Source organism: Oncorhynchus gorbuscha, linkage group LG14 (assembly GCF_021184085.1).
Source record: "Oncorhynchus gorbuscha isolate QuinsamMale2020 ecotype Even-year linkage group LG14, OgorEven_v1.0, whole genome shotgun sequence".
Lineage (NCBI taxonomy): Eukaryota > Metazoa > Chordata > Actinopteri > Salmoniformes > Salmonidae > Oncorhynchus > Oncorhynchus gorbuscha.
Genome location: NC_060186.1, coordinates 5286223 through 5430401, shown reverse-complemented (window position 1 = coordinate 5430401; position 144179 = coordinate 5286223). Strand labels below are relative to the sequence as shown.

General features: G+C 45.2%; 1 protein-coding gene across 2 annotated transcripts; it reads right to left on the bottom strand.

The window, feature by feature from the left end:
• Nucleotides 1–46204: 46204 nt before the first annotated feature.
• kcnc2 (potassium voltage-gated channel, Shaw-related subfamily, member 2) lies at nt 46205–138689 on the bottom strand. 2 transcript variants are annotated; one of them, XM_046296815.1, is made up of 5 exons: nt 137424–138689; nt 56234–57173; nt 54025–54201; nt 48619–48709; nt 46205–47737 (listed from the first exon to the last, which is right to left on the bottom strand). In XM_046296815.1, exons 1-4 carry the CDS (start codon nt 137973–137975, stop codon nt 48651–48653), a joined length of 1728 nt encoding a protein of 575 aa, XP_046152771.1. In that variant the 5' UTR covers nt 137976–138689; the 3' UTR covers nt 46205–47737; nt 48619–48650. The 2 variants fall into 2 exon arrangements, with proteins under 2 accessions (XP_046152771.1, XP_046152770.1); XM_046296814.1 differs by lacking the exons at nt 46205–47737; nt 48619–48709 and adding an exon at nt 50045–50714.
• Nucleotides 138690–144179: the final 5490 nt, after the last annotated feature.

Here is a 144179-nt window from a genome sequence, read left to right as displayed (position 1 = left end):
ACCAGCCCATCTGGCCTTTGCCAGAATTGCCCGATGGCCCGTTTGTCCCTGCTCTTGATTCTCTCTGAAATACAGCCATCACAAGGTGTAAGAATTAGGTAAATAATAAAGTGAATTAAATGGATCCTGATATATGATCAGTACCAATTCAGCCAACTCCAAAGCAATCATTACCATCATTGGGTGTGTAATAATAGTAGTAGTGGTGGTAATAGTAGTAATAGCAGTCTAGTGGGTGACAAAGCAATCATTTGCCCCAGTCCCTAATCACACACTTGACCCTACACGCTAACCCGCCATTTTAACCCATTGTGGAACAATAAACTCACTCTTCAACACATTGAACATGATGGGCCTCTTTACCATTGTTGTCACGCCCTGACCTCAGAGATCCTTATTATTCTCTATATTTGGTCAGGTCAGGGTCTGACTAGGGTGGTTCCCAATCAGAGGCAGCTGTCTATCATTCTCTTTGATTGGGGATCATACTTAGACAGCCCTTTTCCCCACCATTAGGTTGTGGGATCTTGTTTTCTGTTTAGTTTCTTAGCCTTACAGAACTGTGCGCTTTCAATTTTTGTCTTTGTTATTTTGTTTTGGTGTCATCAATAAAAAAGACAATGTACGTCTACCACTCTGCGCCTTGGTCCACTCTTCATTCTACAAACGAGAACCGTTTGTAACAATTGTGAGGCGGCAGGGTAGCCTAGTGGTTAGAGCGTTGGACTAGTAACCGGAAGGTTGCGAGTTCAAATCCCCGAGCTGACAAGGTACAAATCTGTCGTTCTGCCCCTGAACAGGCAGTTAACCCACTGTTCCTAGGCCGTCATTGAAAATAAGAATTTGTTCTTAACTGACCTGCCTAGTAAAATAAAGGTAAAATATTTAAAAAAATACAATTGTGACAAAACGCTGCTGCTTTCAAGGAGTGGGACTCAGAAGCTATGCCTCCCGACGAATCATCAAACAGGCAAAGCTCCAATACAGGACTAAGATCGAGTCGTGCTCTGACACTCGTCAGATGTGGCAGAACTTGCAAGCCATTACAGACTACAAAGGGAAGCCCAGCCGAGAGCTGCCCAGTGACACGAGCCTACCAGATGAGCTAAATGACTTCTATGCTTGCTTCGAGACAAATAACACTGAAACATGTATGAGAGCACCAGCTGTACCGGATGTGTACTGCGGAGAAGGTCAGATACCTGACCGTGTGGTGCCAGGACAACAACCTCTCCCTCAATGTGATCAAGACAAAGGAGGTGATTGTGGACTACAGGAAAAAGAGGACAGAGAGCTTCAAGTTCCTTGGTGTCCACATCACCAACAAACTAACATGGTTCAAGCACACCAAGGCAGTCCTGAAGAGGGCACAACAAAACCTATTCCCCCTCAGGAGACTGAAAATATTTGGCATGGTTCCTCACATCCTCAAAAGGTTCTACAGCTGCACCATCGAGAGCATCCTGAATGGTTGCATCACTGCCTTGTATGGCAACTGCTTGGCCTCCGACAGCAAGGCACTACAGGGGGTAGTGCGAACAGCCCAGTACCTCACTGGGGCCAAGCTTCCTACCATCCAGGACCTCTATACCAGGCGGTGTCAGAGGAAGGCCCTTAAAATTGTCAAAGACTCCAGCCACCGTAGTCATAGACTGTTCTCTCTGCTATCGCACGGCAAGCGGTACCAGAGTGCCAAGTCTAGGTCTAAGAGGCTTCTAAACAGCTTCCACCCCCAAGCCATAAGACTCCTGAACATCTAGTCAAATGGCTACCCAGACTATTTGCATTGACCCCCCCCCCCCCCCCTCCACACCACTGCCACTCTCTGTTGTCCTCTATGCATAGTCACTTTAATAACTCTACCTACATGTACATACTACCTCAACTAACCGGTGCCCCCCGCACATTGACTCTGTACCGGCACCCCCTGTATATAGTCCCTTTAATAACTCTACCTACATGTACATACTACCTCAACTAACCGGTGCCCCCCACATTGACTCTGTACCTGCACCCCCTGTATATAGTCCCTTTAATAACTCTACCTACATGTACATACTACCTCAACTAACCGGTGCCCCCCACATTGACTCTGTACCTGCACCCCCCTGTATATAGTCCCTTTAATAACTCTACCTACATGTACATACTACCTCAACTAACCGGTGCCCCCCCACATTGACTCTGTACCTGCACCCCCTGTATATAGTCCCTTTAATAACTCTACCTACATGTACATACTACCTCAACTAACCGGTGCCACCCCCACATTGACTCTGTACCTGCACCCCCTGTATATAGTCCCTTTAATAACTCTACCTACATGTACATACTACCTTAACTAACCGGTGCCCTCCCACATTGACTCTGTACCTGCACCCCCCTGTATATGCTGTTATTTTTTACTGCTGCTCTTTAATTGCTTGTTACTTTTATCTCTTATTCTTCTCCGTATTGTTTTGAAACTGCACTGTTGATTAGGGGCTCGTAAATAAGCATTTCACTGTAAGGTCTACACCTTTTGATTTCGGTGCATGTGACTAATAAAATTAGATTTGATTTGACTAAGAGCGCTATGTCGATGCCTTTACTCTTGTTTATTTAGTCTTGCGTGTCTCTTGGATGGTTGCCTGTGTTTTCTCACCTCAGGGAGGTCTCAGGAGAGGTGTTATTGAATGTGTTATGTATGTTCTGTTTTGAAAATACAGTAGAATGGACCGTTTGTAATAAAAAAGATGGATATACAGTATGCTAATGGCTAACGTCTCACCTGCAGCCTTGTAGCATTAGTTTTATGGTGTACCTCTGCTGTTGTTGTTCTGCCAAGAATATACACCCGGGTTATCTCTGTAATACAGAAATAAAATATTGCGTAATTGCGTACGATCCCAATTATGTCTTGTGGAGAGATTTATGAGATAAGATACTCATCAGATTCGAGAAGTCTCCACCCCCCCAAACAGAAAGCCTCATCCAAAGCCCCCTCCCCTTCTGAAAAACAAAACACCTGCACTACTGTTCCTCGTTAGTCTTCCCATCCCACGCTATGACACCATTTGTCACATAATCTGTCCACGAGACAATATTTAGTCTGAAGTATCGCTTCCTAATGGCCTTTTAGCACCCAGAAAGCATTGAGGCTCCCAAGATGCTCAGAGACAAAGTGGACCTAGAGCTCTACGGGCAACTCTACGTGTGTGTGTGTATGTGTGTGGGTGTGTGTGTATGTGTGCATGTATGTGTGTGTGTCTATATGTATACATGTGTGTATATATGTGTGTATGTGTGTGGGTGTGTGTGGGGCTGGGGGGCTCAGTCACAATTTTTAAAAATTCGTTCCACTCACATCCAGACGGACGTTTTCAGGTCAAAGCGGTGCCAGAGACACTCGGCACTCAGATGCTAATAATCAAATGCACTAATGAATCAAGGAGACTTTCGGGGAGCCTGGGGAGAGTATCGGCTGCACTGTGATTAGAGCACAAATCCGCCACAGTTTTCACAATCAGGCCCTGCAGGATCGCAGGCCCAGGGGGCGGGGAAATGGAATGGACCAATAGCCTTGGTGGAAAAACAAGAAGAAAAAAGCTTTTTAGGAGGGATCTGAAAAAACAAAACCAATGTAGTGCAGGCTACTCTATGTAAAGTGCACACACATGATATGGAGAATGCCACATCCACGAGATGCTGATCAAGCCAGGAATAGTCCATCTGCAAAGCCTCATTATGCTTACTGCAGTTCTTGTTAGCCATCATGTCCTTTCCCAGTGATAATTGGCCTAACAACTTTTCTTCAAGAGTATAAATACCACAAGCCTCCATGGTAGATAGTATAAATACCACAAGCCTCCATGGTAGACAGTATAAATACCACAAGCCTCCATGGTAGACAGTATAAATACCACAAGCCTCCATGGTAGACAGTATAAATACCACAAGCCTCCATGGTAGACAGTATAAATACCACAAGCCTCCATGGTAGACAGTATAAATACCACAAGCCTCCATGGTAGACAGTATAAATACCACAAGCCTCCATGGTAGACAGTATAAATACCACAAGCCTCCATGGTAGACAGTATAAATACCACAAGCCTCCATGGTAGACAGTATAAATACCACAAGCCTCCATGGTAGACAGTATAAATACCACAAGCCTCCATGGTAGACAGTATAAATACCACAAGCCTCCATGGTAGACAGTATAAATACCACAAGCCTCCATGGTAGACAGTATAAATACCACAAGCCTCCATGGTAGACAGTATAAATACCACAAGCCTCCATGGTAGACAGTATAAATACCACAAGCCTCCATGGTAGATAGTATAAATACCACAAGCCTCCATGGTAGACAGTATAAATACCACAAGCCTCCATGGTAGACAGTATAAATACCACAAGCCTCCATGGTAGACAGTATAAATACCACAAGCCTCCATGGTAGATAGTATAAATACCACAAGCCTCCATGGTAGACAGTATAAATACCACAAGCCTCCATGGTAGACAGTATAAATACCACAAGCCTCCATGGTAGATAGTATAAATACCACAAGCCTCCATGGTAGACAGTATAAATACCACAAGCCTCCATGGTAGATAGTATAAATACCACAAGCCTCCATGGTAGATAGTATAAATACCACAAGCCTCCATGGTAGACAGTATAAATACCACAAGCCTCCATGGTAGACAGTATAAATACCACAAGCCTCCATGGTAGACAGTATAAATACCACAAGCCTCCATGGTAGATAGTATAAATACCACAAGCCTCCATGGTAGATAGTATAAATACCACAAGCCTCCATGGTAGACAGTATAAATACCACAAGCCTCCATGGTAGACAGTATAAATACCACAAGCCTCCATGGTAGATAGTATAAATACCACAAGCCTCCATGGTAGACAGTATAAATACCACAAGCCTCCATGGTAGATAGTATAAATACCACAAGCCTCCATGGTAGACAGTATAAATACCACAAGCCTCCATGGTAGACAGTATAAATACCACAAGCCTCCATGGTAGACAGTATAAATACCACAAGCCTCCATGGTAGATAGTATAAATACCACAAGCCTCCATGGTAGACAGTATAAATACCACAAGCCTCCATGGTAGACAGTATAAATACCACAAGCCTCCATGGTACGTGTCATTCAGGAAATAGTATAAATACCACAAGCCTCCATGGTACGTGTCCTTCAGGAAATAGTATAAGTACCACAAGCCTCCATGGTACGTGTCCTTCAGGAAATAGTATAAATACCACAAGCCTCCATGGTACGTGTCCTTCAGGAAATAGTATAAATACCACAAGCCTCCATGGTACGTGTCCTTCAGGAAATAGTATAAGTACCACAAGCCTCCATGGTACGTGTCCTTCAGGAAATAGTATAAATACCACAAGCCTCCATGGTACGTGTCCTTCAGGAAATAGTATAAGTACCACAAGCCTCCATGGTACCGTTGAAGTCGGAAGTTTACATACACTTAGGTTGGAGTCATTAAAATTCATTTTTCAACCACTCCACAAATTTCTTGTTAACAAACTATAGTTTTGGCAAGTCGGTTAGGACATCTACTTTGTGCATGACACAAGTAATTCTTCCAATAATTGTTTACAGACAGATTATTTCACTTATAGCTCACTGTATCACAATTCCAGTGGGTCAGAAATGTACATACACTAAGTTGACTGTGCCCTTTAAACAGCTTAGAAAATTCCAGAAAATTATATCATGGCTTTAGAAGCTTCTGATAGACTAATTGACATCATTTGAGTCAATTGGAGGTGTACCTATGGGTGTATTTCAAGGCCTACCTTCAAACTCAGTGCCTCTTTGCTTGACATAATGGGAAAATCTAAAGAAACCAGCCACGACCTCAGAAAAAAATTGTAGACTTCCACAAGTCTGGTTCATCCTTGGGAGCAATTTCCAAATGCCTGAAGGTACCACGTTCTTCTGTGCAAACAACAGTACGCAAATATAAACACCATGGGACCATGCAGCCGTCATACCACTCAGGAAAGAGACGTGTTCTGTCTCCTAGAGATGAACATACTTTGGTGTGAAAAGTGCAAATCAATCCCAGAACAACAGCAAAGGACCCTGTGAAGATGCTGGAGGAAACAGCTACAAAAGTATCTATATCCACAGTAAAAATGAGTCCTATATCGACATAACCTGAAAGGCCGCTCAGAAAGGAAGAAGCCACTGCTCCAAAACCGCAATAAAGAAGCCAGACTACGGTTTGCAACTGCACATGGGGACAAAGATCGTACTTTTTGGAGAAATGTCCTCTGGTCTGATGAAACAAAAATAGAACTGTTTGGCCATAATGACCATCGTTATGTTTGGAGGAAAAAGGGGGAGGCTTGCTAGTCGAAGAACACCATCCCAATCGTGGATCACGGGGGTGGCAGCATACTGTTGTGGGGGTGCTTTGCTGCAGGAGGGACTGGTGCACTTCACAAAATAGATGGCATCATGTGGCTGGAAAATTATGTGGATATATTGAACTAACATCTCAAGACATCAGTCAGGAAGTTAAAGCTTGGTCGCAAATGGGTCTTCCAAATGGACAATGGCCCCAAGCATACTTCCAAAGTTGGGGCAAAATGGCTTAAGGACAACAAAGTCAAAGTATTGGAGTGGCCATCCCAAAGCCCTGACCTCAACCCTGTAGAAAATGTGTGGGCAGAACTGAAAAAGCGTGTGCGAGCAAGGAGGCCTACAAACATGACTCAGTTACACCAGCTCTGTCAGGAGGAATAGGCCAAAATTCACCCAAATTATTAAGCAAAGAAAAAGAACCCAGGCGGCCATCTCAGTGCGGCCAAGCAAGAACACATCAATGGGATGATTGGCACTCTCTTGCTTCAGGCTCCTATTGAAGGCGAATGACTCTTGTAAATTGATGAAACCACAGTTTTGCAATGGGGTGAAAACCAGAGTCTTGCAATGGGGTGAAAACCACAGTTTTGCAATGGGGTGAAAACCAGAGTCTTGCAATGGAGTGAAAACCAGAGTCTTGCAATGGGGTGAAAACCAGAGTCTTGCAATGGGGTGAAAACCAGAGTCTTGCAATGGGGTGAAAACCAGTGTCTTGCAATGGGGTGAAAACCAGAGTCTTGTAATGGAGTGAAAACCAGAGTCTTGCAATGGGGTGAAAACCAGAGTCTTGCAATGGGGTGAAAACCAGAGTCTTGCAATGGAGTGAAAACCAGAGTCTTGCAATGGGGTGAAAACCAGAGTCTTGCAATGGGGTGAAAACCAGAGTCTTGCAATGGGGTGAAAACCAGAGTCTTGCAATGGGGTGAAAACCACAGTTTTGCAATGGGGTGAAAACCAGAGTCTTGCAATGGAGTGAAAACCAGAGTCTTGCAATCGGGTGAAAACCAGAGTCTTGCAATGGGGTGAAAACCAGAGTCTTGCAATGGGGTGAAAACCAGTGTCTTGCAATGGGGTGAAAACCAGAGTCTTGCAATGGAGTGAAAACCAGAGTCTTGCAATGGGGTGAAAACCAGAGTCTTGCAATGGGGTGAAAACCAGAGTCTTGCAATGGAGTGAAAACCAGAGTCTTGCAATGGGGTGAAAACCAGAGTCTTGCAATGGGGTGAAAACCAGAGTCTTGCAATGGGGTGAAAACCAGAGTCTTGCAATGGAGTGAAAACCAGAGTCTTGCAATGGGGTGAAAACCAGAGTCTTGCAATCGGGTGAAAACCAGAGTCTTGCAATGGGGTGAAAACCAGAGTCTTGCAATGGGGTGAAAACCAGAGTCTTGCAATGGAGTGAAAACCAGAGTGACAAAAAGACTATGTCAAATGAAGGGCATGAGCTCCTGAAATGCTCAAACACAATGGAGGTGGTAGGGTGTGTGTGTGTGTGTGTGTGTGTGTGTGTGTGTGTGTGTGTGTGTGTGTGTGTGTGTGTGTGTGTGTGTGTGTGTGTGTGTGTGTGTGTGTGTGTGTGTGTGTGTGTGTGTGTGTGTGTGTGTGTGTGTGTGTGTGAGCCCAGAGGTGAGAGAAACTTAACTGCTTGCCAGATACTGCTATCAGAAAACAACATTCTCCAAGTTTTATAACACGCTTTTTTGCTTTTGGACCCCAGGTGGCAAATCCGGTAAGAGCTATGGAGTTGAAATCTCAGCAAAATGTTATGAGTCTCAGAGGTAACAGGATTCATTTCACCATTACCGGGTGGGAACTGCTTAATGTGTTGGGACTGCAGGTGCTCGTCTCGCCTCCAATCATGTCTACATGCTACAGCTTTAGAATTGCATCCAAAATGGCACTCCATTCCCTACATAGTGTACTACTTTTGACCAGGGCCCAAAGTAGTGCACTATATAGGTAAATGGGTGCCATTTGAGACACAACCCAGAAGGACCCAATGAAACACAGATTGTAACTAATTAATCATCCTAAGACTGTCTGTTTATATCAAACCCTCTACAGAGCTGTTCCAAAGTATTCCCAGATGAAGAGGGCTGAATCAATGGCTAGTGAAGACTACTGATACCAGAACGCGTGAAAGGTCAAGTAGCCTTTTTTACATGATCATGCTGACTCAAACCGTACTGCGCTGGCTATGATATTTTTTCTTTCAGAGCAAGGTACCATAAACTGTGGTGGATGCTAGCACAGTACAGCTCGACTTGGCTTTGCTAAGTTCAGTTCAGAAAGGAAACACACCTAGAAATATGTTTAACCATTCATTAAAGAATGGATCATTCAAGACTTGGTGATATAGGCTCTGTTCCTTCAGGGAAGCACACTGCCCAAGCAAAGAGTCAACATATACAATTACCTACAGCAGTGAGTGCGGTAAGCTACACCAATCCCCCAGCAGGAAAACAGAACCTAACAGGTGGATGCTGGGCAGGTGGTGGGAGCAAAAGCAAACGCATACTAGCAGTAGCAGAAAACGGCAGCAGGATGTGAGAGCAGAACCAGTCAGCTTAAATATACTGCAAAATAAGGTAGAGTGATTGTTACTAGCATCTAATTGGGGCAATCTCAGCTGAAGCGTCAGCTGAGGCGGGCACTTGGGTTCCCTTTCTGAACTGGCTTTGCTTTATTAGTGTGAAAAGGGTTAAGAGCAGGGATTGGAAACTAAGTTAGTCATAACCACACATGTTTTTGTTCTGTTCAACTGTTCCGACCAGCTCCAGTAATTATGAACCAGGTCAAAATAAAGGTACTGGTTTATATTGTTCCTTTCTGGTCCTTTTTAACCTGTGAAATTATTTTTAAAAACAACAACATTTATCTCATTAAATGACTTTACCAATCAGTGTGGATAGATCAGGCAAGCTAATTGTTTACATGCGTGATGGACATACAAGTGTAGCCTATGGCGCAAGATGCCATTGACATTTTGCTGGTGGGGAGAGAGCGAAAGACGGTTGAGGAGGAGGCTTTAAAGAACTGGGCCTCTTGTTATGACTTGCATTATCTGAATTAGGTCCACAGAACTATACCAAGGAGGAGAGGCTTCTATGGAGGAACTTCAAATGTCTTTTGTGCTAGCTAGCGAACAAGCTTGAGCTAGCTGACAAGTTTGTGTTTGCAGAGCGGCACCAGTCTTACCTTTTCATAAATTCAACATGAAATGGGATAACTAGGCCTATAGTATCCTTAACTAGCATTGAAAAAGGTAATCCATTCTTCTCTAACTAATTACAAATATCTCGCCTATGGTTCGGAGGAGGTAGGGGCAGTTAGCCTAAACACACACAGGTAAAGATTTTCAGCTTGCAGGCAGACAATGGAATACGTTTCAGAGTGACAGAGTGAGGGCTTTGCATTGGCGCTTTGTTGAGTTTCTTTGTGGGACTAGAATAAAATGACTGGAATGTAAAATAATGTTATTAACCGGTTCCCATGCTTTTAGAATAACTGTTCTGTTTCGGAACAGTATGGATCACTTTCGTTACAGATTCCGTTTCTGTTCCTTGAAAAATGTCCTTATTTTCCGGTTTTCGGTTCTGTTCGCTGAACCAGTTCCAACCCCTGGTTAAGAGTACTACATCATCCTATTGGAGGTATTTCTCCTCAGATCTCTTCATACTGGAGAACTTACTCTCTTATTTGTATGGTAGAGCAGGGCAACCAACCAACCAAATCACATCTCCCTGTGGCAGCCTCCCTCCAAAGTCACAGTCACCTTCAGGGTCCCTCATATCAACCTACCCTTGTGCTCAGAATAGTCAGTGACATTCAGTCTAAGATATCACCCATTCCTATCTGTGTCTGTAGAATAACTATACATATTACTAAAATGACTAACTATACATATTACGAGCCTCTATTTCTATACTAATGGAAATAAAAACACATCTCTGTTAGACGATACTGTCCTTCAGTCATTTCATAAAGGACAGCACTGTGGGTTTGCCCTAGTCACTTTCCATTTCTGAGGGCAATTTCAGAATTTACTAAATTATACTTTTTCAGCTACAAATGGCAATAGGTCTCATCCGGTCTCAACCTTTTACGCATATTACATCTATGACATTTTCTAGTTTCCAGATCCTGAATATCACTAAAGGGATATGTGTTTCCTAGCTGACGGATCCTGAATATCACTAAAGGGATATGTGTTTCCTAGCTGACGGATCCTGAATATCACTAAAGGGATATGTGTTTCCTAATATCACTAAAGGGATATGTGTTTCGGATCCTGAATATCACTAAAGGGATATGTGTTTCCTAGCTGACGGATCCTGAATATCACTAAAGGGATATGTGTTTCCTAGCTGACAGATCCTGAATCACTGAATATCACTAAAGGGATGTGTTTCCTATGTGTTTCCTGACGGATCCTGAATATCACTAAAGGATATGTGTTTCCTAGCTGACGGATCCTGAATATCACTAAAGGGATATGTGTTTCCTAGCTGACGGATCCTGAATATCACTAAAGGGATATGTGTTTCCTAGCTGACGGATCCTGAATATCACTAAAGGGATATGTGTTTCCTAGCTGACGGATCCTGAATATCACTAAAGGGATATGTGTTTCCTAGCTGACGGAATATCACTAAAGAATATCACTAATATCACTAAAGGGATATGTGTTTCCTAGCTGACGGATCCTGAATATCACTAAAGGGATATGTGTTTCCTAGCTGACGGATCCTGAATATCACTAAAGGGATATGTGTTTCCTAGCTGACGGATCCTGAATATCACTAAAGGGATATGTGTTTCCTAGCTGACAGATCCTGAATATCACTAAAGGGATATGTGTTTCCTAGCTGACAGATCCTGAATATCACTAAAGGGATATGTGTTTCCTAGCTGACGGATCCTGAATATCACTAAAGGGATATGTGTTTCCTAGCTGACAGATCCTGAATATCACTAAAGGGATATGTGTTTCCTAGCTGACGGATCCTGAATATCACTAAAGGGATATGTGTTTCGGATCCTGAATATCACTAAAGGGATATGTGTTTCCTAGCTGACGGATCCTGAATATCACTAAAGGGATATGTGTTTCCTAGCTGACAGATCCTGAATATCACTAAAGGGATATGTGTTTCCTAGCTGACGGATCCTGAATATCACTAAAGGGATATGTGTTTCCTAGCTGACAGATCCTGAATATCACTAAAGGGATATGTGTTTCCTATCTGACGGATCCTGAATATCACTAAAGGGATATGTGTTTGTGTATAATGGATTTATGTTTAGCCTATCTCATTCATTCCTCCACAGAAAGTTTAGACATACACTTTTTCCAGCAAACAAGTTATCCACACAATGCTCATGGTTAAATGGTAGTTTAGCAACTTGGTATATCTCCAGGCTCTCTGAAGTGACAAGGCCAAGAGAGCCTCTGAGGTCATTTGAGGTGAATTTCACCGGGAACGTCACACGGATAACAGGAGAGGTGACATTCCCTTGTTGGGCCCTTGAGGTGTGCCGTGCTTAATTACACATGGATTAATAAACTGATACGGCTAATGAATCTTGACTATGGAAGCAGGTGAGGGGGATTATGGAAGTAATTAGCTAGCCGGATCTGTCCGATAGAGGGCAAACTGTTGTCCGTGCCGACTAGAAAACCCAGCTGAATTATAAAAGTCGGCATTGTCATTTGGCGAAACTGCTCTGAGACATTAGCGACAACACACCAGAAGTGGTTTACGAGGCAAGTGAATAGGAACTAAGCGGTTTGACATTGAGAACAATCAAAAGGAAGAGAGAGGATATTAGCATGTTTAATTGGAATGTATGCATAGTTTGTAATGCGGACCTTCATATTTTTCCAAGTGTAACTCTATTCTAAGGCCCTGTGTGGCAGATCTGTCAATGACAAACGCGCTTTAATAAACAACAGTTGATTATTTGACCCTTACAAGTGGCATGGACGCTCACCTCAGATCGATTGCATGTCAATGTGACTTTACAGGCAATCTCTGTAAATGGATGAGGTGGCTGAGTAACTCTCGATGGTCAGATAAGGAGAGTTAGAGCTTCAGCACCATAGAAATTGAATGAATAGAACAGACTTGGAACCTCTGACCATGGAAATTTGACCCGTAAACTCATGGGGAAGTTTAAAATGGCAAATTAATTCTAATTCTATGTTCAGTAAAGCCTATATCTAGAAACAGTCTTAGCATCCAGTCAAAAAACTATTATTCAAGGTTCTTACATGCATTGAGTTACTGCTTATAGGCTACAGCACTGCCTTTTCCAATATGCCACCCAATATACATTCAGATTACAGATAACCTTTGTGAACATTAGCAGTGCCAGCCAATGAATATCTATGACAGAGGTAGTGATATAAATCAGATTAGATTATTTTTAATAAAAAAATGTACAGTACGAGGCAACTCCTATAGTGCAACGCAACATTAGACTGCACTGTGGCAGGTCACTCCAGACATTACCAATGGTTTACCCATGAATACTGTGAAAACATGCCCTGGACACATTTTCATTTGCCGGTTGGGTGGCAATATTTTGTTCCTTTAGCATGGAGATCAACAAATGCTGCTTGATGAATTACAGTAGGCCTACTTCTCCCAACTCAGTGGAGGCTGCTGAGAGGAGGACAGAATGGAGTCTCCACCCGGCACAGCCAGAAGAGGACTGGCCACCCCTCATAGCCTGGTTCCTCTCTAGGTTTCTTCCTAGGTTTTGGCCTTTCTAGGGAGTTTTTCCTAGCCACCGTGCTTCTACACCTGCATTGCTTGCTGTTTGGGGTTTTAGGCTGGGTATCTGTACAGCACTTTGAGATATCAGCTGATGTACGAAGGGCTATATAAATACATTTGATTTGATTTGAGTCAATGGAATGGTATCAAACACATCAATGATGTGGTTTCCATGTGGTTGATACCATTCCATTGACTCAATTCCAGCCATTATTTTGAGCCATCCTCCCCTCAGCAGCCTCCACTGCTCTCAACGCCCTCCAACACTAACTTCATTGCCCTGCCCGCTATCTTCTACAAGCAGTGGAATTATTAACTGACTATTTTACAGTTCACACAGTTGCAGAAGGCATCGGCATGAATATGGCATCAAAGGCCCTGGCTCTAACGAACTTCATTAGTTATGTAACCCAACGCCTGCTCACCTATAAAACAAAACCTGATGGAGCGCTCCCCTAATGGCGGGAAAATGTTATGGATGGCGAATCAAATGTCAACATCGGGGGAAATTAACGGGAGCAGTGTTGAGTAAACGTGTGGATTGATTGTCTTATGGCAGCAACACGGCAAAAGCTCTTCTTACTTGACTGCCTTAACAGCCTAACACAGACACACCAGCCTGGAGATTTGGGAATTAAATAAGGAAAGATGGTTTACTACAAAAAGGAGAATTACTGAGCAAGGATTATGGTGCTGTGAACACCACAGGGAGTCACAGAGTGGGAAATCAGGAGAATTAGGACATGACAAGGACAGGGGTCGTTGTAATGAACGGAAAACTACAACATACCGAGCAAGCACATAATGTTTTGAGAACCATATGTATATTAGAGCTTGGTGAGAGCGTGGTTGTCCTATGGTTGTTTTTCATTCAACCTTCACACAACATTCTGCAAATGGTGAAGGATAGTTGCTTGGCTTTGGAAAATTCTCTGCGCATTTAAGGAACTTAAACTAACTTTATTTTCTTGGTATTTCATTACTTTAACAGAACGTTTCCAACAAGTTGCTCTGGATAAGAGCGTCTGCTAAATGACTTAAATGTAAATATAAATGTAAGTTCAAACATGGTTCGATTTAATTACATTTTTTTTTGCCATTTTCTAGGATCGTTCTAAAACTGGTTTGACATTGGTGTCGTGTCTTTGGCTATGCCGGATTAAGTGATATGACATGCTATTCTATAAAATAATTTCTCCGTAATTAATATCACCTGATTGAGCTAATCATGTAAATGTAATTAACTAGAGAGTCGAGCACCACAAAATAATATTTATAGAGCTATTATCTTCCGAATAAACTCTTAAAGACCTAGTAATATTTTACATCAATAGCAGTCAATATCAATCGTCATCTTAATTCAGTCTCATCTGAAAGTTGTAAATTCTTGGTTTATGTGCACGAACCCTGGCTAACAATTTGAATCAGCAATTCAAAATTGGATTTAATTATTTATTTACTAAATACCTAACTAATCACACAGAATTACACATAATTAAATCATAACTTGATTACAAATTACGTCATAGGAAAATGGGCGGAACAGATATGACAGCTTGTTACACAAAGGAAAAGGGCTGGGTTCGAGTGAAAGAGCGGGAAGACTGAGGGACACAGAGAGAAGCTGTGCTATCGTAAATACATTATCGGATGCATTCTAAATTACCGGCCATTTGGAAAAGGAAAATGCAATAAATATTTACTCAGAGCTGCGCTTCGGTAGGTTGGTGGCAGATGGAAAGCCGTGTTGCCAAACCGAGTCCTTTGAAGAATGTCTCTGGTTGTCAATTGGATACGTTGTAGTAACGTTGTTAGGTGAGAGACGGGATACTCTGTCTGTTCCATCCTAACCCTCGTTGCATATGCTGTTGCTAACTCAAAGGCTAGGAGGCATCACTTCTGTAGTGAATAAGAGTTCAAAGTTCATACCATTCGCAACCTAAGCTCACGCTGATGTTGGCTTCATTCTGTAGTTATTATCTGAACCATTCTGACATAGGACCGTCGTCCTACATCCTCGGAACAGGAAGTTATATTGTCGTCAAGGGCTTATATAGGAAGGGAGAGGAGGGCGTGTTTGAAAAGTTTTATAGCCCATGTCCCTTCACAGGGACGGGCCACTGATTGAGCAGAGCCCTATCTTATGAAAACCCACATCTCACATTTTAGAAGCTAAAATCACATTTCATCCCATCACAAATCATTTCATATTCAAACATGTAAATTGAACAATAATTCCATGTTTGAATCTGATAACTCTTATGTGTAAACTTTCCACTGTAGAGTTTATGTCATCTGATCATTGATAAGAATGTCTCAGATGACAACCAAACTGACATCATATTCATTAAGTACCACCGCATATGTTCCATTGGTCGGATTACCAGAATATAGTTCATTTCCCCCCACCTTCTGATTTTCCCAGAATCTCTATGTTAATCAAGGGTTTTGCAAATGTAACATCAGTAGGGTAGAGAGAGGAAAAGGGGGGAAAGAGGTATTTACGACTGTCATAAACCTAACCCCCAGGCCAACGTCATGACATTAGGAATGTTCTCAAATAGTTCAGAGAACGTTAAGAAACAACATTCTTCTGTGGGAATTTCAACACTTCAACAAAATGTTTCCAACAGGTTTCTTCATGGTTCCATTTCAAGTAATGTTCTTAAATTGTTCCGAGAATGTTAAGAAACAACATCCGTCTCTGACAATTTCAGTACTTCAGCATAACGTTTTCTAGAGATTTTCTCATGGTTCTATTTGAAGTCATGCTCTCAGAACATTCAGAGAACATTAAGAATCCTCTTAAGGATCCACCCCTTTTTTCCAATTTTTGTCTAAAATGACAACTGCTTGTAGCTCAGGTCCAGAAGAAATTATATGCATATAATTGGTACCATTTGAAAGGAAACACTTCAAAGTTTGTGGAAATGTAAAAGGAATGTAGGAAAATATAACACAATAACTATGGTAAAAGATAATACAAAGAAAAAACCAACTGTACTTTTGTATTGTTTTTGTATGATAAAAAACATGGCAGGCTAGCTCCATTCTGGTGGCACAGTGGACTGATTCCATGGACTGATTCCATGGACAGACAACATAAGATCATAGGTTTGAATCTCACTGATGCTGAGCCACCATAAAAAAGAAATGTGTTTGCATGATTAATGCTAAAGCAAATACATTTCCGTATGTCAAATCAAATGTTATCAGTCACATGCGCCGAATACAAAAGGTGTAGACCTTACAGTGAAATGCTTATTTACGGGCCCCTAATCAACAGTGCAGTTTCAAAACAATACGGAGAAGAATAGGAGATAAAAGTAACAAGCAATTAAAGAGCAGCAGTAAAAAATAACAACATATACAGGGGGGTGCAGGTACAGAGTCAATGTGGGGGGCACCGGTTAGTTGAGGTAGTATGTACATGTAGGTAGAGTTATTAAAGTGATTATGTAGTACGACTCGATCTTAGTCCTGTATTGACGCTTCTCCTGTTTGATGGTTCGTCGAAGGGCATAGCGGGATTTCACATACGCTTCCAGGTTGGAGTCCCGCTCCTTGAAAGTGGTAGCTTTAGCCTTTAGCTCAGTGAGGATGCTGCCTGTAATCCATGGCTTCTGGTTGGGGTATGTACGTATGGTCACTGTGGGGACAACGTCGTCGATGCACTTATTGATGATGCCAATTACAGATGTGGTGTACTCCTCAATGCCACTGGAGGAATCTCGGAACATATTCCAGTCTCTGCCAGCAAAACAGTTCTGTAGCGTAGCATCTGCTTCATCTGACCACTTTTTTATTGATCTAGTCACTGGTGCTTCCTGCTTTAATTTCTGCTTGTAAGCAGGAATCAGGAGGATGGAATTATGGTCAGATTTGCCAAATGGAGGGCGAGGGAGAGCTTTGTATGCATTTCTGTGTGTGGAGTAAAGGTGGCCCAAAGTTATTTTCCTTCTGGTTGCACATTTAACATGCTAATAAAAATGAGGAAAAACTGATTTAAGTTTCCCTGCATTAAATGCCCCGGTTAATAGGAGCGCCGCCTCTGGGTGAGCGTTTTCTTGTTTGCTTATGGCGGAATACAACTCATTCAATGCTATCTTAGTGCCAACCTCTGTCTGAAGTGGTATGTAAACAGCAACGAATAATACAGATGAGAACTCTCTCGGTAGGTAGTGTGGTCTACAACTTATCACGATATAACCTTAGGCGAGCAATATCTTGAAACTTCCTTAGATATAGTGCACCAGCTGTTATTTACAAAAATACATAGTCCGCCGCCCCTTGTCTTACTAGACGCTGCTATTCAACCCTGCCGGTACACTGTATAACCAGCCAGCTGTATGTTGATATTGTCGTCATTCAGCCACGACTCCGTGAAGCATAAGATGTTACGGTTTTTAATGTCCCATTGGTAGTTTAATTTCCCCCATAACTCTTCTATTTTATTGTCCAAACATTGCATGTTTGCTAGCAGAATTGAGGTTAGTGGGGGTTTATTCGATCGCCTCTGAATTCTCAGAAGGCAGCCCACTATCCGGCCTCTCTTTTTCCGCCTCCTCTTCACACAGATCACATCACGGGTGTCGGGCCTGTTCCCAAGGGAGCCGTATATCCTCTGCCTCGGGCTCATCAGAGTTGTGAAAGAAGAAAAAGGATTCTGTAGTCCGTGGTGAGTAATCGCAGCCCTGATGTCTAGAAGTTATTTTCTGTCATAAGAGACGGTAGCGGCACCATTATGTACAAAATGAGTAAAAAAAGAAGTTACAAACAACACAGATAAACAAATAAAACAACACAGACGTAAAACGTCTTCTGCTCCGGCGCCATCGTCATATCTGTGCTTGGAGTTCAAAACAGTTAACCTAAGCTAGCAGTGTTATTAAAAGTCTTACCTAAACATTCAATGAAAGTTTTAAGGAAGTTATTTAAAAACCTCCAAATATCCTTTACATTTTTTCAAAAATATTCAGAACATAATAACCTATCATTTCATTCTCAAAACGTTAATAAAACCTCCCTGTCACACCTACTCCTGCTCCCTCCCTCCGGCACTCGACGTCACCGGTCTACTAACCACTGGCCTTGGCAACCCATATTGTGCACACCTGCTCCCCATCGTTAAGCACACCTGGACTTCATCACCACCCTGATTACTCTCCCTTCATATAGCCCTCACCAACCTCAGTCATCAGGCTGTATTGGTTCTGCTTTCATGTCCAGACACGTCTCTTGTTTTTGTAAAGCGCTATGCTTGTTATTATTAAACTCACCATCTGCACATACTTCCCTGACTCCCTGCGTCTTTGTGTTACACTCCCAGTAAAACCTTCTGGGAATCATTGTAAAACGTTCTCCGAACCTCCCTGTAACCAAAAAATGTGTACTTCAGTTCTCAAAACTGTTTTACTGGTTATGAAACTTGTGGCTTCATTCTCAGAACCAATGGGAAACCAAAATCTTACATTCCCACAACTTTTTAAATATGTATATAGAGAGAGATAGAGCAAGAGAGAGGGAGAAAGAGAGAGTGATAAGCTTAATTAAGGCCCCTATAAGGTCTGAGTTCATAATCCAGCTATTATGCTTATATGGATGTTTTGTTTCAGTTTAGGCATTTAGACTGAAACCCTGAAGATGGTTCACTTGGGTACACAGTTTATGCACAATTCAAGGACAAGCTAGCCTAGCACTCACATGCTAAAGAGAGTGCCTCCATTTTAATCATTGACTGTGCAACACAGAATACTGTATTACAGGCCAGTGGGACATTCCAGAAAGCAGGATTATTAAATGACCATGGAGCTAAACAGCCACATATAACTCTTGATTGTCTGGTTGATTAAGAAAGCAACATTTGTATGTTGGTTGCTGTTGTCAACTCAATTATACCTTACACATTTTAAGTGAATATTTCTCCAGAAGATATTCAAGTTATTTCAAGCACTTTTGGACAATTGGCTGGCAATGTCTTTGATCAAGCTGTCTGGAATAGCCCCCAGTGCAGTGAAAATGTAAAGAGGGTCACATTCAATGCAGCAGTGCTGTTCACTCATTTTAGAAGTAATTTGAGTCATTTAGCAGATGCTGTTATCCAGAGCGACTTACATTGCATTCATCCTAAAACAGCTTGGTGAAACAACCACATATCTTCATAATAGTAAGTCAATTTGTCCTCAATGAAGTAGCTATCAGCAAAGTCCGTGCTATTAGGTGCTAAAACCTTTTTTAGAAATGGAGGCGGTAAAGTAGCCAGGCAATAATGAATGGTTCTAATTAATTTCGCTGCCATCATATTTTAGAGAAACTAAAGTAGGCTATGATACTACACACGTGGCTTCACCAAAAGTGGGAGACCGTTCCATCAGGTAAATGGGCAATACAATTTCCATTTCATGTGGGCGTATAGTAGACACTTTATCAAAACACATATCACCTAATGTATCTTGTGTGCTAATGACAATACCTACAAGCTAGAGCCAGGACGATACCAGTGGTGCAATATTTTTTCCATGCCAAAAATGAAAACACGAAGAAGACCTGGCTGCTCAGTGAAACATCCTGTCCTGATTTGACGCTTGGTAAAAAACTGTCACGCCCTGACCTTAGATTCTCTGTTTTTTAAAATATATTTTGGTTAGGTCAGGGTGAGACTAGGGTGGGTACTCTAGTTGTTGTATGTCTAGGGTTTTTGTCATCTAGGGTTTTTGTATGTCTATGTTGGCCTGATATGGTTCCCAATCAGAGACAGCTGTTTATCGTTGTCTCCGATTGGGGATCATATTTAGGTAGCCATTTTCCCCATTGTTAGTTGTGGGATCTTGTCTATGTTTAGTTGCCTGTTGGCACTAGTTTGAATAGCGGGTCGGTCGGTCGGTTGGTCGGTCGGTCGGTCGGTCGGTCGGTCGTCGGTCGGTGTTTTTGTTCATTCATTAAAAAGAGAATGTACTTAAGGTGAACGCACCAATTTGTAAGTCGCTCTGGATAAGAGCGTCTGCAAATGACTTAAATGTAAATGTAAATGTATACCACGCTGCGCCTTGGTCCGATCCTTATGACGAACGTGACAACTTTAATGAGCAAGCCTTCCTTCATGACCTGGCCTCTGTAAATTGGTATAGAATCAGCTTGATCCCCTCCATCGAAGAAGCTTGGACCTTCTTTTTTTTATATCTACAGTGATATTGTTAACAAACACGCCCCGATAAAGAAAATGATAATTAAAAACAGGTTTAGCACCTGGTTCGACCGTGATCTTGCAGAGATACTCCACCTCAAGAATTGCATTTGGCGAAAGGCTCGGCACACACATACTCAGGCTGACTGGCTCTCGTTCAGGCAAATGAGAAATAAGTGCACTCAGTGTATCCACAAGGCCAAAGTTAGTTACTTTAAGGAGCAGTTCTCTCTCTGTGGGTCTAACCCCAAGAAGTTCTGTAAAACAGTTAAAGAGCTGGAGAATAAACCCTCATCTTCACAGCTGCCCATGTCCCTTAATGTTGATGATGTGGTTGTTACTGGCAAGAAGCACATGGCTGAGCTCTTTAATCACCACTTCATTAAGTCAGGATTCCTATTTGACTCAGCCATGCCTCCTTGCCTGTCCAACATTTCTTCATCTCCCATCCCTTCTAATGCGACTAGCCCCGATACTCCTCCCTTTTCCCCCTGCCCCACTACAAAATATCTCCCTGCAGGTGGTCACTGAGTTCGAGGTGCTAAAGGAGCTAATTAAACTTGACCCCCAAAAAACATCTGGGTCAGATGGTTTAGACCATTTCTTCTTTAAGGTTGCTGCCCCTATAATCGCCAAGCCTATCTCTGACCTTTTTAACCTGTCTCTCCTCTCTGGGGAGGTTCCCATTGCTTAGAAGACAGCCACGGTGCATCCTTTATTTAAAAGGGGAGATCAAGTTGATCCTAACTGTTATAGGCATATTTCTAATTTGCCCTGTTTATCAAAAGTGTTGGAAAAACTTGTCAATAATCAACTGACTGGCTTTCTTGATGTCCATAGTATTCTCTCTGGTATGCAATCTGGTTTCTGCTCAGGTTATGGAGGTGTCATTGCAACCTTAAGGTCCTCAATTATGTCACCATTGACCTAGATTCTAAGCAATGTTGTGCTGCTATTTTTATTGACTTGGCCAAAGCTTTTGATATGGTAGATTAGGTATTCCCAAACTGGGGTATGTGTACCCCCCGCAATGCTGTCGGGGATATGCCAAATAAAAATATGATTCACATTTTCAAACAGTCCATTTATATTTTCCAACGGGGCTATAGATTTGAGGTTTTTTTCTCACCTGAGTTAGCTGCCAAAAATAGAATTAAACCATCTAGTGTTCAGTGAAATAACAATGTCAAATACAGGCAGCCTAGTCAAATGATTAACGTCCAATCACATTAACCGTTACTCTCTTGCTGGAATTCCAGTAATGGTCCGTATGTAGCCAAACGTAGCTGCTGCTCATGTTGGCATCTGTACTAATGGCGCAAAAGCCATGACAGGGAGACATAGTGGAGTGGTAACGCCCGTGGAAGAAGTTGCTCCCGACGCCACTTGGGTACACTGCAGCGTCCACCGAAAGGCTCTTGCTGCCAAGGGAATGCCTGACAGCTTGAAAGATGTTTTGGACACTACAGTGAAAATGGTTAATGTTGTTAAGCAAGGCCCCTGAACTCTTGTGTATTTTCGGCACTATGCAATGTTAAGGGCAGCGACCATGTAACGCTTTTACAACATACAGAAGTGGGACAAAGTAATGACACGTTTTTTAAAATTGAGAGACGAGCTCAAAGTTTTCTTTACTGACCATAATTTTCACTTGTCAGACCGCTTGCATGATGACAAGTTTCTCACACGACTGGCCTATCTGGGTGATGTTTTTTCTCTGAATAATCTGAATCTAGGATTTCAGGGACTCTCCGCAACTATATTCAATGCATGGGACAAAATTGAGGCTATGATTAAGAAGTTGGAGCTCTTCTCTGTCTGCATTAATAAGGACAACACACAAGAGAGCCTCATCGAAATTGCAACAAGCGGTTCTGTGAAAATTGAATTGAATCAGAAGCCACTGTCAGATTTCTGGATTGGCTGCGCTCAGAGCATCCTGCCTTGGCAAATCACACTGTTAAAACACTGATGCCCTTTGCAACCACGTACCTATGTGAGAGTGGATTCTCGGCCCTCACTAGCATGAAAACTAAATACAGGCACAGACTGAGTGTGGAAAATGATTAAAGTCTGAGACTCTCTCCAATACAACCCAACATTGCAGAGTTACAGTATGTGTATCCTCTCAAGCACACCCTTCTCATTAACCTGTGGTGAGTTATTCACCATTATCAATGAACAAATAAGGTTTTATATGTAAGATGGTTAAATAAAGAGCACAATTATTGATTATTATTATTTGTGCCGTGGTTCTATAAGCACTCTTTGTTACTTACCACGAGCCGGGTTGTGACAAAAATTCACACTAAATCTAATGTTTAATAAATGTATAGTGTGTGTGTGGCAGGCTTACAATGATGGCAAAAAAAAACATTTGAGAGTGCACTGACCCTGGTGCGAGAGGGGGTCGCAGCTGGAGGTTGAATGTTTGAAGGGGTACGGGACTATAAAAGTTTGGGAACTACTGCGGTAGACAGTAGTTCAATCTGGACCCTCTCTTTCTAAAATTATCCACTGCCATTGTTGCAAGCCCTATTACTCGTCTGTTCAACCTCTCTTTCGTATCGTCCGAGATTCCTAAAGATTGGACAGCTGCCGCAGTCATCCCCCTCTTCAAAGGGGGTGACACTCTAGACCCAAACTGTTACAGACCTGTTTCCATCCTGCTCTGCCTCTTCGAAAGCAAAGTTAAGAAACAGATCACTGAAAATGTTGAATCCCACTGTACATTCTCCGCTGTGCAATCCGGTTTCAGAGCTGGTCACGGGTGCACCTCAGCTCAAGGTCCTAAACAATATCATAACCGCCATCGATAAAAGACAGTATTGGGTGCAGCCATCTTCATCGACCTGGCCAAGGCTTTCGACTCTGCCAATCACCGTATTCCTATCGGCAGACTCAACCTCCTTGGTTTCTCAAATGACTGCCTTGCCTGATTCACCAACTACTTCTCTGATAGAGTTCAGTGTGTCAAATCGGAGGGCCTGTTGTCCGGACCTCTGGCAGTCTCTATGGGGGTACCACAGGGTTCAATTCTCAGGCCGACTCTTTTCTCTGTATATATCAATGATGTGCCACATTCCTTGATCCACCTCTACGCAGACAACACCATTCTGCATGCATCTGGCCCTTCTTTGGACACTGTTAACAGACCTCCAAACGAGCTTCAGTGCCATACAACACTACTTCCTTGGCCTCCAACTGCTCTTAAATGCTAGTGAAACTAAATGCATGCTCTTCAACCGATTGCTGCCCGCACCAGCTCGACTAGCATCACTACTCTGGACGGTTTAGAATATGTGGACAACTACAAATACCTAGGTGTCTGGCTAGTCTGTAAACTCTCCTTCTAGACTCATATTAAGCATCTCCAATCCAAAATTAAATCTAGAATCGGCTTCCTATTTTGCAACAAAGCCTCTTTCACTCATGCTGACAAACATACCCTTGTAAAACTGACTATCCTACCGATCCTCGACTCTACTCAGCAAACTGAATACAGTCTATCACAGTGCCATTCATTTTGTCACCAAAGACCCATATACCACCCACCACTGCGAACTGTATGCTCTCTTTGGCTGGCCCTCGCTACATATTCGTCGCCAGACCCACTGGCTCCAGGTCATGTATAAGTCTTTACTAGGTAAAGCTCCGCCTTATCTCAGCTCCCTGGTCACCATAACAACACCCACCCATAGCACGCACTCCAGCAGGTATATCTCAATGGTCATCCCCAAAGCCAACACCAGATTTGGCCGCCTTTCCTTCCGGTTCTATGCTGCCAATGACTGGAACAAATTGCAAAAATCACTGAAGTTGGAGACATATCTCCCTCACTAACTTTAAGCATCAGCTATGCACACAGCCCATCTGTAAATAGCACATACAACTACCTGCCTCATCCCCATATTGTTTTTATTGACTTTCTTTTCTCTTTTTGCACCAGTATTTCTACTTGCACATCATCATTTGCACATCTATCACTCCAGTGTTCATTTGCTAAATTGCAAATTAAGTCAGAGCATCTTCTGTCTCAGCCACCGCCTGTCACCAAGGGTGTACCCCAAGGCTCGATCCTAGGCCCCACGCTCTTCTCAATTTACATCAACAACATAGCTCAGGCAGTAGGAAGCTCTCTCATCCATTTATATGCAGATGATACAGTCTTATACTCAACTGGCTTCTCCTCAGATGTTGGATTAAAAGCTCTACAACAAAGCTTCCTTAGTGTCCAACAAGTTTTCTCTGCCCTTAACCTTGTTCTGAACACCTCGAAAAACAAAGGTCGTGTGGCTTTGTAAGAAGAATTCCCCTCTCCCCACAGGTGTGATTACTACCTCTGAGAGTTTAGAGCTTGAGGTAGTCACCTCGTACAATTACTTGGGGGTATGGCTAGACGGTACACTGTCCTTCTCTCAGCACATATCAAAACTGCAGGCTCAAGTTAAATCTAGACTTAGTTTCCTCTATCTTAATCGCTCATCTTTAACCACAGCTGCCAAACTAATCCTGATTCAGATGACCATCCAACCCCTGCTAAATTATGGAGATGTTATTTATGGATTGGCAGGTAAGGGTGCTCTCGAGAGGCTACATGTTCTTTACCATTCGGCCATCAAATTTGCCACCAATATAGCTTCTTATAGGACACACTGCACTTCACTGCACTCTATACTGCTCTATAAACTGGTCCTCTCTGTATACCTGTTGGAAGACGCCCTGTTTGATGCTTATTTATAAAACCCTCTTAAGCCTCACTCCCCCCTATCTGAGATATCTACTGCAGCCTTCATCCTCCACATACAACACCCGTTCTGCCAGTCACATTCTGTTAAAGGTCCCCAAAGCACACACATCCCTGGGTCGCTCGTCTTTTCAGTTCGCTGCAGCTCGCGACTGGAACAAGCTGCAACAGACACTCAAACTGGACAGTTTTATCTCAATCTCTTCATTCAAAGACTCTGTTAGTCTTATTTGACTGAGTCTTTGACTCAGGACAGTCTTACTGACAGTTGTGGCTGCTTTGCGCGATGTATTGTTGTCTCTACCTTCTTGCCCTTTGTGCTGTTGTCTGTGCCCAACAATGTTTGTATCCTGTTTTTGTGCTGCTACCATGTCGTGCTGCTGCCATGTTGTGTTGCTACCATGTTGTTGTCATGTTGTGTTGCTACCATGGTGTGTTGTCATGTATTGCTGCCATGCTATGTTGTCGTCTTAGGTCTCTCTTTGTGTAGTGTTTTGTTGTCTATCTTGTCGGGATGTGTGTTTTATTTAATACATTTTCATTTTTAATCCCAGCCCCCACCCCCTCAAGGGGCCTTTTGACTTTTGGTAGGCTGTCATTGTAAATAATAATTTGTTCTTAACTGAATTGCCTAGTTAAATAAAGGTTAAATAAAATAAAATTAAGAAATAACTCCTTGTTCCTTTAAAAACCTGCTGTATGTAAAATATTGTGCGACTGGATGAAAACTTGATGTTTGTTTCCAACATTAGGGCTGTTGAATCCGCTTCACGTTTTGTTTCCTTGCCGCGATATTAACAAGTATCTTATACTGGTATCATCACGGACCTACTAAAAACAGTAACCTCTTTTGAGGAGCCATGGAAAGAAGCAGAGGAGGCTGGTGGGAGGACCTGAAGGAGAATGGGATCATTATAATAGCTGGAATGGAATTTATGGAACGGTATCAAACACATCAAACATATGGACACCACATGTTTGACTCCATTCCATTGACTCCTTTCCAGCCATTACAATGAGCCCATCCTCCGATAGCTTCTCCCACCAACCTCCCCTGGAATGAAGGTATTCTCCTATCTCCTGTCTGGTTCCAGTTTCCATCTAGTACTCTTTCAGAGGTCTCTTAAGTACACCTGAAGAGAGAGAACCAGCTGCACCAGCTGCTGATAGTGTATAACATCAGATAAAACCTGGGGTGAAAGTCCACACACACACTCCATTCACAGGGACAAGCAATGGGTAGCTACAGTAACAGACTGCTAAATTGGCCATTTTTTATCTAACCGGGTGTGTAAACAGTCAGTGACACATGGCTCAAGCAACATCTCTATGGATTTTCTTCCCGGTAGACTCTGGTTGGCTCTGATTGACCATGCTTAGCCAGGACTGAAAAGCTGAGGTGTTGATGTACTGTAGGTGTTGAGCGGGCGCCAGCTTGCCACAATGTTCATAAAAGGTGAACGCTTGATCCATAATACCAGGGAGGGAAGATGGTCCGAAGAAGCATCTGTGTTGTTGCTAAAGCCCAGAATCTCTGTATGGTCACTCTCTATTCCATTCTCTCTCCTTTCCCCTCTATTTCTCTGTCTCTGTCTCTGTCACTCCCTCTCCCTTCCCCTCTATTTCTCTGTCTCTCTCTCTCTCTCCTTTCCCCTCTATTACCCTGTCTCTCTCCCTCATTTCCCCCCATCTCTTGCCCTCTCCTTTCCCCTCTATTTCTCTCTCTCTCCCTCTCCTTTCCCCTCTATTTCTCAGTCTCTCTCCCTCTCATTTCCCCTGTATTTCTCTGTCTCTTGCCCTCTCATTTCCCCTCTATTTCTCTCTCTCTCCCTCTCCTTTCCCCTCTATTTCTCAGTCTCTCTCCCTCTCATTTCCCTCTATTTCTCCGTCTCTCTCCCTCTCCTTTCCCCTCTATTTCTCTCTCTCCCTCTCCTTTCCCCTCTATTTCTCTCACTCTCCCTGTCCTTTCCCCTCTATTTCTCTGTCTCTCATTCTCTCCCTTCCCCTCTATGTATCTCTCTCTCCCTCTCATTTCCCCTCTATTTCTCTGTCTCTCTCCCTCTCATTTCCCCTCTATTTCTCTGTCTCTCTCCCTCTCCTTTCCCCTCTATTTCTCTCTCTCCCTCTCCTTTCCCCTCTATTTCTCTGTCTCCCTGGTATTTCCCCTCTATTTCTCTGTCTCTCGTTCTCTCCCTTCCCCTCTATTTCTCTGTCTCTCCATCTCCTTTCCCCTCTATTTATCTGTCTTTCTCCCTCTCCTTTCCCCTCTATTTCTCTCACTCTCCCTCTCCCTTCCCCTCTATTTCTTTCTCTCTCCCCCTCCTTTCCCCTCTATTTCTCTGTCTCTCACCCTTTCCTTTCCCCTCTATTTCTCTGTCTCTCTCCCTCTCCGTTCCCCTCTATTTCTCTGTCTCTCGTTCTCTCCCTTCCCCTCTATGTATCTGTCTCTCCCTCTCCCTTCCCCTCTATTTCTCTTTCTCTCTCCCTCTCCCTTCCCTTCTATTTCTCTCTCCCTCCCTCTCCTTTCCCCTCTATTTCTCTGTCTCTCAGCCTCTCATTTCCCTTCTATTTCTCTGTCTCTCTCCCTCTCCTTTCCCCTCTATTTCTCTGTCTCTCTCCCTCTCCTTTCCCCTCTATTTCTCTGTCTCCCTCTCCTTTCCCCTCTATTTCTCTGTCTCTCGTTCTCTCCCTTCCCCTCTATTTCTCTGTCTCTCTCAATCTCCTTTTCCCTCTATTTCTTTGTCTTTCTCCCTCTCCTTTCCCCTCTATTTCTCTGTCTCCCTCTCATTTCCCCTCTATGTATCTGTCTCTCCCTCTCCTTTCCCCTCTATGTATCTGTCTCTCCCTTTCCTTTCCCCTCTATTTCTCTGTCTCTCGTTCTCTCCCTTCCCCTCTATGTATCTGTCTCTCCCTTTCCTTTCCCCTCTATTTCTCTGTCTCTCGTTCTCTCCCTTCCCCTCTATGTATCTGTCTCTCGTTCTCTCCCTTCCCCTCTATTTCTCTGTCTCTCGTTCTCTCCCTTCCCCTCTATTTCTCTGTCTCTCGTTCTCTCCCTTCCCCTCTATTTCTCTGTCTCTCGTTCTCTCCCTTCCCCTCTATGTATCTGTTTCTCCCTCTCCTTTCCCCTCTATGTATCTGTCTCTCGTTCTCTCCCTTCCCCTCTATTTCTCTGTCTCTCGTTCTCTCCCTTCCCCTCTATTTCTCTGTCTCTCGTTCTCTCCCTTCCCCTCTATTTCTCTGTCTCTCGTTCTCTCCCTTCCCCTCTATTTCTCTGTCTCTCGTTCTCTCCCTTCCCCTCTATTTCTCTGTCTCTCTCCCTCTCCCTTCCCTTCTATTTCTCTCTCCCTCCCTCTCCTTTCCCCTCTATTTCTCTGTCTCTCTCCCTCTCCTTTCCCCTCTCTTTCTCTCCCTATCATTTCTCCTCTATTTCTCTCTTTCTCCCTCTCCTTTCCCCTCTATTTCTCTCTCTCTATCTCCTTTCCCCTCTATTTCTCTCTCTCTCCCTCTCCTTGCCCCTCTATGTATCTGTCTCTCTCCCTCTCCTTTCCCTTCTATTTCTCTCTCCCTCCCTCTCCTTTCTCCTCTATTTCTCTCTCTCTCCCACTCCTTTCCCCTCTATTTCTATGTCTCTCCATCTCCTTTCCCCTCTATTTATCTGTCTTTCTCCCTCTCCTTTCCCCTCTATTTCTCTCACTCTCCCTCTCCCTTCCCCTCTATTTCTCTCTCTCTCTCTCCTTTCTCCTCTATTTCTGTCTCTCTCCCTCTCCTTTCCCCTCTATTTCTGTCTCTCTCCCTCTCCTTTCCCCTCTATTTATCTGTCTTTCTCCCTCTCCTTTCCCCTCTATTTCTCTCACTCTCCCTCTCCCTTCCCCTCTATTTCTCTCTCTCTCTCTCCTTTCTCCTCTATTTCTGTCTCTCTCCCTCTCCTTTCCCCTCTATTTCTGTCTCTCTCCATTTCCTTTCCCCTCTATTTCTGTCTCTCTCCCTCTCCTTTCCCATCTATTTCTGTCTCTCTCCCTCTCCTTTCCCCTCTATTTCTGTCTCTCTCACTCTCCTTTCCCCTCTATTTCGGTCTCTCTCACTCTCATTTCCCCTCTATTTATCTCCCTCTCCTTTCCCCTCTATGTCTCTGTCTCTCTCCCTTTATTCATTCTATTCTAGCAATGCCTTATTTTGCCAGCATCCTCCTATTGTTTTTGTGTAAACAAGCTCTATGTTTTATTTTAAGACACCTCTCCTTTCTGTTTCTTTCTCTCCAAGAAAGCGTCTCACTCTTCCCTTTTCCCTCCCTTTCTCTAGTCTCGCTTTCATTTTGCCTGCATCCTTCCCTTCTCACGCCAACTCTTTCTGTGTAAACAAGTTGTACCTTCCTTACCCAGACCCCCCCTTCAATCTCGCTCTCTCTCTTTAACCCCCCCCTCTCTCTTTCTCATTCTCTGACTCTTTGCAAGTTGGAAGAGAACCAGACATCTGAAGCCTGTCTATGAATAACCAAAGATGTCACTGTCGGAGTGATTATGTTTCATTATACTGGAAATGAAGGGCAGTGTCGTCTGGCGCCTCACGATCAATAGCCCCTCTGAAGTGTGTTTGCATTCATGCCTGGCTGCTCGAATGGCAGTTTATAAAGAACCTAGTCTCCTCTTTAAAGTTGGAGTCTGGGATTGGTACCTCCATGTTTGTGCATGGATGCCTTTAAGGGTTTATTTAAAGCTAGGAAACATCAGAATAAGCCATAGGCACTATACAGTAGGTATGCTTTGTTTTTGATCATCAACACTCAATTATACAATTATTTCAACATATACAGTACGCAGTCTTGACATTGCACATGTGGCAATGATGGATGTGGTCTAGAGTAGTTACCTGTCCTAATTCAAAAGTTAGATAGACAAATGTATTTTATTGTCTAATCAGTGTCAACATATTTCAGTAAACTGCCATATCCAAATACTGTACTAACTGTAAGCTACTGTAGTGTATTAACTGTAAGCTACTGTTGTATAGTGTACTCACTGTAAGCTACTTTAGTGTATTAACTGTAAGCTACTGTAGTGTACTAACTGTAAGCTACTGTAGTGTATTAACTGTAAGCTACTGTGGTATAGTGTACTAACTGTAAGCTACTGTAGTGTACTAACTGTAAGCTACTTTAGTGTACTAACTGTAAGCTATTGTAGTGTATTAACTGTAAGCTACTTTAGTGTATTAACTGTAAGCTACTGTTGTATAGTGTACTCACTGTAAGCTAATTTAGTGTATTAACTGTAAGCTACTTTAGTGTATTAACTGTAAGCTACTGTAGTGTATTAACTGTAAGCTACTTTAGTGTATTAACTGTAAGCTACTTTAGTGTATTAACTGTAAGCTACTGTAGTGTATTAACTGTAAGCTACTGTAGTGTATTAACTGTAAGCTACTTTAGTGTACTAACTGTAAGCTACTGTAGTGTATTAACTGTAAGCTACTGTAGTGTATTAACTGTAAGCTACTTTAGTGTACTAACTGTAAGCTACTTTAGTGTACTAACTGTAAGCTACTGTAGTGTATTAACTGTAAGCTACTTTAGTGTATTAACTGTAAGCTACTGTTGTATAGTGTACTCACTGTAAGCTACTTTAGTGTATTAACTGTAAGCTACTTTAGTGTATTAACTGTAAGCTACTGTAGTGTATTAACTGTAAGCTACTTTAGTATACTAACTGTAAGCTACTTTTGTGTACTAACTGTAAACTACTGTAGTGTATTAACTGTAAGCTACTTTAGTGTATTAACTGTAAGCTACTGTAGTGTACTAACTGTAAGCTACTTTAGTGTACTAACTGTAAGCTACTTTAGTGTATTAACTGTAAGCTACTTTAGTGTATTAACTGTAAGCTACTTTAGTGTATTAACTGTAAGCTACTTTAGTGTATTAACTGTAAGCTACTGTGGTGTACTAACTGTAAGCTACTGTTGTATAGTGTACTCACTGTAAGCTACTGTAGTGTAGTGTACTCACTGCAAGCTACTGTAGTGTAGTGTACTCACTGTAAGCTACTGTAGTGTAGTGTACTCACTGTAAGCTACTGTAGTGTACTAACTGTAAGCTACTGTAGTGTAGTGTACTCACTGTTAGCTACTGTACTGTATTAACTTTAAGCTACTGTAGTGTACTAACTGTAAGCTACTGTACTGTGTAGTGTAATCAACCCCATCTTCCAGGTAATGTAGAGTCAACTGCAAGATGAGAAGTCCCTAATTTGACATGGGACAGTTTCCTCTTAATCATCCCTAAGCAGTGTTTTTTTGAAAAGCTCATGTTATACTAATAGCAGAGTAGTGATTGGTGTGCGGTTAGTGCCTGTCCCCTTGGTGTTCCCTGATGATGTTTCTCATCCTTTTGGATGTTGCCAAATGACTGTTTTGAAGTCAGTTTTCTGGGCAATTACTAGACAACAGGTTTATTAACGCAGGCAGACATACATCTCATGGCTGATCTAAGTTACTGTGTTATTGGATTTACACACAAATCTAACTGTACTCTAATCTCCCCTCCCAACAAATAATTGGATTATTCCTATCGGCTCCAAACGCATCATGTCATTTCGCTGCCACGCTTACACAGAAGAGGGATTTTCCGGGGAATAAGAGGAGCCTGGGCTGGTGATGTCACATTCCCTGAGACCTGGGGTGCAACTCAATACTCTCATGTTGCTTCCTCTCCTAGTCTCCTCTGCACTATATTGTGGCACCACCAAGAGTTGCTTCCTCTCCTCGACTCCTCTGCACTATATTGAGGCACCACCAGGAGTTGCTTCCTCTCCTAGTCTCCTCTGCACTATATTGAGGCACCACCAAGAGTTGCTTCCTCTCCTAGTCTCCTCTGCACTATATTGAGGCACCACCAAGAGTTGCTTCCTCTCCTCGACTCCTCTGCGCTATATTGAGGCACCACCAGGAGTTGTTTCCTCTCCTAGTCTCCTCTGCACTATATTGTGGCACCACCAAGAGCTGCTTCCTCTCCTAGTCTCCTCTGCACTATATTGAGGCACCACCAGGAGTTGGGGGCACCACCAAGAGTTGGGGCACCACCAGGATTCAGGGGTAACAGCGGGACAGTTGGTTTAGGGAATATAAAAATGTATTATATATATTTTTTTAATAATCACAGAATGTGACTTCAACTTAATCCTTGACTTGAAGTTTTACAAGGAGGACCGGCGGCGTGCCCCTCTGCATCCATCGTTTTCTTCCTGTAACATGCTTCTGTGCCAGTCTTTATGGTGTGGGGAAATCACTTTCAATGATTGGCACCTGCTTGGGATAGAATTGCAGTGGGCACATTGCAGCCTTGGGAGAGGGACTACACCTCTCCATAGAGCTGCCCTCCAAAACGTCTCATATAGCTGTTCTGCTTTTCTAGTATGGTGACTTTATTGAGTGACAGGGGTTGGTAGCCTACACTCTTAGAAAGAAATACCCTAAAGACCCTTTTTTTCAGATGTTCCCATAGAATAACCCTTTGAATAACCCTTTTTTCGTTCCTGGTAAGAACCCTTTTGAGTTCCATGTAGAACCTTTTCCACAGAGGGTTCTACATTGAACCCAAAAGAGTTCTACCTGGCACCAAAAATGGTTCTCTTATGGGGACAGCCTTTTGGAACCCTTTTTATAAGAGTGTAGTCGTCATACTACACTTTACTAAAGGTTGACTTCATTCCGCAGTTCAAACATTAGTGAGTCACCACTGCTTTATATATCTGGAGACAAACTACTATTAAACAACTAAGTTACTGCTTACTTCAACGTAGACTTTGTTAGAAGTTAAACTATTTTGTCTGCTTCGTGTATAAGTCTATGAATCTATCTAACTTCAGAGTATATTAGCTTTGAGGAAATATCAGCCATCAGAATTTCTCACTGTTCATAGGAGAAGAGGAGGTTGGGGAGTCCACAGCTTTAATTAACACTGCTCCTTAACGTTGTACGAGGCTCCAACAATAATAATTGAGTGCATTAGAATTTATCTCCAGGAAAGCTGTTGGCAGCAATCCAGTAGCTAATTAAAATAAGGTAAAAATGGATTTCGTGAAATACAACTTGCCATCTCTTAATTCTCAAATCGAGATCCATTTTCTCACCCATTCACACATGCTCTCCAAGGCATGAGAAGACACATGGATGTGGGCTTGGCCTAATACAACTGCTCCAAATATGTCAAAACTGCACAGTGGTTCAATACACACTGTAGACCACAGTTTCCTGTCTAATTCCAGAGGCTGCTCCGATGTGGTTTCTCTGACCTACAATTCTAACGTTACACAGACATTACTGCAGCTTACAGAATGTTAATTCTAGGCCTGATGAGAAGGAAGTTTCTGTTTGTAGTATGGGTCATGACAGATTGTATATTAGGCACAGAGCATGTTTCAATGTGAAGCATCCGGTTGAAATCTCCAACCCCACCAAATATGGTGAAGAGAGGAAGCCCAGTGGCCGGCAGTGGGAGAGAATGGAGCGAAATGGAACTGGGCCGATGTTCTGCTGATTTTCTCATCAAAGATCTCAGTACAGTTTTCTGTTTCCAAAACCAGAATGTGTTACGAACAGAGTGCACTAAGTCTTGTAGTCGTAACCCTTTGCCAAAGTTTCTAAACTTTGAGTGCAAGGGTGAATTGTGTTATTGCACACGTGCACTTCACAGAGAAGGTGTTCCCTAACGGAAATATGCAAATAAATACTACAACGCTCCAATAGAATCTTGCTAGCTCATGCTTAACTCTGCCCACCTCCTTGCTTGTTCTGTCCACTATGCTTCATTTGCGCCACATAGAAAACGACTCAGATGAACTATCTTGGGTTAGTTAATAATATCTTTGCTCATAGGCCTATATTTTATTTAACTAATCAACCAATGATCAAGCCCTTGATGAGTTCTATCAGGTATGTTATTAGTACTGGGTTGGGACAGAAATGTGCACTCTTGTGTGACCCCAGGATTGAAAAACACTGTCTCTAACAAAAGGACAATCTTTAAGAGACTGATATAACAAAAACAAAAAAACATTTGTTCGATGTCATTTCGAATCCTGGAAGTCACAATTCACAATGATTTCATCACTCGGATCGCAATACTTGGCTTTGCCGCTGTATAAATGCAAGCCCAAATGGAATAAGATTAAGATTCGTGTGTGGCTCACACGCTCCACTATAGGAGTGGTTGGGGAAAATGACAGCTTAATTGCCTGTTACTTCATCACGTCTATAAACGCTCCACATCGTAAATGACATGTCTGAGATGTGTTTTTCAATAACCCGCCCCATTCACAATATGCATGGCACAATAAATCACCATATTGTTATGTGCTGTGCCTCCACCAGGAGAGCCTACTCTTCTGCATGTAGATTCATTTTTTTGGCTGCAGGCCTAGTAAACATGGGTTTCAAATTGCACCTTATTCCCTTTATAGTGCACTATTTTTGACTAGAATAGGGTGCCATTAGGGATACACCCATGAACACATTTCAGTGAGTTATTCTGAGGCAGAAGCTGTTATAAACAGTTATTTATATTGTTCATGTTGATACAGTGGAAGGTTACTGCAGACATAAATGTTGCTATACGGAAACCCCTTATAAACCAATGTGGAAGAGAGGCTATCTTAAATGGATACTTCGGGATTTTGGCAATGAAGTCCTTTTTCTACTTCCCCAGTCAGAGGAACTCGTGGATGGAATTTTTATGTCTCTGTGTGCAGTTTGAAGAAAGTAGCTAACTAGCGCTAGTGCAATCACTGGCAGTCTACTACCTCTAATTTCCTTCAAATCTCCAAGTATCCCTTTAAGTGCTCTAAATGGGAGAGCAACTGTGTTCTCTAATTTGCTCTTCTGGCTGCACAGCAAAGAAGAAATAAAACATAAATAAACATGGCTTTGAGGTATTTAATGTATGAAAATCATTAAGATTGTGTTGACCTGAGTTAAGACAAACTAAAAAGTAAAGTAGAGTAAAACATCCTAATTAAGTGAGTTAGAGTTCTTGCATTTTTTGATGAGATCAAGTGTTAGTTTAGTTTAGTACCTGTTAGAGACAATAATACATTCTCAATGTAACCTCTTTGATTTCAAACAGCTATGCAATTCCTGACAACGGAGGCATCTTCTCTCGTTGATCATATCAACTGTATGTACAGTGCATTTCGGTTGAGCCCATTGCGGGGGGCTTGATCGAGCGTGTAAACACATTTTTGGAGCTCAAATCACAGAGAGAAGTGCAAATCACAGAGAGAAGATCATCAATACAAGCGGCCAATTCCTGCAGACACAGGGAACATGTTAACCTCGGCTCTGACCTTGAGAATGTAGATACATAATTCACCATTACAATGCCCGATTTAATCAAGTCATCTGTCCAATAGTAACAGGCCATTTTGTGGGCGGAGTTACTGTATGTGTCATGACTTCTACCGAAGTCGTTGCCTCTCCTTGTTCGGGCGGTGCTCGGCGTTTGACGTCACCGGTCTTCTAGCCATCATTGATCCTTTTTTCATTTTCCATTGGTTTTGTCTTGTCTTCCCACACACCTGTTGTCTATCCCATTCATTACCTGTTGTGTATTTAACCCTCTGTTTCCCCTTCATGTCTTTGTCAGAGATTGATTTGTTGTCAGTGTAGTGTGATTGTTTGTATAGGTGCGCGTCGGGTCCTCGTACCCATGTTTTGTTTGTTTGTACATTTATTGTTATGGAGCATACTCTTGGAACTTTATTAAAAGACTCCATATTTACACTCCATTTGACTCTCCTGCGCCTGACTTCCCTGCCACCTATTACACCTATGCATGACAGTATGTCCCCGGTGTAATGGGGTCACTGTTTTGTAAGTGGACGGTAAGGAACAGTTTTAAACGGCTAAGTTGTGTTATATAGTGGATAGGATAAGATACACTGATAGACATACAGTAGCAGTCAAAAGTTTGGACACACCTACTCATTCAAGGGTTTTCTTTATTGTTTTACTATTTTCTACATTGTAGAATAATAGTGAAGACATCAAAACTATGAAATAACACATTGAATCATGTGGTAACCAAAAAAGTGTTAAACAAATCAAAATATATTTTACATTTGAAATTCTTAAAAGTAGCCACCCTTTGCCTTGTTGACATCTTTGCACACGCGTGGCATTCTCTCAACCAGCTTCACCTGGAATGATTTTCCAACAGTCTTGAAGGAGTTCCCACGTATGCTGAGACCTTGTTGGCTGCTTTTACTTCACTCTGTGGTCCAACTCATCCCAAACCATCTCAATTGGGTTGAGGTCAGGTGATTGTGGAGGCCAAGTCATCTGATGCTGCACTCCATAACTCTCCTTCTTGGTCAAATAGCCCTTACACAGCCTGGAGGTGTGCTGGGTCCTGTTGATTGTCCTGTTGAAAAACAAATGATAGTCCCATTAAGTGCAAACCAGATGGGATGGTGCATCACTGCAGAATGCTATGGTAGCCAAGCTGGGTGTGCCTTGAATTATAAATAAATCACAGACTGTGTCACCAGCAAACCACCCCTACACCATCACACCACCTCCTCCATGCTTCACTGTGGGAAGCACCCATGTGGATATCATCTGTTCACCTACTCTGTGTCTCACAAAGACACGGCAGTTGGAACCAAAAATATCACATTTGGACTCATCAGACCAAAGGACAAATTTCCACCGGTCTAATGTCCACTGCTCGTGTTTCTTGGCTCAAGTAAGTCTCTTTGTCACGCCTTGGTAATTGTATTTTGTGTTTTTGTTATATGTTTGGGTAGGCCAGGGTGTGACATGGGTTTATATGTTGTTTTTCGTATTGGGGTTTGTAGTATTTGGGATCGCGGCTGATTAGGGGTGTTGTATAGGCTTGGCTGCCTGAGGCGATTCTCAATCAGAGTCAGGTGATTCTCGTTGTCTCTGATTGGGAACCGTATTTAGGGAGCCTGAGTTTCGCTGTGTATTTGGTGGGTGATTGTTCCTGTCTCTGTGTAGTGTTCACCAGATAGGCTGTAATAGGTTTCTCCTTCCGTTTGTTGTTTTTCTATATGTATCGTTCCGTTTTCATTCATTAAAGTCATGAGTAACAAACACGCTGCATTTCGGTCCGACTCTCTTCCTTCAACAGACGATCGCCGTTACACTCTTCTTCTTATTATTGTCCTTTAGTAATGTTTTTTTTTTTCAGCAATTTGACCATAAAGGCCTGATTCACGCAGGCTCCTCTGAACAGTTGATCATAAGATGTGTCTGTTACTTGAACTCTGTGAAGCATTTATTTGGGCTGCAATTTCTGAGGCTGGTAACTCTAATGAACTTATTCTCTGCAGCAAAGGTACCTCTGGGTCTTCTTTTCCTATGGCGGTCCTCATGAGATACAGTTCCATCATAGTGCTTGATGTTTTGTTGCGACTGCACTTGAAGAAACTTTCAAAGTTCTTGAAATTTTCTGAATTGACTTGATTTGAGCTGTTCTTGCCATAATATGGACTTGGTCTTTTACCAAATAGGGCTATCTTCTGTATTGTAATGTTTTAAAAATGGTATAACCTGCCTTAATTCTGCTGGACCCCAGCTAGCTGGGGTTAACCTGTTATTCATGTTGTGTAATAAAACATGTATTATGTGTTATTACATTGTATTATGAAATTGATAGTTTGGATCCTGGATGCTGATTGGCTGAAACAGCATTCCAGCCATGTGTATATCAGACAATATACCATGGTGTAAAGCTAAAATAGTTGTTTACTGTTAATTTTGAAGTATCACTATGTTGTTTGTGATACACCGAATGGAATCACGAGAGAAAAATGCCAATGTCTGTCCCTATGCCCAGCTTAATATCTCCAAGGATCTAAGAATAACCAATATGAAAGCTCCTGTTGATAATTACACACACACACACACAGAAAACATTTATAGCTTCCTGCGCTGGGGAATTGTCACCAACATCAGACACACACACTGGGATGTGTTTCTATGGTGACGTGAGGAGGGGCTGGGGATGTGCAGGATTTAAAAGCGTAATCTCTGTCATGCAGCAGTACTTCTAAACCACCAACATATGCCTGTCACTCTAACAAGGAGCTAATTGTGAACCTGAGAATCCTGACATAGGAGAGTCGATCAACACCCAATGAGCTGTTTTTGATGACTACGATTTGCGGCTTAATGGTGGCAATGTCATCTTGGTAATGTTGCTCATCAATCATTCAAATACAACTTCTAGCTGATTGTTGTACAATAAACTGAAGACACAAAACTACATTGTTTACTGACAACCACATAAAAACATATATTTTTTAAATGTTTAACATTTCTCATGACTTTTCTCATTTTGGGTAGGCCTATTTAAATAGCAGATATATTCCATTATGTTCATTTGAAAACCAACTCTAAATGACACATTAAAAAAAGTTACATTTCCCAAGAGATATTATGACATAGGAGGAGTTTATTTCAATGTGTAGCCAGCCGTCTGATCCAAAGTGCCCAGCAAACATTGAACAGTGTCGCCCCTTCAAGGTTCTCCTTTGGTTGTTTGAGAACCACATCCACGGAACCAAATTAGCTGCGTGTTATTTGTTGAGAGGCAAATCTTCCATCTGTCTTGTTCAGGGGTGTCAGACACCTTGTCGTTGTAAAACAGATGTCAAGAATTCTGTTAATGATTTCTGTGTCTGGGGCTGCTGCAGTTCAATGTGTTTGTTAAACAAGTGGTCAGACACTATTAACCATTATTAACCTCTAACCTTGAGACTCACACCAAGGCGTCTACACAGGCCCCTGGAAAAAAGAGACATGACTTCCCTCACCATACAAGAAAAAGCCCCAAAAGATTCAAGGTCCAATGTAGACGTTTTTAGCTCAACATCAAATCATTTCTGGGTAACAATTAATTAAGTACCTTACTGGGATTGTTTTCAATTCAAATTGACAAAAAGAAACATAAATAGCATCTTAGCAAGAGCAATGTCTCAAGCAAGAATTTATGAAGGACTTTCTGGGAGTGGTCTGAGTGGGGAGGAGAAAATGGAAAACTAGCTGTTATTGGCAGAGAAGTTTGGAACTTCCTTTCTTATTGGTCAAAACTCCATCCCACCAAAACAGGCTGAAATTTCAGGTGGTCTTTTCTAACAGCTCTTACACTAAAAGGAGATTGCCATCATTTTCACAATTTCACAGTATTATTCAACCTCATAGTGTGGAAATATACACTGAGTGTACAAACCATCTTAATATTGAGTTGCACCTCCCCATTTTGCCCTCAGAACAGCCTTAATTCATTGGGACATGAACTCTACAATGGTGGACCATTCTTGATACACACGGGAAACTGCTGAGCTTGAAAAACCCAGCAGCGTTGTAGTTCTTGACACAAATCGGTGCGCCTGGCACCTACTACCATACCCCATTCAAAGGCACTTAAATCTTGTGTCTTGCCCATTCACCCTCTAAATGGCACACATGCACTATCCATGTCTCAATTGTCTCCAGGTTTAAAATCCTTCTTTAACCTGCCTCCTCCCCTTCATCTACACGGATTGAAGTGGATTTAACAAGTGACATCAGCAAGGGATTATAGCTTTCACCTGGATTCACCTGGTCAGTCTATGTCATGGAAAGAGCAGGTGTTAATGTTTTGTACACTCAGTGCATATGAAACACAGAAACATCACATGTTGGACTATACTGGACCTTTAAGGAGAAACACATTGAACACTATCAACACCACACATACACATTATACAACTATAGCAGTGTTTAACCCTATCAACACCACACATACACATTATACAACTATAGCAGTGTTTAACCCTATCAACACCACACATACACATTATACAACTATAGCAGTGTTTAACCCTATCAACACCACACATACACACTATACAACTATAGCAGTGTTTAACCCTAGTACAACTATAGCAGTTTACACATTATACAACTAAACCCTATCAACACATACACACTATAACAACAACACCACACATATATACAACTATAGCAGTGTTTAACCCTATCAACACCACACATACACATTATACAACTATAGCAGTGTTTAACCCTATCAACACCACACATACACATTATACTAACAGTGTTTAACCCTATCAACACCACACATACACATTATACAACTATAGCAGTGTTTAACCCTATCAACACCACACATACACATTATACAACTATAGCAGTGTTTAACCCTATCAACACCACACATACACATTATACAACTATAGTGTTTAACCCTATCAACACCACACATACACATTATACAACTATAGCAGTGTTTAACCCTATCAACACCACACATACACATTATACAACTATAGCAGTGTTTAACCCTATCAACACCACACATATTATACAACTATAGCAGTGTTTAACCATCAACACCACACATACACATTATACAACTATAGCCCTAGTGTTTAACCCTATCAACACCACACATACACATTATACAACTATAGCAGTGTTTAACCCTATCAACACCACACATACACATTATACAACTATAGCAGTGTTTAACCCTATCAACACCACACATACACATTATACAACTATAGCAGTGTTTAACCCTATCAACACCACACATACACATTATAGCAGTGTTTAACCCTATCAACACCACACATACACATTATACAACTATAGCAGTGTTTAACCCTATCAACACCACAACATACACATTATACAACTATAGCAGTGTTTAACCCTATCAACACCACACATACACATTATACAACTATAGCAGTGTTTAACCCTATCAACACCACACATACACATTATACAACTATAGCAGTGTTTAACACTTACAACTATAGCAGTGTTTAACCCTATCAACACCACACATACACATTATACAACTATAGCACCCTATCAACACCACACATACACATTATACAACTATAGCAGTGTTTAACCCTATCAACACCACACATACACATTATACAACTATAGCTTATACAACTATAGAGTGTTTAACCCTATCAACACACTGACATACACATTATACAACTATAGCAGTGTTATCAGTGTTTAACAGTGTTTAACCCTATCATTTTATAACTGGTGTTTAACCCTATCAACACCACACATACACATTATACAACTATAGCAGTGTTTAACCCTATCAACACCACACATACACATTATACAACTATAGGGTTTAACCCTATTATTAGCAACACTACATTATACAACATAGCAGTGTTTAACCCTATCAACACCACACATACACATTATACAACTATTGGGAGAGCTATTATACAACTATAGCAGTGTTTATCATTTATACAACTGCTGTTGCCTCCACCACTCATCAACACACCACACATACACATTATAGACCCAACACCACACATTGGTTATCAACACCACACATACACATTATAGCAGTGTTTAACAAGTGTTTAACCTCAACACCACACATACACATTATACAACTATAGCAGTGTTTAACAGTCAACACCACACATACACATTTAGCAGTGTTTAACCCATTTTTATACTGCAGTGTTTAACCCTATCAACACCACACATACACATTATAGCAGTGTTTACATCAACATACACATACAACTATAGAAACAATGGCTGTTTAACAATGAGACCACACATACACATTTGTTTAACCCTATCAACACCACACATACACATTTGCAGTGTTTAACCCTATCAACACCACACATACACATTATACAACATACACATTATAGCAGTGTTTAACCCTATACCCACACATCATTACAGTGTTTAACCCTATCAACACCACACATACATTATTAGGAACCCTATCAACACCACACATACACATTATACAACTATAGCAGTGTTTAACCCTATCAACACCACACATAGCTTTGGTACAGTGTTTAACCCTATCTCATTATACAACTATAGCAGTGTTTAACCCTATCAACACCACACATACACATTATAGCAGTGTTTAACCCTATCAACACCACACATATCAATATACAACTATAGCAGTGTTTAATATGAAGTCAATGAAGGTTTTAACCCTATCAACACCACACATACACATTATACAACTATAGCAGTGTTTATTCAACACCACACATAACTGCAGTGTTTATTCAACACCACACATGCAGTGTTTAACCCTATCAACACCACACATCATACACATTATACAACTTGAGCAGTGTTTAACCCTATCAACACCACACATACACATTATAGCAGTGTTTAACCCTATCAACACCACACAACAACCAGTGTCCCTATCAACACCACACATACACATTATACAACTAGTGTTTAACCCAACACCACACATACACATTATACAAACTATATACAACTACATAGCAGTGTTTAACCCTATCAACACCACACATACACATTATACAACTATAGCAGTGTTTAACAGCAGTGTGTCCCCACACATACACATCCCCTATCAACACCACACATACAGCAGTGTGTAACCCTATCCTGTGTTTAACCCTATCAACACCACACATATCAGCAGTGTTTAACATATCCCCACATTATACACATTATCTCATTGCTGTTTAACCCTATCAACACCACACATACACATTATAGCAGTGTTTAACCTATCAACACCACACATACACATTATACAACTATAGCAGTGTTTAACCCAACACCACACATACACATTATAGTTCTTATACAGCAGTGTTTAACCCTGTGTCCCCATCCACAGTGTTTAACCCTATCAACACCACACATACACATTATAGTCCCCACCACACATCTCAGCAGTGTTTAACCCTATCAACACCACACATACACACTATAGCAGTGTCCCCATCCCATACGCAGTCCCTATCCACCACACATCTCAGCAGTGTTTAACCCTGCCCCATCCCTATAGCAGTGTTTAACCCTATCAACACCACACATCTCAGCAGTGTGTAACCCTCCACCACACATCCACCAGTGTTTAACCCTATCAACTCTCAGCAGTGTTTAACCCTGTGTCCCCTATCCCTCTCAGCAGTGTTTAACCCTGTGTCCCCATCCATTATACAACTATAACAGTCCCCTGTCCCCATCCCCATCAACACTCAGCAGTGTGTCCCCATCCCCTGTCCCCATTCAGCAGTGTGAGACCCTGTCATCCCTGAGGCTCTCAGCAGAACCTGAAACAATGTGAAAATCCCACATCCCCTTTGCTCCCTATCCCCTCTCAGCAGTGTGTGTCCCCGATCCCTTGTTTCCATCCCCCCTCTCAGCAGTGTGAGTCCCCTCTCAGCAGTGTGTGTCCCCCCCTATCAACAGTGTGAGTCCCCATCCCCCAACAGTGTTTAACCCTATCAACACCACACATACACATTATAGCAGTGTTTAACCCCATACACAGTCCCCGTCCCCTCTCAGCAGCGTGTGTCCCTATCCCCATCCTCTCTCAGCAGTGTGTGTCCCCATCCCTCGTCCCCGTCCAGCAGTGATCCCCTCTCAGCAGTGTGTGTCCCCATCCCAATGAAGGTTGGATTCTCAGCAGTGAATCATAATGGGTCCCCCCTCCCCGCCCCCTCGTCCCCTCCCCAATCAGCAGTATGTGTCCCCATCCATGTCCCCGTCCCCAATCAGCAGTGTTAGTCCCCATCCCCATCCCCTCTCAGCAGTGTTAGTCCCCATCCCCGTCCCCTCTCAGCAGTGTGTGTCCCCATCCCCGTCCCCTCTCAGCAGTGTGAGTCTCCATCCCCGTCCCCTCTCAGCAGTATGTGTCCCCATCCCCTCCCCTCTCAGCAGTGTGAGTCCCCATCCCCGTCCCCTCTCAGCAGTATGTGTCCCCATCCCCGTCCCCTCTCAGCAGTGTGAGTCCCCACCCCCATCCCCTCTCAGCAGTGTGTGTCCCCATCCCCGTCCCCTCTCAGCAGTGTGAGTCCCCATCCATCCACGTCCCCGTCCCCTCTCAGCAGTATGTGTCCCCATCCCCGTCCCCTCTCAGCAGTGTGTCCCCCCCCCCGTCCCCTCTCAGCAGTGTGTGTCCCTCCCCGTCCCCTCTCAGCAGTGTAAGTCCCCATCCCCGTCCCCGTCCCCTCTCAGCAGTGTGAGTCCCCATCCCCGTCCCCTCTCAGCAGTATGTGTCCCCATCCACGTCCCCGTCCCCTCTCAGCAGTGTGTGTCCCCATCCCCGTCCCTCTCAGCGGTGTGAGTCCCCATCCCCTTCCCCTCTCAGCAGTGTAAGTCTCCATCCCCCCGTCCCCGTCCCCTCTCAGCAGTGTGAGTCCCCATCCCCCTCCCCTCTCAGCGGTGTGTCCCCCCATCCCCCTCCCCTCTCAGCAGTGTAAGTCCCCATCCCCGTCCCCGTCCCCTCTCAGCAGTGTGAGTCCCCATCCCCGTCCCCTCTCAGCAGTATGTGTCCCCATCCACGTCCCCGTCCCCTCTCAGCAGTGTGTGTCCCCATCCCCGTCCCCTCTCAGCGGTGTGAGTCCCCATCCCCCTCCCCTCTCAGCAGTGTAAGTCCCCATCCCTGTCCCCGTCCCCTCTCAGCAGTGTGTCCCCCCATCCCGTCCCCTCTCAGCAGTGTGTCCCCCATCCCCCTCCCCTCTCAGCAGTGTAAGTCCCCATCCCCGTCCCCGTCCCCTCTCAGCAGTGTGAGTCCCCATCCCCGTCCCCTGTCAGCAGTATGTGTCCCCATCCACGTCCCCGTCCCCTCTCAGCAGTGTGTGTCCCCATCCCCGTCCCCTCTCAGCGGTGTGAGTCCCCATCCCCCTCCCCTCTCAGCAGTGTAAGTCCCCATCCCCGTCCCCGTCCCCTCTCAGCAGTGTGAGTCCCCATCCCCGTCCCCTCTCAGCGGTGTGTGACACAACATCATGTGGAGAACCTGGCACAACTACTCCACAGGGTTACTAAGACACACAATATACCACTCAACCAGCACTTACCGTCTGACACCGACACATCCTTCTCTGTCTTTCTCTTTTTGTCCTTGTTTGTTTTTACCATCAAACCTGCAGATGATCAAAGTCTTTCACTGTAGGTTGCTGTAGTACCCAGTTCACAGAGACTTTTAGTACAAGTCTTTCACTGTAGGTTGCAGTAGTACCCAGTTCACAGAGACTTTTAGTACAAGTCTTTCACTGTAGGTTGCTGTAGTACCCAGTTCACAGAGACTTTTAGTACAAGTCTTTCACTGTAGGTTGCTGTAGTACCCAGTTCACAGACTTTTAGTACAAGTCTTTCACTGTAGGTTGCAGTAGTACCCAGTTCACAGAGACTTTTAGTACAAGTCTTTCACTGTAGGTTGCAGTAGTACCCAGTTCACAGAGACTTTTAGTACAAGTCTTTCACTGTAGGTTGCTGTAGTACCCAGTTCACAGAGACTTTTAGTACAAGTCTTTCACTGTAGGTTGCTGTAGTACCCAGTTCACAGAGACTTTTAGTACAAGTCTTTCACTGTAGGTTGCTGTAGGGCCTAGTTCACAGACACTTGTCTGTGATGTTTCTCACGGCCAAGGAACAGTGCTCTGATGCTATATTCATAGTCACTATTTTGGTATTTAGAAAATTACAGTTGGTTTTCCCCACTGGCTGTCTAAGGATGTCTCGCGCTCGCTCTTAAGGGAGTTGGTTACAGCCCGGGGTGTGTGGAGTTTCTTCCCCTCTAAAACATACTCCATTCTCCAGCTGTTTACATCTCCATGACACACGTTTGCTGTTTCCATGGTGATGGGTGCAAAGATAGTTGGGATGTCTCTGAGTTACCGGCACGTAGGGGCTGATTGCCGCCGGACGCCAGCTGGAGAATTAGAGGCAGCACAGGAGATAGAACTGGGAAAAGGCATATCATTATCACAGCGACTGCTATCATTATCGTTGACGATAAGCCGTAGGAGTACAGGGTGATGCTAGATATCTGAATGAACATGGATCCTTCTTCAATTCGTCAACAGCGTAAAATGGTGTAGCTTGAACAAAGACAATTACAATGCAATTACCTGTGTGAGTCTTATGAAAAAGGATGGACCTTAGTTGGATCAGCGTTGTGCTATAGCCGTTCCCCTGTCAAAGACAGTACTTCTCCTGCATGTGTGTGAAGTAAAGAAACAACAATGCTTTAAAAGTTAAATATGTTTATGTGATTTTCTCACATGGCATTTCATTTTACACATCGCTTGGAACGTGATATATGTTGTCATCCTGTTTTACAATTTGACATGTTGTCTTTTTTCATAGCATGCACTTCAGAATGCCATCAAATGATCCACAGATACAGACTTCCAACTAGAATTGTCCTCACATTGAAAGATACAGAACATGAAGCTGGATCAAGCCCAAGTGACAGTTGTGGACGTAATGGAGAGAAACAGTGTTGGGATACTATGACTTTCACAAGTAAACCGAGCACTCCACAAGAGACACATAATTACATGTTCTGGATTCAAAAAAATAAACACATTTAAATCACTTTTGTCATAGAAGAATAGATACTGATTGGTGTCCCTTGACATTTCAAAGAGTTAAGCAGCATTGCACTACACAGAGAGTTGTGTGTGTGTGTGTGTGTGGGGGGGGGGTCCTCACTGTGCAGGTCACAGTATTCCAATCCCCCAATTACTGATGGTCTAAATCAACCCTCACTATCAAGTCAATGGAGGGGCGCTTTAGCATTGTCCTGTTATATAGGCTGTACTAGACCAGTGTATCATTTCTTGTGGCAGGTAGCTAAAATCACAGTGCAAATCGGTGTCTTTTGTTTGGGTGTCATTATTGCAAATTGTATCTGATTGTTGGGGTATGGTGTCCAGGATAACACATCTCTACAGGATAGTTTAAGCTTCCTTGTTATATGTGTTCAAACTAGCTGGAAGAGTGAAATGGGTCTCTTATAGGTTTTCATTTTTCTGCTTTACAACTGCATGTTGTCTAGATGTTACCCTGGAGTTCAAAACACACGCATGTAAACACACACCACAGCAATGTCATGGAATCCACCAAAACGTCTAAGGGAAACGAAAGCATTGATGAAACCCAATGTCACATTTATTCAACTTATCCCACGTTATTCTCTCTTCACTGTATATGAAGCAGAATTCACATATTAAATCAGTCCATTTTCAGAACACGTTGTGCCTGATGCATCATAATAACACTGATTACGAGGAGGGAAACCACGGAGACTGATTGATATGGAGGTCATGACCTTGTACCTGGCTCGCAATCCAGAGGACAGATGAGAGAGAGAGGAGCTCCTTGACCCATGTGCTGTATCATGTTATTATTTACAAACACAATATCTAGATAAAGCAGCTGGCCTCGTCTTCCAAGAAGGGTCCTTTTTTTCTTCTTCTTGTGACAGTTTTATGCTTCACTCAATATCCATGACATTGAGAATCTGGGAAAAAGACAACTTCCCGTGTCCCATCTATTCCCAGAATTCCAATTGACCTCAGTCTTGGACAGTTCCTGTTTTCCCAGGCAGCGTCATTGGACCTGACGCTTGTCAGTCAACAATCCTTCATCGATGTGAGTGTTCTGGTTGGTTCACGTCCTTGAGTGACGCTGTGTGATCCAACAGGATCCACACACCAATAGGTCTTGTTAGTCCACTGATTGGCTGATGACTGTCGTCATTCCAATAGGACACGTAAACGGCTAAACAGAATGTAAAGCAGGTCACATCTCTAAATATCAGAAATGCGTCTCTAATGATAATAATCTATAGTCATTATATACCAATAACCACATGCAGATTCATGCTATTTTTGTGTTCAGATATTTGCTTCTCATTTACAGTTTATATGTAATGATGATTATATACAAATCGATGGCATTCTATGAAGTCATGATCGTAAACACTCAATCAATGAACAGTATTGCAATGGGAGGGGGGGTGATTCAATAATTATTTTAATATAGAAATATGGAAAGCACCGGTCGTGAGCTTTTCGTTTGAATTAGGAGACAGTTTCTGTGTTCAGCAACTGTGAGATGCGTCTGACTATGTGCCAGTTGCTTAGCAACCTTCCTGCTACTAGTATAGACAAAGGATTGGGTGAGGCACATTGCTGAATGGTAATGTCCTCTGTCGTGCGACACACCTGTTAGCATCGGCAACAATTTGTGAGTAGTAAATTCTCTCATCAATAATGAATTACATCGCTATTAATAAAACAAAAGCTCTGTTTGATAGGACCATCAAAGGCATTCCTGCTGTCTTTTAAAGAATATACAGAAATGTGTGTGTGTGTGTCTAATGTGTGTGTGTGTGTCTGTGTCTAATGTGGTGTGTGTGCGTGCACACGCCTGTCAAATGTTTGTGTGTGTATATGAGTGCACATGCACGCATGTGTGTATAAAGCCACGAGTTATGATGCAGAGGGGGTGCCGATGTCATTTCCGTGACTACAATTGTTGAATTACCCCCTTCTGCACACACACTAAAACAAAAGGCCATTAGCCAGAGGTGACCACCAGGGATCAGCAGCACAGTGTTCAGCAGGCAGTTCACATGCCATTCAGAATGACAATGTTACCTTTCCACCAGGGATGTGCCTTCCCCCAGCAATTAAAGAATGCTGCTCTCTGCTTGCGTGAAACCAGTAAAGACAATCTCTTTGCAGTTATCTGTGAGTAAACAATATCAGAGACACTTCAGCTTGGCAACACAGCGATTGACAGTTCAATAAGATCACAGTAAAACATTTGAAACAGTAGCAAACCAGCATAGCCCACATGCAGAGAAAACAGAAAAACACTGTTGTGCATTTTATGTTGTGTGTTCAGTCCCCCAGGTGGAGGCCAATGGCACGATGCAGACACACAAGTCCCATGCACATTCCCACGGCCCAGGCCCACCGTTTCTAACCTGTCTTCTCTTTAGTTTTTATCTCTCCTTCTCTCTTTCTCACCACACCGCTGGTAGATGATTACACAGGATGATCCATGCAAACAGGATGACCGGGCCCAGCCAGAGGCAGGTGAGAGCAACAGGGTGGCAGGTGAGAGCAACAGGTTGGCAGGTGAGAGCAACAGGGTGGCAGGTGAGAGTGGCAGGTGAGAGGGTGGCAGGTGAGAGGGTGGCAGGTGAGAGCGACAGGGTGGCAGGTGAGAGCGACAGGGTGGCGGGTGAGAGCAACAGGGTGGCAGGTGAGAGCGACAGGGTGGCAGGTGAGAGTGACAGGGTGGCAGATCAGAGGGACAGGGTGGCAGGTGAGAGTGACAGGGTGGCAGGTCAGAGCAACAGGGTGGCAGGTCAGAGGGATAGGGTGGCAGGTGAGAGGGACAGGGTGGCAGGTGAGAGGGACAGGGTGGCAGGTCAGAGCAACAGGGTGGCAGGTGAGAGCGACGGGGTGGTAGGTGAGAGAGCGACAGGGTGGCAGGTGAGGTGGCAGGTGGCAGCGACAGGGTGGCAGGTGAGAGCGACAGGGTGGCAGGTGAGAGCGAGAGAGGACAGGTGAGCAAGGGATGGCAGGTGAGAGATATAGGGTGACAGGTGAGAGACAGTGTGGCAGGGTGGCAGGTGAGAGCAAGAGGATGGCAGGTGAGAGATATAGGGTGACAGGTGAGAGTGACAGGGTGGCAGGTGAGAGCGAGAGGATGGCAGGTGAGAGATATAGGGTGACAGGTGAGAGTGACAGGGTGACAGGTGAGAGCGAGAGGATGGCAGGTGAGAGATATAGGGTGACAGGTGAGAGTGACAGGGTGGCAGGTGAGAGCTAGAGAGTGACAGGTGAGAGCGAGAGGGTGGCAGGTGAGAGCGAGAGGGTGACAGGTGAGAGCGAGAGGGTGGCAGGTGAGAGCGAGAGGGTAGCAGGTGAGCGCTAGAGAGTGACAGGTGAGAGCGAGAGGGTGGCAGGTGAGAGCAAGAGAGTGACAGGTGAGAGCGAGAGGGTGGCAGGTGAGAGCAAGAGAGTGACAGGTGAGAGCGAGAGGGTGGCAGGTGAGAGCAAGAGAGTGACAGGTGAGAGCGAGAAGGTGGCAGGTGAGAGCGTGTGAATCAAGACATAGTCCATGACAAGTTCCCCCCCCACCCCCACAAAATAAAGTGACATTTTTCTTATTTTTTATGGAAGCACGTATGTTCTAAGTATCTAAATATAGCAACATGTAAATCTCCCTGATTATGAATACGTATTTACTAAATGTTGTGGCTGCTACTTTTAGAGCCACCATTCAAGAGTCCTTTTATTGCCATTATTAAAGTACAACAAAACTGAAGTAATGGGAATTCAAAGTGATGCACAGCTAAGCTACTTCAAGGGTGGACACCACATCTACAGTTCAAAGCAACGTTTGTATGGAAGAGGAGAAGAGCAGGGTTAGTCTGTGGTCGAAACCACTAAGGTTAGTCTCTAAAGTAGCTAACAACATTCACAAAGTATATTATATGATTCCAGGATGCTACAGAGAGCTAACGCCTATGAAGCTGGCTTCTGTCGGGTGTTTTGGGGGTGGGGGAGGGGAGTGTGCTCAGCCTCGCTCTGGGCCGGGACTCACAGGACGGATGGTATTGGGGAGCGGGAACGCCTCAGGGGGCACGGTGAACTGTAGGGTGAGGTCACTGGAGACAGCCTCAGGGCGTTACCAGCCAAGCCCGCTATGTTGCTTAAGCTTGGGGATTTCTCACAGCCTTCGGAAGAGTGGGCGAGGGCGCAGGAACGGGACATGAACACACACAGGCACGCGGTCAAGTATTCCAAGTCCAAGCCAGCCACGTGAATGAAACAAGACAGGAGACGGGAGTGAGACAGAGCAGCAGTACATACATACGGTGATTCATGCACATATGTAGTTTCTCATGACACATGTCAGACGGCAAATGTCCATTTAATTGAATATGTTGACAGAACTTTGCTTTAATTACTGCTTTTGAAGTTATGCCAATATGAATGTCTCATATAATGGCATCATTACTATGTTTTGTCACACACAATTTATTCAAGCAATAATCTCATACAGATGTGTTCGTATTTCAATTGCTAATTAAATATATATATCAGGCTAAAAACTGCTTTTCATTCAGGAGCTCTAGGATTTGTGCTGATGTGGACAAAGTCTCTGAAATAAAGCCAGCATCAAAAACACAGGGCGTGCAAATGTAAAATAACTGTGCTTAAATGTAAAATAACTGTGCTTAAATGTAAAATAACTGTTTAAATGTAAAATAACTGTTTAAATGTAAAATAACTGTTTAAATGTAAAATAACTGCGTTTAAATGTAAAATAACTGCGTTTAAATGTAAAATAACTGCGTTTAAATGTAAAATAACTGCGTTTAAATGTAAAGCAAGATGATGAGGAGTATGATGATTGTGGAAATGACGCTGATGATAATGGAAAGAGAACTGATGAGCCTGTAATAATGACTGTGATGATAGACAGTAATCAGGGAAATATCACACTATCCTTAAATGGCCTGATCAGCAGGTGGTGCACACCAACTAAATGTACATTCATTTCTATCAGCAGTCCTTTTTAAATGTCCAGACGCCAGTGAGAAACAAACAAACGACAAACCAGCCAGACCATTAACAGAGCTGGCCAATCAGCTGGCACAAAGACAGAGGGAGAGGAAGAAAGACAAGCTAATGGGATTGCAGCATCATTACCATACTGTAGATGGATCCATTTGTTTCAGCGTTTACTCAAAAGGGACGGCACGCAAATGAGTCCGCTTCAGAACCAGCCGAGCTGCCAGAACAAAGGGCAGCTTCAGCTTGTGCCGACAGGTAGTGCCGGGGACTAGAAAGGACCTCATGTTTTATGCATTAATCGCTGCACTGCTGCGACCGCCACCGCCGGCTGAGGAGGCTGAGACGAGGGCACAGCTGGACGCTCGCCTTGTGGCACCCAACTGTTCCATAGCCCATGATGAAGCAGAGTCGCTGTGGTGGGCACGGGACCAGGTGGTGGGAGGCCCAGGGTTGTCTCACGCCTGGCAGATTGCCTCAAGACCCAGGTGGGCTGAGCATGGCACAGCACTGTCTCGGTCAACACGTGGGGGGCTGTGAGGTTTATGAGTTGGTACCCCAGAGAGATTTACTGACTGGCTTTGTGTGTGTCTCGTGTAATGGAAGGTTGAGTTAAACAGGAGCACCAACTGTGCAGACATCAGAGCTGCTCTAAGTCAATATCAAATCAATTAATCAACATAACAATGTGAACCATAGAATGAATCATAATAAGAAAAGACTCCTGCAACAGTTAAAAGTATCCTATAGTAATAATGCTATAATTAACATTAACCCCAAATGACAGTTATAACCATGTCCTTCTCCAATTACACACAGAGGAGTGGGTTGATTGCCAGGCCATACAGCAGACCCAGTGTAAGCATGAGATTTAGATTGCCTTCTGGAGAGGCAGTTCACTTCTGATAAGAGGCAATTAGCCAAAGCGTAACGGAGTTCCATATTACAGTGTAGAATAGATTAACACACAGCAATAATTGCTCAAGATGACAGAGATAAAGCTTGGGAATTAAGACAGTGAAGCACGATTTAGACCTAAACGTTCATTAGGCCCGAAATGTAATTTCTCATTCCAACAAAAAGGTTATTTTGAAGACACTATACAGTATGGTAATGACTTCTAACTCAACACAGGCACCTGTACAAACAGCAGGTCATCCTAACTCAACACAGGCACCTGTACAAACAGCAGGTCATTCTAACTCAACACAGGCACCTGTACAAACAGCAGGTCATTATAACTCAGCACAGGCACCTGTACAAACAGCAGGTCATTCTAACTCAACACAGGCACCTGTACAAACAGCAGGTCATTCTAACTCAACACAGGCACCTGTACAAACAGCAGGTCATTCTAACTCAACGCAGGCATCACCTGTACAAACAGCAGGTCATTCTAACTCAACACAGGCACCTGTACAAACAGCAGGTCATTCTAACTCAATGCAGGCATCACCTGTACAAACAGCAGGTCATTCTAACTCAACACAGGCACCTGTACAACCAGAAGGTCATTCTAACTCAACACAGGCATCACCTGTACAAACAGAAGGTCATTCTAACTCAACACAGGCATCACCTGTACAAACAGCAGGTCATTCTAACTCAACACAGGCACCTGTACAAACAGAAGGTCATTCTAACTCAACACAGGCATCACCTGTACAAACAGAAGGTCATTCTAACTCAACACAGGCATCACCTGTACATTATATTTCTATTGTTTCTATTTGTCTAGTGTTTAGTATTGTTCTGTGTTGTGTTCTTTAGCCTACATTTTAGTGACAGCATTTAGCATGCCTTTCAAAGATAGAAGGCTTGTCGCGTAATTTGTCTGCTCTGTCTGGTGCTGCAGATGGATACTACCTTCCAGATGACCTTTAGGACACAGTGGTGGGAAGACTGGGTCACCACACAACATGACCTTTCCATAGACACACTACAGGACTGCGCCACTCCAACATCCCCCTATAGCCTCAGGCTGGATTACATTAGCAGACGAGGGCCTCTGTCTTCCTCCCTTTTCCTGGGAGGAATTCAACATGTGGGCAGATACAGGAAGGAGACTTTTCATGGATCATCTGATTGTTGTCCATATCCCAAGGGGTGAGTAGTGTCAACTGAATGTAGCAGTAGATATCCCTTATCACACAAGATAGGCTAGTGGATTAGGTTTGGTGGCGGTATTTTAGTGACCGATACCACAAATGAAGCCCCACGGCCTTGAATGAGCAATGACAGAACCGCCTAAATGATTTAGTTATGAATCACCGTTAATGAATGATGATTTATGAATTCCCAATAATGATGTAACAATGAATCATGGATCATGGATAAATGGAAGAACATGACATTGACATTTGCCATGCCTTTCAAAACCAAACAAAAGCCATGAAAATAGACACGTCCATGATGACGGATGCTGATGCACATGCATAAAGATCCTGAGCCAGAGGGGTGGTGCAGTACCTGTCTTCCTGACCCCACCGTCGGCTGGGCAGGTGTAGTCACTGGCAGCCAGCAGGAAGCACGTCCCCCCACTCCTCCGCTCCTGCTCTGGGGTGCTGGACCTGCGCATGGGGACCCTCTCCTCTGTGCTGGGGGACATGGTGAGATCACTGCCTCCACTGCCGTCCCCTGACAGCACTGGTGACCGCAGGGAGAGAGAAGGAGGGGCAGGAGGAGGGGTTAAGGGTGGTAGGGCGGAAGAGGGGGCGAGAAAAGGCAGGTCAAGGGATCGAATCAGGACACATCAAACAGCCTCCCACATCAAGAGTGCTTGCCAAATGCCACGAGGACCAGGCGCGCTGGGGGACAAGGGTCAAAGGTGAAATAGACAGGACCCCAATCGATGGTGTCAACGCACCTAGTGTCTGCCTATAAAAGAGCTTGCCAATGTCAAAACAAAACAGGCTGAAATGTAGCATTTATCACATCTTATAATGAAAAGGCTTAGTTAGGATTAATCTATTAAAACAATTCCACTTTGAATTCAGCATACCATTTGATGTGTCCTCGGATGGGGCCACAGTGTCTCCTGACCCCTCCTGTCTCAGCCTCCAGTATTTATGCTGCAGTAGTTTATGTGTCGGGGGGCTAGGGTCAGTTTGTTTATCTGGAGTACTTCTCCTGTCCTATTCGGTGTCCTGTGTAAATCTAAGTGTGCGTTCTCTAATTCTCTCCTTCTCTCCTTCTTTCTCTCTCTCGGAGGACCTGAGCCCTAGAACCATGCCCCAGGACTACCTGACATGATGACTCCTTGCTGTCCCCAGTCCACCTGGCCATGCTGCTGCTCCAGTTTCAACTGGCCTGGGCCCTAGGACCATGTCCCAGGACTACCTGACATGAGGACTCCTTGCTGTCCCCAGTCCACCTGGCCATGCTCCTGCTCCAGTTTCAACTGTTCTGCCTTACTATTATTCAACCATGCTGGTCATTTATGAACATTTGAACATCTTGGCCACGTTCTGTTATAATCTCCACCCGGCACAGCCAGAAGAGGACTGGCCACCCCACATATGCTCTCTCTAATTCTCTCTTTCTTTCTCTCTCTCGGAGGACCTGAGCCCTAGGACCGTGCCCCAGGACTACCTGACATGATGGCTCCTTGCTGTCCCCAGTCCACCTGACTGTGCTGCTGCTCCAGTTTCAACTGTTCTGCCTTATTATTATTTGACCATGCTGGTCATTTATGAACATTTGAACATCTTGGTCATTTTCTGTTATAATCTCTACCCGGCACAGCCAGAAGAGGACTGGCCACCCCACATAGCCCGGTTCCTCTCTAGGTTTCTTCCTAGGTTTTGGCCTTTCTAGGGAGTTTTTCCTAGCCACCGTGCTTTTACACCTGCATTGTTTGCTGTTTGGGGTTTTAGGCTGGGTTTCTGTACAGCACTTTGAGATATCAGCTGATGTACGAAGGGCTATATAAATAAATTTGATTTGATTTGATTGCACTCAGCATGTTAAGAATAAATAGCCAATGCTATTGTCTGCATTTCAAATGACCCCCCCCCCCAAAAAAAGTAAATCATGCTGGCTTCTCAAAAGATTTCACATGTGTGTGAATACATTTATTAAAGCATGTCTAGTTCTGAACTTATTAAATGTTAATATTTCACATCTAATAAAGCAACATATTGCACTGAAACCAGAGCATGTGCATACCCTGAGGAATTTCTGGATTATAGTTCAAAGAAACTAAGGAGACAAGGGTCAACACTCATTTCCATCAATATCAGATGTGTCAGAGTGATTTACAGATGAACGGCTGCAGGGGAAAAACGGCCACCTACAGTCAAGTCACAAATGAACAATCCCTACTTTAAAACCTTAAGAGTCAAACGCTTTTTCTGTTTTCGTACAAAATCTTATTAGTGAAGAAATATTTCACAGCAATCAGTCTCATCTCCGACCCATCAATTCCTTTCGCATCATTCTCTTATCTCCGTGGCAACAGAAGTGCAAAACATTCTAAGCACATCAGTGGTGCTAGAGTCTCTCAAGAGGAAAACCATGTGTAAACCCATGTGTCTGTTAAAAGGCCACTGTTTTCCACCTGAATGAGATCCCTTATAGATTCTCCCCTTGCCCCCCCCTTCTGTCTATACATGAATAACCCCTAACCACCTGACAAATTCCACCTTAAGATACAATGGTGGTGTGCTGGCGGTCTCACCTGATTGGTTGCGCTCCAGCACCCTGCTCCCCTGCATGTTGCAGACGTCCCCCTGGGGGCTGTTGCAGGTGGTGTTGAGGTCTACTTTGAGGCAGGTTGGGGATCCCCCCAGTGCGACCTGGGGGATGTGCCTCTTCCTCTTCTTGGGAAGCTTCTGCTTGGCCATGGCCAGCGAGTAGTACATTCCAAAGTTGTTGACGATGACGGGCACAGGCATGGCTATCGTCAGCACGCCCGCCAGGGCGCACAGCGCGCCCACCAGCATGCCCGACCACGTCTGTGGGTACATGTCACCATAACCCAGCGTGGTCATGGTGACCACGGCCCACCAGAAGCCGATGGGGATGTTCTTGAACATGGTGTGTTCGCCAGCCGTGGGGTCGTTGGGGTTGGCGCCGATGCGCTCAGCGTAGTAGATTGCAGTGGCAAAGATAAGCACACCTAGGGCGAGGAAGATGATGAGGAGGAGGAACTCGTTGGTGCTAGCCTTCAAGGTGTGACCCAGCACCCGCAGCCCCACGAAGTGTCGCGTCAGCTTGAAGATACGCAGGATCCTGACAAACCTTACCACTCTGAGGAAGCCCAAGACATCCTTAGCTGCTTTAGATGACAGTCCGCTTAAGCCTACCTCCAGGTAGAAAGGCAGGATAGCCACAAAGTCGATTATGTTGAGCAGGCTCTTGACAAACTCCAGCTTGTCTGGGCTGAAGATGACACGCACCATGAACTCCAGGGTGAACCAAAGAACGCAGACACCCTCCACGTAGGTGAGAGCTGGGTCCGTCTCGATAATGTAATCAGGACCCAGGTCTGGCAGGCTGCCGTTGAGCACCGCCTCAGACTTGTTGATGATGGTGATGGTGTTGAATGCCTCATGGGTCTCCAGGCAGAAGGTGGTGATCGAGACCAGGATGAAGAACAAGGAGGCAAAGGCCACAAACTGGAGAAGAGGAGATGAGATAAGGAGAGAGAGGGGGGAGATTAGAGAGAGAGGGAGGGGGAGATTAGAGAGAGAGGGAATTAGAGAGACTTTTGAATGTCAAACTCTGTTGTGTCATTGCAGCTCATAAAGCATAATATATGCAATCTGGATAACCTTCTATTTACTCATTAATTTATTCCCTCATCACACAGAGAAAGAAAGAGAGAGAGAAAGAGAGAGAAAGAAAGAGAGAGAAAAAAAGAAAGAAAGAAATAGAGAAAGAAATAGAGAGGGGAGGGAGGGAGGGAGGGAGGGAGGGAGGGAGGGAGGGAGGGAGGGAGGGAGGGAGGGAGGGAGGGAGGGAGGGAGGGAGGGAGGGAGGGAGGGAGAACCATAGCAACGTTAATTAACATCACCTAAATCGAATACAATACACTCCATAGAGAGAGAGAGAACAATCTATTATTACTAGCAATAAACCCAGCCAGTGGCTCACTGGGCTGTGGCCTGGCAGTCTTAATGCAGTTAAACCTGCTAACTGGCCCACTCATTCCCTCAAACCTATCGGTGTAGGTTCATTGATGCAGAAGGGCATACAGTATTCAAGTCTTAAAAAACGTTCAGTCACTGTTATAAAGTGTGTTGGAGTGAATGAGGTGTCATCCTGTTGAGTGGATGAGGAAAGATCTGTCCAGTCCATTTGGTAGCCTGTCTGTTTCTGCCATCATGCCACTCCTTTCCACCCTGTCGTGCCATGTTTGGTTTGCATGACCGTATGGAGTAGGTAAGAGCTCAAACAGAGAAAGGATCAGGCTGGGTTTTTGTTCAGCACGTGAGTCACAAATTGTAACAAATATATTTCTAAAAAGCCATATACAAAAAGGAATAGTTGATTGAGGGATCTCATTGTCTGCGTTTAAACAGGTAGCACAATTCAGATGTTTTTCCTCTCCACTATTTGGTCTTTTGACCAATCACATCAGATCTTTGGGTCATAAGACACCAATTAGTATGGAAATGCAGCCCTTGTCCTCCACATTACGGATTTACAATCCAGCCCCAATGACTGAGTAGAAAGCGGTATAGAATTGTCGTTCTACACAGCACACGCCCACATCCTCTGTGTAATGGACTCAGACCTCTTCAGGTCAGTTCAGATTGTCTCTCGAAAACTAGTCTGTACACATTGCTTTAGATGAGCAGAGTGGCACAAGGGAATTCAGCTTATAGGTTAGTCAATAACAAATATTTCAGTTGAATGTAGCTAAAGGTAATAACTACAAAAGGAAATCCTTGAAGTATATTATTTTCTAATATAATAGACAACAACAAAACATTATTTTTTACATGTGGTGAATGTCAACCTTATATTAGTCCAGAAAAACCCCTAAATAATAAAGCAATTGTGTGATTTTAACCAAAATATCTGTCACGCCCTGACCTTAGAGATCCTTTTTATTCTCTATGTTCGGTTAGGTCAGGGTGTGACTCGGGTTGGAAAGTCTATGTTTTCAATTTCTTTGTTTTGGCCGAGGGTGGTTCCCAATCAGAGGCAGCTGTCTATCGTTGTCTCTGATTGGGGATCACATATAAGTTGTTATTTTCCTTTTGGGTTTTGTGGGATCTTGTTTTCTGTTTAGTGTCTGTACCTGGCAGAACTGTGTGCGTTCGTTTTCACTTTTGTTATTTTGTTTGAGTGTTTTTTGAAAATAAAAATCATGAACACTTTCCACGCTGCGCTCTGGTCCACTCCTTTCGACGAGAGCCGTTACAATATCGATGCAGAGAGAGAGAGAGAGTCAGTGACAGAGACATAGAAGGATATATATTCCTAGGAATGAGTCACCTTTTAATTAAACATCAGCTGTTGGTGAGACACAGTGAAGATTCTTTAATCAGTCTCTCTGTCCACTGCCTATCCCTCTGTTTCAGTCTTCACGAGCTGAAATCTCTCTGTCACTCACAAAACATATCTCAGGGCACAGTGCCCCCACGGCAAAGTCAAGCAGAGACACGGATGACTAAATAGCCCTCATTGGTCCTATTCATTAACCCCTGTATAACGATATGCCCTGATGGTTGGAAAGCAAGTTCAGGGAGTGAGTGTTTTAATAAAATAAATGGACCATAATACAAAACAAGAAACACTAACAGAACACAGACATCCAACCGAAAAAGAAACAATGATGCCTGGGGAAGGAACCAAAGGGAGTGACATATATAGGCAAGGTAATCAGGGAAGTGATGGAGTCCAGGTGAGTCTGATGACGCGCAGGTGCGCGTAACGATGGTGACAGGTGTGCGCCATAACGAGCAGCCTGGTGACCTAGAGGCTGGAGAGGGAGCACACGTGACACCCTGGGTCTAGTTTACTGACCAAAACCTTGTCTTTATGGACAAGCCACAGGAAGTGGGAGACGCCAGTGGGATTGATTTCATTGGGACTATGTTGTACAGCCTCAGTGGCAGAGATTGTGACCTTTCTGGTTTACATGCATCCCTATCCATGTTTTTATGACTACCGTGAAACATTCAATGAATTAGTGTATTCTTCAGTGGAAGGCTTTCAGCTTTGCCCTTTAAAAGTAGCCACTGTATGTATGAATGTCAACAGCATGGTCGCTACACAAAACAATTTACTTCAGAATGTCCACTGCAGCCAGACCTGATTTCCTTGGCAGACAAACTTCAGTCTGTTTGACCCAGATGTGTAGACTGTGTGCGCGGGCGTATGCATTTGTGTTTGTATGTGCAAATAGGCTGGGTCCAGAGAGGTGCACAAATTGCTCCTCCCCTCCCTCCATCGCTCTCCCTCCATCTCTCCTAGAGCTCAGAGGAAGTGGTTTCACACCCTCCCTTGTTTTGAATTGTATGCGTTTCTGGTAGAGCACTATCTAGGGAATAGTGTCCCATTTGGAACGCAGCCTATGACTCATGCAGTCTCAGAACGTCATTCTGCACTCATAAAGTGTTTCTGTGCATTCATCCTGGCAGTCACTGGTTGCATGCAGCCTTTTCACATGTATTATTTATGTCTATTCCAGAACGTGACTTTATTTTATTCATAAACTTTCTGTATTTTTTTCACCAGGAGGACAAGTTCTAAAAAGGCAGCAGGCATCAGGCAACTGAGAGAAACTATAAATGAAAACTCCTGAATTTACTTTGCAAAGTTAACAAGCATTCGTTGTTACAGAACCGAGGTACTAGCTATTTAATAATGGATCTCTAGAGCGAGCCAAGTGAATAGTCAAGGCCGCAACAGAACAGAACATGAAATCGTGAAGCACATTTACCATTTTAGGAGGCAGGCACGGGAGCCATACAATGGACAGTAGCTCAGATGTTTAGTGATTTACAATGTGCCGCAGCACCATCTGTTCCAGACAACATCTTTACTTTCCAGAGTTTCACAAAAGCCTTCATGTTTTTCTACTGCATCTATTTCAACATAATAATGAGCAGATTCATAACACACTTCCCCCTAACCACAATCTTGTGCAACTTAGGCACAAAAACACCACTTTGACCAGAAATACTGTGCGGCGGTATCAACAACAGCCAGGTTAAGTGTGTAAACTGGTCCTCAAAATGGAGAATATCCTCCTTTTAAAGTAACAACCTTACTAATAAATATCTAATGTATCTTGAGAAATAGTATAAGTTATAGTATGAGTTATAAAGCTCAAACTATAACTTATACTAATTCTCTTTCTCCTGTCATTCTCATGAACACAAAACAAGAAGACTGGCGGCCATGATGCTTCCTTCCTTCCTACCCATGAGGCTCCCTTCCTTCCTACCTATGAGGCTCCCTTCTTTCATACCCATGATGCTTCTTTCCTTCCCATGATGCTTCCTTCCTTCCCATGATGCTTCCGTCCTTCCTATCCATGAGGCTCTCTTCTTTCATACCCATGAGGCTCCCTTCTTTCATACCCATGATGCTTCTTTCCTTCCCATGATGCTTCCTTCCTTCCCATGATGCTTCCTTCCTTCCCATGATTCTTCCGTCCTTCCTACCCATGAGGCTCCCTTCTTTCCTACCCATGAGGCTCCCTTCTTTCATACCCATGATGCTTCCTTCCTTCCTACCCATGAGGCTCTCTTCTTTCATACCCATGATGCTTCCTTCCTTCCTACCCATGAGGCTCTCTTCTTTCATACCCATGATGCTTCCTTCCTTCCTACCCATGAGGCTTCCTTCCTACCCATGATGCTCCCTTCCTTCCTACCCATGTTGCTTCCGTCCTTCCTACCCATGATGCTTCCTTCCTTCCTACCCATGATGCTTCCTTCCCTCCTACCCATGATGCTTCCTTCCTTCCTACCCATGATGCTTCCTTCCCTCCTACCCATGAGGCTCCCTTCTTTCATACCTTCTTTCATGACCTGTAACAACTGAATCATGTCATGTAACAACTGAATCATGTCATGTAACAACTGAATCATGTCATGTAACAACTAAATCATGTCATATAACAACTGAATCATGTCATGTAACAACTAAATCATGTCATATAACAACTGAATCATGTCATGTAACAACTAAATCATGTCATATAACAACTGAATCATGTCATGTAACAACTAAATCATGTCATGTAACAACTGAATCATGTCATATATCAACTGAATCATGTCATGTAACAGAGAGGGGCTGCCGTTGACACACAGAATACACACATTAATTATGTCATATAACAACTGAATCATGTCATAACAGAGGGGCTGCCGTAGACACACAGAACACACACATGGGAAGGCAGACATAATGCACACACACACTCTCTTGCATACAGACACACAGACAAGCATACGCACATCCTCTCTCTCACACACACACACACACACACACACACACACACACACACACACACACACACACACACACACACACACACACACACACACACACACACACACACACACACACACACACACACACACACACACACACACACACACACACACACACACACACACACACACACACACACACACACACACACACACACACACACACATCATCTCTCTCTCACACACACGTTATGTATGACAGGCATCAAAATGCAAAAAAAGAGATGCTGCTTCCATTCCATCTGATGTAAACACTCTAAACACACTTAGTCGGCCAAATGAGTTTAGGGAGCATTAGCACGTGGAAAGCACACCACCATATAAATCCTACTTTGTGGTGTGTGGAGGTTTGACGCCGTCCCTCCTGGCTGAGTGTTTGGCCCAATGCTCCCCGCACTGAAACAAGTTCCATCCCTCTTAAGGCCTCCATAGTGGCTTGATCTAATCAGAGGGCTCCATCAGCCAACCCAAACACTTGACGGGAAGCAATCTCATGCCCTGGCAGAGAAGACGGGGTAATACAGGCCCTCTTGATAAGATGAATCACTACACTTTGCCCGTGTGCATCTGTCGCGTCCACCGCCTCTTGGACCTACGCATGTTTTCAGATCACAGCAGAGACTTGTGAGGAAAGGGGCCATTCGACACAGTTCCATCAGACCACTGCCCCACAGATTAGGTTAAAACCTGTTAGGGATGTTGGTTCCTGCACAGGAACCAAAGCAGCGGAAATTTCAGAGCGCCACCTATAGTACTCGATAAAAATCAAACTTTCACTAAAACACACACGCAAGATACTCAATTAAAGCTACACTCGTTGTGAATCTAGCCAACATGTCAGATTTGTAAAATGCTTTTCGGCGAAAGCATGAGAAGCTATTATCTGATAGCATGCACCCCCCAAAATACCTGAACGAGACCTAAACAAAAGATTTTGCGGTAGCCGGCGCTACACAAAACGCAGAAATAAAAAATAAAACATTCATTAACTTTGACGAGCTTCTTTGTTGGCACCTATATGTCCCATAAACATCACAATTGGTTCTTTTTCCCGATTAAATCCGTCATTGTATACCCAAAATGTCCTTTTATGAAGGCCGGTCTGATCCAGGAAAATTCACCTTTACAAGACGCAACGTCACTTTTTTAAATTAAAAAAGTTGCCTATAAACTTTTACAAATCACTTCAAACTACTTTTCTAAACCAACTTTAGGTATTAATAAACGTTAATAATCTATCAAATTGATCTGTATTCGATAGCAGCAAGTCTTGAAATCATTGTCCATGTTTTCACTTTCATAACATCCTGCGGTTCGCCCCAAGACAGGAAGTGCCAATACGTCATCTTACCAAGGATAAACCAGCCATGAAATGCCAGTACTGGCGACATCGTGTGGAAGCTGTAGGGATTGTAATCGGATCCCTATCTATTTTCTATCGCCTTAGACAATACATTGACTGGCGGGTGAATTTTTTTGGTGAACAGTTTTCCCAGGGATTTTTACTCCTAAACACGTTCTGTTATAGCCACAGACACGATTTAACCAGTTTTAGAGACTTCAGAGTGTTTTCTATACACACATATGCATATACTATATTCCTGGCATGAGTAGCAGGACTTTGAAATGTTACGCGATTTTTAACAAAAAGCTGCGAAAAGCTGTGAAAATTTGCAACATCCCTAACAGGTTTAACCCCTTTGACTGAGAGGAGAGCCAAGCTGCACCCCAAATAGCACCCTATTCCATACATCGTGCACTCCTTTCGACCAGAGCCCTATGGGAGCCACGACCTGCCCTTTGGGTCCTGGTTAAAAGTAGTGCAATACACAGACTAATCAAATCCAATCAAATGTTTTTTTGTCATATACACATACACATGGTTAGCAGATGTTAATGAAAGTGTAGTGAAATGCTTGTGCTTCTAGTTCTGACCATGCAGTAATATCTAACAAGTAATCTAACCTAACAATTTCACAACAACTACCTTACAAGTGCAAAGGAATGAGTAAGAATATGTACGTAAAAATATATGGATGAGTGATGGCCAAACGGCAGAGGCAAGATGCAGTTGTTGGTAATCAAGCCTACCAAAACTATCGGCCTGTATCGAATCTTCCATTCCTCTCAAAACATTTTGAACAAGCAACTCACTGCCTTCCTGAAGACAAACAATGTATACGAAATGCTTCAGTCTGGTTTTAGACCTCATCATAGCACTGAGACTGCACTTGTGAAGGTGGTAAATTACCTTTTAATGGCGTCAGACCGAGGCTCTGCATCTGTCCTCGTGCGCCTAGACCTTAGCGCTGCTTTTGATACCATCGATCACCACATTTTTTTGGAGAGATTGGAAACCCAAATTGGTCTACACGGGTAAATTCTGGCCTGGTTTAAATCTTATCTGTCGGAAAGATTTCAGTTTGTCTCTGTGAATGGTTTGTCCTCTGACAAATCAACTGTAAATTTCAGTGTTCCTCAAGGTTCCGTTTTAGGACCACTATTGTTTTCACTATATATTTTACCTCTTGGGGATGTCATTCGAAAACATAATGTTAACTTTCACTGCTATGCGGATGACACACAGCTGTACATTTCAATGAAACATGGTGAAGCCCAAAAACTGCCATCGCTAGAAGCCTGTGTTTCAGACATAAGGAAGTGGATGGCTGCAAACGTTCTACTTTTAAACTCGACAAAACAGAAATGCTTGTTCTAGGTCCCAAGAAACAAAGATATCTTCTGTTGAATTCATCTTGATGGTTGTACAGTCGTCTCAAATAAAACTGTGAAGTACCTTGGCGTTACTCTGGACCCTGATCTCTCTTTTGATGAACATATCAAGACTGTTTCAAGGACAGCTTTTTTCCATCTACGTAACATTGCAAAAATCAGAAACTTTCCATGCAAAAATGATGCATAAAAATGTATCCATGCTTTTGTCACTTCTAGGTTAGACTACTGCAATGCTCTACTTTCCGGCTACCCGGAAAAGCACTAAATAAACTTCAGTTAGTGCTAAATACGGCTGCTAGAATCCTGACTAGAACCAAACAATTTGATCATATTACTCCAGTGCTAGCCTCCCTACACTGGCATCCTGTTAAGGCAAGGGCTGATTTCAAAGTTTTACTGCTAACCTACAAAGCATTACATGGGCTTGCTCTTACCTATCTTCCGATTTGGTCCTGCCGTACATACCTACACGTACGCTACGGTCACAAGACGCAGGCCTCCTAATTGTCCCTAGAATTTCTAAGCAAACAGCTGGAGGCAGAGTTTTCTCCTATAGAGCTCCATTTTTATGGAATGGTCTGCTTACCCATGTGAGAGACGCAAACTTGGTCTCAACCTTTAAGTCTTTACTGAAGACTCATTTCTTCAGTAGGTTATATGATTGAGTGTAGTCTGGCCCAGGAGTGTGAAGGTGAACGGAGAGGCTCTGGAGCAACGAACCACCCTTGCTGTCTCTGCCTGGATGGTTCTCCTCTCTCCACTGGAATTCTCTGCCTCTAACCCTAATACAGGGGCTGAGTCACTGGCTTACTGGTGCTCTTCCATGCCGTCCCTAAGAGGGGTGCGTCACTTGAGTGGGTTGAGTCACTGACATGATCTTCCTGTCTGGGTTGGCGCCCCACCTTGGGTTGTGCCATGGCGGAGATCTTTGTGGGCTATACTCGGCCTTGTCTCAGGATGGTAAATTGGTGGTTGAAGATATCCCTCTAGTGGTGTGGGGGCTGTGCTTTGGCAAGAGACCTGCTGTTTTCAACTCTCTAGAGCAGGAGTGGTAGAGATACTCTTAATGATTGGCTATGAAAAGCCAACTGACATTTACTCCTGGGGTGCTGACTTGTTGCACCATCGACAACTACTGTGATTATTATTAGTTGACCATGCTGGTCATTTATGAACATTTGAACATCTTGGCCATGTTCTGTTATAATCTCCACCCAGTACAGCCGGAAGAGGACTGGCTACCTCTCATAGCCTGGTTCCTCTCTCGGTTTCTTCCTAGGTTTTGGCCTTTTGTAGGGAGTTTTTCCTAGCCACCGTGCTTCTACACCTGCATTGCTTGCTGTTTGGGGTTTTAGGCTGGGTTTCTGTACAGCACTTTGAGATATCAGCTGATGTAAGAAGGGCTGATTTTATTTTATTTGATGTAGAGTACCGTATATACATATGAGATGAGTAATGTAAGAATGTAAACATTATATAAAGTGGCATTGTTTAAAGTGGCTAGTGATACATTTATTACATACATTTTTCCATTATTAAAGTGGCTAGAGTTTAGTCAGTATGTTAGCAGCAGCCCCTCAATGTTAGTGATGGCTGTTTAACAGTCTGATGGCCTTGAGATAGAAGCTGTTTTTCAGTGCCTCGCTTGGATGCACCTGTACTGACCTAGCCTTCTGGATGTTAGCGGGGTGAGCAGGCAGAAGATCTGGAGGGCAGGTAGTTTGCCCTCGGGAGAGCCTTACGGTTATGGGCGGAGCAGTTGCCGTACCAGGCGGTGATACAGCCCGACAGGATGCTCTCGAATGTGCATCTGTAAAAGTTTGTGAGTGTTTTTGGTGACAAGCCGAATTTCTTCAGCCTCCTGAGGTTGTAGAGGTGCTGCTGTGCCTTCTTCACCACACTGTCTGTGTGGGTGGACCATTTCAGTTTTTCCGTGATGTGTACGCAGAGGAACTTAAAACTTCCTACCTTCTCCACTACTGTCCCATCGATGTGGATAGGGGGCTGCTCCCTCTGCTGTTTCCTGAAGTCCACGATCATCTCCCTTGTTTCGTTGACGTTGAGTGTGAGGTTATTTTCCTGACACCACACTCCAAGGGCCCTCACCTCCTCCCTGTAGGCCGCCTCGTCGTTGTTGGTAATCAAGCCTACCACTGTAGTGTCGTCTGCAAACTTGATGACTGTGTTTGAGGCGTGCATGGCTACGCAGTCATGGGTGAACAGGGAGTACAGGAGAGGGCTGTGAACGCACCCTTGTGGGGCCCCAGTGTTGAGGATCAGCAGGGTGGAGATGTTTTTACCTACCCTCACCACCTGGGGGCGGACCGTCAGGAAGTCCAGTACCCAGTTGCACAGGGCGGGGTCGAGACCCAGGGTAGTCTCTCAAAGCACTTCATGAAGACGGAAGTGAGTAGTCATATAGCTCAGTTACCTTAGCTTTCTTGGGAACAGGAACAATGGTGGCCCTCTTGAAGCATGTGGGAACAGCAGACTGGGATAAGGCTTGATTAAATATGTCCGTAAACACACCAGCCAGCTGGTCTACGCATGCTCTGAGGACGCGGCTGGGGATGCCGTCTGGGCTTGCAGCATTGCGAGGGTTGACACGTTTAAATGTTTGACTCACATTGGCTGCAGTGAAGGAGAGCCCGCAGGTTTTGGTAGCAGGCCGTGTCGGTGGCACTGTATTGTCCTCAAAGCGAGCAAAGAAGTTTTTTAGTTTGTCTGGGAGCAAGACATCGTGGTCCGCGGCGGGCTGGTTTTCTTTTCTAGTTCTTTTCTAGTCCGTGATTGACTGTAGACCCTGCCACATACTTCTCGTCTCTGAGCCGTTGAATTGCGACTCTACTTTGACTCTATACTGATGCTTAGCTTGCGGAGGGATAGTGAATAGGGTTCCATTTGGAACACACTCCCATTCCAGCCAACAGACACTAGTTATACTACTGAGCTGCAGCCGTAATGGATACCATGAGAGCTTTAGCGAGGAGTAGGACATGTTGTTGGTACTGTATAGACATCCTGGATGCAATTTCTACTGGACGCAACAACATACTTACAATTGAGCTATAACTTTACCATAGGGAGTTTGTGAGAACAAATGCATTCAAACCCTGGTCTGTGAGCCACAAGCTTGCTAACTCTCTGAGCTAATGCCATAGGCTTGGGGAGCTAATACGAGTCTTCAGTTATCCGGAAAGGTAATTTGTCATGTGTGGTTCACCAAACCTCTGTTACACTTACAATGAAGCACTATACAGCACAGTCATCCCAGTGAGGGCAAAAACCAGACGGATCCATCTCAGCCTGGAAACAGAACGTCCATCTTGGCTCCAAGTCCACACACATTGCTTTGACTGCTGGCACAACAACAGACGTGGATGGGAAAACCCTGGCGTCAGTCCATCAGAAGAAAAACCCGATCAGGCTACTACTCCTCTGCTATCAGGCTACTACTCCTCTGCTATCAGGCTACTACTCCTCTGCTATCAGGCTACTACTCCTCTGCTATCAGGCTACTACTCCTCTGCTGTCATCAACAGCCCGACACATTCGACCAATCAGAGGGCCCATTAGCCCTATCTCCTCTGGACACCCATCATCTGTAGGAGATGTAGGCTGCCTCTCAAATGGCACCCTATTGCCTAGTCAAAAGTAGTGCACTATATAGGGTTTAGGGTGCCACTTGGGATGCAGACATAGAGCTCTGTAGCTCTACCAACCATGGGGAGTCCAAGTCCTGCCTATGAGCCTCCCCATACTGCCCTGGCCTAGTGCCCAAAAGCCCCATCCAGCACTGAGCCTTTGTGACATCATCTCCCACCAAGGGGAACCCAGAGGTTTCTGACATTAACATGGAATATTTTCAAAAACCCTGCTTTCCAACCCAGGGGGGGCACTGTTTATCTCCTGCTTTCCAACCCAGGGGGGGCACTGTTTATCTCCTGCTTTCCAACCCAGGGGGGCACTGTTTATCTCCTGCTTTCCAACCCAGGGGTGCACTGTTGATCTCCTGCTTTCCAACCCAGGGGGGGCACTGTTTATCTCCTGCTTTCCAACCCAGGGGGCACTGTTTATCTCCTGCTTTCCAACCCAGGGGGCACTGTTTATCTCCTGCTTTCCAACCCAGGGGTGCACTGTTGATCTCCTGCTTTCCAACCCAGGGGGGCACTGTTTATCTCCTGCTTTCCAACCCAGGGGGGCACTGTTTATCTCCTGCTTTCCAACCCAGGGGGGCACTGTTTATCTCCTGCTTTCCAACCCAGGGGGGGCACTGTTTATCTCCTGCTTTCCAACCCAGGGGGGGCACTGTTTATCTCCTGCTTTCCAACCCAGGGGGGGCACTGTTTATCTCCTGCTTTCCAACCCAGGGGTGCACTGTTGATCTCCTGCTTTCCAACCCAGGGGTGCACTGTTGATCTCTTGCTTTCCAACCCAGGGGGGCACTGTGCATCTCCTAAAATGATTACTGTCGCACACAGACCCCCCATCAAACATGCCATATGGAACCTGGAGTGTGCTGGTGGTGGTGGGTGTCATGTAGACGGTTTGGATTCATCTGAATGTGTTCAAACAGAGGATAACAAGTCAAGAGAGGGATGAATGGTAGCGCTGGTGCACCACCATACATACTAATACTGAATAAGATCAATTCATCATGTCAACCATATTTGCTCGTCTTGTTGGCTCAAGTTTCCTATGCCTGTTCCAGAAATAAACAGTAGTTAAAACCTACATCATGTACCGCAGTTTCCAGATCTGTTCATTTACAAATGACATAACACACATGTAATTAACCTGCCAAATAATAGATTTTCATCTCAGCTGAATTCTTCAGAGACCTTGAGGAGTCTGGGGTTCATAATAAGGTGAAGCTGATGAAACAGTATTCCCAGGGAATATCCTCAGGAGGAAACAGTATTCCCAGAGAATATCCTCGGGAGGAAACAGTATTCTCAGGGAATATCCTCAGGAGGAAACAGTATTCCCAGGGAATATCCTCGGGAGGAAACAGTATTCTCAGGGAATATCCTCAGGAGGAAACAGTATTCCCAGGGAATATCCTCAGGAGGAAACAGTATTCCCAGAGAATATCCTCGGGAGGAAACAGTATTCCCAGGGAATATCCTCGGGAGGAAACAGTATTCCCAGAGAATATCCTCGGGAGGAAACAGTATTCCCAGGGAATATCCTCGGGAGGAAACAGTATTCCCAGGGAATATCCTCGGGAGGAAACAGGAGTGAATTGTCCCCATGTAACAATGAAGTCCCACACAAAGCCATTGTCACACACCCTGCCTGCACTTCTCTCTTGATCAAGTGCATGGCGCCGTGGTAACGGCAACTTTTTCTGACAACTTGGCATGGTAAAGTCTTGTTGTCGATAGAGAAAGAGAGAGACAGGGAGAGAGAGAGACAGGGAGAGAGAGAGACCAGGCTGAAGAGAGAGAGAATGAGAGAGACCAAGAGAGAGAATGGGGGGGTGAATGGATGTGTTCCTGGCAGAGAAAGGAAAAGGGTTTCCTCCTCTTTTCCCCAAACACAAACGCAGCGGAGAAGAAATTTCTGTGCTGACAGACTAAGAGACAGAATCCATTGAGGTAAAAATAGAAAAGGTGGAATCAAACCCCAACTGAAGATGATTAGAGGTAGAGAAAGCCCTTCCTCTATGAGAGACATTTGCTATTCTCTCCCTCGCTCTTTTTCTCTCCCACTCTACTTCACTGTTTCCCTCTCACACTTACCCTGGCTTCCGTTCTCATTATGCATCTCGCTGTGACATGACAGCAGATGTGCTCGGGGAACCCTTCTAAAACCCCATAGCTTTTGGCAACCAGCCAGATACCGGGTCTAAAAATAGCCTATCAAACCTTTCCAGACATTCTAATTTGAATAATTCATTATTACTTTCCCTCATAAAGTCGACGTGGGGGGATGAGAAACTGACAGTTGGATCCTTGCCAGACACAATACTGTCAGTCCATGGAGCTTCGCAGGGCCCCGCAACAATAATACTCAAAGCAGCTGTTCAATAGAGACGAATTGTAAACTGCAGGCCTACACGTGTGCCCTACCATGTGTAGGAAATTAGTCGGAGAAGAAACGCTGACCCATAAGAGGTCAGATGTCAGGGATGACACAACTACAAGACCCAGGTCCTCCTGCTGCTGGGGCAATGACATCAATAGCAGAGACATACACGACAACAGCAGGTGAAAATAGACATAGTTGGTAGCCTGCCCAATGGGGAAACTATTTGGTTGTCATTCACAGGAATGGTGTTTATCAGAAAGGAGTGTTTCAAACACCTTAACAAGTACCAATGTGCAGTTTGACACGTTACAGAGACTGAGGAATGGGCATTCTGAACACGTGAGTACGTATGGGGCATCAGCGACGGTCTTTCCTGAAATACCCTCCACATAGAACATCCATGTGTTGTCATGCCAACATCACACACAACATACTCTATACGCCGTACTGTTCTTCATTCACTCATCTGGCCATCAATATTTCAAGACGTGCTTCTATCGCAGACATGCTATTGACTCACCAGATCTTGTGTTTATGAGAACGCATGTGGCGGATGCATGAATATCCCCCATGACACAGGTGATGTTCACCGATGGGGGAAACACCATGAAGAGTGTATCACAGAGACGTGACCGAAGCATGGCGGCGTTTTGGTGATGTATTGCATTGATGGACTGTCTATATGAGATGTAATGAAACACGTCTGTCTGTCTGCACTGCATTACTTTACATTTTTAAAGGGCTCGTTGGAGATCCTTGTCCCAGAGACCATACTGAATACTGTCCAGTATTTGGACTAAAACACACACTTCCTATTCATGAGCAGGTAGCCTAGCAGTTAAGATTATTGGGCCAGTAACCGAAAGCTCACTAGGGGAAAAATCTATCAATGTGACCTTGAGCAAGGCACTTAACCCTAGTTGCTCTGGATAAGAGCATCTGCTAACTCCGACCTTGAATATGTGGACACCTATAAGTACCTAGGTGTCTGGCTAGACTGCAAACTCTCCTTCCAGACTCATATCAAACATCTCCAATCGGAAATCAAATCAAGAGTCGGCTTTCTATTCCGCAACAAAGCCTCCTTCACTCACGCTGCCAAGCTTACCCTAGTAAAACTGACTATCCTACCGATCCTCGACTTCGGCGACGTCATCTACAAAATTGCTTCCAACACTCTACTCAGCAAACTGGATGCAGTTTATCACAGTGCCATCCGTTTTGTCACTAAAGCACCTTATACTACCCACCACTGCGACTTGTATGCTCTAGTCGGCTGGCCCTCGCTACATATTCGTCGCCAGACCCACTGGCTCCAGGTCATCTACAAGGCCATGCTAGGTGTCATGTTTTGTCTTATATCATCTTGTCATTTTGCTTTTCCTTCTGTTCGTTTCCCCCTGCTGGTCTTATTAGGTTCGTTCCCTTTTTCTATCCCTCTCTCTCCCCCTCCCTCTCTCTCCTCTCTCTATCGTTCCGTTCCTGCTCCCAGCTGTTCCTATTCCCCTAATCATCATTTAGTCTTCCCACACCTGTTCCCGATCCTTTCCCCTGATTAGAGTCCCTATTTATTCCTTTGTGTTCCGTTCCTGTCCCGTCGGTTCCTTGTTTAGTATTCACCATGCTGTGATTGCGTTTCGCCCTGTCCTGTCGTGTTTTTGCTGTGATTGTGTTTCGCCCTGTCCTGTCGTGTTTTTTGCCTTCATCAGATGCTGCGTGTGAGCAGGTGTCTCTGTCTACTACGGCCTGCGCCTACCCGGAGCGACCTGCAGTCTGTGGCCGCTTCTCCAGTCATTTCCCCTCTACAGACTAGAGGATTTCTGTTATTCCCTGTTTGGACTTAAATAAACTCTGTTTCTGTTAAGTCGCTTTTGGGTCCTCTATCACCTGCATGACAGAAGGAACCGACCAAGTAATGGACCCAGCGACTTCAGACGCTCGTTACACTGCCGTCAAGATCCAAGGAGCCATGCTCGGCAGACACGAGCAGGAATTGTCTGCTGCTCGCCATGCCGTGGAGAACCTGGCCGCTCAGGTTTCCGACCTCTCTGGACAGTTCCAGAGTCTACGTCTCGTGCCACCTGTTACTTCCTGGCCTGCCGAGCCTCCAGAACCTAGGGTTAATAACCCACCTTGCTACTCCGGGCAGCCCACTGAGTGCCGCTCCTTTCTCACGCAGTGTGAGATTGTGTTCTCTCTCCAACCCAACACATACTCTAGAGAGAGAGCTCGGGTTGCTTACGTCATTTCACTCCTTACTGGCCGGGCTCGAGAATGGGGCACAGCTATCTGGGAGGCAAGGGCTGATTGCTCTAACAAGTTCCAGAACTTTAAAGAGGAGATGATTCGGGTTTTTGACCGTTCAGTTTTTGGTAGGGAGGCTTCTAGGGCCCTGGCTTCCTTATGCCAAGGTGAACGGTCCATAACGGATTATTCTATTGAGTTTCGCACTCTTGCTGCCTCTAGTGAGTGGAACGAGCCGGCGCTGCTCGCTCGTTTTCTGGAGGGACTCCACGCAGTGGTTAAGGATGAGATTCTCTCCCGGGAGGTTCCTTCAGATGTGGACTCTTTGATTGCTCTCGCCATCCGCATAGAACGACGGGTAGATATTCGTCACCGGGCTCGTGGAAGAGAGCTCGCATCAACGGTGTTTCCCTGCTCCGCATCGCAACCATCTCCCTCCTCTGGCTTTGAGACTGAGCCCATGCAGCTGGGAGGGATTCGCATCTCGACTAAGGAGAGGGAACGGAGGATCACCAACCGCCTGTGCCTCTATTGCGGAGTTGCTGGACATTTTGTTAATTCATGTCCAGTAAGAGGCCAGAGCCCATCAGTAAGCGGAGGGCTACTGGTGAGCGCTACTACTCTGGTCTCTTCATCTAGATCTTGTACTACTATGTCGGTCCATCTACGCTGGACCGGTTCGGGTGCTACATGCAGTGCCTTGATTGACTCTGGGGCTGAGGGTTGTTTCATGGACGAAGCATGGGTTCGGAAACATAACATTCCTTTCAGACCGTTAGACAAGCCTACGCCCATGTTTGCCTTAGATGGTAGTCATCTTCCCAGTATCAGATTTGAGACACTACCTTTAACCCTCACAGTATCTGGTAACCACAGTGAGACTATTTCTTTTTTGATTTTCCGTTCACCGTTTACACCTGTTGTTTTGGGTCATCCCTGGCTAGTATGTCATAATCCTTCTATTAATTGGTCTAGTAATTCTATCCTATCCTGGAACGTTTCTTGTCATGTGAAGTGTTTAATGTCTGCCATCCCTCCCGTTTCTTCTGTCCCTACTTCCCAGGAGGAACCTGGCGATTTGACAGGAGTGCCGGAGGAATATCATGATCTGCGCACGGTCTTCAGTCGGTCCCGAGCCAACTCCCTTCCTCCTCACCGGTCGTATGATTGTAGTATTGATCTCCTTCCGGGGACCACTCCTCCTCGAGGTAGACTATACTCTCTGTCGGCTCCCGAACGTAAGGCTCTCGAGGATTATTTGTCTGTGTCTCTTGACGCCGGTACCATAGTGCCTTCTTCTTCTCCGGCCGGGGCGGGGTTCTTTTTGTTAAGAAGAAGGAGGGTACTCTGCGCCCTGCGTGGATTATCGAGGGCTGAATGACATAACGGTTAAGAATCGTTATCCGCTTCCCCTTATGTCATCAGCCTTCGAGATTCTGCAGGGAGCCAGGTGCTTTACTAAGTTGGACCTTCGTAACGCTTACCATCTCGTGCGCATCAGAGAGGGGGACGAGTGGAAAACGGCGTTTAACACTCCGTTAGGGCATTTTGAGTACCGGGTTCTGCCGTTCGGTCTCGCCAATGCGCCAGCTGTTTTTCAGGCATTAGTTAATGATGTTCTGAGAGACATGCTGAACATTTTTGTTTTTGTCTATCTTGACGATATCCTGATTTTTTCTCCGTCACTCGAGATTCATGTTCAGCACGTTCGACGTGTTCTACAGCGCCTTTTAGAGAATTGTCTCTACGTAAAGGCTGAGAAGTGCTCTTTTCATGTCTCCTCCGTTACTTTTCTCGGTTCCGTTATTTCCGCTGAAGGCATTCAGATGGATTCCGCTAAGGTCCAAGCTGTCAGTGATTGGCCCGTTCCAAGGTCACGTGTCGAGTTGCAGCGCTTTTTAGGTTTCGCTAATTTCTATCGGCGTTTCATTCGTAATTTCGGTCAAGTTGCTGCCCCTCTCACAGCTCTTACTTCTGTCAAGACGTGTTTTAAGTGGTCCGGTTCCGCCCAGGGAGCTTTTGATCTTCTAAAAGAACGTTTTACGTCCGCTCCTATCCTCGTTACTCCTGACGTCACTAGACAATTCATTGTTGAGGTTGACGCTTCAGAGGTAGGCGTGGGAGCCATTCTATCCCAGCGCTTCCAGTCTGACGATAAGGTTCATCCTTGCGCTTATTTTTCTCATCGCCTGTCGCCATCTGAGCGCAACTATGATGTGGGTAACCGTGAACTGCTCGCCATCCGCTTAGCCCTAGGCGAATGGCGACAGTGGTTGGAGGGGGCGACCGTTCCTTTTGTCGTTTGGACAGACCATAAGAACCTTGAGTACATCCGTTCTGCCAAACGACTTAATGCCCGTCAAGCTCGTTGGGCGTTGTTTTTCGCTCGTTTCGAGTTTGTGATTTCTTACCGTCCGGGTAGCAAGAACACCAAGCCTGATGCCTTATCCCGTCTGTTTAGTTCTTCTGTGGCTTCTACTGATCTCGAGGGGATTCTTCCTTATGGGCGTGTTGTCGGGTTGACAGTCTGGGGAATTGAAAGACAGGTTAAGCAAGCACTCACGCACACTGCGTCGCCGCGCGCTTGTCCTAGTAACCTCCTTTTCGTTCCTGTTTCCACTCGTCTGGCTGTTCTTCAGTGGGCTCACTCTGCCAAGTTAGCTGGTCATCCCGGTGTTCGAGGCACTCTTGCGTCTATTCGCCAGCGCTTTTGGTGGCCGACTCAGGAGCGTGACACGCGCCGTTTCGTGGCTGCGTGTTCAGACTGCGCGCAGAAGAAGTCTGGTAATTTTTTTTCTGCTTCTGCTCCTGGTCTTGCTGTGTCTCAGTCTGTCCCTAGTTCTCATTTTTTTTTTAGAGTAGTACCCTAGTTTCCCTTTTTATCGTTTTTCGTTACGGTCCTGAGGAGAGGAGTTGGGTTCTTTCTCGGGACGTGCTGGACCGTTTGATCTATGATTTCCTCCGTTGCCGCCAGTGTTCCTCCTCGAGAGCGCCAGGAGGCGCTCGGTGAGTGGGGGGGGTACTGTCATGTTTTGTCTTATATCATCTTGTCATTTTGCTTTTCCTTCTGTTCGTTTCCCCCTGCTGGTCTTATTAGGTTCGTTCCCTTTTTCTATCCCTCTCTCTCCCCCTCCCTCTCTCTCCTCTCTCTATCGTTCCGTTCCTGCTCCCAGCTGTTCCTATTCCCCTAATCATCATTTAGTCTTCCCACACCTGTTCCCGATCCTTTCCCCTGATTAGAGTCCCTATTTATTCCTTTGTGTTCCGTTCCTGTCCCGTCGGTTCCTTGTTTAGTATTCACCATGCTGTGATTGCGTTTCGCCCTGTCCTGTCGTGTTTTTGCTGTGATTGTGTTTCGCCCTGTCCTGTCGTGTTTTTTGCCTTCATCAGATGCTGCGTGTGAGCAGGTGTCTCTGTCTACTACGGCCTGCGCCTACCCGGAGCGACCTGCAGTCTGTGGCCGCTTCTCCAGTCATTTCCCCTCTACAGACTAGAGGATTTCTGTTATTCCCTGTTTGGACTTAAATAAACTCTGTTTCTGTTAAGTCGCTTTTGGGTCCTCTATCACCTGCATGACACTAGGTAAAGCTCCGCCTTATGTCAGTTCACTGGTCACGATGGCAACACCCATCCGTAGCACGTGCTCCAGCAGGTGTATCTCACTGATCATCCCTAAAGCCAACACCTCATTCGGCCGCCTTTCGTTCCAGTACTCTGCTGCCTGTGACTGGAACGAATTGCAAAAATCACTGAAGTTGGAGACTTTTATCTCCCTCACCAACTTCAAACATCAGATATCTGAGCAGCTAACCGATCACTGCAGCTGTACATAGTCTATTGGTAAATAGCCCACCCATTTTCACCTACCTCATCCCCACAGTTTTTATTTATTTACTTTTCTGCTCTTTTGCACACCAATATCTCTACCTGTACATGACCATCTGATCATTTATCACTCCAGTGTTAATCTGCAATATTGTAATTATTCGCCTACCTCCTCATGCCTTTTGCACACATTGTATATAGACTCCCCTTTTTTTCTACTGTGTTATTGACTTGTTAATTGTTTACTCCATGTGTAACTCTGTGTTGTCTGTTCACACTGCTATGCTTTATCTTGGCCAGGTCGCAGTTGCAAATGAGAATTTGTTCTCAACTAGCCTACCTGGTTAAATAAAGGTGAAATAAAATAAAATAAAATAAATAAAAATAAAAAACGGACTAAAATGTAATCGCAAAAATTATACCTATTTGGTCATTTTGGCCGGGAGAGTTCAGTCCAATTGCTTGTAGCTACTTGAATGCTCTCCTACCAACAGCCTTGTCATAAAACAAGGAAATACATAAAGGAAAACTCCACCCCAAAAACAATATTTTGGTTTGTCCATTAGTCCATTGTTGTCATAGTCTCAAATGTTTAGCTTGTCAGCACTCAAGTTTTCAAGTTATGTAACTTTCAAAATTGTAACGGTTGTCTTCGTTGTCTGAGTATGAAATATCGGACCAATGCGCAGCGTGGTGAGTGTCCATTATTTGAATGAAACAACTGAACACCGAACAAAACAACAACGTGAATAAACGAAAAACCGAAACAGTCCTGTAAGGTGATGAAGAAACACTAAACAGAAAATAATCACCCATAAAACACAGGTGGGAAAAGGCTCCCTAAGTATGATTTTCAATCAGAGACAACGAACAACACCTGCCTCTGATTGAGAACCATACCAGGCCAAACACATTACCACAATATAGATAAAGGAACATAGACTACCCACCCAACTCACGCCCTGACCACACTAAAACAAAGACATAACAAAAGAACTAAGGTCAGAATGTGACAAAAATACAGAAATCAACCCGTAGGATGCATTTTGCTAAAACTAAAATATAGTTTTTGGGTGGAGTTTTCCTTTAATAAAAGACAACTCTCCTCAGACTAGTCTGTAAAGTTCTAGTCAGGTTCCCTTCCTCCCTGACTAAATATCAACACATAGAGAAGGCTGTGGCCGGCAGACATCTTTTGCCTGCAGTCTTCTCCAGGTAGAGAACACAAGGGAGATGAAAGCAGTACATGCTCCAGTTTCCTGATCAATAGCGTGTGTGTGTGTTTATATATGTGTGTGTGTGTTTATATATGTGTGTGTGTGTTTATATATGTGTGTGTGTGTTTATATATGTGTTTGTGTGTTTATATGTGTGTTTGTGTGTTTATATATGTGTGTGTGTGTTTATATATGTGTGTGTGTGTTTATATATGTGTGTGTGTGTGTTTATATATGTGTGTGTGTGTGTTTATATATGTGTGTGTGTGTGTTTATATATATGTGTGTGTGTGTTTATATATGTGTTTGTGTGTTTATATATATGTGTGTGTGTTTATATATGTGTGTGTGTGTTTATATATGTGTGTGTGTTTATATATGTGTGTGTGTGTTTATATATGTGTGTGTTTATATATGTGTGTGTGTGTTTATATCTGCTAAATGACTTAAATGTAAATGTAAATGTGTGTGTGTGTTTATATATGTGTGTGTGTGTGTTTATATATGTGTTTGTGTGTTGATGTACGTGTGTGTGTCAATGTCAGAATCCAGGCTTTTTTCCTCTTTGATAAAACCTAGTTGTCAGGCATTTGTTCAGCCCTCCCAGAGCTTCCAGAATACATGGATATATTATTGTCATTTTGAAAACCAACATGCTCACTGTGTGAGGAGAAATACATGGGGGGTGAAATCCTTACAGTATGTGTCAGTGCCTTGTCAGATGTATAACACACACACACACACACACACACACACACACACACACACACACACACACACACACACACACACACACACACACACACACACACACACACACACACACACACACACACACACCACACCACACACACACACACACACACACACACACACACACACACACACACACACACACACACACACACACACACACACACACACACACACACACACACACCCCCCACACACACACACCAACCCCCCCACACACACACACACCAACCCCCCCCCACACACACACACACCAACCCCCCCACACACACACACACACACACACCCCCCCCCCCCCACACACACACACACACCCACACACACACACCAACCCCCCACACACACACACCAACCCCCCACACCCACACACAAACACCCACACACACCCCACACACACACACACCAACCCCCCCACACCCACACACACACCCCCCCACACACACACACACACACACACACGCACACCCCCCCCCACACACACACACACCACCCCCCCCCACACACACACACACACACACCCCCCCCCCCACCCACACACACACACACCAACCCCCCCCCCCACACACACACGCACACCACCCCCCCCCCCCCACACACACACACACCCACCCTGCATGAACTCAAGAACAGACATCCACATTCACGCGTACACACAGACACACACACACACCTTCCTCCCGGCAACTCTTGATGAAAAATATACGCTCCTTGAATAAATAGCTCTTTAATTTGCCACTTAATGGACTGATGAATAGTTTGTTCCAGATTTAATATGATGCTTTTTTTAGTATAGCATTAGGAAAGTGGGTCACCCAAAAATAGTGGGTTGGGAGGAAGGTCAGAGGTACAGGCTGTCTGGGTCATTTCCCTTCCCACTAGCCCCGGTGCTGTTGGCTGATTGGCGTTGGCATAAATAATCCATCCACGGTGTCCAGGCCATCCGTTATACAGCCAGTGGGAGTGGATACTGTGTATCCTGTACCATCCACGGTGTCCAGGCCATCCGTTATACAGCCAGTGGGAGTGGATACTGTGTATCCTGTACCATCCACGGTGTCCAGGCCATCCGTTATACAGCCAGTGGGAGTGGATACTGTGTATCCTGTACCATCCACGGTGTCCAGGCCATCCGTTATACAGCCAGTGGGAGTGGATACTGTGTATCCTGTACCATCCACGGTGTCCAGGCCATCCGTTATACAGCCAGTGGGAGTGGATACTGTGTATCCTGCAGACCTGAGAAATAAAGCTTGATGGGGCATTTAACAGTTTAGAGGTCAAGGCTATGGAGGATGGAAGTTGGAGGATGAGAGAGAGGGATTGAGGGAGGATGGGAGGGAGGATGGGAGAGAGGGATTGAGGGAGGATGGGAGGGAGGATGGGAGAGAGCGATTGATGGAGGATGGGAGGGAGGATGGGAGTGAGGGATCGAGGGAGGATGGGAGGGAGGATGGGAGAGAGGGATTGAGGGAGGATGGGAGGGAGGATGGGAGAGAGGGATTGAGGGAGGATGGGGGGAGGATGGGAGGGAGGATGGAAGTGGGAGGATGGGAGGGAGGATGGGAGAGAGGGATTGAGGGAGGATGGGAGGGAGGATGGGGGGAGGATGGGAGGGAGGATGGAAGTGGGAGGATGGGAGGGAGGATGGGAGAGAGGGATTGAGGGAGGATGGGAGAGAGGATGGGAGGGAGGATGGAAGTGGGAGGATGGGAGGGAGGGATTGAGGGAGGATGGGAGGGAGGGATTGAGGGAGGGGTTACTTTTCTGCCTGGCTCGATTTCTCATGCCCTTCCCTTGTTTGCTTGACCCTAAAGAGGACTGGTCATGATGACAAAAACATCTAGGGTGCATCCCAAATGGCACCCTATTCCCTACATAGAGGAGTACAAACAAACAATTATGACCAGAACTGGCGTCTCAAATTGATGGAGACATGCATTTAAAATGTAAATTCACATCCACAAGATTTAGTTGAGTTATTAGGGAGTAGTCCACTCTATTGAGCATGTCCACCCCCCCCAGTCATAATAAAACGAGCTGCCAGATCTCTTCCTGAGAGAGCAGCACTGGGTGACTCTACCTGCCAGATCTCTTCCTGAGAGAGCAGCACTGGGTGACTCTACCTGCCAGATCTCTCCCTGAGAGAGCAGCACTGGGTCACTCTACCTGCCAGATCTCTCCCTGAGAGAGCAGCACTGGGTCACTCTAACTGCCAGATCTCTCCCTGAGGGAGCAGCACTGGTTCACTCTACCTGCCAGATCTCTCCTTGAGAGAGCAGCACTGGGTCATTATACCTGCCAGATCTCTCCCTGAGAGAGCAGCACTGGTTCACTATACCTGCAAGATATCTCCCTGAGAGAGCAGCACTGGGTCATTATACCTGCCAGATCTCTCCCTGAGAGAGCAGCACTGGTTCACTCTACCTGCCAGATCTCTCCTTGAGAGAGCAGCACTGGGTCATTATACCTGCCAGATCTCTCCCTGAGAGAGCAGCACTGGGTCATTATACCTGCCAGATCTCTCCCTGAGAGAGCAGCACTGGGTCACTCTAACTGCCAGATCTCTCCCTGAGAGAGCAGCACTGGTTCACTATACCTGTCACGACTTCCGCCGAGGTTGGCTCTCCTGCCCGTTCAGGCTGTGCTCGGCGGTCGTCGTCACCGTCCTATTAGCCACTACCGATCCCTTTTCGGTTATCTGTTGGTTTTGTCTGATTGTTTTCACCTGTGTGTTAGTTAATAATATAATAATAATAAAAATAATAATATATGCCATTTAGCAGACACTTTTATCCAAAGCGACTTACAGTCATGTGTGCATACATTCTACGTATGGATGGTCCCGGGGATCGAACCCACTACCCTGGCGTTACAAGCGCCATGCTCTACCAACTGAGCTACAGAAGGACCACATTAGTATCTGTATATAATGTAGGTTGTCCCGCCCTTGTTTTGTGCGGGATTGTTTGTTTTTGTCATTTCGTTTCGGCTGTCAGTGTTTTTGTGTTTTATTTCTCCGGTTTGTCTGTTTATTCCTGTTTTGGATATTTTTCACCCTGTCTGTATTTTGGGTTGTCCGTGTTTATTGTTGTTCACCGGAGAATAAACCTCTATTCATTATTTGCTCTCTGCGCCTGATTCCACCCACCTTGACTAGTCGTGACAATACCTGCCAGATCTCTCCCTGAGAGAGCAGCACTGGGTCATTATACCTGCCAGATCACTCCCTGAGAGAGCAGCACTGGGTCATTATACCTGCCAGATCTCTCCCTGAGAGAGCAGCACTGGGTCATTATACCTGCCAGATCTCTCCCTGAGAGAGCAGCACTGGGTCATTATACCTGCCAGATCTCTCCCTGAGAGAGCAGCACTGGGTCATTATACCTGCCAGATCTCTCCCTGAGAGAGCAGCACTGGGTCATTATACCTGCCAGATCTCTCCCTGAGAGAGCAGCACTGGGTCATTATACATGCCAGATCTCTCCCTGAGAGAGCAGCACTGGGTCATTATACCTGCCAGATCTCTCCTTGAGAGAGCAGCACTGGGTCATTATACCTGCCAGATCTCTCCCTGAGAGAGCAGCACTGGGTCATTATACCTGCCAGATCTCTCCCTGAGAGAGCAGCACTGGGTCATTATACCTGCCAGATCTCTCCCTGAGAGAGCAGCACTGGGTCATTATACCTGCCAGATCTCTCCCTGAGAGAGCAGCACTGGGTCATTATACCTGCCAGATCTCTCCCTGAGAGAGCAGCACTGGGTCATTATACCTGCCAGATCTCTCCCTGAGAGAGCAGCACTGGGTCATTATACCTGCCAGATCTCTCCCTGAGAGAGCAGCACTGGGTCATTATACCTGCCAGATCTCTCCCTGAGAGAGCAGCACTGGGTCATTATACATGCCAGATCTCTCCCTGAGAGAGCAGCACTGGGTCATTATACCTGCCAGATCTCTCCCTGAGAGAGCAGCACTGGGTCATTATACCTGCCAGATCTCTCCCTGAGAGAGCAGCACTGGGTCATTATACCTGCCAGATCTCTCCCTGAGAGAGCAGCACTGGGTCATTATACCTGCCAGATCTCTCCCTGAGAGAGCAGCACTGGGTCATTATACCTGCCAGATCTCTCCCTGAGAGAGCAGCACTGGGTCATTATACCTGCCAGATCTCTCCCTGAGAGAGCAGCACTGGGTCATTATACCTGCCAGATCTCTCCCTGAGAGAGCAGCACTGGGTCATTATACCTGCCAGATCTCTCCCTGAGAGAGCAGCACTGGGTCATTATACCTGCCAGATTTCTCCCTGAGAGAGCAGCGCTGGTTCACTATATCTGCCAGGCTGAAACATTGCCCACCCGAGAGCTATGACTTATTTTCTAAACAGCTGGGTTATAATGCATTTATTTTGATGTTGTTTTTCTCTCTCCCCGACACCTACAAAGGAATTTAAAAATAGAATGTTGGGGTTAAGGGCAGATACGTATAATGCCCACGACGTGAAGTCTGTGTGATCACATTTTCCAGTTTTAGCTTTGAAGCGAGAATAAATATAATATCAGGACAACTATTCAAATCTTAATCTTATGGCACACACTGATAGTCCAACAGATAACAGCACTTTCTCCTCTTCCTTTGACATGTAATCTAGAAGCATCGCTGCTATCATCTATGACTTATTATTGGGGCTGCGGCCCTGGCTGGAAGAGACGGATGAGGATGATGTAGTTGCTATGGTGATGCGGAGCATGAGGCCGGGGTTACATAAGTTGTCATTGAGGAAGCGTTCTGAGGACAGAGGACAGGTGTGACGAAGCCTCTGCCCGTTGTCCCAAAGGCTAGTGGCTGAGTGTCATTACTTTTGACAATGTTCAGTCAACGTTCAGAGGACCTTATCGCAACTGCTTACTTTCCAGGATGGCCAGACATGGTTTGAAAATGGTGGTTTCCATGGTGAGGGTCCCACCCCAATCACTCAACCAATTAAAAGTATTTATAAAGCTCTTTTTACATCAGCAGTTTTCACAAAGGGCTTTACAGCAGCCCGGCCTAAAGCCCAAAGACCAAAACAGAAGCAGAGGCACAGTGGTTAGGAAAAACTCCCAGAGGAAAGAAACCTTGAGAGGAACCAGGTTCAGAGAGGAGGCCCATATTCTTCTGGCCACCCTTATCCCACGCCCAGGCCAGTTGATATGACTCCCTGCATTTCACACTTATTTATACACAGTGAGATGGACTCCCAGAGTTAACCACTACTATTCCACACAGTGATGTTGGCAGGTGTTTCACCACTCACTGTAATTTGACCCCTGTAGTATACATAGCTATTCTCCCTATTATATTTATTTTATTTTTGATTTTATTTCACCTTTATTTAACCAGGTAGGCTAGTTGAGAACAAGTTCTCATTTACAACTGCGACCTGGCCAAGATAAAGCAAAGCAGTTCAACACATACAACAACACAGTGTTACACATGGAATAAACAAAACTTAGTCAATAATACAGTACAAAAAGTCTATATACATTGTTTTGCAAATGAGGAAAGATAAGGGAGTTAAGGCAATAAATAGACCATTGTGGCGAAGTAATTACAATATAGCATTTAAACACTGGTAGTTGTGCAAGGTCACTCAGGGAATGCAATCCTTGTAGCCAGCATCCTTGTAGACAGCATCATGTGAATTACATGGATGCTTGGTGGTGCCATGACAATGGTGAAGGAATAGACCATTCTTTTTGCATTTATAGGGATGTCCACATGACATTTATAAGCACAATGGGATGGTTTGACTTGTTGAGGGAGTTCTCACTTCCTAGTGGACAACCCAGTCATTTAAACTCGTGGGACAAACCACTACTATAACGGAATTATTTCAGTGACTGAAATGATGTCAGACAAAGCTCCATTGGAAAAAGGCCATTTATGCTCCAATTCGCCACCCCCTCCCTCTCTTCTTACTTACCCAGCCTCAAGGACAAGAGATTCACACACCCTGGGAGGCCTCAGCCAATGCTAGCCCAAACTGGTCTGTGATTGTCCACCCATGTATGCTGGCCATGGTATAACTATGTCTGGGACTCCCCTGTGGGACCTAAACATGGGAATGGACTTCTGATTGATGAGTAGCCCCTGGCTGAATTGAAAATACCTTGTTTTTCCATATAACAGAATCATAGGGAAATATATTTAGTTCACTAGGTCCCTGCCCACTGGAGCAACTAAGCAGCAGCGGAGGTTAATAGTCCATACGATAAATAAATGATCCACTGTCAGATAGCAGGCTGCTGGGGTCTATACACTATATTCTACTGGGAGACTATGGGTTCTGGTCAAAAGTAGTGCACTATATAGGGAATAGGGTGCCATTTGGGACGGAACCGTGGTACAGGCTGCAACAGGCTTGTTCGTTCAGACACCGGAGACACACATGACCTCAATCCAGAGGTCATTGAGAGTGCATGATGGGAGGTGTTGTATCTAAGAGAACAGCCTCATGCTCTACATCAGAATAATGACTGTATAATAACATGCATATGAATGCACACCTTATTCCCTGTTACTACAGAGTATGAAATGATGAAGGCCTATAACTTTAAGAAGAATACATCACAATACTCATGCATGTGAACTAAACTGGACAAATCTAGATCTCTGTATATGTCATTATCAACAAAATATTGATAATAAATTAATAATATCAACCATCCAACCAACCAACTAATCAACCAATAAATCAAGTAATCAATCAACCAACCAACTAATCAAGCAACTAATGAATCAATGAATCAACCAACCCCTATCAATCCATTTACTGAGCATTCTGTGTGGATATTATTAGTATCATTCTATGACTGTTTGATTTAGGTGGGAATTTATGACACTGCTCCACAACCTTTAGATTACACTTGTTCTTTAAACAGGATCAAAGTGAACAGAGCGACAGCAAACTGGTGTTTGTCGCTTCGCCATGAATCTATTCATGGTGTATCTGCTGAATTATTAATAGCACTCGTGCTTACAGTCTGATCCCAGATCAGCACCAATTAGTGCACAGGTAAAAAGTGTTGCCTAATTCCCTAAAACAAAAGTCAGTTTACTCTGTGTTGCTAAGGCTGTGTGTAAAATGTTGATAACACTGAAATGAGCCATGTGTTTATAAATGGTACATAGACATCCCATTTGTACGAGGTGATCCTCATTTAGAGTCAGTCCAGGTAGGAGGGGCCAGTTGTCCGTATCTTTCAGGGTCAAATGATTTCCTATCATTAAGGTTACAGGTGACACAGTCCTTGCAATTCACTACATAAGGTGGCACAACCATTTACCAAACTGCATGTTCATGAAGTAAACTGATATTCTAATTCAAATTTTCCTCATTGGTTTTCAATTTCAGTTTACTTCCTGTGTTGCTTGAACTGAATGGCATGCAAAACATGCAGCATATCTCAGTATCTATCATAGCTCTGGACTGTGGAATTCAGAATGGGAATTCCGTTAATGGAACCCCCAGTCTGGAAAACTCTAATGAAGAGGGATGATGGATGAGCTAGACCCCCAGAAACCAGCCCAACAATCCATCTCCCCACCCTCCTCCTTCAATAATGGAGTTCAAATGAAAACACTCAGCATCCACGCTACTGAGTGGAACAGCGGTCTAAGGCACTGCATCTCAGTGCTAGAGGCATCACTACTGACCGGTTCGATTCCGGGCTGTATCACAACCGGCCGTGATTGGGAGTCCCATAGGGTGGCGCACAATTGGCCCAGTGTCATCCGGGTTAGGGGAGGTTTTGTCCGGGTTAGGGGAGGTTTTGTCCAGGGTAGGGGAGGGTTTTGTCCGGGGTAAGGGAGGGTTTTGTCCGGGGTAAGGGAGGGTTTTGTCCGGGGTAAGGGAGGGTTTTGGCCGGGGTAAGGGAGGGTTTTGTCCGGGGTAAGGGAGGGTTTTGTCCGGGGTAAGGGAGGGTTTTGTCCGGGGTAAGGGAGGGTTTTGTCCGGGGTAATGGAGGGTTTTGTCCGGGGTAAGGGAGGGTTTTGTCCGGGGTAATGGAGGGTTTTGTCCGGGGTAATGGAGGGTTTTGTCCGGGGTAAGGGTTTTGTCCGGGGTAGGGGTTTTGTCCGGGGTAAGGGGGTTTTGTCCGGGGTAAGGGAGGGTTTTGTCCAGGGTAAGGGAGGGTTTTGTCCGGGGTAAGGGAGGGTTTTGTCCGGGGTAAGGGAGGGTTTTGTCCGGGGTAAGGGAGGGTTAAGGGAGGGTTTTGTCCGGGGTAAGGGAGGTTTTTGTCCGGGGTAAGGGAGGGTTTTGTCCGGGGTAATGGAGGGTTTTGTCCGGGGTAAGGGAGGGTTTTGTCCGGGGTAAGGGAGGGTTTTGTCCGGGGTAATGGAGGGTTTTGTCCGGGGTAATGGAGAGTTTTGTCCGGGGTAAGGGAGGGTTTTGTCCGGGGTAAGGGAGGGTTTTGTCCGGGGGTAAGGGAGGGTTTTGGCCGGGGTTTTGTCCGGGAGGGGGTTTTGTCCGGGGTAAGGGAGGGTTTTGTCCGGGGTAAGGGAGGGTTTTGTCCGGGGTAAGGGAGGGTTTTGTCCGGGGTAAGGGAGGGTTTTGTCCGGGGTTTTTGTCCGGGGTAAGGAGGGTTTTGTCCGGGGTAAGGGAGGGTTTTGTCCGGGGTAAGGGAGGGTTTTGTCCGGGGTAATGGAGGGTTTTGTCCGGGGTAAGGGAGGGTTTTGTCCGGGGTAAGGGAGGGTTTTGTCCGGGGTAAGGGAGGGTTTTGTCCGGGGTAAGGGAGGGTTTTGTCCGGGGTAAGGGAGGGTTTTGTCCGGGGTAAGGGAGGGTTTTGTCCGGGGTAAGGGAGGGTTTTGTCCGGGGTAATGGAGGGTTTTGTCCGGGGTAAGGGAGGGTTTTGTCCGGGGTAAGGGAGGGTTTTGTCCGGGGTAAGGGAGGGTTTTGTCCGGGGTAATGGAGGGTTTTGTTAGGGGTAAGGGAGGGTTTTGTCCGGGGTAAGGGAGGGTTTTGTCCGGGGTAATGGAGGGTTTTGTCCGGGGTAAGGGAGGGTTTTGTCCGGGGTAAGGGAGGGTTTTGTCCGGGGTAAGGGAGGGTTTTGTCCGGGGTAAGGGAGGGTTTTGTCTCAAATGCAGAAAAAAAGAACCCGATAAAGAAAGATTCATGAAGATCCCTGTCCCTGTCCCTGTCCCTGTCACTGTATATAAGGTTCTAGGGAAATAGTGTGTCGTACTGGAGAGTTCTGAATGACTGAAAACAGTCCTGTGACATAACTACAACGCAAATTCAATCTACAGGGAACACTTAATAATATAATAATAATATATGCCATTTAGCAGACGCTTTTATCCAAAGCAACTTACAGTCATGTGTGCATACATTCTACGTATGGGTGGTCCCGGGGATCGAACCCACTACCCTGGCGTTACAAGCGCCATGCTCTACCAACTGAGCTACAGAAGGACAAGTATAGCATCTAGTCATCCATAAGGATGTTTCAAACACAATGCATTCAGATTAGCAGTCCTAATGATGCACGAACTTGGATTTGGTGCATTTTAATAAAGTGTTTAGAGTGTTTAGTGAATTAACATGTTAGCCTGACTTCTGTGCAGGCTGCCATGCAACCTGAGAGGCACAAAACGACATTTGGGAGCAGCATTAGCTCGGCTCGGTAGCGAGTGCATCACGCAGGCACGCACTGGCAGACAGCGCACGGTCGTATGCATATGCCTGCCTTACCTTGCTCAGAGGCAGGCAGAAAGGTAGGCAAAGAGGAAGACAGGCAAATAGGCAGGCAGGCAGAGAGGCAGGCAGAGAGGCAGGCAGAGAGGCAGGCAGAGGGGTGGAGATGGGTGGAAGGGTTGTAGGGTTGTAGGGGTGAAGTGGGAGGGGTGGAAGGGTTGTAGGGTTGTAGGGGTGATGGGGGAGGGGTGGGAGGGGTGGAGGGGTGGAGATGGGTGGAGGGGTGGATTAGGGCGACTGCACTTCTTGATTTGGCCTCGTTTCGAAGATTGCTCATTAATAAATGCTAGTGGCCATGACTGAAGCCAAACGAAAGCTGTCTTGGGGGTGTGGTTTGATGTGGGTGTGTTATGGTCGTATACTGTACCCTGGCAGGTACACTTGTTTGTCCCCCCGTAGCAACAACATAGCCACTTCCTCAAAATAGTCACTTCCTTAAAATAGTCTGAATTAATCTAAGATAAAGAAATCTGTAATTAATTTAGACATTTCTTCCTAGGTGGTCTTAATCATACAATTCTACATTTAGCTAAGGTGTTTGGTGCAGCATTTCTCATGTAAAAATAGACATTGCACTGCATACAGTCTATCGAGTCGGGAAAGTCTGGCTGTGTGCTCAGGACTGATTTCTGAGAACAATAACACGTCTACAACTTGTCAAACAAGTTGTCAAACTATCGTAAATGAAGCACAAGCTACAGTACACGCTTTTCATCAGTCCCCAAAATCTCTTGCTAACTAGCTAAGCTCCAACTGTGTTTGTTAATGATGCTAGCAAGTAGTAGTTAACAGGCACTTCGAGCATCTAGGCCACAATCAGCTTATTGAGTCACTGGCGAGTGGCGACCTGTGTGCTTCAGTACCGTTTAGTTCACTTTCTCACTATCTTTTACCAGACTGTGCATCTGTCTGGCAGTGTTTCACTGGGAATCATGTTACAAATCAGATCACAGGGCGACACAAGATATTTATACAAATAGGTTTTGGAATATTGCAGTTGGTATACAAGTGCTCTCTGATCGTCTAGTTTCTCATTTTGCCCCAAAAAGTGGCAGACTGGAGTGATTGACACTGTCAAACACATCAGCAAGTGGCCACTCCATAAAGGGCCTAGGGCCAGAGGTTATTGCAACATAACTTTGGGGACGTGATGCCTTATGAAAACAAGGCGCTGTGTAATGGGCAGGTCTGTCTCTGTGTGGAGGTTCTGGGAGCTGTGATTGGATAGAGCGTGAGCAGCTGATAGGGTGCAATCAACACAGCTGCTTCTGTCTTGTTAGTGGGCACGGTGCCAGTGGGCATGATCTTAATCCATACCCACCCCTCCAGTAGTGGAGAACTCACCTACAAAACTTAGCTTTAGATAAGACAGACTTTACGACCAAAATTATCCTATTTATACTTTGTAGTCAATTTTGAAAGTAGAGTTTAAAACCAGAGGAGCAGTTGACCTTTTTACGGGTGTCAGTGCAACAGACATCCCACTGGGCACAGATGTCAGTTCAACGTCTATTTATGCTTAAGTTGTCAACTAACGTGAATTCAATGTGAAAAATAAAATACAAAATCACAATGTCATTGGATTTAGGTAAAAAGTTAGATTTTTGCAAATCCAATCAGTTTCCATGTTGATTCAACGTCTTCACATATCATTTTTGTTGTTGGAATGATGTGGAAACAACATTGTTTCAAGTAGTTTTTGCCCAGTGGGATTGATTTAAATGTGCTTCGTATAAAAATACAAATACAAATTCAGCAGCATCGCTGTGAGGCAGAATGGATAATGTGTACAGTTGGTTATCCCAACTCGACTATGATAAGCATCACAGCAAGGCAGCGTGCCTGCAGAGCACAGCCCTGGAGACTGACGTGGGGTAAACATTAAAGGGGTTGCTAGCGGGATGCGGACGGCTACAGTTCAGATAAGAAATCAAATAGCAGTGCAGAGTGTTGTTGTTGTTGTTGTGTGTAAATGAACCGCTGTGTGTGCGTGCTTGCATGTGCGCGTGTGTGTGTGTGTGTGTGTGTGTGTGTGTGTGTGTGTGTGTGTGTGTGTGTGTGTGTGTGTGTGTGTGTGTGTGTGTGTGTGTGTGTGTGTGTGTGTGTGTGTGTGTGTGTGTGTGTGTGTGTGTGTGTGTGTGTGTGTGTGTGTGTGTGTGTGTGTGTGGACAGAAGCAGCATGGACACTCAAAAGATGTCTGTGGCGTTACCAGTACCCTGCCTCCTGTCTGTACTGTAGCCTGCTTGGTGCCCTTGCACTAGGCTGCTGGTGGGTATCACCTTGCGTAACCAAAGCACACACTTGCTCGATTTCTCTCCCCTAAATCCCTAATGTGAGGATCCTGGACTGCTCCTTCGAACAAACGGGTGAAATGAATCCCTTAAAACACTCCTCGAGTTCCTTCGCCCCTCTCCCCAAGTCTCCAAGTGGATGATTCCTGTAATACCCAGCTGCTTCAAGGTCATTGTTTCTCCATGTCAGACAGAGAAAGAAGAAAGAAAGAGCAGAAGGGAGGGAGGAATGAAGGGAGGGAGAGAGGTAGGAAGGGAGGGAGAGAGGTAGGAAGGGAGGGAGAGAGGTAGGAAGGAAGGGAGGAATGAAGGGAGGGAGAGAGGTAGGAAGGGAGGAATGAGTGCATCCTCCACTCGCTCCTTGATTTCCTCAGTCTCTCCAGGCCCGAATAAAGGCCATCTCATAAATCGCCACGGCAACCATCAGTCACACCCCGTCGCCAACCGGCGATGAGTGATGACCAATGTTGCTTCTCCATTGTGGAAGTGTGCACTACGTCTTAGCGCTCCTGGCCATCCCAGGCAACAACACCATTTGAACTCTCTGTATGTGCTATTAACAATCGTTAGAATTTCTAACCCCTCAGGGAGGCCATAGTGCTTTTACCACTGGCAGTTGGACAATGGGTGATATTCTTATGAAGTGACACGTTGAGTGATGTGGGGTTTTTAAATGAGTGGAGTCATTGTTGCCGGGGTTACATATTTGCACCCAAGGAACAGGCTCCAAGCTCCCTGGTGAGTGAGTTGCTTCACACCAGTGGAAGTCTAAGTGGCGATAGGGTTCGTCTCAGAAGGTAACAGCCAAATTTCTCCTCTAATGGCACTTCTAAAATATCTCAGTCTTCATGACGAACTGACCAGTCTTAATCCTTAATGAGAAACATGCCATTAGAGGCATGCTGGACACCCAGTGGAAAATCACCCCTGTAGAGAGGACGGTGTGCAATTCTGAGGAGAAAAGCTAAAAAGGAGCTATTCACTATGAGAGTCCATGATGTGAAGGCAAGCCATGTGGAATGGTGGGATATTTATGGTTTAGTGTGCAGGCAGGGCTCATGGCAGCCTGTGACAGGTGTTAGATGAAGGAGACCCTGTAAGATATGGAGAGCCTGGAGCTGCCTGGTGACCCGGACAGCACCACCCTGGGCCCAGTCTTCCAGTAGATTGGCTGGAGATGACTTGGCAGTCAAACGGGGCTATTTCTGTTTTTAAAGTTTCACTTACTGCTGCTGGCTGGTGACAAATGGTCAATATCTGACCTCTCAGGCTTGCCATTTTCCACCTTCACATGGAGTTTTCACTTCACATTTAAAAATATTGACGCTTGAAATAACAAACCACCTCCACGCTCCCTCTGTGTGAGAGGAAAATAAACCCATTGAAAGACGCTGGTTGGCTAAAGACCCAACAACTGAAGAAGTCTATGAATAAATACAGCCATGCTGTGAGAATTGGATGATACAGCCCACCAAACGCCTTCCCTGGGTTTCTTGTGGTACAGACGGAAAGTGAGAGGCAGAGAGATGCATGCTGTCTCATAAAAACAGGGTGAAACACTTTTTCTTCAGTGGGAGAGGAGGAGAGGATTAAAGGAGGTGTGCCAGGGGATCAGTGCCAGCCAGACTTGCAGCGAAACTTGCCACACGTCTTGTCTTACAGCATTGGGCGGGGGGCCGATTAGCGCAACAGGGGGGATTACATGGGTGGGAAAGGGGATATGGGGAGAGAGGGAGGTGGGTTGGGAGACGCACATGGATTGGACTGTTCACACTGTTCCATAAAAGGGGAGAAGTCCAGAGGAGAGTCAGAGGATGGATGGGGTGGAGGGCTGGGGTACTAAAGGCTCGAGGGGGATGGGGTGGAGGCCTGGGGTACTAAAGGCTCGAGGGGGATGGGGTGGAGGCCTGGGGTACTAAAGGCTCGAGGGGGATGGGGTGGAGGCCTGGGGTACTAAAGGCTCGAGGGGGTGGGGTGGAGGCCTGGGGTACTAAAGGCTCGAGGGGGATGGGGTGGAGGCCTGGGGTACTAAAGGATTGAGGGGGATGGGGTGGAGGCCTGGGGTACTAAAGGCTCGAGGGGGATGGGGTGGAGGCCTGGGGTACTAAAGGCTCGAGGGGGATGGGGTGGAGGCCTGGGGTACTAAAGGCTCGAGGGGATGGGGTGGAGGGCTGGGGTACTAAAGGCTCGAAGGGGGTGGGGTGGAGGCCTGGGGTACTAAAGGCTCGAGGGGATGGGGTGGAGGCCTGGGGTACTAAAGGCTCGAGGGGGATGGGGTGGAGGCCTGGGGTACTAAAGGCTCGAGGGGGATGGGGTGGAGGCCTGGGGTACTAAAGGCTCGAGGGGGATGGGGTGGAGGCCTGGGGTACTAAAGGCTCGAGGGGGATGGGGTGGAGGGCTGGGGTACTAAAGGCTCGAGGGGGATGGGGTGGAGGGCTGGGGTACTAAAGGCTCGAGGGGGGTGGGGTGGAGGCCTGGGGTACTAAAGGCTCGAGGGGGATGGGGTGAAGGCCCATGATTTCTGTCACACAGCATACCAATGCATACCTCTGCGATCCCTCTCAATGCTTCAAAACCATCAGAGCAAAAACTCTCTATAATATCACAAAGCTGCCTTTAGAATCATCATAATTATCATTTAGCAAAGCTGTCATGTGTGCTTTAGAATCATCAAGCTCAATTATATGAAAATGTAGGTCAAGGTCAAATGTGGCACAGTCAAAGGACAGGACTTTTTTGGTATCAAAAAACCCCAACATGTAAAGAAACGGCCGATCAACGGCCAATGTTAACTTTTTAATTGAGGCTATGACAGTCTAGGGAAGTTCACAAGATCATCAGGCTATAGTTTAGGATGATCTTCTGTGTAGAAAAGAACATCATCATTACACATCTTACACAGCTTGGGGACATTGTAGAGTCTTTCAGAGAGTCTTTCAGTGATGGAGTCAAAATGTGTGTGTGTGTTCTACCTGTTCTGACAGATCACCTCAAGTGAGAGGGTGCTCCATTCTCATCACATGCCCTGGGTTGGGCCTGACTGCACAATTAAGGTGAGATTGAGGAGCTCTGGGAAACAGCAAACACACACACACACACACACACACACACACACACACACACACACACACACACACACACACACACACACACACACACACACACACACACACACACACACACACACACACACACACACACACACACACACACACACACACACACACACACACACACACACACACACACACACACACACACAGGTCATCCAGGAACACAAGGAACCTCCTCCTCCTCTCCCATTCTCTCACTGTGGATCACATTACTTCATCATTACGGGGCGGAGTGCGGCTGACAGCATCTGTCTCAAATAAAAAGTGATCCCATTGATGGGTAATCATCTTGGTCTTCAGGTTTATTCTGGGTGACAGCTCCTCCCACTTCTCCCTCATTTACAGAGAGACAATGCGTGTTTAAGAGGTAATAGCTACATGTCATGTTCCTGCTTTATCCTCAGCGTTTAGTGAGACTTGGCCCCTGTTCAGGGCTGTGTTTGACCTGACTGAAAAGTACACACCGAGCCACTTTGAGTCATTCTAAGCGCGTAGTGTTAACATTTCCCCGAGCACTTAAACATTTGCCCTCTGGTTTAATGGCTATTGATTGGACTTCCCTGTTTAATACATATAAAAAAAACACTGTTGTAAAACAGTGCCGACTGAAGCCGGTGCCAAGCCATAGGGAAAATATAGAAGTTGGCCAGCAGACAAGGATTCCCAGAATTAAACCGTTAACTATTGAAAAGAAGCATCCCCCTTTCTGAGAACGGTTTCCTGTGTAGGTTGGCACTGTTTGCCATTAGAACGCAGTGAGGGAGGAGGCATTTTGGAGAAAGTTCCCTTGGACTCCTTGAAGTCATCATTTAGCAAAGCCCCTTTAGTGTAGGCCTCCTCTCTCAATGATATACAAACCAGGGCTACAATACTGTTAAGAATATAATACTATAATATAATACTAATATAATAATCAATATCATTAGTAATTAATATAATAAATAATATAATTAAATATAATTAAATAATTAAATAATAAATAATAATATATTATATTATATATAATACTACTGTATATATAATACTGTTAAGAAGCCAACGATGTGTCAACAGTGGTCTCCTGCTCACTCGTCTCCCGGGGCTGGGGCTGTGGCACTGCCGATGCCAGGATATATCAATGAGCAACTCTATGACTCCTGGTTGGAGTTGGATAGGATGTACGGCCAGAGGGTGACAGACCGGGGCTGTAATGGCCTTGTCACAGTGACAAACGGTGCAGCGTTGCTATTGGGTCATTCTCACGAAACGGACATTTGACCAACAAATGAGATTAGGATCTGTATTTAGCGATTTCATAATTATTATGATGTTTTTTCATCCGATTTGATGCATTTTACCACAATTTCCACAAAATACCAAAATAGTTCTAATATGTTTTAACATTGCTCCCCTAATGAAAAGGCCTGATTTAAACATTACACTGAAATTACAAATATTCCACTGACACTGTGTTTGTACATAATAAATATTATAGTTTAACATAAACTTCAATAAGTATACCATTTTTATGATTTATGGACAAACTACAGCTACATATTTTGTGTTTCATTCAAATAAATTAGTTTTTTCTAAAGTAAAATTATATAAAATGACCTGAGAATTGAATCTGGATGCATTTCAGTAATGACAGTTTAGGGTGAAAATGTTAAATGTATTTAAAATAAGACATCTTAGTCCTCAGAATAGTAGTTGATTTTTGCAGATGCATCTTTACACAATCTCCCTATTATGAGAGCACTGGGTTAAGTGTAAAACAATGCCACTGTGGTAGTTCACCGTGTCATTGGACTCCACAGGCCATAATCACCTCTATTTGGAGGAGTTAGGCGAGAGGACTGTAAAACGTGACCTTTCCTTGGGTGCTAGTGATTCTCGTGGGGCCAGAGACCTTCCATTCCTATCCTGACAGGTTGAAACCTCCCTGATGACACTATGTGGACAGGAGGACAGTATATAGCCACAGTCCCAGCTACAGGCTTGGATAATATGTAGGCAGGAGGAACAGTATACAACCACAGTCCCAGCTACAGGCTTGGATAATATGTAGGCAGGAGGAACAGTATACAGCCACAGTCCCAGCTACAGGCTTGGATAATATATAGGCAGGAGGAACAGTATACAGCCACAGTCCCAGCTACAGGCTTGGATAATATGTAGGCAGGAGGAACAGTATACGGCCACAGTCCCAGCTACAGGCTTGGATAATATATAGACAGGAGGAACAGTATACGGCCACAGTCCCAGCTACAGGCTTGGATAATATGTAGGCAGGAGGAACAGTATACGGCCACAGTCCCAGCCATAGGCTTGGATAATATGTAGGCAGGAGGAACAGTATACAGCCACAGTCCCAGCCATAGGCTTGGATAATATGTAGGCAGGAGGAACAGTATACAGCCACAGTCCCAGCTACAGGCCTGGATAATATATAGACAGGAGGAACAGTATACGGCCACAGTCCCAGCTACAGGCTTGGATAATATATAGACAGGAGGAACAGTATACGGCCACAGTCCCAGCCATAGGCTTGGATAATATGTAGACAGGTGGAACAGTATACAGCCACAGTCCCAGCCATAGGCTTGGATAATATGTAGACAGGAGGAACAGTATACAGCCACAGTCCCAGCCATAGGCTTGGATAATATGTAGACAGGAGGAACAGTATACAGCCACAGTCCCAGCCATAGGCTTGGATAATATGTAGACAGGAGGAACAGTATACAGCCACAGTCCCAGCCATAGGCTTGGATAATATGTAGGCAGGAGGAACAGTATACAGCCACAGTCCCAGCCATAGGCTTGGATAATATATAGACAGGAGGAACAGTATACAGCCACAGTCCCAGCCATAGGCTTGGATAATATGTAGACAGGAGGAACAGTATACAGCCACAGTCCCAGCCATAGGCTTGGATAATATGTAGACAGGAGGAACAGTATACAGCCACAGTCCCAGCCATAGGCTTGGATAATATGTAGACAGGAGGAACAGTATACAGCCACAGTCCCAGCTACAGGCCTGGATAATATGTAGACAGGAGGAACAGTATACAGCCACAGTCCCAGCTACAGGCTTGGATAATATGTAGGCAGGAGGAACAGTATACGGCCACAGTCCCAGCTACAGGCTTGGATAATATATAGACAGGAGGAACAGTATACGGCCACAGTCCCAGCTACAGGCTTGGATAATATGTAGGCAGGAGGAACAGTATACGGCCACAGTCCCAGCCATAGGCTTGGATAATATGTAGGCAGGAGGAACAGTATACAGCCACAGTCCCAGCCATAGGCTTGGATAATATGTAGGCAGGAGGAACAGTATACAGCCACAGTCCCAGCTACAGGCCTGGATAATATATAGACAGGAGGAACAGTATACGGCCACAGTCCCAGCTACAGGCTTGGATAATATATAGACAGGAGGAACAGTATACGGCCACAGTCCCAGCCATAGGCTTGGATAATATGTAGACAGGTGGAACAGTATACAGCCACAGTCCCAGCCATAGGCTTGGATAATATGTAGACAGGAGGAACAGTATACAGCCACAGTCCCAGCCATAGGCTTGGATAATATGTAGACAGGAGGAACAGTATACAGCCACAGTCCCAGCCATAGGCTTGGATAATATGTAGACAGGAGGAACAGTATACAGCCACAGTCCCAGCCATAGGCTTGGATAATATGTAGGCAGGAGGAACAGTATACAGCCACAGTCCCAGCCATAGGCTTGGATAATATATAGACAGGAGGAACAGTATACAGCCACAGTCCCAGCCATAGGCTTGGATAATATGTAGACAGGAGGAACAGTATACAGCCACAGTCCCAGCCATAGGCTTGGATAATATGTAGACAGGAGGAACAGTATACAGCCACAGTCCCAGCCATAGGCTTGGATAATATGTAGACAGGAGGAACAGTATACAGCCACAGTCCCAGCTACAGGCCTGGATAATATGTAGACAGGAGGAACAGTATACAGCCACAGTCCCAGCCATAGGCTTGGATAATATGTAGACAGGAGGAACAGTATACAGCCACAGTCCCAGCCATAGGCTTGGATAATATGTAGGCAGGAGGAACAGTATACAGCCACAGTCCCAGCTACAGGCCTGGATAATATATAGACAGGAGGAACAGTATACGGCCACAGTCCCAGCTACAGGCTTGGATAATATATAGACAGGAGGAACAGTATACGGCCACAGTCCCAGCCATAGGCTTGGATAATATATAGACAGGAGGAACAGTATACGGCCACAGTCCCAGCCATAGGCTTGGATAATATATAGACAGGAGGAACAGTATACAGCCACAGTCCCAGCCATAGGCTTGGATAATATATAGACAGGAGGAACAGTATACGGCCACAGTCCCAGCCATAGGCTTGGATAATATGTAGACAGGAGGAACAGTATACGGCCACAGTCCCAGCCATAGGCTTGGATAATATATAGACAGGAGGAACAGTATACGGCCACAGTCCCAGCCATAGGCTTGGATAATATATAGACAGGAGGAACAGTATACGGCCACAGTCCCAGCCATAGGCTTGGATAATATGTAGACAGGAGGAACAGTATACAGCCACAGTCCCAGCCATAGGCTTGGATAATATATAGACAGGAGGAACAGTATACGGCCACAGTCCCAGCCATAGGCTTGGATAATATGTAGACAGGAGGAACAGTATACAGCCACAGTCCCAGCCATAGGCTTGGATAATATATAGACAGGAGGAACAGTATACAGCCACAGTCCCAGCCATAGGCTTGGATAATATGTAGACAGGAGGAACAGTATACAGCCACAGTCCCAGCCATAGGCTTGGATAATATGTAGACAGGAGGAACAGTATACAGCCACAGTCCCAGCCATAGGCTTGGATAATATGTAGGCAGGAGGAACAGTATACGGCCACAGTCCCAGCCATAGGCTTGGATAATATGTAGGCAGGAGGAACAGTATACGGCCACAGTCCCAGCTACAGGCTTGGATAATATGTAGGTTGGGGGAAGGGGTGAGGAATGGGGGGATGAGGAAATTGAGAGAATTAAGGGGGAAGAGGAATTGGGGATGAGGGGGATGTATTCACAGTCACACTGCGAAACCGCATCTGAAAGAATCTGCTCATAGAGTTGTTTTACCCATGATGACTTACAAAAGGAATTCTGGACTTCTCGGAAAGAATCCAGTCCTTAGATTTGTCCGTTCTTGTCGTTAACTCTAGATAGGGCATGGCTATAAATACTGAGTTGCTGGATTTTTGACCTTATAAGCCAAGTCTTCTCAGAGACTTCTTGTCAAACATGCACATCACAGACTGCCAGGGAAGGAAATAGCTCAGTTTGTCTCTCTCTCTCTTTCATTTAGTCTCTCTAAGTTATGGCCAAGAATATCCTAACCAATCTGAGTTTCTGAACAAGAGAGAACACATGCCACCTTCACAGAGAGACAGACAGAGAGAGAGACAGAGAGGGATAATGTAATCAATTTTAGAATAAGGCTGTAACGTAATAAAATGTGGAAAAAGTGAAGTGAAGTGAAGAATGCACTTTATATTACGACACGTGTTATGACGTTTGTGTTCAATTTGGTGTTCGGCAGCGTTCCACAGGGATTTGTCGGGTGGTCGAGCACACCATTTTATTTCTTGAATCTCGTGGAAGTTCAGTAGCCAAAGTCTATGCCCTTAAGTCTGTGATTGGCAAACAGTAGGGATTTTTCAATGAAGTGTTTGCAGTTAGATGTAAAATTGCTCGACTAAGACCTTGGCAAAAACATCTAAATTAATTAGAGATTTCTTGAGCCATCTTAGATTAATTTGGACTATTTTGAGGAAGTGTACTGGCTATGGCATCTAAAGAGGGACAAACAGTAATATTGATATTTCTTTCTCAATTTTCAAGCGAACCTAAGTATGCAAACCCCTTTATATATACTCCTGTAACACCTGAATCCTCTTTATGAGCTGGCCAATGTCCACTGACGCTACATTTGAGTTGAGTCCCAAAGGACACCCTATTCCCTACATAGTGCACTACTTTTGACCAGATCCCTATGAAGTAGTGCACTATATAGGGTGCCATTTAGGGTGCAACATTGGCCTCTGTGTGACAGCCCACGCTGGCTGTCGATGGGCGTTAAGGGTGGGTTGGAACCCACAGTCCAAACACATTGCATCCTGGGTGTGTGGAAGTGAGACCCTGAGGGCCATGGCAGGGACGTCCCAGAATACCACTACTGTTGCTGGGCAGGAGACGCCACCTTTCACCCCTGTCCGCCACAGCACCATCACCACCCCCTCACACACACGTGGCAACAACGCCCAGGGTTGTCAAAGTCACTGGTTTCTCCCGAGTGGTTTTATACGTCAGGGTCCATAAAGAGGCCCGCCACATATTATACCTCCTCAGCCGTGGGCTCAGAGGTTTACAGTACACAGGTCAGGGTTATTCCCTCAACAACAGTACAGTGATATTGGAAAGCATCCAGAAAACAAAACGTAGTTGAACCTTGTGGTAAAGAGAGGATTACCAGGGATACTGTGGTGCTTATGGAACCGGTTAGACAGCATGGATCAGGTATAGTCCATGCTTGACAGAGTGTAGTGATATCAAGTATACCCACAATGAGATGGTGGTAGTTGTACAGCATGGTTTCTAGACAGAGGATCTGTAAATGCAGAGGTGCTATTTTGTTGAACCACCTCAGACATGTGGTCACTGTTAAGATACCAAATGAATGACTGAAGTGCATTATGCAACAAGGGGGAGATAGTGGACTCAGTCTCTCAACGGCAGTGGTTCCCAACCCCTCACAGTTTACCGGGAGGGTCGTTGGGCCTTACTTGATTTGAGAGGTGGCATGAAATGCATCAACTGTGAGATATGTGAAATAGGGGTCCCTGGGGGGAAAAGCTTGGGAACCGCTACTGTAAGGTATAAAATGGCATACGTTATTGCTCCGCTTCTTTGCGTGCTATGGACTAACCACGGCATACTTATTTCCCCGCTGTCTCTCAGCAGATCCATTAGATCCACTCAGCCTTCCTCGCCAGGGTTCTGGACAGACATCAGGGCAGCGGCATGTCGACAGTCACGAACAAACGATGCATCGTGGGACAGATCAAGGCAGCGACTCTGACATGCTCAGCCGAGGGAGCCTCAGATCTGCCGTGAGCGATTAGCCCAGAGCTGTGGAGACAACGAAGCTTTTTCCTGATGGCTAGTGATATCATCTCTTAACATTTACTATGAGCCGATCGCAAATGTATTTCTTTTCTTTTTTCTCTCTCAGGACTCTCAGGAGTCTGAGGTGTGATGCTGTAATGTTATGTCTGTATGTCTGCCTCTGGAAGTCTATCTGTCTGCCTCTCTGGCTGGCTGGATGTCTGTCCCTCTCTCTCTGTCCATCTGTCTGTCTCACTCGCTGTCTGTCTCTCTGTCTGGCTAGCTCCTGTAGTTAAGGAGTGGGGAGTGACGTTGGTGGCTCATGTGATCTTTCGCTCGGTTGGCTAGGCCGAGCATGGCACAGATGGTGTCAGTGCAGGGCTTCTCCAGTGCCACAGATATCCCGTGGTATATCACTCACTCTAAAACTGTCCAGTCAGTAACATAACAATGGTCTGTTTACTAAAAGGGAAAGAAGACTTAGCAATATGACTGAGAAATCCCTCCCTCGTTGAACATTGATAATAGTAAAAACATTTACATATTACAAAAAGCACACGACACCTCAAACAATGCGCTTAGAAAGTGCAATAGCGGTTTGACATCTACACCATCCAATTAGCTGGATGCTACATTGAGGGGTTGAGAGATCCATGGGAGGCGAAGCAAAAGCTAACTGGAGTCAGTGGCTCTGAGAGCAACACACACTCTCATTACAAATCACTAATGAGAAGCGGGCAGGAGGACACAAGACTGTGAGATAGCAAGATAGTCGCTAGACAGTGCGAGGAGGAGCTGCTATAGTGATGTGTTCTGGAGTGCCAGGAGAAGAGGGAGGACAAGGTCTGCATCCTAAATGGCACCCTATTCTACTATATAGTGCACCCTATGGGCCCCTGGTCAAAGCTAGTGCACTGTATATATGAATAGGGTGCCAGACGAGCTATTACGCAGACGAGCTGTGTAATAGACATGGATACAGATGGGGGCCCCTCCACTTCCCTGTCGAATGTCTCATTGGTGTTGATAGCCACTCAAATGGAGTGGACCTAGAGCTCAGTGAGAGACCCTCTAACAAGAGTCACTCCAGCACTGTGCTAAAGGGACTTCTAGACTGCGTCCCAAATAGTAGACTGCGCCTTATATAGTACCCTATGGTCCCCGGTCAAAAGTAGTGCACTATATAGGGCATAGAGAGCTATTTGGGACGCAGATATATAAAAGAGAAATTCACGGTTCAGGCAGTGTGTTTGGCTGTGAATGGAGTGAATAGCACAATTGTCTGAGGAGGGAGGGGATACGAAGGTGTTGGAGTGAAAAGGGTATATTTACATGCTGAGAGTGTTGTGAATGTAGCTAGACACAGAACAACGTTTATACCTGATACTGTCGTTAGTAGGACAGTACAGCTGTCAGACACAGAACAACGTTTATACCTGATACTGTCGTTAGTAGGACAGTACAGCTGTCAGACACAAGGAGAACATGTAGCAGAATGTATTTGGTAACACTTGTAGTTACTAAGTGGTTTCTATGTAACTACATGTTAATACAACGATACTACAGTTATTACTGTGTAGTAACATACAGTAATGGGGACAGATTAAGGCAAAGTGTTACCATGTTTTTTTACTCCATAAACTGGTCATGTAAAGCAATGCTATTTTGAGAGGAAACACAGTATTGCTTGAAATCAGATATAAATTAATTACAGAAAGACGGCCATGGAAAAAGTAGCGAGGATAAATAGACAGCGGTCTTTGAAATTCTATCTGTGTGACAGATTACATTTGAAGCCTGTGATGTCTTCAGTGCTGTTTGTCCACTACTAACCTAACGTAGCAGGCGTATAAGAAATGCCTGAAACGAGATGCCCTACATACTGGTCTTGACAAGAAGAAAAAACCTGTCGGGGGAGGTTCTCTTCTGCACTGTTCAACCAATCCAGTAAATGTGGAGGAGGGGTTAAGATGGAGTGTCGCCTTGTTAACGTCCAATAGTGGAAGTTGCCTCGGAGGCTCTCTTTTCCTCTCAGCAGAGGCTAGCTGACTACAGTAGTCAAACGTATATTTCTGGGTGGCCGAAGGGAAAAATATCCTTTTGTGTCCTTCAACTAAAGTCTGACTGACACGTTCAGCTTACTACAGCAGGACTTCCAACGGACTTTCCCTAGAGAAAGATCAAACGTTTCATCTCCTCAGAGAGAGAGAGAGAGAGAGAGAGAGAGAGAGAGAGAGAGAGAGAGAGAGAGAGAGAGAGAGAGAGAGAGAGAGAGAGAGAGAGAGAGAGAGAGAGAGAGAGAGAGAGAGAGAGAGAGAGAGAGAGAGAGAGAGAGAGAGAGAGAGAGAGAGAGAGAGAGAGAGAGAGAGAGAGAGAGAGAGAGAGAGAGAGAGAGAGAGAGACAGAGAGAGACAGAGAGAGAGAGAGAGAGAGAGAGAGACAGAGAGAGAGAGAGAGAGAGAGAGAGAGAGAGAGAGAGAGAGAGAGAGAGAGAGAGAGAGAGAGAGAGAGGGAGAGAGAGTTTGCCCAGTTCCTGAAGAAGGATCCAAAAAAAGGAGCTACCTCTGACAGGGGCGGTCTGATCTGATGGATCACCACAGCAACCAAAGACCGGGTTACCGGGGGAACAGGGTAAACTGGAGACATTACACTAAAGTCCAACATGGCTGAAATAGGCTTACACCAGTGATGAGTTAGTAAATATCATTATAAAAGGTGCCCTTCTCAAAGCGTTTATTTCATTGCACTCTGACATATTTGTGGGGGTGTACTGTGGACGTCTTAAATGAACTTTAAATTCCTTATCATACCTTTCCCAGCCATCCTGTCTCACTCCCAGCCGCCAAAATAGGTTGCCAGGGTTAAAGGATAGCGTATCATCATGGCTCACCTACAAGAAGGAGGTAGAGGATTAAAAAGCCCTGTGGTTCAGCCTCGTCTATTTAAAAACACTTCCTTTTTATAATTACTCTGAGGAGCGCCAGTGAATGCATCCAAAATGGCACCCTATTCCCTGTGTAGTGCTCTACTTTTGACCACAGCCCTATGCCATTTGGGATGTAGCCTTAAGAAACAGCATATGCCAAGAAGCATTAGTAGCTGGCACGCATCTGGTTAGATAAACCCTCTCACACGCTGTAGAATATATTCTGTCCAACAAGGCTTGGAATGAAAGGAAACGGTGCACTTCGCTAATGTCAGGCGTGGCCGAGAGGGTCAATCTCTCACGGCTCGAGCAACATTGGAATCAGGCTGTTAAAATGGCCCCAGCCCACAGCGCCTGACAGTACTGCTCTGGACCCATCTATCTGGTTTCCTCATTCACCTCAACACCTGTGGAAGTGCATCTAATGAATTAGCGTGTTATCTGTCGGGAATAATGCTTCATCCAGATGCTTTCTAGTCATTCTACTACAGGGAGAGGAGCCATGGTGCTGATCCCAGGTCAGAATGTGTCAAGAAAAGGAACGCTTAAAGGGGCAGTCAGCAGTTGCTACATCCATTTTTGGACCTCATAAATGAATGATATGTAGGCATCAATTGTTGAGGAATATAACTTGTAAATGTCTCGAGTTTAACAGTGTTAACAGAAGCCAAAATATAAGAATGTTGTATTTCAATGTTTGTAAACAGTCTTTTTTATTTTATTTTATTTAACCTTGTTTTACTAGTCAAGTCAGTTAAGAACTAATTCTTCTTTACATAATAGTACATTTCAACAAACACTATATAGCCTCAAAACATGGTTACAACTCTAATTTTGATATGGTCAGTCCTTGCATCCATAGCTCTGTCTATGAGTTTGAGAGTGGTTCCATTTCTCCAGGTCCATGATTGTTGCTTTAAGGAAGATGGTGGTACAGAACAATGAGCTGTGCTGTTGTTAAGCTTCACCACATTGGAAATAACCACATTTAACAGTTTCATGTGTTATCCTGTGGGATTCCTTTGTACTTTTTAAACTGTACAATCAATCAATCATGTATTATTTGTCAGTTTTCTACTCTGCATGTCTGTAAATGAAAAAATTGTTCTTCTTCTTCAGTCCCCTCCCCTCCTACACCAAAGACTATTGAAGGGGATGTGTATCCAGTCCTCTCCCCTCCTACACCAAAGACTATTGAAGGGGATGTGTATCCAGTCCTCTCCCCTCCTACACCAAAGACTATTGAAGGGGATGTGTATCCAGTCCCCTCCCCTCCTACACCAAAGACTATTGAAGGGGATGTGTATCCAGTCCTCTCCCCTCCTACACCAAAGACTATTGAAGGGGATGTGTATCCAGTCCTCTCCCCTCCTACACCAAAGACTATTGAAGGGGATGTGTATCCAGTCCTCTCCCCTCCTACACCAAAGACTATTGAAGGGGATGTGTATCCAGTCCTCTCCCCCCTACACCAAAGACTATTGAAGGGGATGTGTATCCAGTCCTCTCCCCTCCTACACCAAAGACTATTGAAGGGGATGTGTATCCAGTCCTCTCCCCTCCTACACCAAAGACTATTGAAGGGGATGTGTATCCAGTCCTCTCCCCTCCTACACCAAAGACTATTGAAGGGGATGTGTATCCAGTCCTCTCCCCTCCTACACCAAAGACTATTGAAGGGGATGTCCTCTCCCTCCTACACCAAAGACTATCCAGTCCTCTCCCTCCTACACCAAAGACTATTGGGATGTGTATCCAGTCCAGTCTCCCCTCCTACACCAAAGACTATTGAAGGGGATGTGTATCTCCCCTCCTCCTACACCAAAGACTATTGAAGGGATGTGTATCCAGTCCTCCCCTCCTACACCAAAGACTATTGAAGGGGATGTGTATCCAGTCCTCTCCCCTCCTACACCAAAGACTATTGAAGGGGATGTGTCCCCTCCCCTCCTACACCAAAGACTATTGAAGGGGATGTGTATCCAGTCCCCTCCCCTCCTACACCAAAGACTATTGAAGGGGATGTGTATCCAGTCCCTCCCCTCCTACACCAAAGACTATTGAAGGGGATGTGTATCCAGTCCCCTCCCCTCCTACACCAAAGACTATTGAAGGGGATGTGTATCCAGTCCCCTCCCCTCCTACACCAAAGACTATTGAAGGGGATGTGTATCCAGTCCTCTCCCCTCCTACACCAAAGACTATTGAAGGGGATGTGTATCCAGTCCCCTCCCCTCCTACACCAAAGACTATTGAAGAAGGGATGTGTATCCAGTCCTCTCCCCTCCTACACCAAAGACTATTGAAGGGGATGTGTATCCAGTCCACACCAAAGACTATTGAAGGGGATGTGTATCCTCTCCCTCCTACACCAAAGACTATTGAAGGGGATGTGTATCCAGTCCTCTCCCTCCTACACCAAAGACTATTGAAGGGGATGGGATCCTCTCCCCTCCTACACCAAAGTGTATCCAGTCCTCAAAGTCCAAAGGTCAAAAAGACTCCCTCTCCCTACACCAAAGACTATTGAAGGGGATGTGTATCCAGTCCTCTCCCCTCCTGATCACCAAAAAGACTATTGAAGGTCCAGTCCTCTCCCCTCCTAGAATGGGGATGTATCCAGTCCCCTCTTGGGCCCAAAGACTCCTACCTACACCAAAGACAAAGATGTATTGAAGGGGATGTGTATCCAGTCCCCTCCCCCTACACCAAACATTGACTATTGAAGGGGATGTGTATCCAGTCCTCTCCCCTCCTACACCAAAGACTATTGAAGGGGATGTGTATCCAGTCCTCTCCCCTCCTACACCAAAGACTATTGAAGGGGATGTGTATCCAGTCCCCTCCCCTCCTACACCAAAGACTATTGAAGGGGATGTGTATCCAGTCCCCTCCCCTCCTACACCAAAGACTATTGAAGGGATGTGTATCCAGTCCTCTCCCCTCCTACACCAAAGACTATTGAAGGGGATGTGTATCCAGTCCTCTCCCCTCCTACACCAAAGACTATTGAAGGGGATGTGTATCCAGTCCCCTCCCCTCCTACACCAAAGACTATTGAAGGGGATGTGTATTTTTGCGAGGACAAGCTTTATACGTGTGTGGTCAGCTGCCTTGCAAAATAACAGGACATGAGGTAGGCGTCTGAGTTTTTTTACCCCTGCTTTTCAGTCAAAGTCCAAAGGTCAAAAAGCATCCTCAATTAAAGTGTGTGTGTGCTGGCTTCACACAGAAAAACATTTTAATTAAATTTCTCTCAGAAATCTCTCAAAATGATCAAGCAAATAATTTGTTAATGATTGAGTCACAGTGCGGTGGGAGAAAAATGCACCTCTTGGGCCCACCGAGCGAGAGAACCTCTCTCAAGCACAGAGATTTCCCCTCCTGCTTGTATTTTCTGAATGCTATTTATCGTTCCGACTTCGCTCAATAGTGCTCCACAAAAACATTGCCCCCTGGGAACCTATTCAGAGGGGCGGGAAGAGCAAAAGGGTCACTCAGTGCTAAACTCAGAGCAGTGGCCGTACTCAGTGGTAGTGGACGCCAGGGGGGCTGGCTCAAAAGACCTGCCACCCGCCCTGTGGGGCGGGTCCGACCGTCTTGTCGGTTTACAACACTTTGTGTAAGGCCCATTTACAATGTGGCGGCCATTATTGTTGCTCTCCAAAGTGCCTCTTCATTTGACCCATGTCTCTTTCTGAGCCAAAACAATTGTGTCTCTCCTCCCTTCAGCAACTTAGATGATGACCCGCTGATGACCCTAATCTGTCAATCACCCAGCCACCTCCTGTTTCTCTGTCTTCTGATTGTAATATAAAGCCAATATAAAGTGTTATGGGCCGACAATGGTATCAGTAGGTTGAATGAATGGAGCTTGTAATTTAAAGGTGGCACGCTCTAACGCCTAAGGGGCCCTTGAGCTTGCCAATAAATGTTTATGGCACTGTGTTAGTGCCTCAAGACCCCAGTTTGAGACAGTTTGCTAAAGGAGGAAAACAATACTTCCATTAACAGGTTATGTGGATTATAATTAATGGACATTTTTGAAGGGGTTAATACATTTCTCGTAAGGGAAAATCAAGTCTGGAATTTCAAAGTGGAAATTACAGACTTCAGAATCCTTTTTAAACCTCAAATACACTACAAGTTGTACATTTCCTAAAAGTTCTCCTGAACTGTATTAAAGGGAGAGGATTATTAGTGACCTCCTCCCCAGGTCCATGTAGGCTCCTGCATGTCTGCGTGGCTGTTCCCGTAAACACATCTTTCTTCTTGTTGACACGTTTATCTATTTCTCCCCATGTTATTCACTCTTTTATATTATTCAGCGGAGCCCAATAGACACCAGAGTCTCATTTTCAATGGTGCCCTGAGGACGTAAAAGAAAATATAAAACTACAAGATATAATAACAGGTCCATTACATTAGAACATCACAAACATCACAGGCATCATAAAACAAGTTATTAAAGTCAATCAATCAAAAGAATTGCACACCTCGGTGAACACGTTTATCATCAGGGTTTTAAACTGCCCTAGTGGCACCAGGCAATCCAAATGGAATCCATTTTGTAAGTGATTCCCCCAAAATAAAATAAAATACAGATATATCTAGTTCTGTGGTGACCCGAGGAACCTCAAGAGTTGACCAACCCTGTGAATGGGTTTGGCATCTCATGTTTTATACTTTAACAACAAAGTCAGACTGTAATGAGGACCAGCCAACTTACGGGACTGTAATGAGGACCAGCCAACTTACGGGACTTTAATGAGGACCAGCCAATTTACGGGACTGTAATGAGGACCAGCCAACTTACGGGACTTTAATGAGGACCAGCCAACTTACGGGACTTTAATGAGGACCAGCCAACTTACGGGACTTTAATGAGGACCAGCCAATTTACGGGACTTTAATGAGGACCAGCCAACTTACGGGACTTTAATGAGGACCAGCCAACTTACGGGACTTTAATGAGGACCAGCCAACTTACGGGACTTTAATGAGGACCAGCCAACCTTTTGATAAGGGTACAGTGGTGAGTATTGAAACTGTTACCTGTGATAAAACGAAAGGCGCCATTGTAGACGGCATCCAAAGGTTTAAGTGATGTCACCATAGTCAAGAACTGTCAGGAAAGTTGACTGTACAATCTGCTTCCTGCTATTTAGAGAGGCAATATCTATTTATAAAAAAGAAGCCCACTTTAAATCTTAGCTTTTTAACAAATTCATCAATATGTTTTTTAAACATCAAATCTTTATCAATTCAAATGCCCAGATGTATATAGGTGAGAACCCGATCGATGAGAGAACCATCCAATGAATGAAAGTAGTCCATCTGAAATGTTTTGTTGAGAATTAGAGAACAACGTGTATTTAGTCTGGCCGACACAACACAGCCTGCCTCCCAAATGGTGCACTATTCCCTCTTAAGTGCACTACTTTTGGCCAGGACCCTGTAATGGATGTTGGTGGAGGAAGGTGAGGACCAAGGTGCAGCGTGGTACGTGTTCATCTTTTTTTATTCGAAACTGAACACTGTATAGCAAAACAATAAAGAGAACAACCGAAACAGTCCTGTCTGGTGCAGACACAAAAACAAAGCAACAACCCATAATACCCTGGTGGGAAAAGGCTACCTAAGTATGGTTCCCAATCAGAGACAACGATAGACAGCTGCCTCTGATTGAGAACCAAACACAGAAAGCCACACTCAGGGAACAGATAACCAATGAATAAGGAAAGGACGGACCTTAAAGGATATTGCCAAAAATAGTTCACCCTCTATGGATCCCATAGCATATGTCTTAACCCCATCTATTAGGATTTATTTATCATACTCAGATGCTGAGGACTTCAATATCCTGCCACCACACCCACCCAGAACATGAGATTATATAGATGTGCATAGATCATAGATGTCCACCCCAAATTGAATTCTATTTTCCAAATCTGACCAAAAGAGGTCCGGGAAAGATCGTGGAAATCAGCCCTCCAGAAAATCATTTGTGAACAGTGATCAGAGCTGGGACGATTAACCCAAAATTATTGACACTGACTATAACGACCACTTATCATGGTTGTTTTGCTGATATTGCTCATTACGAAAAGTAGCCTATACCAGAGAAATGTGAAGTTTTAAATTAAATTAGAGTGCTAATGTGGGTGATTGTTAATGGGACAATTGATAGCTACAACATTCAATCAAGTAGCATAGTTTAACCTCTCTTGGGTAGGGGGCAGTATTTTCACGTCCGGATGAATAGCGTGCACAAAGTAAACTGCCTGTTTTGTCAGACCCAGAAGCTAGGATATGCATATAATTAGATAGATTTGGATAGAAAACACTCAAAAGTTTCTAAAACTGTTAAATTAATGTCTGTGAGTATAACAGAACTGATATGGCAGGCAAACCCTGAGGACAAACCATCCCCCCCAAAAAACAATTCAGCCTACCACTGTTTTCAATGGCTGTCACTTTTTTTTATAAGGCGAAATCCTCCCAGATTGCAATTCCTAGGGCTTCCACTAGATGTCAACAGTCTTTAGAAAGAGTTTCATGCTGGTTTTTGGAAAAATGGCTACCATTTTGTCTGTAGTGTTTCCAAGCGCGTAAAATAGAGCACGTTCTTTGGTATTTTTCGGAGGTAAAGACTAACGATTCTCAGTATTAAATTGTATTGTTTATTTACGTACTAGGGTACCTAAGGTTTCATTAGAAATGTTTTTTGACTTGTTTGGAAAAGAAAAAGGACCATTTGTGATGTACCTGGGACCTTTTGGAGTGCCAAGAGAGGAAGATCATCAAATGTAAGGCATTTATTATATCGCTAATTCTGACTTTCGTGGCGCACCTGCCTGGTTGAAATATGTTTTTCATGCTTTTGTACGCGGGGCGCTGTCCTCAGATAATCACATGGTGTGCTTTCGGCGTAAAGCCTTTTTGAAATCTGACACAGTGGCTGGATTAACAAGAAGTTAAGCTTTATTTTGATGTATTACGTGATTTTATGAAAGTTAAATATTCTGTAGTTTGAATTTTGCAATCTGCTATTTCACTGGATGTTGGCCAGGTGGGACGCCACCTGCCCATAAGAAGTTTAAAGGGTAGTTAAAAAGATCTGTGGTTGACATTAATGTTGTAAATGTATGATTATATTTATCATTATTGTATTCATTCACGCAATTTATTGCAATATGGATTTTTTTAATAGATATGCTAAAGAGCTCATCTTGAATCTATACAATGGCCTCTTCTGTCACACCCTGATCTGTTTCACCTGTCTTTGTGATTGTCTCCACCCCCTCCAGGTGTCGCCCATCGTCCCCATTATCCCCTGTGTATTTATTCCTGTGTTCTCTGTTTGCAGCCTGGGAACTACCGATGGATCTCGACTCGCTAATCGCCTTGACCATTCGGATCGATGGATGACTACGGGAATGAAGGAAGGAGAAGAGAGTCGATTCCACCTCACCTCCGAGGTATCCTGGAAATCCCCGATGGCTCCGTTGCCGAGAGAACCCGAGGCTACCCAAGCTTCCATGAGAGCCTCCGAAGACTGACGATTCACCTCTTCCCGAGCCCATGCAACAAGGCAGAGATAGGCTGTCTCCAGCTGAACATCTATACAGGCTTTACACTAAGAGTTGCCTGTATCGCGAGACTACTGGTCATATTTGTCTCCACCTGTCCACTAAAAGACCAGGCTCACCAGTAAGAGCGAGTACAGGTCAACATACACAAGGCTGTTGTGTATGTTGACCTTTAAACAGTGGGGCTAGACGGATTACCAGGACATGTGCTCCGGGCATGTGCTGACCAACTGGCAGGTGTCTTCACTGACATTGTCAACATGTCCCTGATTGAGTCTGTAATACCAACATGTTTCAAGCAGACCACCATAGTCCCTGTGGCCAAGAACACAAAGGCAACCTACCTAAATGACTACAGACCCGTAGTACTCACGTCCGTAGCCATGAAGTGCTTTGAAATGTTGGTAATCGATCACATCAACACCATAATCCCAGAAACCCACTCCAATTTGCATACTGCCCAAACAGATCCACAGATGTTGCAATCACTATTGCTCTCCACACTGCCCTTTCCCACCTGGACAAAATGAACATTTATGTGAGTATACTATTCATTGACTACAGCTCAGCGTTCAACACCATAGTACCCTCAAAGCTCATCACTAAGCTAAGGATCTTGGGACTAAACAACTTCTGCCACGCTGATCCTCAACACTGGGGCTCCAAAGGGGTGCGTGCTCAGTCCCCTCCTGTACTCCCTGTTCACTCATGACTGCACGGCCAAGCCCGTCTCCAACACCCTCATTAAGTTTGCCGATCACTAACAACGATGAGACAGCCTATAGGGAGGAGGTCAGATACCTGGCCATGTGGTGCCAGGACAACAACCTCTCCCTCAATGTGATCAAGACAGCACTCCCTCTCTTGCTCTTGGTCCTCCTCATCTTTGTAAGTCACCTTGATTTTGCACCTGTGTGTTTCATCAGTTTCTTTATGAAAATATTTAGCGAACTCCATGACAGTAGCTAAAGCAAGGGGATATAGCAGCACACAAATGCATGCTGGGCCGGTTAAAATCCCTGCCTCCACTTCAAGCACCATGGAATGTGACTATGTGAATATGAAAACCAACTCTGAACTTAAAATATTAAGTAAAACAGTTCTATTCCAAAATCTTTATGTATCAGCTATTTAGGGATGTTTCTGTAGAAGCATAGTGAAATAATGAAAACCAATTGGATGCTAACATTAGCAATGTGCCAACATGACAAACTAGGACATCCAAACGGTGGTTTGATTCTCCCTGGGTAATAAAACGGTGGTTTGATTCTCCCTAGGTAATAAAACGGTGGTTTGATTCTCCCTAGGTAATAAAACAGTGGTTTGATTCTCCCTAGGTAATAAAACAGTGGTTTGATTCTCCCTAGGTAATAAAACGGTGGTTTGATTCTCCCTAGGTAATAAAACAGTGGTTTGATTCTCCCTGGGTAATAAAACAGTGGTTTGATTCTCCCTAGGTAATAAAACAGTGGTTTGATTCTCCCTAGGTAATAAAACAGTGGTTTGATTCTCCCTAGGTAATAAAACAGTGGTTTGATTCTCCCTAGGTAATAAAACAGTGGTTTGATTCTCCCTAGGTAATAAAACAGTGGTTTGATTCTCCCTAGGCAATAAAACTGTCATGCAGGTGAATGAGGACCCAAAAGCGACTTGGCGAAAACAGAGTATTTAATCCAGAATAAACTTTACAAAACAAAAAGCATAATACTACACGTAAAGACGAGAACAGACTGGAGACTTGATCGAGAACTGCAGGTTGCCTCGGGAAGGCACTTGAACCTAGCAGACTCAGACACCTGCTCACCACGCAGCATCTGAGGGAAACACGACACGACAGGGCAAAACATAGACACAGCACGGTGAATTATATATGAGGATCCGACAGGGCAGGTACGGGAAACAAGGAGAGAAATAGGGACTCTAATCAGGGAAAAGGATCGGGAACAGGTGTGGGAAGACTAAATGATGATTAGGGGAATAGGAACAGCTGGGAGCAGGAACGGAACGATAGAGAGAAGAGAGAGCGAGAGAGGGAGGGGGAGAGAGAGGGATAGAAAGAGGGAAAGAACCTAATAAGACCAGCAGAGGGAAACGAATAGAATGGGAAGCACAGGGACAAGACATGATAATAAATGACAAAACATGACAGTACCCCCCACTCACCGAGCGCCTCCTGGCGCACTCGAGGAGGAATCCTGGCGGCAACGGAGGAAATCATCAATGAGTGAACGGTCCAGCACGTCCCGAGACGGAACCCAACTCCTCTCCTCAGGACCGTAACCCTCCCAATCCACTAAGTATTGGTGACCCCGTCCCGAGAACGCATGTCCATGATCTTATGTACCTTGTAAATAGGTGCGCTCTAGACAAGGACGGGAGGGGGGAGGGAAGACGAACGGGGGTGCGAAGAAAGGGCTTAACACAGGAGACATGGAAGACAGGATGGACGCGACGAAGATGTCGCGGAAGAAGCAGTCGCACAGCGACAGGATTGACGACCTGGGAGACACGGAACGGACCAATGAACCGCGGAGTCAACTTACGAGAAGCTGTCGTAAGAGGAAGGTTGCGAGTGGAAAGCCACACTCTCTGGCCGCAACAATACCTAGGACTCTTAATCCTGCGTTTATTGGCGGCTCTCACAGTCTGTGCCCTGTAGCGGCAAAGTGCAGACCTCACCCTCCTCCAGGTGCGCTCACAACGTTGGACAAACGCTTGAGCGGAGGGAACGCTGGACTCGGCAAGCTGGGAAGAGAATAGAGGAGGCTGGTAACCCAGACTACTCTGAAACGGAGATAACCCGGTAGCAGACGAAGGAAGCGAGTTGTGAGCGTATTCTGCCCAGGGAGCTGTTCTGCCCAAGACGCAGGGTTTCTGAAAGAAAGGCTGCGTAGTATGCGACCAATCGTCTGATTGGCCCTCTCTGCTTGACCGTTAGACTGGGGATGAAACCCGGAAGAGAGACTGACGGACGCACCAATCAAACGACAGAACTCCCTCCAAAACTGTGACGTGAATTGCGGGCCTCTGTCTGAAACGGCGTCTAACGGGAGGCCATGAATTCTGAACACATTCTCGATAATGATTTGTGCCGTCTCCTTAGCGGAAGGAAGTTTAGCGAGGGAATGAAATGTGCCGCCTTAGAGAACCTATCGACAACCGTAAGAATCACAGTCTTCCCCGCAGACAAAGGCAGACCGGTAATGAAGTCTAGGGCGATGTGAGACCATGGTCGAGAAGGAATGGGGAGCGGTCTGAGACGACCGGCAGGAGGAGAGTTACCCGACTTAGTCTGCGCGCAGTCCGAACAAGCAGCCACGAAACGGCGCGTGTCACGCTTCTGAGTCGGCCACCAAAATCGCTGGCGAATAGACGCAAGAGTGCCTCGAACACCGGGATGACCAGCTAACTTGGCAGAGTGAGCCCACTGAAGAACAGCCAGACGAGTGGAAACAGGAACGAAAAGGAGGTTACTAGGACAAGCGCGCGGCGGCGACGCAGTGTGCGTGAGTGCTTGCTTAACCTGTCTTTCAATTCCCCAGACTGTCAACCCGACAACACGCCCATAAGGAAGAATCCCTCGGGATCAGTAGAAGCCACAGAAGAACTAAACAGACGGGATAAGGCATCAGGCTTGGTGTTCTTGCTACCCGGACGGTAAGAAATCACAAACTCGAAACGAGCGAAAAACAACGCCCAACGAGCTTGACAGGCATTAAGTCGTTTGGCAGAACGGATGTACTCAAGGTTCTTATGGTCTGTCCAAACGACAAAAGGAACGGTCGCCCTCCAACCACTGTCGCCATTCGCCTAGGGCTAAGCGGATGGCGAGCAGTTCACGGTTACCCACATCATAGTTGCGCTCAGATGGCGACAGGCGATGAGAAAAATAAGCGCAAGGATGAACCTTATCGTCAGACTGGAAGCGCTGGGATAGAATGGCTCCCACGCCTACCTCTGAAGCGTCAACCTCGACAATGAATTGTCTAGTGACGTCAGGAGTAACGAGGATAGGAGCGGACGTAAAACGTTCTTTTAGAAGATCAAAAGCTCCCTGGGCGGAACCGGACCACTTAAAACACGTCTTGACAGAAGTAAGAGCTGTGAGAGGGGCAGCAACTTGACCGAAATTACGAATGAAACGCCGATAGAAATTAGCGAAACCTAAAAGCGCTGCAACTCGACACGTGACCTTGGAACGGGCCAATCACTGACAGCTTGGACCTTAGCGGAATCCATCTGAATGCCTTCAGCGGAAATAACGGAACCGAGAAAAGTAACGGAGGAGACATGAAAAGAGCACTTCTCAGCCTTTACGTAGAGACAATTCTCTAAAAGGCGCTGTAGAACACGTCGAACGTGCTGAACATGAATCTCGAGTGACGGTGAAAAAATCAGGATATCGTCAAGATAGACAAAAACAAAGATGTTCAGCATGTCTCTCAGAACATCATTAACTAATGCCTGAAAAACAGCTGGCGCATTGGCGAGACCAAACGGCAGAACCCGGTACTCAAAATGCCCTAACGGAGTGTTAAACGCCGTTTTCCACTCGTCCCCCTCTCTGATGCGCACGAGATGGTAAGCGTTACGAAGGTCCAACTTAGTAAAGCACCTGGCTCCCTGCAGAATCTCGAAGGCTGATGACATAAGGGGAAGCGGATAACGATTCTTAACCGTTATGTCATTCAGCCCTCGATAATCCACGCAGGGGCGCAGAGTACCGTCCTTCTTCTTAACAAAAAGAACCCCGCCCCGGCCGGAGAGGAAGAAGGCACTATGGTACCGGCGTCAAGAGACACAGATAAATAATCCTCGAGAGCCTTACGTTCGGGAGCCGACAGAGAGTATAGTCTACCCCGAGGAGGAGTGGTCCCCGGAAGGAGATCAATACTACAATCATACGACCGGTGAGGAGGAAGGGAGTTGGCTCGGGACCGACTGAAGACCGTGCGCAGATCATGATATTCCTCCGGCACTCCTGTCAAATCGCCAGGTTCCTCCTGAGAAGTGGGGACAGAAGAAATGGGAGGGATGGCAGACATTAAGCACTTCACATGACAAGATACGTTCCAGGATAGGATAGAATTACAAGACCAATTAATAGAAGGATTATGACATACTAGCCAGGGATGACCCAAAACAACAGGTGTGAAAGGTGAACGAAAAATCAAAAAGAAATAGTCTCACTGTGGTTACCAGATACTGTGAGAGTTAAAGGTAGTGTCTCAAATCTGATACTGGGAAGATGACTACCATCTAAGGCAAACATGGGCGTAGGCTTGTCTAACTGTCTGAAAGGAATGTTATGTTTCCGAACCCATGCTTCGTCCATGAAACAACCCTCAGCCCCAGAGTCAATCAAGGCACTGCATGTAGCACCCGAACCGGTCCAGCGTAGATGGACCGACATAGTAGTACAAGATCTAGATGAAGAGACCTGAGTAGTAGCGCTCACCAGTAGCCCTCCGCTTACTGATGGGCTCTGGCCTCTTACTGGACATGAATTAACAAAATGTCCATCAAATCCGCAATAGAGGCACAGGCGGTTGGTGATCCTCCGTTCCCTCTCCTTAGTCGAGATGCGAATCCCTCCCAGCTGCATGGGCTCAGTCTCAGAGCCAGAGGAGGGAGATGGTTGCGATGCGGAGCAGGGAAACACCGTTGATGCGAGCTCTCTTCCACGAGCCTGGTGACGAAGATCTACCCGTCGTTCTATGCGGATGGCGAGAGCAATCAAAGAGTCCACACTGGAAGGAACCTCCCGAGAGAGAATCTCATCTTTGACCACTGTGTGGAGTCCCTCCAGAAAACGAGCGAGCAGCGCCGGCTCGTTCCAGTCACTAGAGGCAGCAAGAGTACGAAACTCTATAGAGTAATCCGTTATGGATCGATCACCTTGGCATAGGGAAGCCAGGACCCTAGAAGCCTCCCCACCAAAAACTGAACGGTCAAAAACCCGAATCATCTCCTCTTTAAAGTTCTGGTAATTGTTAGAACAATCAGCCCTTGCCTCCCAGATAGCTGTGCCCCACTCTCGGGCCCGGCCAGTAAGGAGTGAAATGACGTAAGCAACCCGAGCTCTCTCTCTAGAGTATGTGTTGGGTTGGAGAGAGAACACAATCTCACACTGGGTGAGAAAGGAGCGGCACTCAGTGGGCTGCCCGGAGTAGCAAGGTGGGTTATTAACCCTAAGTTCTGGAGACTCGGCAGGCCAGGAAGTAACAGGTGGCACGAGACGAAGACTCTGGAACTGTCCAGAGAGGTCGGAAACCTGAGCGGCCAGGCTCTCCACGGCATGGCGAGCAGCAGACAATTCCTGCTCGTGTCTGCCGAGCATGGCTCCTTGGATCTCGACGGCAGTGTTACGAGCGTCTGTAGTCGCTGGGTCCATTCCTCGGTCGGATCCTTCTGTCATGCAGGTGAATGAGGACCCAAAAGCGACTTGGCGAAAACAGAGTATTTAATCCAGAATAAACTTTACAAAACAAAAAGCATAATACTACACATAAAGACGAGAACAGACTGGAGACTTGATCGAGAACTGCAGGTTGCCTCGGGAAGGCACTTGAACCTAGCAGACTCAGACACCTGCTCACCACGCAGCATCTGAGGGAAACACGACACGACAGGGCAAAACATAGACACAGCACGGTGAATTATATATGAGGATCCGACAGGGCAGGTACGGGAAACAAGGAGAGAAATAGGGACTCTAATCAGGGAAAAGGATCGGGAACAGGTGTGGGAAGACTAAATGATGATTAGGGGAATAGGAACAGCTGGGAGCAGGAACGGAACGATAGAGAGAAGAGAGAGCGAGAGAGGGAGGGGGAGAGAGAGGGATAGAAAGAGGGAAAGAACCTAATAAGACCAGCAGAGGGAAACGAATAGAATGGGAAGCACAGGGACAAGACATGATAATAAATGACAAAACATGACAAAAACAGTGGTTTGATTCTCCCTAGGTAATAAAACAGTGGTTTGATTCTCCCTAGGTAATAAAACAGTGGTTTGATTCTCCCTAGGCAATAAAACAGTGGTTTGATTCTCCCTAGGTAAACAAACAGTGGTTTGATTCTCCCTAGGCAATAAAACAGTGGTTTGATTCTCCCTAGGTAAACAAACAGTGGTTTGATTCTCCCTAGGTAATAAAACAGTGGTTTGATTCTCCCTAGGTAATAAAACAGTGGTTTGATTCTCCCTAGGTAATAAAACAGTGGTTTGATTCTCCCTAGGTAATAAAACAGTGGTTTGATTCTCCCTAGGTAATAAAACAGTGGTTTGATTCTCCCTGGGTAATAAAACAGTGGTTTGATTCTCCCTGGGTAATAAAACAGTGGTTTGATTCTCCCTAGGCAATAAAACAGTGGTTTGATTCTCCCTAGGCAATAAAACAATAGATTGATTCACCCTAGGTAAGAAACCGATTCTCGCTAGGTAAGAAAACAGTGGTTTGATTCTCCCTAGGTAATAAAACAGTGGTTTGATTCTCCCTAGGTAATAAAACAGTGGTTTGATTCTCCCTAGGTAATAAAACAGTGGTTTGATTCTCCCTAGGTAATAAAACGGTGGTTTGATTCTCCCTAGGTAATAAAACGGTGGTTTGATTCTCCCTGGGTAAAAAACTTTAATTCTCCCTGTCCTAATAAAAAAGTGGTTTTTGATTTCACCTTGGTAATAAAACAGTGGTTTGATTCTCCCTAGGTAATAAAACAGTGGTTTGATTCTCCTAGGTAATAAAACAGTGGTTTGATTCTCCATCTGGTAATAAAACAGTGGTTTGATTCTCCCTGCCAGTGGTTTGATTCTCAAAGGTAATAAAACAGTGGTTTGAACATAGATAAAACAGTATTTGATCCCTGAGGTAATAAAACAGTGGTTTGAAAACTCCTAGGCAACTGAAACAGTGGTTTGATTCTCCCTAGGTAAACAAAAACAGTGGTTTGATTCTCCCTGTCAGGGTCAAGAAAACAGTGGTTTGATTCTCCAGGGGTGTGCGCCAACAGTGGTTTGATTCTCCAGCGAGGTAATATCTAACAGTGGTTTGATTCTCCCGTAGGTAATAAAACAGTGGTAGATTCTCCTAGGTAATAAAATTCTCCAGTGGTTTGATTCTCCCCCAGGTAATCAAAATAACTGGTTTGATTCTCCAGGTAATTCCCTAACCCCTGGGTAGTCAAAATAACTGGTCTAGTGTAATAAAACAGGGTTTGATTCTCCCTAGGTAATAAAATAACTGGTTTGATTCTCCTGGTAATAAACAGTGGATTGATTCAAGATCCTGGTCTAAACTGTGTAGGTTGATTCCCTAACCCTCTAGGTAAGAAAATAAAAACTGGTCTAACTGTCCTCTGTCCTACTTTCACACAAAAGTTAGAAATATCAAACTTTGATTTCACCTTGGTGATCAAAATAAGTCATGGTCTATACATTCTCCTGGTTGGATTCCCTAGAACCTCGATGTATGATGTTCACACATCTGTCTAAAGAACATGGGGGCTGCCTTTGAGGAACAAAGCTACTCATTACAGTCAGTGTGAACATAGATATATCGTCCCTCACACAGATTAGGCTTCTGTCCTGCAAAACCCTGTGGCTCAGACTGACTGGTCTATACTGTGTTCCTGATTGTGATCCCTGGGAAACACAAAACTGGTCACCCTGTGTATTCTCCAGGGACTCTTCCTGTCAGGGTCAAGAGGGGTCGAGGAGAAGGGGTATTCCCCAGGGGTTCCCAAATGGAGGATTCAAAAGAACTGGTGGGGTACATTCTACCAGGCCTGGATCACTCCCGTAAGAGGGAAGAGACAAAGGGATAGACTGTTCTGTTATACTGTATATTCTCCAGGTTAGATTCCCTAACCCCCAGGTAGTCAAAATAACTGGTCTATACATTCTCCAGGTTGGATTCCCTAACCCCTGGGTAGTCAAAATAACTGGTCTATACTGTGTATTCTCCAGGTTGGATTCCCTAACCCCTGGGTAGTCAAAATAACTGGTCTATACATTCTCCAGGTTGGATTCCCTAACCCCTGGGTAGTCAAATTAACTGGTCCATACTGCCATGTCCTATTGAGATGTGTGATACTGGGAAGCACATTAGAAGCCTTGATCCAGGTTTTTTCCAAATCTGACACTGACAGGGAAAAGAACTGGTCTTTAAAGATCATGGTAAATTCCCTAACCCACTGGGTAGTCAAAATAACTGGTCTATAAGGTGTCTTCTCCAGTTGGTTCAGATCTCAGCCTTAATAAAGTCAAAAGAACTGGCAGAACAGTAGATTCTCAGCCTTAAAGTGACACCAAGCCCCATGGCAGTCAAGTAGATCTCAGCCTTAATAAAGTGACACAAGCCCCATGGATGTACAGTGATACTGGGAGCCTTAATAAAGCCTGATTCAGGTTTTTTCCACATCTGACAAGTAGATCCAAGCCCCATGACAGGGAAAGTAGATCTCAGCCTTTTGACACCAAGCCCCATGGCAGTAAATAAATCTCAGCCTTAATAAAGGGAAACCAAGCCCCATGGCAGTACAGTAGATCTCAGCCTTAATAAAGTGACACCAAGCCCCATGGCAGTACAGTAGATCTCAGCCTTAATAAAGTGACACCAAGCCCCATGGCAGTACAGTAGATCTCAGCCTTAATAAAGTGACACCAAGCCCCATGGCAGTACAGTAGATCTCAGCCTTAATAAAGTGACACCAAGCCCCATGGCAGTACAGTAGATCTCAGCCTTAATAAAGTGACACCAAGCCCCATGGCAGTACAGTAGATCTCAGCCTTAATAAAGTGACACCAAGCCCCATGGCAGTACAGTAGATCTCAGCCTTAATAAAGTGCCACCAAGCCCCATGGCAGTACAGTAGATCTCAGCCTTAATAAAGTAACACATATAGCAGATGGGGAAGGCTTGTCACAATTATACAGTTGATCTGTGCCTGAGAAAGGAACAGTCTATGAATCTGCCCTTTATACCATCCTTAGTGGTGCCATAACCTCACTAATACAGCACTGTGATTATTATTTTATTTATTTTATTTTTCCCCCCAATTTTGTGATTACGATCTTGTCTCATTGCTGCAACTTTTTGGGGTTTTTGGTTACACAGCTTCCAATTTTTTCACTGTAAGAATATCATTTTTTCCCCCTTGATTCTTTGCGTCCTCTCCTCGCCTCTTTCTCAAAACACATTGAAGGAGGTTCCATGGTACTTTCCCTAATCTACTCCTTCGATGCATTTGGAGGAAGGCGAGAGGAGGGGGGACACGAGGACGTGAGGAATCAAGGAAATCCCATTGAGAATTCCACCATCTCTGATGGTGCCTGATCCTTCCTCTGACGTACACCGGAGCAGAGATTGACATTCTGATTTCTGCCAGAGGGCAGAGGCAACTCATTGACCCTCTGTGCGACTTGCTTCTTCCCTGAGAAGACCTCCAGAGAAGATTATGTTACATGGGGCCCGTCTCAAATGCACCCTATTCCCTACAAAGTAAACTATGTTCATATTCTATATACACTTTATGGGCCGTGGTCAAAAATAATGCACTATGTATAGTAAATTGGGTACCATTTGGGGTGCACATGTTCAGTCAATACCCAAGCTGACTGGGCTTTCACACAGCACCATTTATAATTGTCTTCAAGATACCCACTTGACAGGTAACTAAGATATGTAGATGTACATAATTGGGTCATAGTATATATCAGTATAGCATCCAATTCACTTGAGAAACTACCTCACTGATATGATATATTGCATGGATTGAGTGGTGCAGTTAAACATATATAAATATTGCATTGTATAATCAATATCAACATTAATCAATATCAGGTCAATTACATATAATATAGAAGGCAAGGTTGTCAGTATCCCACCCACTGATCCTGTCGAATTCTTATAAATCTAGGCCCATATTCATAAAGAATAAGAGAGCTGATCTAGGGTCAGTTTAGACTTTTAAGTCATAATGAATAAGAAGGGGGACCTGATTCTAGAGCAGTACTCTAGGATGATATGTGAATACAGGCCCAGATCTTATTTAAAAATAATGGGCAAACACATACTGAAGTCCAACTTTAACAACAGCTTTGCTGTTCTTACACTGATCACATAATGTGTGTATTAGTAAGGCATCTGCCCTCAACGAACCCATTATCACAGAGACACCATTTACCCTGCCACACTGCAGAAGGGCTGAACGTTTTGTGCTATGATCAATCATCCATTTCAAGCTCTCGCTCTGCCTTTTGGTTTTCTGTACGTCCAAAGTTGAACCACGTCTCGTCTAATTGGCCACCGAGCTCCGGTTGGCTATATTAAATAATGGGCATGTCTTTCAAGCCACGTCTTTGAACCAATGGAAATGATCAGTGCAGCAAGTTGAAAGTCGCATAGTTCATTTCCCAGGATAACCAGGCGTGCAATTAGCATTTGACAAAGATGGGGAAAATAAATGGCTTCCTTCAATGTTTGGAGGCCTGTATTTGGAAGGGGGAGAAAGAGAAATTAATGGACTCTGTGGCTTTTTGCTCCTTCAATCGAACCCGTGGCTATCTGACGGCGAGGCAGATGGCCCACCCCTGGTCACGAGGAATCTGACAGCGAGGCGGATGGCCCACCCTTGGTCACGAGGAATCTGACGGCGAGGCAGATGGCCCACCCCTGGTCACGAGGAATCTGACGGCGAGGCGGACGACCCACCCCTGGTCACGCGGAATCCGACGGCGAGGCGGACGACCCACCCCTGGTCACGAGGAATCTGACAGCGAGGCGGATGGCCCACCCCTGGTCACGAGGAATCTGACGGCGAGGCGGACGACCCACCCCTGGTCACGAGGAATCTGACGGCGAGGCGGATGGCCCACCCCTGGTCACGAGGAATCTGACGGCGAGGCGGATGGCCCACCCCTGGTCACGAGGAATCTGACGGCGAGGCGGATGGCCCACCCCTGGTCACGCGGAATCTGACGGCGAGGCGGATGGCCCACCCCTGGTCACGAGGAATCTGACGGCGAGGCGGATGGCCCACCCCTGGTCACGCGGAATCTGACGGCGAGGCGGATGGCCCACCCCTGGTCATGCGGAATCTGACGGCGAGGCGGACAACCCACCCCTGGTCACAGGGAATAATAGGTGAGAACTTAATTTCGTCGCCACGCCATCAAACGCCTCTGCCAACGTCTCATCGCGGCTATGACGTTTTCAATTTTCTGCCTGGCCTCCAACCGCGTCTGGAAATAAATTCTCTCTCCTCCAAGTGTTAAATGAAAGATTGGATATGCAAATCACAGGCCTGCTAAGATGGCCTTCTGCCATGAAGGGAGGAGAGGGGAGTCAGTCCCCAGAATATCCTTGCTCTAAATATGACAACTTCACTGATTCATTAGTCTGAGTTTTAAACAACATGTGAGTCTGACAATTGACTAAAGACCTCCAGAAGGCCTTTAAATCCTTACAGACAAAAGCTAACCTTAAGTATGACATACTGTCATGCGAGACACAATTAGTATTACCAGAGCTCAAACACTCCAACTTTCCCACAGTTTTAATATTCACTGACGGCCAATTGGGGGTTTTATTTGGAGAAAAAAATGTATCAGTTTTATTAATCACATTTTTAATGTGTGAGAATAAGAGTTGAGGGATGGTGCTGGAAAATGTCATGCTTAATATGCCTATAGTCCTTAGGAGGCACTTGATCTTGGTGAACAGTAGGAACATCAATAATGTAGCAGAACTCCCAGACAAATGGCATTTCTACTAAAACTAGTGTGGCCCTGTGTTAGCATCACCCACGTAGGTACCTTTACGTACACTGTATCTGCACGTGTGCACAAGAGAGTGCCTCCTGCTTCATACTTGCTTTGTTTGTGTCTGAAGCCGGGCATTTGTGGTAATGTCACATTGATGAATGGAGGCTGTTTCAGCTTTGGTAAGATCTTTGGTCAGAGGGCACTAGAATGAACAGAGGTTTTAATAGGAGACGTTTTGAGGTGCTGGAACCTGAAAGCTACCAAGTGGTTCTTCACATTCATATATTCTGGAATAAGCACCTGTGACCAACCAAGCATCGTTATTCCATCCTGACACCTCCACGTCAAAGCCTCTCCTTCACATGTGGTCCTTTAGACAGTGTGTTTTCTGTTAACTGGTAAGTGTAGTGATGTTTCTTCATGGCTTTAGGCCAAGGTGTGAGTTGATGCCGCATGCAGGAAAGGAGGGAGACAGAGAGAAATGGATGCAGCCTTGTGAAGCTCAGTACATGACAGGGCAGACGCCCTCTACTCTCTGAGGCGTGGGTTACAGGCGTGGATCAGTCACCTGTCATGGATCAGTCCTACGTCATGGATCAGTCCACCTGTCATGGATCAGTCACCTGTCATGGATCAGTCACCTGTCATGGATCAGTCCTACGTCATGGATCAGTCACCTGTCATGGATCAGTCCTACGTCATGGATCAATCACCTGTCATGGATCAGTCACCCGTCATGGATCAGTCCTACGTCATGGATCAGTCACCGGTCATGGATCGGTCCTACGTCATGGATCAGCCACCCGTCATGGATCAGTCCTACATCATGGATCAGTCAGCCACCTGTCATGGATCAGTCACCTGTCATGGATCAGTCACCTGTCATGGATCAGTCACCTGTCATGGATCAGTCCTACGTCATGGATCAGTCACCTGTCATGGATCAGTCCTACATCATGGATCAGCCACCTGTCATGGATCAGTCCTACGTCATGGATCAGTCACCTGTCATGGATCAGTCACCTGTCATGGATCAGTCCTACGTCATGGATCAGTCACCTGTCATGAATCCGCCACCTGTTATAATGTGGTTGACTACCATCATGGATCAGTCACCCGTCATGAATCAGTCCGACATCATGGATCAGTCACCTGTCATGAATCAGTCACCGGTTATAATGTGGTTGACTACCATCATGGATCAGTCACCCGTCATGGATCAGTCCTACATCATGGATCAGTCAACTGTTATAATGTGGTTGACTACCATCATGGATCAGTCACCTGTCATGGATCAGTCACCCGTCATGGATCAGTCCTACATCATGGATCAGTCACCCGTCATGGATCAGTCCTGCGTCATGGATCAGTCACCCGTCATGGATCAGTCCTACATCATGGATCAGTCCTACATCATGGATCAGTCACCCGTCATGGATCAGTCCTACATAATGGATCAGTCACCCGTCACGGATCAGTCACCCGTCATGGATCAGTGCTACGTCATGGATCAGTCACCCGTCATAGATCAGTGCTACGTCATGGATCAGTCCAACATCATGGATCAGTCCTACATCATGGATCAGTCCTACGTCATGGATCAGCCACCTGTCATGGATCAGTCACCTGTCATGGATCAGTCACCCGTCATGGATCAGTCCTACGTCATGGATCAGCCACCTGTCATGGATCAGTCACCCGTCATGGATCAGTCCTACATCATGGATCAGTCCTACATCATGGATCAGTCCTACGTCATGGATCAGCCACCTGTCATGGATCAGTCACCTGTCATGGATCAGTCACCCGTCATGGATCAGTCCTACGTCATGGATCAGCCACCTGTCATGGATCAGTCACCCGTCATGGATCAGTCCTACATCATGGATCAGTCATACATCATGGATCAGTCCTACGTCATGGATCAATCACCTGTCATGGATCAGTCCTACGTCATGGATAAGCCACCCGTCATGGATCAGTCCTACATCATGGATCAGCCACCTGTCATGGATCAGTCACCCGTCATGGATCAGTCCTACATCATGGATCAGTCCTACATCATGGATCAGTCCTACGTCATGGATCAGTCACCCGTCATGGATCAGTCCTACATCATGGATCAGTCACCTGTTATAATGTGGTTGACTACCATCATGGATCAGTCACCTGTCATGGATCAGTCACCCGTCATGGATCAGTCCTACATCATGGATCAGTCACCCGTCATGGATCAGTCCTACGTCATGGATCAGTCACCCGTCATGGATCAGTCCTACATCATGGATCAGTCCTACATCATGGATCAGTCACCCGTCATGGATCAGTCCTACATCATGGATCAGTCACCCGTCATGGATCAGTCACCCGTCATGGATCAGTGCTACGTCATGGATCAGTCACCCGTCATGGATCAGTGCTACGTCATGGATCAGTCCAACATCATGGATCAGTCCTACATCATGGATCAGTCCTACGTCATGGATCAGCCACCTGTCATGGATCAGTCACCTGTCATGGATCAGTCACCCGTCATGGATCAGTCCTACGTCATGGATCAGCCACCTGTCATGGATCAGCCACCTGTCATGGATCAGTCACCCGTCATGGATCAGTCCTACATCATGGATCAGTCCTACATCATGGATCAGTCCTACGTCATGGATCAATCACCTGTCATGGATCAGTCCTACGTCATGGATCAGCCACCCGTCATGGATCAGTCCTACATCATGGATCAGCCACCTGTCATGGATCAGTCACCCGTTATGGATCAGTGCTACGTCATGGATCAGTCACCCGTCATGGATCAGTGCTACGTCATGGATCTGTCCAACATCATGGATCAGTCCTACGTCATGGATCAGCCACCTGTCATGGATCAGTCACCTGTCATGGATCAGTCACCCGTCATGGATCAGCCCTACGTCATGGATCAGCCACCTGTCATGGATCAGTCAACCGTCATGGATCAGTCCTACATCATGGATCAGTCCTACATCATGGATCAGTCCTACGTCATGGATCAATCACCTGTCATGGATCAGTCCTACGTCATGGATCAGCCGCCAGTCATGGATCAGTCCTACATCATGGATCAGTCCTACATCATGGATCAGTTCTACGTCATGGATCAGTCCTACGTCATGGATCAGCCACCTGTCGTGGATCAGTCCTACGTCATGGATCAGTCATACGTCATGGATCAGCCACCCGTCATGGATCAGTCATACGTCATGGATCAGCCACCCGTCATGGATCAGTCCTACGTCATCGATCAGTCACCTGTCATGGATCAGTCCTACGTCATGGATCAGTCCTACGTCATGGATCAGTCACCTGTCATGGATCAGTCCTACGTCATGGATCAACCACCTGTCATGGATCAGTCCTACGTCATGGATCAGTCACACGTCATGGATCAGTCCTACATCATGGATCAGTCCTACGTCATGGATCAGTCCTACGTCATGGATCAGTCAACCGTCATGGATCAGTCCTACGTCATGGATCAGTCACCCGTCATGGATCAGTCCTACATTATGGATCAGTCCTACATCATGGATCAGTCACCAGTCATGGATCAGTCCTACGTCATGGATCAGGTCATGGATCAGTCACCCGTCATGGATCAGTCACCTATCGTGGATCAGTCACCTATCGTGGATCAGCCACCCGTCATGGATCAGTCCTACGTCATGGATCAGTCCTACATCATGGATCAATCACCTGTCATGGATCAGTCCTACGTCATGGATCAGTCCTATGTCATGGATCAGTCCTACGTCATGGATCAGTCCTACATCATGGATCAGTCCTACGTCATGGATCCGTCACCCGTCATGGATCAGTCCTACATCATGGATCAGTCACCCGTCATGGATCAGTCCTACGTCGTGGATCAGTCACCCATCATGGATCAGTCCTACGTCATGGATCAGCCACCTGTCATGGATCAGTCACCTGTCATGGATCAGTCATCCATCATGGATCAGTCCTACATCATGGATCAGTCACCCATCATGGATCAATCACCTGTAATGGATCAGTCACCCGTCATGGATCAGTGCTACATCATGGATCAGTCACCCGTCATGGATCAGTGCTACGTCATGGATCAGTCCTACATCATGGATCAGTCACCCGTCATGGATCAGTCCTACATCATGGATCAGTCACCCGTCATGGATCAGTCCTACGTCATGGATCAGTCCTACATCATGGATCAGTCACCCGTCATGGATCAGTCACCCGTCATGAATCAGTCACCCGTCATAGATCAGTGCTACATCATGGATCAGTCACCCGTCATGGATCAGTCCTACATCATGGATCAGTCCAACATCATGGATCAGTCCTACATCATGGATCAGTCCTATATCATGGATCAGTCCTACGTCATGGATCAGCCACCTGTCATGGATCAGCCACCTGTCATGGATCAGTCACCTGTCATGGATCAGCCACCTGTCATGGATCAGTCACCCGTCATGGATCAGTCCTACATCATGGATCAGTCCTGCATCATGGATCAGTCCTACGTCATGGATCAATCACCTGTCATGGATCAGTCCTACGTCATGGATCAGTCCTACATCATGGATCAGTCCTACATCATGGATCAGTCCTACGTCATGGATCAGTCACCAGTCATGGATCAGTCCTACATCATGGATCAGTCCTACATCATGGATCAGTCCTACGTCATGGATCAGTCACCCGTCATAGATCAGTCCTACGTCATGGATCAGCCACCTGTCATGGATCAGTCACCCGTCATGCATCAGTCCTACACCATGGATCTGTCACCTGTCATGGATCAGTCCTACGTCATGGATCAGTCCTACGTCATGGATCAGTCACCCGTCATGGATCAGTCCTACGTCATGGATCAGCCACCTATCATGGATCAATCACCCGTCATGGATCAGTCCTACGTCATGGATCAGCCACCTGTCATGGATCAGTCCCACGTCATGGATCAGTCACCTGTCATGGATCAGTCCTACGTCATGGATCAGCCACCTGTCATGGATCAGTCCTACGTCATGGATCAGTCACCTGTCATGGATCAGCCACCTGTCATGGATCAATCACCCGTCATGGATCAGTCCTACATCATGGATCAGCCACCTGTCATGGATCAGTCACCCGTCATGGATCAGTCCTACACCATGGATCAGTCCTACACCATGGATCAGTCCTACATCATGGATCAGTCACCCGTCATGGATCAATCCTACGTCATGGATCAGTCACCCGTCATGGATCAGTCCTACGTCATGGATCAGCCACCTGTCATGGATCAGTCACCTATCATGGATCAGTCACCTGTCATGGATCAGTCCTACGTCATGGATCAGTCACCTGTCATGGATCAGTCACCTATCATGGATCAGCCACCTGTCATGGATCAGTCACCTGTCATGGATCAATCACCTGTCATGGATCAGTCCTACGTCATGGATCAGTCACCTGTCGTGGATCAGTCCTACGTCATGGATCAGCCACCCGTCATGGATCAGTCACCTATCATGGATCAGTCCTACGTCATGGATCAGTCACCCGTCATGGATCAGTCCTACGTCATGGATCAATCACCTGCCATAATGTGGTTGACTATCATAAACAACAGTAGGAAAATGACCACTTGATGATGACGAGTCCAAAATAATAGCTCCTTAACGACATGGCTCTCCACTTTCTCTAATATTGTGAGTTATTACACTCCAAAGGAGAGGAGTGTGGGATGATTGACGGGAGAGATTAACGTGACTGGCAGTGGCTACAAACATACCCAGCGGTGTGCCGACGCCACCCACGCACAGGCAGGCATTTGCCTTTCCTCCTCTTCCAGCGTCAGGTCCATTCTGTTTACACATCAGGTTGAATTCCCTCAAAGGGCACAGCAATCAGTTTTTACCACATCACCGGGTTACCTTGCACTCCTAAACTTAGACAGAATAAGCCTATAGGTGCTTGTAATGGCAGAACAGGCCTATAGAAAGGCACAACGGGCATATTATGTGCCAGCATTGACACAGGCAAGCTCTCTCTCACACACCTGTAGCAGTGACAATTCACCACAGAAAGAAGCAGACTAACAAAACCTCCTTCATCCACCTAGCTGCTCAGACGATCTTATAGGAGACAATATTAAAAATGCATGCATAAAGATGACGGCCCTATTGGCACTCAAAAACATTTAATACCTTTTTTGCATCCAATATGCAAGTACATAAACAGTTATGGAGCAGTGGTGAGGGGGAGTCATATTTGAGCGGATTCCTGAAATCAAATGGTTTCATGGAGCAGGCAGCTCTGAATGAAAACAGGAAGAGAGCGAGCATGTTGCCATGACAACAGGCTGAGCGAGCACAAGCCTGGGCCAGGGTCGGAAGCATCTCCAGGCGCGCGGCGGGCGGGCGGGCGGTAGCGGCAACCCAGACGGTGTGGGTTTAACCTCTTAAGTGGCGGGAAGCAAAGCGTCAGTCTCTGATGGGATCATGGGAAATGAGAGAAAGCGTAGGAAAGAGTCAGAACCTGGGCGTAGGGGGACCTCCGCCTCGAGTCACTGTATGCAAGCACAAACAACATGATAATGGTAATGAGTTGTTTTACCACCCCAATCCTGCCACGGCCAACTACAGAGATACAAGGATAGACAAACAAACTGATTAGCAGCACAGGAGAACACACAAACACAACTGGGGAGAGGCTGCTCAGCGTGGGGAGAACAGTATGGATTCATTGATCTGTAGGACACACACACACACACAACTGCTGTTGTTATCAGCTAGCATAAGCATTCACAGATGGAGGAGCACATTGACATTCGGAAGCCTGCTATGTGACGTCAGCAGGGGGGATGTGAAGGAGCTAATTCTAAGGGTTTTCCACCAATCAGTAATCGGTTCCCAGCACTACCAGAATTCTCTGGGCATTCTAAGGCCAGTTCTAGCTCCTATTCCATGAGAGAGTTTCAATGAACTCTGGGCAAATAGACACTAGAACACATCTGTAGAATGATGTCAGAAATGGAGAAACTCGAGTCATATGGAGCTGTAGCTCTTGCACCTTCACATACTGTGCAAACTCATGGTGTGCATCTCAAATGGCACCAAGTTCTCTACATACAGGGAATAGGGTGCCAAGGAATAGGTTGCTGTTTGGGACGCAGCCATATACATTTGAATTGTATTGGTCACATACAGATGTTATTGTGGGTGTAGCGAAATGCTTGTAATATCCATACACACGTATCATCATCATAATCACCACCGCAACTACTGTTGTCATTGTCACCATTATAACCATGCACCACACTGCCCTGTAAACAGAAGCAGCATTGTTCAAAACACATTATCCTCCCTACAGCAAATCCCAGACTGAGATCCTGACTGTGGTGTTGTGGTCTTCCTGTCTGTTTTAGCAGAGGTCCAAGTTGAGGGGCAAGGAGGTTGTCAAAGTTTAGGGGCACGGAAGAGGTCAAAGTTGAGGAGCACGGAGGAGGTCAAAGTTGAAGGGCAGGGAAGAGGTCAAAGTTGAAGAGCACGGAGGAGGTCAAAGTTGAAGGGCAGGGAAGAGGTCAAAGTTGAAGAGCACGGAGGAGGTCAAAGTTGATGGGCAGGGAAGAGGTCAAAGTTGAAGAGCACGGAGGAGGTCAAAGTTGAAGAGCATGGAGGAGGTCAAAGTCGAGGGGCACGGAAGAAGTCAAAGTTGAGGGACACGGCAGAGGTCAAAGTTGAGGGGCACGGAAGACTCTAGATTGCGTAGAGAGAACTCACAAAATGACTACCCTAAATGGCAACACCAGTGTTAATTAAAACAACTGTAGATAACTTCTCAAGCTTTAACATTTAAATGTGACCGGAAAAAAGCCAGGATAGGGGACAGGGCCTGTGTTCTGGGACCTGTCCTTGCTTTCATCCGTCATTGCTGAAAGGCATGTGAGATGTGGGGATTTGGTCCCTCCGTTAAGTGTTTGCTGTAGACATGCTCTCTTGTCTTGGTGCTAGTCAGTTCTGGTAGGAAAAGACAAGTGCATTTTTCACTGTCTGATCCGTGCGACTAATTTAAGATAATGCCCACTGGCATCAGTCGTTCTCTGGTATAACAGTGACTGAGGGGAAGGCGGTGGTGGCTGGAGTTGCAGCAACGCCAACCAGCCATCTAATTTACATGGGAATAAGTCTTCATTATTATACTTTAACACCCTGTCAAGGGAGGATTAGGAGCCTGGGGGTTCTCTAGCACACGCAGTCTGGGGAGGTGAGAGATCTCAGCCTCGCAGCGCTCAGGGGAGAAGTGAAGCCCAGGAGCACAGGAATAACATGAGAGAGGGGCTTAGGCATCAAAGTGAAGCAGTCAGGCAGCCTCCTCCACCACACTGAGACATGAGATTACCACGAGCATCATCAGAGGAGCATGGGGGAGCGAACTCTATGAACGCAATTACAGAAATACTGTAGTTGAAGGCTGAGTGGGGGCTTTGTTTCTAATTTCTTATCTGTGTCACTCCGTTCTGGCTCCTGAAGAGTGAGAGAGAGAGAGAGAGAGAGAGAGAGAGAGAGAGAGAGAGAGAGAGAGAGAGAGAGAGAGAGAGAGAGAGAGAGAGAGAGAGAGAGAGAGAGAGAGAGAGAGAGCGTGTGAGGTTATCTTCATAACCCCTCCCACTAACAGTTCGCTAGGTATTGACTGACTAACTGGAAGAAGGCGACAACGCCTCCATTCCTTCCTCCTTGCCACAACCTTAAAAATGTAGATTGCTGGCAGACAGAGCTTCGGATTAGACGGTTGGGGAAATAATGAATTATTGACTGAATCAATGGTCCAGACGTTTTATCGCCTGGTGTGGTGCTCTCTATACTCCTGGTGTGGTGCTCTCTATACTCCTGGTGTGGTGCTCTCTATACTCCTGGTGTGATGCTCTCTATACTCCTGGTGTGATGCTCTCTATACTCCTGGTGTGATACTCTCTATACTCCTGGTGTGGTGCTCTCTAGATACTCCTGGTGTGGTGCTCTCTATACTCCTGGTGTGGTGCTCTCTATACTCCTGGTGTGGTGCTCTCTATACTCCTGGTGTGGTGCTCTCTATACTCCTGGTGTGGTGCTCTCTATACTCCTGGTGTGGTGCTCTCTATACTCCTGGTGTGGTGCTCTCTATACTCCTGGTGTGATGCTCTCTAGATACTCCTGGTGTGGTGCTCTCTAGATACTCCTGGTGTGGTGCTCTCTATACTCCTGGTGTGGTGCTCTCTATACTCCTTGTGTGATGCTCTCTATACTCCTGGTGTGGTGCTCTCTATACTCCCGGTGTGGTGCTCTCTATACTCCTGGTGTGGTGCTCTCTATACTCCTGGTGTGATGCTCTCTATACTCCTGGTGTGGTGCTCTCTATACTCCTGGTGTGGTGCTCTCTATACTCCTGATGTGATGCTCTCTATACTCCTGGTGTGGTGCTTTGCCAACAAAGGGTATATAACAAAGTATTGAGATAAACTTTTGTTATTGACCAAATACTTATTTTCCACCAGAATTTGCAAATTAATTAATTTAAAATCCTACAAGGTGATTTTGGGGATTTTTTTCTCATTTTGTCTGTCATAGTTGAAGTGTACCTAAGATGAAAATTACAGGCCTCTCTCATCTTTTTAAGTGGGAGAACTTGCACAATTGGTGGCTGACTAAATACTTTTTGCCCCACTGTAAAGTGGATGTGTGCAGGGTCAGTGCAAGATAGAGTCAGTACAGACAGTTCGGGTAACATTAATTGTAGTCTGGCTATTTAGCAGTCTTATGGCTTGGGGTAGAATCTGTCTCTGAGCTTGTTGGTCTGAGAGCAGATGCTTCGATACCATTTTCCGGTCAGCACCACCCTTTGTAGCGCTTTGCTGTCAAGGGAGGTGATATGGCCAGACCAAGTGGTGATGCAGCCAGTCAAGATGCTCTCAATGGTGCCGCTGTAGAACTTTTTGAGGATCTGAGGGCCCATGCCAAATCTTTTCAGCCTCCTGAGGAGGAAGAGGCACTGCTGTGCCCTCTTCACAACTGTGCGGGTGTGTGTGGACCATTTGAAGTCATTAGTGATGTGGACACCAAAGAACTTGAAGCTCTCGACCCGGTCCACAAAAGCCCTGTCAATGTGGATGGGAGTGTGCTCTCCCCTCTTTCTCCTATAGTCCACAATCAGCTCCTTGGTCTTACTAACGTTGAGGGAGAGATTGTTATCCTGGCACCACACTGCTAAGTCTCTGACCTCCTCCCTGTAGGCTGACTCATGATGATGGTGTTGAAGTCATGCACGGCCACACAGTCGTGGGTGAACAGGGAGTACATGAGGGGAAAAAGCACACACCCCTGAGGGGCCTCGTGTTGAGGGTCAGCGTGGCAGAGATGTTGTTGCCTACTCCTCACCACCTGGGGCAGGCCCGTCAGGTTGTCCAGGATCTAGTTGCAGAGGGAGGGGTTCCGTCCCAGGGGCCCAAGCTTGGTGATGAGCTTGGAGGGGACTATTATGTTGAACACTGAGCTATAGTCTATGAACAGCAATCTCACATAGTTATTTCCCCTCTTGCCCAGGTGGGAGAGGGCAGTGTGAAGTGCAATTGAGATTGTGTCATCTGTGGATCTGTTGGGACGGTATGTGAATTGGAGTGGGTCTAAGGTGTCTGGGATGATGATGTTGATGTGTGACATGACCAGCCTTTCAAAGCACTTCATAATTACATATGTGAGTGCTACAGGGCAATAGTCACTTAGGCAGGATACCTTGGAGCTCTTGGGAACAAAGTGGTCAATTAAAATGATGTTGGGATTACAGACTGGGACAAGGAGAGATTGAAAATGTCTGTGAAGACACCTGCCAGCTGGTCTGCGTATGCTTTGAGAACACACCCTGGTATTCCGTCTGGCCTGGCGGCCTTATGATTGTTAACCCGTTTTAACGTTTTGCTCACATCGGCCATGGAAAGCCAGATCACACAGTCATATGGAAAAACAGGGGCTTTCACGCAAGGCACAGTGTTAAATTCCTCGAAGCGAGCATAAAAGGCCTTTAGCTTGTTTGGGAGTTCTGTATCGCTGGACAGCTCATGGCAGGGTTTCCGTTTGTAATCTGTTATCGTCTGCAAACACTACCACATACAACGAACGTCGTAGCTGGTGAATTAGGATTACACCTTCCTGCTATATTGTCTATTTGCATGTTTGATGTCTCTTGTCAAGACGTCGTAGCGGGATTTATTGCATGAGTCCATGTCCATGTCCCATTCATTGTAAGCGGGAGTGGTAGTCTTTAGCCCATCGTGGATCTAGGATCAGTTGTGCCTTTTAGATCATCATGGAAAATGATGACATGGGCAGTGGGGATCTGATACTAGATCAGCACTCCTACTCTGAGTGACAAGCTTTGTGGATACGGGCCCTGGCTTCATTATTCTATTAGCCCAAGACAGCCCTGTCTGTTTCAAGGCACCATCAACAGCACAATCTCCCCAGGGAGATGCTATTAATGGGCCTCCTACTAGTGAGAGATGAGCTGGATATAAACAAGGCCATTTAGGCAGGAGGGAGATGAGACAGGAGGTCATTTTAGACTCTGTAAATGATGGGGTATACATTGTGACATGACAGTGGCCAGGAGCCTCCGGAGCGCTGACTCCACAGCCAGTCGGCCAATGAAATGGTTATTTACTGCCTATTGAGCAAAACAACTGCATGCCAGTAAACATTAGTCCTTCACTGGTCATGTGAGCATACAGTTGGCATGGATAAGGTAGGTAGATATGTCGGAGGCTCACCCTAACATTTCAGTAAGAGAAGACACGTTTGCCAGGTGTACAATGAACAAATGATTGACAGCAACCTATAGAATTCGACTTAAAACAACAACAAATAAATGATAGATAACCAAGTATGCAAAAGAGAATTGTAAGTTACAATTAGTCTAATGTCCTCTGCGATACGTAAATATTCTGAAATACTTTCTCACACAGGTTATTAATATGCGGGGCACATCTCACTCCAACGTGTAAAATTGCCCATGAGCATTTCAATCAAAAGCAATCAATTCAAGGTCATGTTTTAGTGTTTACATTGTTGCACTGATCGAATTTAGGCTCATGTCGTGAGTTATTGCTGTAAACATTTCAAATTAATTGATATGTTAAACTTATATTTTGAAATGAATTAATAATTTTAAATAAATAACCGCCCGAAACTTGTTCGTAAACGTAGGCTTAAGGCCAAATACGTAATGTTTCTGGTATAGGATTGCAGATAAATGGTACAATTTGGGAATATGGCGGTGTGGCTAACCACAGGTTTTACATTAGCCTATTTCTGTTGAGCGATGGACCATTCCATCACCCATCTATTATATGGCATGCTCAATATCAAACAAACCCAAACGACAGAAGAAAAAAACGAATTTGGTGGTATCAGAAAAAAAAACAGTAATCTAATTCGTGAAATATTTCTACTTGATTCTCAGGTAGTGGGTTCGATTCCCGGGACCACCCATACGTAGAATGTATGCACACATGACTGTAAGTCGCTTTGGATAAAAGCGTCTGCTAAATGGCATATATTATTATTATTATTATTATCATGGATAGGTAGTGTAGCTTAACTTAAATATGTATTTACGCACCACAAGTATAGCGCATTGATATGTTTAAATGCATACTTGTGTATGACATAAAGAGGAAAAATGTCGAGTTTAATTATTTGAACTATATTCAAGTTTAAAAGGTCATTATGAAAGCAGTCGTGGGGAAATCATCTTTGACACTGACATGTGAATAAGCAGACAACCTACGTCCCTTACAACGAATTTAAAATGTTAATAATGTATGTTATATTTGTGTAATAATTGTTATTTTATTAGAAGGAATTGATGTCTAATGTAATGACACTTTTCTGTGCACAGAAGGAATCGGGGGAACTTGTTGTGCATGGACTGTTATGTGAGCTCTCCACACCAGCGCGCGCTCTTACCCTGGCGGCTCTGGAAGAATAGGGATCCTCAAATAGATTCCAAATCACAGGTCGCCACTTTTTCCAGCGGCTGATATTAGGATCAACCACGTCCTCAATGCCGAGTCTTTTCCCCGTCTCTTCGTCGTCGTCTCCATTGTCAACGTTTATGTCGAACACATCGAGCGCCTCCTCGGCGTCCCTGTGTTGGCGATAGGTCATCCAGCAGCAAGGCTCCACGTCCGTCTCATCGATTCCCCAGAAGGACAGCTCTTCCTCGAACAGCGGACCACAAACATCTGCTGGGCAATGGAGTTTCCCGGTTCGATAGTAGTTAAGGACATAAGCGAATACCCCTGGGTGGCGGTCAAAAAAGTATTCGTTGTTCCGCGTGTTGTACTCTATGAAGCCGGGGACTTGTTGCAGCTGATCCAAAACGGACTCGATGTCAGAATCGGAGGCAAGAAGGGCCAGCCGAGTCCCCGGCAGTGTCCTCAGCGTGTTCTTGTACGTCTCGTGCCTGGTTCCCCCAACGTTGAGGATTATCCTCTCGTTGTCGTCGAACTTACCCATCGCTCTGTATAAGACATGACTTGGTAAATAAGGTATATCGAGTGCAGTCCAGAGTAACAGCGGGCACGGTGCTGTACACACCCAGTTGGGTTAGAAAATCTCACGAAAACCCTTTTGGATTCAGCTGAGAACAGCCACTCCAGATTCAGCCTGGAGCTCTCATTACGCTTGGTGAAGGTGCTTTACCAATCGTTGTTGGTGATTTGGAAGAGAGGATTCTTATCGCTTGTCAGACTCCCTCTAGTTCCTCCTTATGCGAAGGATCTGTCAGCCAGTAGCTCCAAGCACAGGCAGCGCTGGTGATGTGTGCCTTGGGGGTGTCTTGACTCTCTTCTCCGCTCCACACTTGGACAGGTGAAGTCAAACGAAACCATTCCAATTATTGATTTGTAACCTTGAGCTCTGTGCCCTTTTCGTTAAAGTCATGACAATGCCGTGGTGAATAGCAAGTAAGCAAACCTGGATATGGTTCTCTCCGAAATCTTTGAGTCTTTGACGAGAAACGACGTCAAGGGCACACCCTCTCGCTTTCTGCACACAGGTTGTCTGTTGCTATAGTGTGTGTGTGCGTCCGTGTTACTAGCGATCCTCTCACACGTGCTCATGTTGCTATGTAGCAACGATCACCTCATTACATTTGGATTGGCAATCAAAATAGTTTAAATCTATGCCAACGAATATCTAGTGCAACTTTTTTCAGCTTTTATGATTCGCCGAAATAAGATGTTGAACGTGAGTGTTCTCAACAGGTCAGATTGCTTGACTGAGAAACATGTCTCATGTGGATCCCGTTCTATTTCCATCACAGAGTGTGGTCCTACATTTTATAGTGCAATTATTTATAGGAATGATCTTCGATCTAGTTTCACACTGACGCGAGATGCGCTTTCAAAGTGAGGGAGCTGTCCTTTCAGCACCTTACGTCTGTGACATCAGCAACCGCAGGAAAACAGTTCAACTTTGTTGGGTTCTATTTCAACACGTTGATTTAGCTTACATGGCACGCTGAGTGGTTTAATTCGAGCAACATAGGCTATCAATTACATTCTCATAATAACTCGTGATTCGGACCAGTTGCCAAGAGCAGAACAGAACTGGTCAGGTCAGTGTGTCTCTCTCTCTGGTTAATGAATAGATCGGCAACAATACACTCTTAGAAAAAAAGGTTCTGGATTTAACCATCATTTTTTATTTTGGTTCCAAATAGAACCCAATATGGAAGCCTATATGGAACGCAATGGTTCTATATGGAACCATTTTCGGTTCTATACAGAACCTTAAGTGTTGCCATATAAGAAGCAAGCATAGAACCCTTTTTGGAGTAACATAACTCCTATGTACTAACGCAATAGCTATAGGCCTATACGCTACTAAAGTACTGGGAATTAGCCAATGCGGAAAATAAACAAAATAAAGACATCGTGAAATCAAGGCACTCAAGCCTAAAATGTGACATCTCTTTGAATGTCTACACTTGGTTGGGTGGAACTAGAGAGCGAGTCTCATTTGATGTGCTCAGCGCAGCTCAATCAACGCGACGAGGCCTTGAGAAGAGGATAGCTATAATTATGCGCATCATATTCCCCGATGTACGTGCAGTAAAAACGTGCCACGCTCTGATTGAACAGTAATGAAAACTCATTTCTCATCTACAAAGGGGGAAAACTCCACTCCCATTCAAAGTGTAGATGTTTTAAAAATGTTAGATTACAATTTACAAATCGTAGCCAATGAGAAGAGTAGGCTATAGCCTACATATACAATTGGGCTGTAAATAGGAAAGGAGCCGCAGGGTAGCCTAGTGGTTAGAGCGTTGGACTAGTAACCGGAAGGTTGCAAGTTCAAATCCCCAAGCTGACAAGGTACACATCTTTCGTTCTGCCCCTGAACAGGCAGTTAACCCACTGTTCTTAACTGACTTGCCTAGTTAAAAAAGTTTTTTTTTAAAGGAGAAAAAAGAACTAGGCTTTTTCTCAAAATGGAGCCTCAATCTGTGAGATGGCTCTGATCAGAGCAGTTTAACCATCTGTTTCATTGGCGTTTTGTTTAGTACTATTGGGAGCCATTAATCATGCAACATTATGGCCCTCAGTACATGTGGACTGAAAAGCTCTTTCCCAATAATCAGCTCACTGGGCACAGATGCCAATTCAATGTCTAATCCATATGTTGGTTCAATGTCATTTCATTGAAATGACATGGAAACAACGTTGATTCAACCAGTGTGCCCAGCGGGAGGTATACTTCCACATGACCAATACAAGAACCAAAACAACCAGCAGCACCTATCTATTTCCCCCTCTCCCACAGCTCTTTGCTAAAAATAGAACAGCCAGACTGCCAGAGAGCTGATCTTTATCGGGAAGTGAAGGGTAAAAAATAAGTTTCAGAGAGCCAAGGTGGTTCCTAGGCTGCCCATATGAGCCATGGAGATCTGCATGTCCATTTGTCCAGGAGGGTTCTTGCAGCCTGGGTTTGAATGCATTTGGGTTCAAGTGCAAGTTCAATTTTTACACAATAATTGTTTCATATTTTAAGCCATAGTCTACCCCAGAGGCACATTTAGATGCAGAAAGCACAATGTCCAAACTCTTTAAATATATGTCTCTGGTCTACCCACCCTCTCTGTCGAGTTGGCCTAATAACTATATCACGGATATAGGTAGAGTCTACCCACCCTCTATGTCTAGTAGGCCTAATAACTATATCACGGATATAGGTAGAGTCTACCCACCCTCTATGTCTAGTAGGCCTAATAACTATATCACGGATATAGGTAGAGTCTACCCACCCTCTATGTCTAGTAGGCCTAATAACTATATCACGGATATAGGTAGAGTCTACCCACCCTCTCTGTCTAGTAGGCCTAATAACTATATCACGGATATAGGTAGAGTCTACCCACCCTCTCTGTCTAGTAGGCCTAATAACTATATCACGGATATAGGTAGAGTCTACCCACCCTCTCTGTCTAGTAGGCCTAATAACTATATCACGGATATAGGTAGAGTCTACCCACCCTCTCTGTCTAGTAGGCCTAATAACTATATCACGGATATAGGTAGAGTCTACCCACCCTCTCTGTCTAGTAGGCCTAATAACTATATCACGGATATAGGTAGAGTCTACCCACCCTCTCTGTCTAGTAGGCCTAATAACTATATCACGGATATAGGTAGAGTCTACCCACCCTCTCTGTCTAGTAGGCCTAATAACTATATCACGGATATAGTTCATCTGAATCAACTAGAACTTAAGCAGATAATATAGACAATATAATGAAAATCTTTCAGAAAGATGACATTTTCATAAAACTAGGAGGGGGTTCGTATGAGTAGAGACATTTCCTAAAAATACCCTTCAACTAGCTTAACTTAATGGCTGATGTTTGACCTTCCATTGTGTGGTAATCACAGCTTATTTTACACAGTTCAGACAAATGAATCTTTTCGGGGCAAATCGACTAAGACAAATTCAAATGGCACTAGTCTGAATGTGTCAAATCAGGCCTGATACAAAAACAGAACAGATAGCAGCACTTGGATAACAATTAACATTTGTCAAGGAGCTATGGCAACAAGATACTTTCTTCAAGAGCAAGGAGCCATAGTATTGTAGCGAATGGCGGGGCAGGGAAGTGAACCCGGGTCGCTGGCGTGAAAAGCAAACACTCATTGCGCCAAAAGGGTTAAGCCACTTGGTGGGAATTATGACATAGCTCATATATAGCGAGGATCGCTACACTGCCCCCTCCGAAAGGGAAGGCACCTCCCCGTGCTTCGACTGCTCAGCCTCCTCACACATCCGGGCTGTGCTCTCCGATTGCTTCAAAGCCGCCATCCCACTTCTGACACCAGCATAGCAAACTGCAGGGTATGGAAGCTGGCTTGAAAGGTCGATGGCTTGAAAGGCAAACACCATACACATCGCGCTGACAGGGTTAAAACACTTGATGGGAATTGTAACATGGCTCACGTCCAGCATAAGGACCACTACTATGTTTTGTTCACTGTAAGCTACTCCCATTTGACCAAATACATTATTATAGTCAGGAAACTAAAAGGTTTTCATGGATATTAGCCTAATCAAAAAAAATGAATTTTGTTCAAAAGAGTTTGACAAGTTTGGCTCTGAGGATGATAATGAAAGATAATTGGTTACAATTGTGATAGAGAAGGCTGTTAAGAAGAGATTCATTCTATACAAAGTCCTGAGAGCTTGCTGAATCGGCAAAGCCTTGCCAACATGAAGCCTTTTCAAACATCAGCTAACACTTTCACAGAACTATGAGAAAGTGACCTTGTGAAGGCTGAGATGCAGTGTTCCTGAACACACACACAAACACACAACCTCCTTGCCTTCATTTCAGCATGAACGTCTTGTGCCGTCCTGTTCGGCCTATCCTAATTTTATCCCAGATCATGAGCTCTCTCTGCTCTCCCTCTCTCCCAGTAGACTAGCTTGCTGACATTTAAGATGCCCAATGAACAAGCATCTACAATTCTCTGTTCGTCCTCCACGATAAAGGTGGAGAGAGGACACAAAGAATCAAGGAAAGACTACATTGCAAACTTGTCCAAGACAAGACCCTGGCAGACAATGGGTGTCTTTAGACCACACAGAGCTTCAGCAAACACCATGTGCTGCTTTCCAAGGTACAGATGAAGCCTTGTCCTGGACTAAAAAACATGGTCAATTGAGAATCTCCATGAAAAATGGATTAGTCCAGGACTAGGCTTGATCGGTGTCTGGGAAACCAGCCCTTTGAGAAACGTGCAGGGCTTTACTCAGTCTCAGGGGTCCTAGACTACAGGTTTAGTGTAAATTGGCAGACAAAGGAATAACGATTAAAAGTTGTGTACCCACAGGACCACTGATCGTCAGGCTAAACAATTGGTGTCTGTTGTCTATGCCTCCAATTAATATGGGAGCAACCGTACCTAAACAGATAGTTGACTCAAAATGAATCAACATCTAATTTGTGCTCTGTATCTACTGAAAGTGCTCCATAGCAGCCCCCACCCGTAGCACGCGCTCCAGCAGGTATATCTCACTGGCCACCCCCAAAGCCAATTCTTCCTTTGGCCACCTCTCATTACAGTTCTCTACTGCCAATGACTGGAACAAACTGCAAATATCACTAAAGCTGTATACTCTTACCTCCCTCACTAGCTTTAAGCACCAGCTGTCAGAGCAGCTCACAGATCACTGCACCTGTACATAGCCCATCTGTAAATAGCCCATCCAATCTACCTCATCCCCATACTGTAATTATTTATTTATCTTTCTCTTTTGCACCCCAGTATCTCTACTTGCACATTCATCTTCTGCACATCTACCATTCCAGTGTTTAATTGGTATATTGTAATTACTTTGCCACCATGGCCTATTTATTGCCTTTATCTCCCTTATCTTACCTCATTTGCACATGCTGTATATAGACTTTTTCTGCTGTATTATTGATTGTATGTTTGTTTATTCCATGTGTAACTCTGTGTTGTTGTTTGTGTATAACTGCTTGGCTTTATCTTGGCCAGGTCGCAGTTGTAAATGAGAACTTGTTCTCAACTAGCCTACCTGGTTAAAAAAAGGTGAAATAAAATAAAATGAAAATAAATCTTGAAAACTTGACTACTGACATGCAAGACTGTTTGGGATCATATTAACAGTGGACTATTAAACAAACAAATACTAAGACAGTTTGAGTGAACCATCACAATAAACTTCTGGACACAACCCAAATTAGTAAAGGTTTTGGTATAGTTTGCTTCCGTTTGGTGACATAGCCTATCTTCTGCCACTATTAGGCTGAGTTTACACAGGCAGCCCAATTCAGATATTTTGCATATCTGATACCTATTTGAACTTCTCCTTAATGTGTAAACAGCAGCAACAGAAAAAACACATGGAATCTGATCTTTTGACTTCCGATTTATAGCACCAATCCTGATACAAACCCCATCCTCCATATGCGACCTCTGTCTAGAAGCTCAGATCAGATGTTTTTGCTCTGAAGTGTTCTTTTGTGTGTGTTTTTTGCACAGTACCTTCTGTTACCATGACAACCACCCCAACATGTAAAAGGAACATTGCATCAGTGTGCTGGTTCAGAGGCTACATCCGTGTGAATACGCAAATCTAATATGGGTCACATTTAAATCTGGGTGTGGACTTTCAGAAAAATAGACTGGATATAGGATGAAA

Coding starts and splice junctions, on each gene's coding strand:
- kcnc2 (XM_046296814.1), bottom strand. CDS start 137,975: ATGGGTAAGTTCGACGACAACGAGAGGATAATCCTCAACGTTGGGGGA. Junction 57,174..137,423: donor ATTCTTCCAGAGCCGCCAGG/GTAAGAGCGCGC, acceptor CCTCTTCTCCAG/TTTGTGGCCTTTGCCTCCTT. Junction 54,202..56,233: donor GCTGGAGCGCAACCAATCAG/GTGAGACCGCCA, acceptor TGCGGTCACCAG/TGCTGTCAGGGGACGGCAGT.